Source organism: Rhinopithecus roxellana, chromosome 9, assembly GCF_007565055.1.
Source record: "Rhinopithecus roxellana isolate Shanxi Qingling chromosome 9, ASM756505v1, whole genome shotgun sequence".
In the NCBI taxonomy this organism is placed as follows: Eukaryota; Metazoa; Chordata; class Mammalia; order Primates; family Cercopithecidae; genus Rhinopithecus; species Rhinopithecus roxellana.
In genome coordinates, this window is record NC_044557.1 from 103,331,776 (window position 1) to 103,437,030 (window position 105,255).

General features: G+C 40.7%; 2 protein-coding genes and 1 non-coding gene across 9 annotated transcripts; 2 read left to right on the top strand and 1 right to left on the bottom strand.

The window, feature by feature from the left end:
• Positions 1–1,240: 1,240 nt before the first annotated feature.
• LOC115899608 lies at positions 1,241–7,525 on the top strand. Its single transcript, XM_030937500.1, has 4 exons — positions 1,241–1,385; positions 6,208–6,537; positions 6,649–6,883; positions 7,151–7,525. Exons 1-4 carry the CDS (start codon positions 1,241–1,243, stop codon positions 7,344–7,346), a joined length of 906 nt encoding a protein of 301 aa, XP_030793360.1. The 3' UTR covers positions 7,347–7,525.
• A 2,353-nt stretch (positions 7,526–9,878) lies between these two features.
• TRNAM-CAU lies at positions 9,879–9,951 on the top strand. Its single transcript has one exon. It is a non-coding gene; the product is annotated as a tRNA-Met (tRNA).
• A 5,075-nt stretch (positions 9,952–15,026) lies between these two features.
• TBC1D31 (TBC1 domain family member 31) lies at positions 15,027–93,755 on the bottom strand. 7 transcript variants are annotated; one of them, XM_010363875.2, is made up of 22 exons: positions 93,556–93,755; positions 89,162–89,308; positions 83,544–83,659; positions 79,954–80,132; positions 70,543–70,694; positions 66,841–67,000; positions 64,124–64,324; positions 59,895–60,071; positions 55,969–56,048; positions 55,745–55,891; positions 44,678–44,811; positions 39,564–39,697; positions 39,066–39,245; positions 36,912–37,144; positions 36,185–36,337; positions 35,074–35,209; positions 31,238–31,330; positions 26,894–27,034; positions 25,323–25,517; positions 22,925–23,063; positions 17,400–17,495; positions 15,027–15,374 (listed from the first exon to the last, which is right to left on the bottom strand). In XM_010363875.2, the coding sequence occupies exons 1-22, from the start codon at positions 93,630–93,632 to the stop codon at positions 15,241–15,243; spliced, it is 3,204 nt and encodes a 1,067-aa protein (XP_010362177.1). In that variant the 5' UTR covers positions 93,633–93,755; the 3' UTR covers positions 15,027–15,240. The 7 variants fall into 7 exon arrangements, with proteins under 7 accessions (XP_010362177.1, XP_010362178.1, XP_030793328.1 ...); XM_010363876.2 differs by lacking the exon at positions 93,556–93,755 and adding an exon at positions 93,483–93,532; XM_030937468.1 differs by lacking the exon at positions 64,124–64,324.
• Positions 93,756–105,255: the final 11,500 nt, after the last annotated feature.

The window sequence follows — 105,255 nt, forward strand, 5'->3', positions numbered from 1 at the left end:
GGTAGATTTTCGTGATATGATTTGAAAACCTTGGTGCTCAGACAGCCCAGTCCCTGTGTGCCTGGCTCCTGCAGATAAGAACCATGAGACCCAGTAGCCCTGTGAAGGAGGAGGCCCCATGGCTCTGTGTCCTCATGACTCTGGCTTGGGGTGATGGGGGGGTGATGGGGACATGCACTGTTACCCCATTGCTGTTATACCTGTTGGAAATGTGGGCAGAACCACTGTGTTGTTCCAGGCCTGAACTTGGAAGGAGCAGGCCCACAGTTCCTTGGGGCCCCAGGGCTGCTGGGGCCACACCCACTCCGACTTATCTCATCAGTCAGTAGGAGCAGAGTGGGAGGGCCCTGTGAGGTGAGTCCTGTAACACTTTCCTCTCCTCTGGCTAGGGGCCTCGCTGTCTCCCCACCAAGTATACTGAGAGAGGGCAATGGCCTCAGAGCCCACTCTGAGTCAGTCCATGGAAAGGTTTACTGAGTTACAGAAATCAGAGCCTGCACGCCTTTGGAACTAGAAAACGAGTCTTTGATCAGACTAAAACTGGGGATGCAGAAATAAGTCAACAACAGTCCCTGCCCTCAAGAAAAGTCAAGCCATTACAGTGCAGGCTGGGAAATGTTGCATGCAGTCATCAAACACACAAATGCTCCAGGGCCCACCATGAGCTCTGCACAGTGGGTGCAGCACGGCCCCTGTTGCGTGCCTGCCTGTGATCTGGTGGGAACAACAGTAACTGAGAAATCACGGCACCACACGGCAATGAACCTAAGGTCCGGGGAGTACAGGGATGGGAGGGTGAGCAGCAGGGAGCCAGCTCAAGAGGCCTTTCTGTGGCCACAGGGGAGAGCAGCAGGACAGTCATCAGCCGGGTGGGCGGGGTGGAGGGAATGGGGTGTCTGTGGGGTATGGGGTGGGGGTGGAGTGGGAAGAGATGGGCTGGGAGGTCAGCCAGCAGGGTCACGCGGGCACCCTGGCTTCTATGTCATGGGCAGTGGGAGCTTCCGAGGCTGTTCAGCAGGATGCGTTAGACACGTTAGCATTTATGACAGCTCCCTCTGACCACAGTGTGGGGACAATGGAGGCTCTCTGGGAACATCTGGGTCTGCAGGGGTGAGGCAGACCTTCTTCTTCTGGGTGCTTTGTCAGCACCAAACAGAGCAATGGCTCTCAGTTCAACAACAACAGGCTGACTCACAACTCGTCGGCCACTTGTTGAGTAGGAAATTGAGCTGGGATGACCATGGCCTTCCGCTCCCCTGCACAGATGACAAAAGAACTGCTGGCTGCTTCCCGCAGGGCACATCTGGAGAACACCCTGCTCCCTGCTCCCTACATCCAGGCTCCCTGGGCCTCCCTCGGCTTTCCCAGCTGGCTTGTCACAGCCAGTATGAGGAGATGAGACACTTGGGCTTACCACCAAGTCCTACCACATCACCAAGGCCTGTGGGGAAAAGGCCAGACCTGGGGAACCTTTGCTGCTTCCCAAAGCGCCACGGGAGAACTGAGACCCACCATCGGCCCTTCCTCCCCAGCCTCCTCCTGGCCCTGATAACCCTCCCCTCACTGAGCCCCCGACTCCCTCTTTATCTTTATTATTTTTATTATTTTATTATTATTATTATTATTATTATTATTATTATTGGAGATGGAGTCTTGCTGTGTTACCCAGGCTGGAATGCAGCGTCGCGATCTCAGCTCACTGCATTCTCCGCCTCCCGAGTTCAAGCAATTCTCCTGCCTCAGCCTCCTGAATAGCTGGGACCACAGGCGTACGCTGCCACACCCGGCTAATTTTTTGTATTTTTAGTAGAGAAGGGGTTTCACCGTGTTGCCTAGGCTGGTTTCGAACTCTTGAGCTCAGGCTATCCGCCCACCTTGGCCTTCCAAAGTGCTAGGATGACAGGTGTGAGCCACCGCGTCCTGTTATTATTTTTATTTTAAGTAGAACTGCAAAGGAGAGGGGAGTCGCGGTGTGCATAGACTCTGGAGCCAACTCACCCTGATGTCCCTCCAGCTGGAGCAGCCCCTGCAGAGAACTGTTTCAAGAAGCCAGGCTGTGGCTGTGGCCAGGCCAGATGCAGCCCATAGTCCAGCTGTGACCCCTGCCAAGCAGATGGAGACAGTGACCTGTGGACGGGTGGGATGGAAGTGCAGGAAGAGGCCGGGAGTGAAAAGAAAAGCCCCGGCTCCTGACGCCTGTGAATGCCCTGGCTCAGCTCAGGCCATTCTTGGGGCTTCTGGTCCTTACCCTCAGGGAGATGGAAAATTCTTCTGGGCTCCCTGGTGTGAAACAGCAAACCTGCCGAATCTAGGACAGCACAGATTTTTTGGCTGTCCACAGGCTCCTCAGACATTTGCTATCAAATACATGCATAAGATGTTCACTGTAGTATTTGTTACTAATTGGTAAGAATGAGGTGTTCTAGAATTAGAAGACCTAGAGCTGCTAGGGCTAATGTAACAAAAATACTACAGCCCAGGTGGCTTAAACAACAGAAATTTATTCCCATACAATGCCAGAGGCCAGGATGAAGGTGCTGACAGGATTGGTTTCTTCTGTGCTCTCTCTCCTTGGCTTGTAGATGGCCGTCTTCCTCCTGGGTCTCCTTATGGTCTTCTCTCTGTGTGTATCTGTGTCCAGATCTCCTCTCCTCAGAGACACTACTGCAGTTACTAAGAACAGGGAAGATATCTATGTATCGGCAAGGAAAGAGGTCCAGCTTACTAAGTGGAAAATGTCACAGAGCAATAAGTACCATATGATCTTTTGTAGATACCTAAAATCCAAGTGTTTATTTTTTATGTTTGTGTGTAGGAAGACCACTCACAGGGCTTCCCTCTGGAGGGGGAACAGGATTAGGAGTGACTTGAGAGGACTTGACTTGTGTACGTCTATATGTGTGGCACATTGGATTATTCTTTTTTTTTTTTTTTTAGATGGAGTCTTGCTCTTTTGCCCAGGCTGGAGTACACTGGTGCTATCTCAGCTCACTGCAACCTCCACCTCCTGGGTTCAAGCAATTCTCCCGTCTCAGCCTCTTGAGGGAGCTAGGATTACAGGCACATGCCACCACGTCCAGCTACTAATTCATCCATTTTAAGCATACAATTAAATGACTTTGGTTATACTATATATTTTTTAAATTGTGGTAAATATATGTAACACAAAATTTATCACTTTATCACTTTAACTTTTTTTTTTTTTTTTTAAGACAGACTGTTGCTCTGTCACCCAGGCTGGAGTGCAGTGGTGTGATGACAGCTCACTGCAACCTCCACCTCCCCAGCTTTAGCGATCCTCCCACCTCAGCCTCCCAAGTAGCTGAGACCACATGTGCATGCCACCACAGTCGGTTAATTTTTGTATTTTTTTGCAGAGACGTATTTTTTTGCCATGTTGCTTAGGCTGATCTTGAACTCCTAAGCTCAAGCCATTTGCCCGCCTCAGCCTCCCAAAGTGCTGGGATTATAGGTGTGAGCTACCACACCCAGCCCATTTTAACCATTTTTAAAAATTTTTTACTTCAATACCTTTGGGAGGTACAGGTGGTTTTTGGTTACATGGATAAGTTTTTAAGTGGTGATTTCTGAGATTTTGGTGCATCTATCACCCGAAGGAGTGTACCCAAAGTATAGTCTTTTATCCCTCACCATTTTAACCATTTTTAAAGTTTACAATTCAGTGACACTAAGTACATTCACAGCGTTGTGAAACCATTGCTGTTTTCTAGCTCCAAAACTTTTTCATCATCCCAGACAGAAACTCAGTGCTCATTAAGCAATAACTCCTCATTCCTCATCCCTCAGTTCCTGGTAACCTCTAATCTATTTTCCATCTCTATGTATATATTCTAGATATTTTATATAAGTAGGAGCTTGCCATATTTGTCCTTTTGTGTCTGACTTATTTCACTCAGCTTCAGGTAAGCACGTCTTTTTCTTGCTCATGGATCTGTGTATCAGCTGGGTTCAGCTCCAGGCTGAGGTTGGGTTCAGTCTGCTCTTCAAGTCTTCACATTCTCCTTGGACCAGCCATTCACTAAGGCATATTCTTCTGAAAGAGTCACAACAGCCCAAGGGACCAAGCCATGCCAAAGAGGCACATTTAAGGCTTCTGCTCTGGTTACATACGTCAAAACTCCCTTGGCCCAAGCAAGTCACATGGCCAAGTTCAACATCAGTGGGGCAGGGAAAAACACTCAGCTTACTGTGGCAGAGGGTGCAGAGTCTCAGGCCAAAGGGAAGGAAAAAGAATGAAGGATAATCCAGGCCAGGCACAATGGCTCACGTCTGTAATCCCAGTACTTCAGGAGGCTGAAGTGGGCAGATAGTTTGAGGTCAGGAGTTCGAGATCAGCCTGGCCAACATGGTGAAACCCCACTTCTACTAAAAATACAAAAACTAGCTGAGTGTGGTGGTGCATGCCTGTAATCCCAGGTACTCACGAGGCTGAGGCAGGAGAACTGCTTGAACCCGGGAGGTGGAGGTTGCAGTGAGCCAAGATTGCACCACTGCGCTCTAACCTGGGCGACAGAGTGAGACTCCATCTCAAAAAAAAAAAAAAAAAAGAAAAAAAAGAAAAGAAAAGAGAAAGGAAAACACATGCTTGCTGTTTAAGCCATTACGTTTTAGGTTGTTTGTTAAGCAGCACTAGCACAGTGATAGCTGACTTATACAGCATAGCTATATGCATATATTTTAGAATTAGTACATACTATTCGTGCAATTGAAAATAAGCAAAACCAGAATTTATTGCATTCCTCCGAACAGGTCCCTCTTTCCCGCTTTCCTCCCCGGCAGGGCACTGGAATGTTTCTGGACATTGCTCATCCCAATTTGGAGTGACCTGGCTTTTCTTGACAGCCAGGCCCAAGTCCTGTGTTTGTGGAACGTGCCTCCACGTGGCTCCCTCCTTTGGCTCTCTGTAACCACCTGCAAGGATATGTTTTCATCACCTGGGCCTGGATAGTTGCCTGGGTGTCCCAGGGGGTCTCCCTGCCTGGGTCCATCTGGCACCAGGGAAGAGGAATCACTCTCAACAGGTTTCCATTAAGCTACCCTGCTCAGTCAGCCCAGGGTCCGCCTCCCAGAACACACACACATGCACACACAGAGATACACTTTCCATTCTGTAAAACGGGCTCCCAATAAACTCTATTTTTTGTTTCTTAGAGGCATGCTAGGTGATCAATGAACGCATTCAAACATAAAATATGTACTGTAAGGGGATAGTATTCTGTGGGGGGAATTAGAATGGAAATGAGTTCAAGGAGGCAATTAAATGTAAACTTTCCAAATGTTGGAAGACATATTTGTATATATTTCAAAATAGATTTTGGTTTGTATGGAATCCACAGGATATACAGATGTCATTGGGTACTTTTTGTCTTTTTGTGTGTGTGTGTCGGACTCTCACTCTGTCATTCAGGTTGGAGTGCAGTGGCACAATCTCGGCTCACTGCAACCTCCGCCTCCCGGGTTCAAGCCATTCTCCTGCCTCAGCCTCCCGAGTAGCTGGGATTACAGGCACGTGCCACCATGCCTGACTAATTTTTTTTAGTAGAGACGGGGTTTCACCATATTGGCCAAGCTGGTCTCAAACTTCTGACCTCAGGTGATCTGCCCGCCTCGGCCTCCCAAAGCGTTGGGATTACAGGTGTGAGCCACTGCGCCCGGCCCATTGGGTATATTTTTAAATGTCATATTTACATACACTGGTAATTATGTCTTTTGCAATTGTTTATAATTAAACTGTTTTGATATTAACTTAATATTATGAGAGGAGATGCACAGAAGTTTTTCAACATTATTTTAGGGAATGCACGTGAGGAAAAGGATTTGGAAACTACTGAGAAGGGGGGCGGTGATCGTTTGAACTTGGTCAGGTCGCCTGACCTTGAGTTTGAGTTTCGCTTGCCTAAGTGAAGGGCAATTGAAGCACTGAGCCCTTCAGGTTGCTCTAGGAGTGGAAGTAAATGAGCCACCGCAGGAAAGGCGCTTAGCTGGGAGGAAGGAGCGCGTTCAGCCTGGGGAGGAGAATGGGAGAAGGAGGCAGATGAAGGCAATGGGGATCAGGTTTTCGCTGGGGAGGTGACCTCCGACCTGGCTGACGGAGGGCAAGGAAGAGATCTCCGTCTCTATAGAGGGGCCTGAGGGCAGGACACATCAGGCCAAGAACTGCCGGTGCAAAGGCCTGGGGGCCGGAAGGTCTTGGTCGGGGAGCCCCGGCGCAGGCGCAGGCTGAGGCCCTCGGGTCCCCAGTGGGTCCTCGGCATCAGTCACTCTCTGTGAGTCAGAGCTGGGGGTCACCGCCTGCAGGAGCCTCTGTGCGCGGCCCCACACCCTCACCTGCGACCCCGTGGGGAGGCGACCCTGACCGCCCTCGTTCCGGACTCCAGCAGGGCTCCGGCAGCCAGTGGTCCCCTCCCGAGTCTCTGCTCCTGCCGGGACTCTGCAGGAGCGGGACCCCATCGCCGCGGCTGGGATGCCGTGAGAGTTTCATTCCACTCAAAGGCTCTTGGAAAATTCACTCAAAAGGTCTTGGAAAATTGGGGACATACACCTTTAAAAGCTGGAGACACTTTATGGAGCGGAATATCTACACCGCCCCCGCCCCTAACTCCTGTTCTTCCTCCCCTCCCTGAGCAGGTCTGGGTGATGGCGTGGGGATCCGCCATGGCGTGGGGATCCGGCCTAGTATCCTGCACCGGGTAGTGGCGCGGTGTGTCCCGAGGCTAATTTGGAAAAAGCCGAAACCTGAGGGGCGGCGGCGGCGACCCCTCGGCACAGCGTCCCCTGGCGGCCACCAGGCTCAGCCAGGTCTGAGAGCCGGGGGGTCGCCGGGAGAGCCAGGTCCAAGGCAGAATCAGCCCAGCCCCTCCAGGTAGCCTCCTCCTCCTTCTGCTCCTCCTCCTCCCCTGCCCCTTCCTTTCCCTCTTTCTTCTCCTCCTCCCCTCCTTCCCTTCTTCCACTCCCTCCTCCCTCTCCCTCCCCTCCTTCCCTTCTTCCACTCCCTCCTCCCTCTCCCTCCCCTCCTCTCCTCCTTTTTCTTCTAATTCCTACAGTTCGTCTTTTAAATTAATGTACGTCAACATTTAAATAGATTATAGATTAACATAGTTCAAGTATGTTTTTAAAAATCTGTTCAAAGGTATACAGTGAAAAGTCTTCATCCCAGAAAAGCTGTCAGTCAAATGTTAAAATTGAGGGACGTTGTACAAAATACCCGACTAGTATCCTCAGAACTGTTAAAGTCATCAAAACCCAGGAAGAGTCTGAGAAATTGTCACAGCCGAGAAGAGCCTAAGGAGACAGGACCATCAAATGTAATGTTGTGTCATGGATGAGGTCCTGGAGCAGAAAAATGGACATCTGGTGAAAACTAAGGAAATCCGAGTCAAGACGGACTTTAGTTAATGCATCAACACCGGTTCATTACTTGTAACAAACAACACATACCAACGACCGATGCTAATAATAGGGAACCCTGGGTGAAAGTTTTATGGAGACTCTTATTATCTTTAGAATATTTCCGTGACTGTAAAACTGTTTAGAAAATAAAGTTTATTTTTTTAAAGAGTCTTCATGTCACCCCTGCCTCCAACCATACAGTTTCCACCCCTCAGAGTATTAATTATTGATCTCAGCTTTTTTTTTTTTTTTTTTTTTGAGACTGAGTTTTGCTCTTGTTGCCCAGGCTGGAGTGCAGTGGCGGCATCTCGGCTCACTGCCACCTCCACCTCCCGGAATTAAGCGATTCTCCTGCCTCAGCCTCCCGAGTAGCTGGGATTACAGGTATGCACCACCATGCCCGGCTAATTTTGTATTTTTAGTAGAGATGGGGTTTCTTCCATTTTGGTCAGGCTGGTCTTGAACTCTCGACCCCAGGTGATCCTCCCGCCTAGGCCTCCCAAAATGCTGGGATTACAGACGTGAGCCACTGCGTCCAGCGATCTTAGCTTTTTGTGTGCAAATACTAGCAGATATAAACATCTACCCTTTTCTACAGAAATAGTCTGACACTCTGTTAGTTCTGCAATTGTGTTCTTCGCTCATTTCATATCACAACATAGAGCATCCCTTTTTCTTGTTTACAGCCTGGACAGACCATTATGCCTGTGACCAGTTAGTTCCCTGTTGTACACTTGGGCTGTTTCCTTTTCCTTTTTTCTGTTTTTTCCTGTTCAAATACGACTTCAGGGAATAACTGTGGAAGTGGTGAGTTAATATGTTGGGTAGCTTGCCAGTCGTGGGACTGCTATACCCGAAAGTGGGGCTGCTTGTAATTGTGGTAGGCAGGACCATTGGGATTTAATCCGCAGGTCAGTCAGCACCTCCTCGGGCCTGCAGATCTGGAAGAAACAGCTGGATCTAGGTGACACTGCCAGTCCGCAGTCCGCAGAGGATGCCCCAGCAACCTTACCAGGGAGCAAGCCCCCTGGGTCGGATTCCCGCAGGGAGGTGTGGATGCGCGCTTCCCCAAGGCTGGTAGAAGTCCTGGGCTTCCCCCCATAGACCGTGGGATCCAGGAGCTTCCCGAGGACTGGGTGTCAGTCTCCGGGTCTGGGGTCCCGGCAACCTGCCCCACCTCCAACTCCTCCTTCCTCGCCCCACGGCCACCAGCCGGCAGCTCCCAGTCCTTCTCCCACCGGGAGGTCGAGCAGGCCACACCCCCATCCACTCCGAGATTCCCTTTCCTCTACCCTCAGCAATTGTGGTGTCTGCTGTCAAGATGATATGTCCCCACCTGATTGTACTCATACTGCCCTTTGCCCCCTTAACACCCCACCGTATCTCTCAAATTCTAGGTGATTAAAAAAATTCCTCCCCCAATATTTTCTAAGGAAAAACGTCAGACAAACGGAAAAGTTGATAGAGTTGTGCCGTGAATATCCGCACACCCACCTAGGTCCACACGAACTTCTCCCGACTCCCTGTCCTTCCGTCGGCCTGTCCATCACTCGTCCTTTCCCCGGGAGGCATCCAGACCCGCGGGCGTCCGCACACTCCCCCCAGGGGTTCCCACGCCCGGCCTTGCCCAGAGTTCTGTCTTAATTTCCTTTTTATAAGGTGAAATTTACATACAGCGAAACTTATAAATCCTCAGTGTGCCACAGTCTGGCTGATTTTAGACAGTACGTGGAAGAGTCTTTTTAAAAATTATAATAGTTATGTATTTATCTGAACATGTGTTAGGGAAAAACCCTTACCTGTTTTCCATGTATGATAGGGGCACGAAGTTTCCTTTAGCAATAATGTAGGCAAATGAGCTCATATAAAGGGCTGGAAGGAAGGGGAGAGGAGTGAAAGGGAAAGGAGAGCGTGCCTCCCAGTTAACATATTATTAACTCCCCGCTTCCACGGTTATTCCCTGAAGTCCTGTTTGAATAGCAAAAAGAAAAAAAGGAAGAAAAATCAGAACCAGCTCAAGTGTGCCACAGGGCACTGGCCACAGGAAGGGTGTGTGTGTGTGTGTGTGTGTGTGTGTGTGTGTGTGTGTTTTCCAATCATTATGCATCTTCGCCCGACTCCTTGAGCCTGGGTTTGTTCCTGTGAACGCAGCACCCAGCACAGGGCCGGGAACACAGTAGGTGCCTAATAAGTGTTTCATGCGTTCACGAGTGTGCAAACGGTTTGTACGCACTATACAAAAATAACAGTTCACAATAGGAGGAAAAATTCCCCTTCTCCGTGTCGCCGCTACCCAGCGAGGCACTGACAAGCCAATCACAGTGTTAATCGACAAACGGGACAGCAGCGGAACTAGAATTCCGAGTGCTCTGTACGGGATTTACAGCAGTGATAAGAGTAAAACTGAGCATGCGCAGTACACCAGCCGTATGGACTCATAATTCTCCGTCCGAAACCGTTCACTAGGTGCCTCGTTAGCGCAGTAGGTAGCGCGTCAGTCTCATAATCTGAAGGTCGTGAGTTCGATCCTCACACGGGGCACAATACTTTTGTTTGCTGTCCTTACAACGCCACCGGAAAAAAAACGTTTTGTTTGCTGGTCAAAGTCCCCGGGCTGAAAATAAGGAGAAAAGACATATCTGTGACGAGTATCCGGCGACCTGGTGAATCTGTTAAGAAGAACCCCCGCCAAGACCACCCTCGCGCTGCGGCCCGAGTGCCCAGGAAAGAGCACTTGTGAGGGCCTGGAGCAGCCCCCGACTCCTCGACCTGCCCTCGCCCTTGCCCTTGCCCTTGGGTACTGGCCGTCGCCGGGGGGTCGCGCACAGCTCTGGGTTAGGGTGGGAGTCCGGGTGGTCACAGTCCAGGACGGCGCTGCGAGCGCGGCGGGGTTCAAGGCCGTCTAATGGAGGAGTGACTGGGAACACTATGTGGGGCGGCGAGGGGGCTGCGGGATGGGTAAGCAGCACTGATGAGAGGCCAGCGGTGGGCACCAAACCTATCTGGAAATGGCAGGTCATGATAGGGTCTGGAGAGAGGGGTCTCAGGAAGGTCATGCAGGTGCTGGGATATACCATATGCCGGGAGCTGTGTCAAGACTGCATCTGAAACAGATGCTGCAATTGCGGTCCTCACCTACTACGTTCTTGCTAACCCAGCCATTCTCAAAGATCCGTCTCCCTTCTGCCCAGGTCAAATAGCGAATTAAATTACGATGGAATAGCTGTAACTAGCCCTTCATCTTTCAACTCTTTGCTGGTGGCATGATTCTCTTCAGTTTCCTTGGGGATTTTTTTTTTTTTTTTTTTTTTTTTTTTTTTTTTTTGAGACAGGGTCTGGCTCTGTTGCCCAGGTTGGACTGCAGTGTCATGGTCTTGGCTCACTGCAACCTCTGCCTCCCAGGTTCAGTCAATTGTCCTGCCTCAACCTCCCTAGTAGCTGGGACTACAGGCAGGTGCCACCACACTCGGCTAATTTTTGTATTTTTAGTAGAGACGGAGTTTCGCCACTTTGGCCAGGCTGGTCTTGAACTCCTGACCTCAGGTGATCCGCCCACCTTGGCCTCCCAAAGTGCTGGGATTACAGGTGTGAGCCACCGCGCCCAGCCCCTGGGGATAATTGTGATAACTTTTTACTAGCCAGGTTTACTATCCTGGTAAGGAGGACATTCCAGGGGCTTTCACTTGAATCTTTCCAGGATAATAGCTCTTACTCAATGGATCTTAGTGCCAACGGGGAGATTCTGCCATTTTTCATGTATGTTTATTTCAGTGATATATTCAGGTACTCAGAAAATAACCACAGGTTGGTTTCATGGCCCTATTCACCCTCTGTAATTCAAGCTTTGCTCAAGATTCCTTTGATCAACTGACCACCGTTAGTCCTGACTTTCACTGGTAGGCCACAGTAATTAGTGTCAATTCGGAACCCATGTTCAGTAATCCCTGGGAGGTATGGGTGTTTTCTTTTCCCTAGTACACAACCCTTCAAGTAAATGGCAAGAGGTTTCTTTGGGAAAGGGTCAAAGAATACTCATAAGCACGTATATGTGGCACTGCTTCAGGGTCCTTCCTCAGGGAGACCTGGCCTCCCCTTCAATCAAGAGGCTTTGGATCTGGGAATCATTTTCATACTGGAAACTGGGTGACAGGTATAATGCTCCATAGTGATGACTTGAGTCAGTTTTTTGGCTACCAGGTCTGGAGTTTTTCCTGTTACATATCTCAAGCAACATTTTAGTAGGCTACCTATCTATTCCATTCTTAGGGACAGTGTAGTCAATTATCAGTAGCCAAAAATCCTTTAATACTACTACCGCCCTGCTGCCCTTTACTATAAATGGTTGTCTGGTAATTAAATGCTGCTACCTGGCCTCTACTGCCTCCATTATCCCCACTGAAACCAGGGAGCACATCCATGGTGGTGGGATCTCTCATCATCACGTTTGTTGCATGAGCCACCACAGAGCTTTTCAGATTTGTAGGTGCTCCCTTGCTCAGTGCCTTCATAAAGGAAGTTGCTTTTGGACCCAGAGCATGGCACTGGGAGGTGAGTGAGGAGGCCAGATGTGATCAATCCACCCCTACATTCCTACTTCCCTGAGCCTTTGGATACCTGCATCCACATCACGCCAGGGAAATTCTGGCATCTGTCTCATTAGATAGAGGCCAACATTGAGTCCACATTCCTGTTAACCAACCAAGTAAACTGTGGAGCCACTTTCAATGGCATGAGCATGGCAGTTATCAATCATTTCAGGTCTGCAGCGATGGGCTGGGCTCTTGAGGCATTTCTCCTTACAATGCGCATGATGCTGAGCTGTCAATAGAGGGTGCTGAGGGACACTGCAGGAGAAACAGGGCTTCTCTTCCTTGCTCCAATGTTCTGTTTGGCTTACTCTTGCTTCATGGCCCACCAGCGGTGCGTGTGCATGGGGGACATCTAGTCGTGCTCTGCCCCATGTGCCTAGTGTGCACAATTGCTTTATGATTTCACAGTCCTGGCCCAATGACCATGTCACTGTAGTCTTTCCAGTCTGGACACTGGAATGTTCCAGGCCTCACACCAGCAGTGCCACCCTGATGCACTCTGAGTACCTGCCTGCTGGCCTGTTTGCCTGTGCCTGAGGGTGGTTTCTTGTGGCCCTCTGGATATGGCCAGCCTGCACACCACCCTGACAAGCGGGGTCCTTATGCCCTGCCTCCCTGTGCATTTTTACCAGCCTCCGATTGTCTGTGCCCAGGAGAGTTGTTTCCTGCTGCCTGGGGACTTGGACTACCCCTGGCCTGGCTAAGTCTGAGACCCTCCCCAATATCTAGTGGTCTGCAACCACACCTTCTTTGACCAGGTCTGAACCTAAGCCTGGGGGAGGGAGGAGCCTCCCTTCCGAGTCTGTCCGTACTTGAGTGCTCTCCTCAGTCCTACGTACCCTGCAGAGTTCTCTTTACATCTTCATAGTTGCTCCCCATCATAGTTTAATAAGTCTTTACATTAAACTTACCTCATCCAAACAACTGTGTGGTTTGCTTCCTGACTGGACCCAGACTGATACAATGAGATTAAACATTAAATCCAGACTCTTGGATAAGCACACCCATATTAATAAATTAAGCCTTATGCAGTCCTTGTAGTCAACTGCTATAACGACCCACATGCAATGGCTGTGGAAAGACCTTTAGCAAATGCTGAAATCTTGCTCAACCTGGGAGAATTCATACTAGAGAAAAACTCTATGAATGTAAATAAATTCAAAAAGGCCCCTAACCAACTTAATAACTTATTTAGCACCACTGAATTCATATTGGAAAAAAACTTTCCAAAAGTAGCCAAATGTGGAGAGGGATTTAGCTGAAGCCCAACATTTAGCCAACATTGCAGAATTCACACCAGAGAGAAACTTTATGGATGTAATAAATATGAAAAGGCCTATAGGGACCGCTCTTCTTTAACAAACTCAATGGAGTAATGGAGAGAAACTTTCTGAATGTAGCCAAGAATTTTAGACAAGTTCAGTCCTTATTCAATTCCAGAGAATTCACATTATAAAGAAATTGAAGATTGAAGATATAATGTCAAGAAGCAGGAAGAAATAATCAGAAATGTATTTTACATATTTCATTAAATGTGATAACCTTTGCAATACCAACCAAGCACATATGACTGAGGCGCTTCAACCAAGTATCTGAAATCTGCTAAGGCAGTGATTTTATCAAGATTATCAGAGAAATGTAGGCTCAGAGAAAACTGGAAGCATGTGATAAAAAGAACTTCATTTGGGTGACAGCATTCATAGTGCACTTTCACTGGATGAACAGGAACTTTTTTCAAAAATTAACTACTGCAGTTCTAGATATAAAAAAGAGGGTTTTGTATGTGTGTGTGGTATGTGTAGCTGCAAAACAGACCTGACTGGGTATAAATCTTAGTAAAAGAGGACCTGACATAGAGGTAAAAAACTGCAATAGACAGCTGTTTCTGGGTGGCAGAATCACAGAATTTTAGAATTTCAATGCTTTCCGGTGAGCAAGCAATTCTAGTCTACCAAAGTTTCCATCACACTCTTCGTATTCTATATCCTGGGATTCCTGTTGTCAAAAAACACACACCAGCTTGGTCCATGCAGGCATATGTTTGCAGCCACCTAAAAATGTACGGAAAACTAGGCTGAGGAAGATACTCTTGGGAAACCAACGCTGTGTGTAACGCCAGGATATCATTTTAGAACTTTGCTTATTGGGCAAAAGAAAGCACTTTGCTGAAAATATTTGATTAACCATAAGATTATGCTTCGTGGTACCAGAGAAAATAATTACTACCACATATTGTACACTTACTATGTGTCAAGCACTGGGCCAGGAACTTTTTAGGCCTGATCTTTTTTTTTTTTTTTTTTCTTTTTCAGATGGAGTCTCACTCTGTCGCCCAGACTGGAGTGCGGTGGCGTGATCTTGGCTCACTGCAACCTCTGCCTCCTGGGTTCAAGCGATTCTCCTGCCTCAGCCTTCCGAGTAGCTGGGATTACAGGTGTGTGCCACCACACTTGGCTAATTTTTGTAATTTTAGTAGAGAAAGAGTTTTGCCATGTTGGCCAGGCTGGTCTCGGACTCCTGACCTCAAGTGATCCACCTGCCTCAGCCTCCCAAAGCACTGGGATTACAGTTGTGAGCCACCACGTTCCGCCTGCCTGATCTTACTTAATCCTCATATCAAGTATTTCTACCCTCCTTTCAGGGAGTAAGGTTCGGGAGGTCACAAGCATCCCCATTGTGGAGCTAGGGAGCGGAGGGACGGAGGAAGAGCAGTCGGTGCTGCCAGAAGAAGTAGGCAGAGAGCAGAAGGAGCTGGGCCAGAGATGAGATGCTGCGAGTCCAGTGGGGTCCCTGACAAAGAGGAGGTCCCGCTGGCAGAGGCAGGGTTGGGCAGGAAGGTGCTGATAGAGACCACTCCATGCTGCTGGTGTTCTCCACCTGCTGCTGAGTTCTCTCTCAGTCCAGGCTACAGAGCTGTTGAGGTCATTTCCTGTTCTTTATTTCTCCATTCATCTTTAAGATAAACCTTTATCAACTAAAGTTACTGATGTTTATGCCGGTCCCTGCAACCTGAAAGCTTAACACAGCTTTAACCATTTCTAAAACATTTTTATTGTAAAAAGTACAATAAGCCATTTACAAGCCGAAAAGTATCAGAATTAAATAACACATAATTTTTATAGACACATTTTTCTGTACAAAGGGCTGATCTTTATAGGAATTTTAAATAAATAATCTAAAAATCAGTGTCACTGATTGCAAAATAGGTCTCTTTCTCGACTGTCTCAAGCTGACGTGCCTTCTATGCAGCCAAAAGATGAGGGGTTTGACATCTGTGACGAGCCTGGGCAGTAAGTCTCTGACGAAGATTTCTCACTTTCTGGATAAGATTCTGTTCTGTGGTGTCCCATTCTACTGCTCTTCTATTTAAAGAAACTTGAAAATGAAATTTAAAATGTAGAAAAGCTGAGTTTTCTGATGTTAGCAATGATACAGCATTTATTTTAAAGATAAATGTGCTGTAAAAATAAATAATGAAATGCAATTCTAAAACCTAAATTTTACATATTACCTGGCCCTAGGTGGTTCCATTTACAAGCCAAATAATTATTTGTCAGACTGAATGAATGCTAACAGAGAACTTCTCTGCTTTGAAATACTTGGGATATAAACAATCTTTTTTTTTTTTTTTTTTTTTTTGAGACGGAGGCTCGCTCTGTCGCCCAGGCTGGAGTGCAGTGGCCGGATCTCAGCTCACTGCAAGCTCCGCCTCCCGGGTTTAGGCCATTCTTCTGCCTCAGCCTCCCGAGTAGCTGGGACTACAGGTGCCCGCCACCACGCCCGGCTAGTTTTTTGTATTTTTTAGTAGAGACGGGGTTTCACTGTGTTAGCCAGGATGGTCTCGATCTCCAGACCTCGTGATCTGCCCGTCTCGGCCTCCCAAAGTGCTGGGATTACAGGCTTGAGCCACCGCGCCCGGCTAAACAATCTTAAGTTAGAAACAAAGCTGGTCTAAGAGAGAATTTGAGTTTTTGCAATGGTAAGCTTCCTCACAATGATGCTTAATGGTACTGAGAAAAGGTACTCTAAGTCATAATACTGTGAAATATATACCATGACTATCTTTCCAATAAGTTAAAACAAATAAATAAATCAAATGATTTTTAATATTGGCTAATACCAGGAAGGTTCAGAATCAAGATTAAAATACTACAATATGTCCAAGTATGAGTGTTACTGATTTAGAGGGGCTAGTGAACACTGGATTTTTTTTTTCAAAAAAGCCCTTAAAAATATACTTCTCTGAAATTTAGTTACACATTCAGTCAGTCAGCTTCAATTTCTGAAAAACAGTTTTTCCTCCCAAAGAAATCCAGCTTTTATGCTTTTGTATTTTGCTGCCAAATAACGTAAGGTTACCAAATAATCATTTTAAAATTTAGAATTATCTAGTTAAAAATTTAAGTTTTGATATGTCAGAATAGAGAATAGCTGAGAATCTCTCATACTTCATCTGACTCTTGAATGATTTTTGGTTTAATTCATATTCTGGTACAGAATTTATAGATGCATATAACAATATGAGTTAGCAAAAATATTTTACACAATACTGGAATCTCCTGACTTGGTATGAGGTATATTTCTTATAAAGCTCTTCTTTGTGGGACATTGTATAAAAGTTTGTTCTTCCAAAAGAACTCAGAAGATCTTGTTAAATTCTGCTTCATCTATATGGCAGTTTTATTGAAAAAAATTAGTTGAAGGAAAGTCTAACAGAGTGTCTTGTCTCCTCCTCCCTTTTAAGAATAAATTAATACACTTTACTGGGAAGATTATTAGCTTTTTTATGGATGGCCTAATGCTGTGACTACATTTCTGTAAGATGTTTCTACCCTGTCCCTTCTAAAAAACCCAAAACCTTCCAATGAACCACATCCAGGGATCAAAAGTCAGCAAGAAGCCATTTGCCTTTGGCAGTTCTACTGCTGGTAGGGCCCAGAATTCCATCAGAGTGCCCAGGGCAGACGCATGTTTTCAATGGTTGCTGGAGGGAGCTCAGCCCAGATGAACAGAGTCAAGAAAATTCAACTATGCAATAGCTTTGAAAAACAACACTGAGATTTTCTTCACAAGGATGTCAAATTAGTTATGGATCTCATATTATCAATCTAGTTAGAGACTTCTGTTAGAATCTCCAACTACGTTTTTGGGCAGCAGTGCTGGTGCTCAAGAAATGGAGTGGCTGTAGTGGATTCAGCACATTTTCTTTACTTGGAATTTAGTCTGCACCCAGTTTTCCCACTGGGAAATATGAGAGAATCTTGCTGCCTCCCTTTTAGGATTTTCATTATCAGTGCCCTGGGAAAATGGCATCCACATGCTATAAACATAATTTACACTACAATTTTGCTTAAATATTGTTAAATTTAAAATGGCAGAATAATTTTCTTATCAACTTACTCTGTGTTGAGGGATGCATTTCAGAAGAGTCATTTAAATGTGAGGTTCTAGGCAAACAGCTTGAGTCCTCCTGTTCGTTTTGGAACCTGGGTTCTTCTGTTATAAAAGTGAGGAGATCAAGATGATGTTTGGGAGTGAGTAGAAAGGCTTACTAATTCCAAATGGTCCCTAGTAAGTTAAAATCACCAAGGATGGCTAAAAACTCCTTTCTTTTCTATTTTAAGAAGAATGCTGTCAACATTCAAAAGGCAAGGAAGTGTCATTAGTGAGAATTAAGAGCTGAGCTGATTTTTGTAAAACGTACTTCAAAAACACTTTCAGCTAAAACAAAAAGCCAACAAACTCAAACATATGGATATTAAGATAGAGATTATGAAATGTGATTAGCAAAGCTTCCCTGGAAACAATTATGAGCTGATCACTACTGGTTTTAGCCAGGCAGGGCTTCATCAAAACATTCAGCCAATCAGAGCCAGCCACAGGCAAGTTTTACCTGAAACCTTCTTAGAGTAGCAGGCAGAGCAGTGCCCTAGCAACCATTGGTGCCTCCCCGTACATTTATCAACTACTCTCCTCATCTCAAAACTTACACTCACCCTCAGCTGTGTTTTTACTGTTTCCTAACTCCTACAGCAGCACATCCAATATGACACCAAGGTGATTTTAAAAACATTTGCATCCTGACATTGCTTATAACGGTCCCTTCCTTTCTACTCCCACCACTAGCGTCTAAGCCTCCATGTGGGAGTCTCATTGAATCGGTAAGATGTCTGCCTTTTACCTTTCTAAAAAGCTTTAGATAATGGTTTTAACTCACAGTTTTAGCTCAATGAGTCATTAAGGTAATGTGACTAATCACCAAATGACTAATTTGAACTGGTGGGGGACTGGAATCTAGGAATCATCTTCAAATATCTGAAGGGCTGGACATGGTGGAGGTAGTAAACATAGCCTGCAATCTGCACTGTTCAGAGAACAGAGAAAAGAAAAAGCAGATTGAACTATTTTACTAAAAAATAACACTTCTTTTTTTTTTAGACGGAATCTCGCTGTCACCCCAGGCTGGAGTGCAGTGGCGTGATCTCGGCTCACTGCAACCTCCACCTGCTGGGTTCAAGCCTCAGTCTCCAGAGTAGCTGGGATTACAGGCGTGCGCCACCATGCCCGGCTATTTTTAACAGAGACGAGGTTTCACCATGTTGGCCAGGTTGGTCATGTTGGCCATGTCAGCCAGGTCGAGCTACTGACCTCAGGCAATCCACCTGCCTGCCTCCCAAAGTGCTGGGATTACAGGCGTGAGCCACTGTGCCTGGCCAGAAATAACTTTGAAATAAAATACTTGTAGCAAATGGACTAAGGTCATGAGCTTCCCAGTCTACCAGCATTTTGGCCCAAGCAGCCTGGCCACTGCTACACCTGCTGCACAGATAAGACGGGAATCAGGTGTGGTTCCTCAGATCTTTTTGTTTCTTTATTTTTCAGAGACAGAGTCTCACTATGTTGCCCAGGCTGGTCTTGAACTCCTGGGTTCAAGCCATCCTTCTGCCTCAGCCTCCCAAATTGCTAGGATTACAGGCGCCACCGTGCCCAGCCACAGCTGAGATCTCACAGCTCCCTCTCATCTGTCCTCCAAAATTCAACCTGCCCACTCCTGTTCAGTTCATCTTCCCAAAGGGCTATGTTGTAAATATTATCTCTGGTCAAACAACGAATGATTTCCTTTTGTCTCCAGCAATGTTTCAAACACTGGCTGGGGAGATTCACCCGTGAAACTTTAAAACAAAAATCTAGCTCCCTAGTTTCTACCCTAGAGCTACCGACGGAATTATTACTATTATTAGACCTACTGAACGAAATCACTATTGGTGAGGTCTTGAACATATGTATTTTTTGAACATGTACAGGGTTTTTTTTTTTTTTTTTTTGAGACAGAGTCTCACTCTGTCGCCCAGGCTGTAGTGCAATGGCGAGATCTTGGCTCACTGCAACCTCCGCCTCCTGGGTTCAAGCGATTCTCCTGCCTCAGCCTCTTGAGTAGCTGGGATTACAGGTGTGTACCACTACTCCCGGCTAATTTTTGTATTTTTAGTAGAGACAGGTTTTCACTATACTGGCCAGGCTGGTCTCAAACTCCCGACCTTGTGATCCGCCCATCTCGGCCTGCCAAAGTGGTGGGATTACAGGAGTGAGCCACCACGCCTGGCCCAAAAATGTCATTTTCTTAATGGTAGGTGATTGCCTCCCGGTTTTAGGATTAAATGAATCTGATTAAATCTATATACCCTGATTAAGAAAATGACTGACAGATCATTCAGTCATAAACTTAAGACTTTTGAAAACTGGATGTTTATTAATCAAATTCTCTCCAGTGGTGAAATTTAGCAAGGTTCAAAAATATACATGGTTGACTGGTCTGACAAAAAGATTTAGTTAGCATGGAAGGAAGACATCATGGAGGCAGAGGGGCAAACGTGTAGGAAAACCACTGATGTGGAAAGCTTTTTTTTTTTTTGAGGCGGAGTCTCGCTCTGTCGCCCAGGCTGGAGTGGAGTGGCCGGATCTCAGCTCACTGCAAGCTCCGCCTCCCGGTTCACGCCATTCTCCTGCCTCAGCCTCCCAAGTAGCTGGGACTACAGGCGCCCGCCACCTCGCCTGGCTAGTTTTTTGTATTTTTTAGTAGAGATGGGGTTTCACCGTGTTAGCCAGGATGGTCTCGATCTCCTGACCTCGTGATCCGCCCGTCTCGGCCTCCCAAAGTGCTGGGATTACAGGCTTGAGCCACCGCGCCCGGCCGCTTTTTTTTTTTTTTTACAGTTTCTTACCTTTCTCTATTTCTACATAGATAGCTCTCTAAATATTTTCTATTTTTATTTCTAAAACAAGGGTAAGGCTGGGCATGGGGGCTCATGCCTGTAATCCCAGCACTTTGGGAGAGCCAGGCAGGTGGATCACGAGGTCAAGAGATCGAGACCATCCTGGCCAACATGGTGAAACTCTGTCTCTACTAAAAACACAAAAATTAGCCGGGCGTGGTGGTGGGCGCCTGTTATCCCAGCTACTCGGGAGGCTGAGGCAGGAGAATTGCTTGAACCTGGGAGGCGAAGGTTGCAGTGAGCCGAGATCGTGCCATTGCACTCCAGCCTGGCGACAGAGTGAGACTCCGTCTCAAAAAAACAGACACACACACACAAAATCAAGGGTAAGTGTGAAAGGGTGAGGGAGAAGTGACAGCTCCCATGGTTGTTATCTTTTGTAAGCCGGTTTTAAATATTTAATTTGTGCAGGGTCACATTCTACTCTTCTCCACCTCCCCGAAGTACTCTTGGTGCTATCTGGGACCACTAAATCTCAAATATGAGCAGCAATGAGGGGTTTTAAAAGCAGGCGTGATTTGGCCGGGTGCGGTATAATTCCAGCACTTTGGGAGGCCAAAGTAGCCAGATCACTTGAAGCCAGGAGGTCGAGACAAGCCCGGGTAACATGACAAAACCCCATTTCTACTAAAGATTAGCTGGGTGTGGTAGCATGCGCCTGTAGTCCCAGCTACTCAGGAGGCTGAGGCAGGAGAATCGCCTGAATGCAGGAGGCAGAGGTTGCAGTGAGCCAGGATCGTGCAACTGCACTCCAACCTGGGCAATGGAGTGAAGTTCTGTCTTAAAAAAAAAAAAAAAAAGTAGGCATAATTAAATGACCTAACCTATATTTTCACTTTTCAAATTTGTGAAATGGAAAAGTAATGCACACAGCATATTCATGAAGCCAAAAACTGGAAAGAATCCAAATGTCCCATCAACTGATGAATAGATTAAAAAAAATGTAATATCCACACAATGGAATATTATTCAGCAACAAAAAGGAATGAAGTGCTGATATACGCTACAACATGGTTGAATCTCAAGACATTATGCCAAGTACAAGAAACCAGACACAGAAGACCATATATTACATGCATTTGCATGAAATTTCCTGAATAGGCGAATGGACACGAGGTAGTGAGTGGTTGCCAAGGGCTTGGGGGAGTGAGTGGAAATGGAGAGTGACTGCTAATGGGTACTGGGTTTATTTTGGAGTGCTGAAAAATGCTCTAAATTTTCTTGTGGTGATGGCTGCACGACTCTGTAAGTGTATTTTTTAGTACATGATAATATAATGCCATTGAATAATACACTTTAAGTAGGTGAATTAGGCCGTGTGCGGTGCTGGGCACTCCTGTAATCCCAGCACTTTGGGAGGCTGAGGCAGGTGGATCACCTGAGGTCAAGAGTTTGAGACCAGCATGGCCAACACGGCGAAACCCCATCCCTACTAAAAATACAAAAATTAGCCAGGCACGGTGGTGTGGGACTGTAATCCCAGTTACTCAGGAGGCCGAGGCAGGAGAATCACTTGAATCTGGGAGGTGGAGGTTGCAGTGAGCCGAGATCGCGCCACTGCACTCCAGCCTGGGACACAAGAGCGAAACTCTGTCTCACACACACAAAAAAAAAAGAAAAAAAAAAAAAGAAAAAAGGTGAATTATAGGGCATGTGAATTATGTATCAACAAAGCTATTATTTTAAAAAGCAACGTATTCACATTATAAAAGGCAACAGAGTAAAATAAAAGTGCCTTGTTAACTCTAGATTTTATGGAAAACTTTTTTTTTTTTTTTTTTTTTTTTTTTTTTTTTTTTAAAGAGACAGGGTCTTGTCTGTTGCCCAGGCTAGAGTTCAGTGGCATGATAATAGCTCACTGCAGCCTCAAACTCCTGGGCTCAAAGAGATCCTCCTGCCTCAGCCTCCAGAGTATTTTAGAGTTTTAAATTATAATTTTGATTTTTCAGTTGATGCCACTATAAGCCTTGTACTGAAACCTAATGTTGGATCAGATCCTATGAGAAGTTTCCCTGTGGTACTTGAATATACTGTTGTTCTGAGGACCAGCTTTTGGCAAAGCACATATTTTACCTCAGAGCAACAGAATCAAACAGAACTCCATAGGACAGTCTGCACAAACTTTTTCCTCCATTGGGACTCTGTTTTTGTAATAGTCGCACCTCAGCCCACCCTTTCCCACCAAAAATACAGTAACCAGTGATTACCTTTTACTTGAGCAGTAGATTGACTAGAAGTGTCAAAATACATCCCAATAATTTATTCATTGGCCAGGCACAGTGGCTCACGCCTATAATCCCAGCACTTTGGGAGGCCAAGGCGGGAGGATGGTTTAAAACCAGCAGGTTGAGACCAACTTGGGCAACATAGTGAGATCTCATCTCTACAAATAATTTAACAGATTAGCTGGGTGTGGGGATGCGCGCCTGTGGTCCCAGCTGCTTGAGAGGCTGAGATGGGAGAAATGCTTGAGCTCGGGAGGTTGAGGCTGCACTGAGCCATGACTGCATCACTACACTCCAGCCTGGGTGACAGAACCAGACCCTGTCTCAAAAAAAAAAAAAAAAAAAAAAAAAAAAAATCATAATAATAGACCCTACTAAAAGAATAAATCTGTAACATCATGGAGAGAAAGGCCTCTCAGACACTCACCTTTATGACATGGATTTTCAGCATGTTCTACAGCCGCATTTATCTCTTGCTTTAAAAACCACTTTCTAGATGCATCTGAAAGAGCAGACGCTTTCTTTGCTGATCTCAAACAGAACTCTTTTCCTTCAGCTTCCTTCCACTAAATTCAAATAAATGGAAAAAAAATTACATAAAAAGTATAGTAATACACATCTCACAGTGGAATGAGCCCCTTCTGTCTTCTCTATCCACTTTCCTTTATATTCCCATGGCAAGTAGGATCTGTTTGGTGTTATGGTAATCAGGGTGCCTGTGTTGGCCCAAGGCTATTAGGAGCCTTGAAAGCAGAGGCAGGTTTTATCCAACCCGCAGTACTACAGAGTGCCACAAAGCACACAACTATATCCCAATAGTTGCTGAAATAATAATGCATTTCAGTAAGTTTCAAATCTCAAATCTTATGAGACTAAGCTAGGTTTGTATTCGTGGCAATTGCATTTTATTTAATTTGAATGCTACATCTTAATAATAAAATCTACAAAATTCAGAGAATGAACTCTTTGCCCAGCTCTCGTCCACATGATGACTACAGGGAAGTCAAGTGATCTCTATTCACCCCTATTTTCTTCTCCATAAAATGGGGAAATAATAATCTTAAAATTAGCTCAGAAGGTAACTAAAATAAATTTAAAATTCAACTCCTAAAGTTTGCCAAAATTCTGGAAAAGCTACAGCTTTTACATGGAAACACATTATTTTTATGTTATAGAAATAATGCATTAAATAACAAAAACTTTTAAAAAATCACAAAATAGGAGGGCAAGGAAGGATCACAGATGTCCATCCCTTTCATGTTACTGATGAAGAGGCTGATTCTGAGCAGCTTCCCAAGGCCACGCAATAGTCAAGTCAGCTTTACAACACAGGACACTAGACATAAGGAAGGATTTCTGCAGAACATGAAAGGCCCTTACAATGATTCTCAGTCAACTCTCAAAAATACCATTTTACCCAAAGTCCAGCAGCAGTGAATTTCACACAGTCTAGCCCTAGTGTCAGCAATGTTTATGTTGAGAATGTGAGTTTCCACCCCAGTTTTCCTGAGAACAGCCTCAGGGTTCTGGGTATTACTCCCACCCTCTCCAAGCCCTTCTTTCCTGTCCTAGAATGAAACGGCTATAAGATAAGGCTCCATGCCACTGGGGATGGGGTAGGAGGAAAATGAATCTGGAATAGTGACTTGAAGGAAATGCACTGTAAGAAGCCAGCTTTCAGAATAGACACTGTGATACAGCAACGGAGAGAAGCAATTAAGCCAGGTATCTAGATCTTGATCTTTCCCCAGCTCCTCAGTGTCCTTACAAAAGTCCATGGTACCTGCAAAAATATCTCCAGAGCACAGATCCCAGAGTCTTTGGAAGGATCAACCAAAAGATACACAGGTGTGACATATACTATTAATTACCTCCTCGGACTCCATTCTTTGATTCTTCTTCAGGAATAGAATCTTTTGTTTTTATTTTTAGCTATTTTATTAACTGATAGGAATAGAATCTTAATTTTATTTGGGATGATAATGCTCCCTGTGAAGAATATTATTTTTCTCAGCATCCTTTGCTGACAAATGTGGCTCAAAATATGATGTGGGACTCCTGGAAAGAAGTTAGAAGGGAGTGTGACTCAGGTGGGAGGCAGAACATTCGCGCTTGTGCACTCCCTTCTCCCTGCTGTCTGCAATGTGTATGTGATGGCTGGAACTCCAGGAGTCATCTTGGATGGTAAGGTAACCTTGAAAATGAAAGTCATACACTAAGAAGAGGTGCAGAAAGGCTGAAAGAGGACATTGCCCTGATAACGTTGGAGCCCCAGTACTAACCCTGGACTCCCTACCTCCAGACTATGTATCTATCCTGTTCATAGTCACTGTAGTGTGGGGTTTTGTTACTAGCAGCTACATACCATTTCTACGTATTCAGCATCTTTTACATTGTAAGTATAAAGAATGAGCTAAATTAAAGTACTAGTATTATTCAAGCAGCCAGAATAAAAATCCAGGAAGTTGAGAAATTGAAGCACACTAATGTAAATGAGAAAGACGCTTAATCATTTTTTGGTAGATGTATTAGATGACTTCTCTGACAAACACCTATTAAAATCAGATTATCTTTTCCAGCAAAAACGACTTGGTTTGATGCTTTTGTCATTTGACTCTGTACTACTTCAAAATTTCAGTGCTTAGGCTGGGTAAAGGGGCTGACATCTGTAATCCCAGCACTTTGGGAGACTGATGCAGGGGGATCGCTTAAGGCCCGGAGTTCGAATTTTGAGGCTGCGCAACAAAGTGAGACTCTGTCTCTTTAAAAAAAAAAAAAAAAAACCAATGCTTGATATAATAAAAAGCTGATAACACTATTTTTACCTTCTTGGCTTCCTGCTCCACCATTGCATTTAATATCTCTATTTCTTTCCTTCTGTTTTCCCTAAGGAGTTTGGCTACTTCCTGGTAACATTTGTTTCGTTGTAGATCATCACATTTTTGTTTATGTAAAGACTGAATCTGCCAGTCAGTATTTAGGCAGGCTTGTTCAGCCTTTGCCAAATTTTCTTTAATCACCTAGGAAAAAGTTATACATTTCAGAAACAAGGTCAGACTGCTAACATACAAAATGAAGGTAAAACCATTCAATGTATCCACATGTCTAGGGTGGTTGTTCACAACTCTGGCTGCATATTAGCATCACCTGGGAGTGCTTAAAATCAGCTGATGTCTGGGCCTCACCACAAGCCAATTAAACCAATCACCGGACAGCTGGGTACTGGCACCTTTAAAAAACTCTTCAAGTAGAAATTAGCTGGGTGTGGTGGCGGGCGCCTATAGTCACAGCTACTCGGGAGGCTGAGGCAGGAGAATTGCTTGAACCCAGGAGGCGGAGGTTGCAGTGAGCTGAGAGCGTGCCACTGCACTCCAGCCTGGGTGACAGAATAGGACTCAGTCTCTATACTTAAAAAAAAAAAAAAAAAAAGCTCTTCAAGTGATTCTAATTTACAGCCAAGATTAAGAACTTATCAGCTAGGGGATGGGTGGGATTCAACAATTTCCATGTTTTCAGCACTCTGAAGAAGAGCCCATTTTAACAGACTGGACAAAAGCCTATTAAAAAAAAAAAAAAGGAATATCTTGAGGAAATCACCTAAGAGACTGTTGTAGAACAGAAGGTATCTACTGTACACTATTCCTGGTTTTCGGAACAGGAGCAGACCGGTACACATACCCATTTAACATTTTGTTAAAGAGGTAATAGAGAAAGTTCTTCTTTGAAAGTCTCAAGTTCTGTTTCAATTCACTTAAGTCAGCATTTCTGAAAGGGTACTCCATAAGAAATTCTCTGAAATACATCTGGGAAATTTTCTTAAATATTCACAAATGTACAGTATCCTCAAATTTGGCATGAAAAATACCTCACTTTAAGACAGCATTTCCAATACTTATTTGACCACCCCCATCTTATTGAATAATAGTTAATAGTCCACACAATACACTTGGAAGTGCTGGCTTACATACCAGGCACGGACCTGATGCTTTGAACCTAATCAACTCAGGGACAATTTCAGAAGCAGAACATAGAAGGACAGTATAATTTGTAAAGTTACTATTCCTTTGTATTTTCTTCTAAGTCACTATTCCTTTGTATTTTCTTCTAAGTCACTACTCCTTCGTATTTTCTTGTAAGTCATTATTTCTTTGTATTTTCTTTGAGGAAATTCCTTTGTATTTCCTCAAACTGTAGGAAAAAGACATGCATATGATTGTCAGTGAAGTAAACATCCTATATATAAAAGGAAGCAATGTGAGATTCTAGGAACTGTGACAACTGAAGCAAAGAAACAAACTAATTCAACTTTACAGAGTTTAATTTCGATTTTGTTCTCTTAAGAGGGTGACATGAAAATTTCTCTTCTGCATATACACTAAATGGATTGTATTTTTACCTTCTGAGTTTTCTGACTCTGTGTTTCACCTGCTTCTATCAGCTTATGAAACATGTGTTCTTCAAGATCCACTTTTCGTCTATAGGCATCTGCATCTGCTCGCATTTCTTTTGCAACAGCTGCTTGATTTTCAGTAAGATCCTGTTAAAATCATTTGTAAAAAAAAAATCACTGATTTATATAATGGTAGAATACAAAAACAACTTTTTTCAGAATAGTAATATGCACACAAAAGCTGCAATCATCTAATTTTCAAAGTAAAATGCAAAGACTGGAGATATCAGCAAAAATGGCAGAGTAAGGACCCCTGGAAATCCTCTCATCCATAAAAGCATTGAGAACATGGATTAAAAAAAAAGTCAAAATGAACTTTTTCAGCATTCTGGAAATTAACCAAAGACTTGGAGCTATCTGGGGAGCATTTACTTATAAAAATGGCTGAATCTCAGTAAAAACAGCTAGCTCTCTGACATTTCATCTTGCATTTTTCCTGTTCCCACCCCACTCCCAAGCTATGCATTAGTCTTTCTTTTTGTTTGAGACAGAGTCTCACTCTGTTGCCCAGGCTGGAGTGTAGTGGCATGATCTCAGTTCACTGCAACCTCCCCCTCCTGGGTTTTCAAGTGATTCTCCTGCCTCAGCCTCCTGAGTAGCTGGGATTACAGGTGCCCACCACCAGGCCTGGTTAACTTTTTTTGTATTTTTAGTAGAGATGGGGTTTCACCATGTTGGCCAGGATGGTCTTGAACTCCTGACCTCAAGTGATCAGCCTGCCTTGGCCTCCCAAAATGCTGGGATTACAGGTATAAGCCACGGTGTCCGGCCTATGCATTAGTCTTGAAAACCAGCAGCCTGGAAGCCAAGCAAAATGGGGTTGGACAGAGCTCCTTCAAACGACCATCGCTGGAGAACTGTCATTGTTTGAGTTGTCTGGTGGTTCCCTGAAAGACCACTCCTAAGGCTGTCTTTTTAAAATCTCACTCAGAGCTCACCTAGTGGAGAATAGTCTTATCCCTGGGGAAGTTGTTGAAAACAATTAGAGCAAACTGTTGAATATCTTGGCTGCTTGGGGCAGTGGATCTTGGGAGAGCAACCAATAGGCTAAGCAAAAAGCTTAACAGGAAAAACTGGAGAATCAGATGTCCACAGGAGGCTTAAAAAATCTCGGATAGATTCCTGGAAGGTCATGTGCATGTGTAAGGCTGTGCATATGCTAAGGGCTGTGTTCTCAGACCTGAGAAAGACCTAAGATCTCACACTTCTGGTTAACTCTGAGGTTTTGCATAACCAGGAAGTGGAATCTAAGAAGTAGAAACTGCCTAGCTGAGTGATAAAGGCGTGCCCTAACATGCACACAGAGCTCCTCAACAACTACTAGAAGCTTACTGGTTGAAAGAATCTATTAAAATCTCTGTCCAATCATTTGCTGACCCCCAAACTATCTGAGTAGAGACATCAGTGGCTATATACAACAAAAGATAGGGACTTTCAAAATTAGTTCAGAAAAGTCACTAAGCAAAGAAACAAGAAGAAACCCTGGGTGGGGAGACAATCTTATTTCCAAAATTGCCACATTATATGCCAGACGGTCCCATAGTTGACGTAATGATTTTCTTATTTTATGATGGGTCTATCAGGGCGTTACATGAATTTTCAACTTACAATATTTCTAACTTATGATGAGCTTATGAGGACATAACCCCATCATAAGTTGGGGAGCATTGTATTCAAAATGTCTAGTTTTCAACAAACAATCACATGATTGTTTGAAAAAAAACAAGAAATATAGGACAGGCATAGTGGCTTATGTGTATAATCCCAGCACTTTGGGAGGCCAAGGTGGGAGGACTGCTTGAGCCCAGGAGTTTGAAACCAGCATGGGCAACATAGCAAAACCCTGTCTCTACAAAAACTACAAAAATTAGCAGGGCGTGATGGTATGCACCTGTAGTCCCAGCTACTTGGGAGGCTGAGGCAGGAGGATTGCTGAAGCCTGGGAGGCAGAAGTTGCAGTGAGTTGAGATCATGCCACTGCACTCCAGCCTGGGCAACAGAGCGAGACTCCATCTCAAAACATAACTTCTGTTGTAGGAATGCTGCAGATTAAAGTTATGCACTCTTATGGATAACTTAAATCTTCTCATGAAGAAACAACAGCCAAACGCTAATTAAGGGACATTCTACAAATTAGCTGGCTTACATGTTTCAAAAAATATCAATGTCATAAAATACAAAGAGTCAGGAACATCTCTCATTTCAAAGGAGACTAAAATGATGACAACAAAACAATGGATGAGAGCTCAGATTTTATTTTGCTCTAAAGGACATTTTGGATACAATGGATCAAATCTGAATAAGGTTTATATATCAGATCACCTTATGTTAATTTCTGATTTTGAGAACTGTACTGTGGTTATATAAGAGGACTCCTTGGTCTTAGAAAATATACACTGAAGTATTTAGGGGTAAAGGAGCATCGGGACTGTACCGGTTCAGAAAAACAAGTGTATGTTTGTGTGTACGTATGTGTATAGGTAGAGAAAAAGAGGAAGAGAAAGCAAATTTAGTAGAATGTTAGTGTTTAAAAATCTGAGAGACAAATATCTGGAAATTCTTAGTATTTTTCTTGCAAATTCTCTGTTAGTTCTAAAATTATACCCTTCAATTGCCACTATCCTCCACCCCTAAAGAAAAGATAGTAAAAAGTAAAGTTTAGCTTAGTCCACATGAATTACATCTAATTCCAAATCATGGGAGACTCAGCCAAACTGTAAATCCCTTGCTCAGTTCTAGAAGAAATTCAGCGTGGAGACTTTAAAAGTGTTATAGGTGTAAATGGATGCTATATGGTTTAAATCTCACCTAATATGGCTATCAAACATATATGTTACATATTATGAATTCACAGTTATCACTAATTTCAAACTAAAAGTATGACTTTTTTTTTGAGACAGGGTCTCACTCTGTCACCCAGGTTGGAGTGCACAATCTTGGCTCACTGCACCCTCCGTCCCCCAGGCTCAAGTGATCCTCCCACCTCGGCTTCCTGAATAGCTGGCACCACCGGTGCACACCACCACATTTGGCTATTTCTTTGTATTTCTAGTAGAGATGGGGTCTTGCTGTGTTGCCCAGGCTAAAAAATCTGACTTTTTATGTGGGCTGAAAGAAGTGAAAACTTACAGTTTCAACACTAAATGAGTAACAAAACATTTTTCCTAAATAATAAAAATTTATATTAACAAAGCTCCTTTTTTCCAGTGTCTTGAAAACTGAACAGTAAGTACTAAGCAGATATTTGCTGATTTAACTCCAGAAGATTCCAATTTAAAGTAATTTACAGGCCAGGTGCAGTGGCTCATGCCTGTAATCCTAGCACTTCGGGAGGCCGAGGTGTGCAGATTGCTTGAGCCCAGGAGTTTGGGACCAGCCTGGGCAACAAGGTGAAACCCTATCTCTACAAAAAACACAAAAATTAGATAGGCATGGTGGCACATGTCTGTAGTCCCAGCTACTGGGGAAGCTGACGTGGGAGAATCACTGGAGCAGGGGAGGTGAAGGTTGTAGTGAGCTGAGATGATGCCACTGCACTGTGGCCTAGGTGACTGAGTAAGACTGTCTCAAAAATAAATAAATAAAAATACAAATAAAGAAAGAAAGTACTTTATAGCTCCTGACTGATTTATTTTTCAGGATCCTCGTGAGGTATTGAGATAATTTTGTAGTCACTATTACATAATTACAGGAAAATTTAGTAAGTTGGTAAAAAATCCTGAGGCAAAATCTGGGGCCTACATCTGGTGCTTCAGACACTAGACTAAGCTGCTAACAGAAACATGAATTAAATAATTACAACAAACTGTACATTCAGACATTTTGGCTACCTTACAATCCTGCATGGCACTATATTCTGCTTAAAAAGTGAATAAAACGAACGCTAGAAAACCATGAATAAATACAGTCTAAAATGGGTTTATACAAACCCTGCTTTTCTTTTTCTTTTTCTTTCTTTTTTTTTTTGGAGATAGGGTCTCGCTCTGTTTGCCCAGGCTGGAGTACAGTGGTGTGATTATGGTTCACCGTGGCCTCGAACTCCAGGGCTCAAGTGATCTTCCTGCCTTTGCCTCCTGAGTAGTTGGGACTACAGGTAAGCATACCCAGCTAAATTTTTTTAATTTTTGGTAGAGATGGGGTCTCACTATATTGCCCATGTCTGGTCTGGAATTCCTTAGCTCAAGTGATCCTCCTCCCACCTCAGCCTCCCAAAATGCTGGTATTACAGGTTTGAGCCACTGAGCTTGGCCAAAACCTGCTTTTCTTATGTTGGAAATAACTGAATTATACCTTCTCATAAAGTCTCTTTTGTGATTCGAGTTCCAGCTGTCTCATTTCTAGGTCTCTGGCTGTGGCAGCAATTTCTCGATCTCTCATATATACCTATGGCCAAACAACAAACTGTGAATACCAAAAAGAATTTACAAAATAATTTTTAATATACTTAGTAATCCTGTAATCTGAACGACCTACTAACAGTATTTAAAATAACAGCAATCGGGTTTTTGAAACCAGAGTAGCTGACAAAGATTAATACTCACTGCAGAATCTAGGAATAATCTCTCAGTTAAAGTGAAGTTTAATTTAAAAATAAAAAGCACAATACCATATGCCCATCTACTCAGACTGGAAGAACAGATAGCAGTTCTTACAGTATTACAGTAACCAATATCATGAGTTAGAAAAACTTAAGCAATTTAAATCTGGGGTAGATAAAAATATAACATTTATTTAATGCTCTTTTTGACTAAACTTCTCTACTTTTGTAAGTTTGGTTTGACAATTACCAATTCTAGGTTTACATTTCTTGCAGATGGTTCGACCTGTGTGTGTTCTGCTCCAAGTGAATTAATTTAGAGTTCGCCTATTTCCAAAATTTGATTAGTTGGAAGCTTTTTATTCCTATATACTAGAGGGTTTGCGTATGGGATATGGCACTCTCTAGAGACTCTTAGAAATGATCTTAGATATAAGGTGAAATGTTAGATATTGTCATTATGGTAAAAGACATGCTATCAAATACCTAAAATAAGAGAAACAGTAAATGAGAACATAGTTGGATGTGCAAACGTATATATCCAAAGGCTAAAAGAGAAACATGGACCAGGACCAGCTCAATTTAAAGAGGTTATTAGGAAAGGAGCTAGCTCAAAGGTGGGGGGAAGCTTGATTGTATGAACTAAGAACAGTAATAATGACAGAAAGTGGAGGAGAGGTATGGCATAGCAAATCACACTTTTTAGGAATTTCAATTACTGAGCTCTTTTGCTTATGAATTTTCAGAGATACAAACAGCTATGTACCACAGCAAAAACCGATCGGCTTTGTTTGCTGCTAACAGATGTTCACAGTCACATGTACTTGTCATTTCAGATTCAAGCAGCCTTTCCTGCTAGAGCCTGAACCATGAGACGAACTTTTGTGGTTTGGCAGGGTCAGAGCACAACATCAGAACAGGCAGCTGGGAGGACAGGAGGCTGGAAAGGTAGGCAGAGGCCAGATCATGTTGCTGAAAGGAGTTTATAGAATCCTTGGACCAAAAAGTGCCGCCTCCTGTTTCAAAGGGGTTTGGAATAAAGACATCAGAGTTCTGAGCTTACTTTGTGGGAAGAACATATACTTTTCTACAGTAATGAAATATCAATCTCATTCACTAGACGAGAAAATTAAAAGAAATCTTGGATTTTGAAAACCAATTTAAAATTAACAAGCTTTAAACAAAACAAGTATGATGCTATAAAGAGATAATAGATTTCTAATACATATGAATTAAAAATACTTTGAAAGACTTAGGCCAGGCGCCTGTAATCCTAACACTTTGGGAGGCTGAGGTGGGCAGATCACTTGAAGTGTGGAGTTCGAGATCAGCCTGACCAACATGGTGAAACTCCGTATCTACTAAAAATACAAAAATTAGCTGGGTGTTGTGGCAGGCACCTGTAATCCCATCTTCTCAGGAGGCTGAGGCATGAGAATTGCTTGAACCTGGGAGGTGGAGGTTGCAGTGAGCTGGGATTGCACCACTGTACACCAGCCCAGGTGACAGAATGAGACCCCGTCTCAAAAAAAAAAAAAAAAAAAAAAAAAAGGCTTAAAAAATACTGAGTATTTTATCAAAACTAGGCTTGAAACTCTAAATTAGTGCATAAATTCAGTGCAATCCTAATAAAAATTCCAATGGGATTGGGAGAGGTGAGAATTCCAAAAGTGGAAACAATTCTTAAAGTCTATTTGGAATGATAAACATTTGAGAATACTGACAAAAACTCTGAAAAGGAAGACTAATGAGTGAGAATTAGGACTAGTTAGTAAAACACTTCAAAGCTACTGTCATTCAAACAGTGTGGTACTGGCCTAGGAATAGAAAAAAGCAAGGAAGGAGATCAAGTATGTAAGAGAATTTAATATGTAAAAACCATCGGTTGGCAAATGACTTGGCTAATAGTCAGCAAACGGTGTTGGGACAATTGACTTGCCTTTTGGAAATAAGTAAGCTAAGCTGACAGAAAGTTAAGTCTAACTTCACAGAAAGATGGACAAATGATACAAATATGTAATGTGTAATTCTACAAATGGTAGATAAGTAACAGAAAAGATACTTAACCTCACTAACAATAAAAAAAGGCAAATTAAAATAGACTATTTGTCATCTATCTGCTTGGCAAATATTAAGACTGATGCAGTACAACTGACTATACTAGGGGATGGGTACTCTTACGGTCTTAAAATAGCTTAAGCCATTTCATTTTTAGAGAACAATTTGGCATAATTTAGAAGTTACTCAACAAAAGTATGTGTGCAAGTAAAAAGACTTTTATGATGTAGCATGGTTGTTATTTGCAAAACACTGCAAATAACCTAAATGTCCAATAACAAAGGATTAAATAAGCTATTCATTCAATGGAATATTATACAACCACAAAAAAGAAATAGATACACATAACAAATATGAAAAGATATTCAACATATGTAATTTTAAAAAGCAGGTCACAAAAACAATGTATAATGAGAATAATCCCATTTTTGTACAAATATAGGAAACCATGACTATAATTACTCCTCTATCTATAGAACATACCTGAAAGGCTATATAATTAACCTTTTTTTTTTTTCTGAGACTGAGTCTCGCTCTGTCACTCAGGCTGGAGTGCAGTGGCGTGATCTCAGATCTCGGCACACTGCAGCATATGCCTCCGGGGCCAAGCAATTCTCTGGCCTCAACCTCTCGAGTAGCTGGGATTACAAGCACCTGCCACCAAGCCCAGCTAATTTTTGTATTTTTAGTAGAGATGGGGTTTTACCATGTTGGCCAGGCTGGTCCCGGACTCCTGACCTCTGGTGAACCGCCCGCCTCGGCCTCCCAAAGTGCTAGGATTATGGGCATGGGCCACCGCACCTGGCCAATTAACCATTTTTTAAAAGTGTTTCTCTGGGGATGATATGAGGACTGATGGAGAAGGTCCATTTTTAATTCTATATATTTTGTACTGGAAATTATTTTTACACTGGCCACAGATAATTTTTACATGAAAAAAGAATATGTCCCCTAATTAAAAATTAACTGCCAGGCATGGTGGCTCACGCCTGTAACCCCAGGACTTTGGGAGGCCAACATGGGCAGATCACCTGAGGTCACGAGTTCAAGATCAGCCTAGCCAAAATGGTGAAATCCCATCTCATGAAAAATACAAAAATTAGCTGGGTGTGGTGGTGCGCACCTGTAATCCCAGCTACTTGGGAGGCTGAGGCAGGAGAATCGCTTGAACCCGGGAGGTGGAGGTTGCACTGAGCTGAGATCACACCACTGCACTCCAGCCTGAGCAACAGAGTGAGACTCCATCTCAAAAAAAAAAAAATTAACTTAATGGCTAACTGATACTGATATTTCTATTTTTAGAGAAACAGTCACTAAGGACACTTGACTAATTTTCCTGGCATTTCTTAAATATTTAGCCATTCATGAAATACAAAAGAGAATGAGAAACGCCAAGGGGAAAATAAAATTAAAGGGGCCATTTAGCATTCATGGTGGACTCTAAGAATATTATTTAATTTGAAGGTGTTCATTACATTTAAGTGAGAGTAAATGGAGATGATGTATGAGAACTAAGGTAAGAATAATAAACCTTTCTCCCAATTTCATCATCCAGTCTTCTTAGTTCCATTTCCTGTTGATCTTGCTGAAGCTTCAGAAAACGCCTTCTTGCAGCATCTTGTAAATGCATTTCCTTTACTTTCAGCTCTCTTTTCACAGCAGCTAGCCTTAAATACAAAATACATCAAGTGGAACAAATAAAGCAATTCCTAATATGACTTAGCTTTTTCATAACAAGTCTACCATGCCCATCATTTCAATACAATTGATATCCGTTATCTGAAAGAATGCCAGAACTGCTCCACCGTTACCAAAGATGATGTATACTTATGCTTTGAGAATTTTAGCAGAAAGCTCACCGGCTCAGTTCAGTAGTTCCTTTTAACCCACACTCTAAATCTGTTACATAAAGTTCCATCTAAGAATATGAATCAATAAACACAGAAGTGAGTTTCCCAACAATTGGGCTTAGTCTCAATGTTTATCCCATAACTTTACTTAATTTATACATTTTACCTTATTAACATACTTTTATGTATTTATTTTTAAGTTTTTTCTTTTTCTTTTTTAAGAGACAGGGTCTCACTATGTTGCCCAGGCTGGCCTTGACCTCCTGGGCTCAAGTGGTCCTACCTAGTAGCTGGGACTATAGGTATGTGGCACCACACCCAGCTAACACACTTTTGAATATGCATTTAATACTAATTCCCCTGTCCTCCAAAGTGTTAAATGAGTAATGACATAATCATTTTATGTTACAATTGTCAGGTCACACAGGTATGTTTAAAACACAATTAAAAAAATTATACTCCACTACAGGTGATGTACCCAGCACTCTATGACAAAGCATTTCTGCCCACTATAGAATAATGTTTCTAAATAATGTCCTTCCAGGAACATTAATCCGTGCAAATCTAGATTATATTCAGTATAGCTTTAGAATTACATTTTACTACATAGCAATTTTTTGAAAAGTGGTATATAAAGATTCTTTTTATTAACTTAATAGTTGCTTAGTAGAAATGCTACAGCTGGGTAATCCTATATATAATGTTGTTCCTAAAATGAAAAAATGAAAGAGCATAAAAATTATTCAACCATTTTATATGTCCAGATTTGTTTTTTAAAGGGATAACACATACCTCTGTCTTTGTTGTATGATTTTCTCCTCCTCTTGTAAGAGCATTTCTCTTCTTGTTTCTTCAGCTTTACGAAGCAGCTCCTGTTTCTGGTACCAAGCTTCATCTTCAACTCTTTGCTGGTCAACTTCAGCTTGCATATCTTCAACTGTCTGCCTTAAGTAGGTAATATTAGTATGAAAACACAAAGAAGAAAGCTAAGTAATTTAAATCCAAGAATCATCAAAACACAAAATGTATACCGATTAATGTATAGTCCATTTTGTTTCCATATGCAAGAATTAACTATCTTTAATATTTCCAGCCTTCAAACCCTGATTTTACACAAATACTCATAATGTGAATGTATTTTTCTTTTTTTTATTGAGATGAAGTCTCACTCTGTTGCCCAGGCTGGAGTGCAACGGCGTGATCTCCGCTTACTGTAACCTCTTCCTCCTGGTTTCAAGTGATTCTCCTGCCTCAGCCTCCTGAGTAGCTGGGACTTCAGGTGCGCGCCACTACACCCGGCAATTTTTTGTATTTTTAGTAGAGACGGGGTTTCACCATGTTGGCCAGGCTGGGCTTGAACTCCTGACCTTGTGATCCGCCTGCCTTGGCCTCCCAAAGTGCTGGGACTATAGGTGTGAGCCACTGCGCCCGGCCAAATGTATTTTTTCATTAAAACTTTCTTATTATGTTTAAAACACATTTTGTTGTATCAGAAAAAGAAAAACTATTCCATAATTACCTCTCTCTTAAGTAATCCAATTCATCATTCCTTATTCTTTCTCGTTCTTGTGTCTGATAGTCCACAATAAACTTTGGATATTGATTAAATACTGGATACTGCCCTTTTGTCAGTGCAACAAAAACATTAAGCATGCTGTCTGGATGAATGTCAGTAGGCGTGGTCTCCATGAGATGATAAACTTGTCTAATCACAACATTTATATCCAGGTTATTCCGATGGTGAAAAAAAAACTGTAAGAAAACTTGGTGTTTAAATCGAGATTTACCAGACAAATCAATTATGAGGTAGGTAGAATTAAAACAAGAATTTTTTTAAAAAGTGAATCTATATTTAAGAATATACATTTTTTTTGTAAATTCATTAAAGCTTTTCTTTACTCAAGTTTTACAATGAAGACAATTTATTTAAAAAATGTAACAGAGTTTCACAATCATAAGAAATTCTGACATAAAATTAAAAAATGAAGGCTTTTAATACAAAAGAAAAAGAATGCTTCAACAATGGAACATACTCTGCTTGGATTTTTTTTTCTTCAAAATCCAAAATAAATTATAAACTAGCCTTTGAAAATAAATTAGCTTGATTCTTTTTTTTTTTTTTTTTTTGAGACGGAGTCTAGCTCTGTCGCCCAGGCTGGAGTGCAGTGGCGCGATCTCGGCTCACTGCAAGCTCCGCCTCCCGGGTTTACGCCATTCTCCTGCCTCAGCCTCCCGAGTAGCTGGGACTACAGGCGCCCGCCATCTCGCCCGGCTAGTTTTTTGTATTTTTTTTTTTAGTAGAGACGGGGTTTCACCGTGTAGACCAGGATGGTCTCGATCTCCTGACCTCGTGATCCACCCGTCTCGGCCTCCCGAAGTGCTGGGATTACAGGCTTGAGCCACCGCGCCCGGCCATTAGCTTGATTCTTTAAAAATATCTGAAATGTTTCCACATTATCTTGTTTTGCCGGAAGATCCAAATTAACGCATCATGGGATCATGAAGTAAAAATAAAGTTTAATCGGACAGTAACCACTAAATAGGTAACACACACACACACACAATAACCCAACTAATTCATCTTGTCTACCAAAAGAGCATCTACTTTTTATAATGATCTTAATGCTTGCTTTCAGACACTTTCCTGCCAATTCTCAAAATTCTCAGTTACCTTTTGCATGTGTATAATAAGCATTCAGACTATTTAAGACCAGATAGGTCATGATAAGATTATGCACAGAATTAACAACACTCTACCTGTTAAACATCCTTTATAAAAGCAAAAGGCAGCCGGGTGCAGTGGATCACGCCTCTAATCCCAGCACTTTGGGAGGCCGAGGCGGGTGGATCACCTGAGGTCAGGAGTTCGAGACCAGCCTGGGTAACCTGGTGAAACCCCGTCTCTATTAAAAATACAAAAAACTTAGCTGGGTGTGGTGGTGGGCACCTGTAATCCCAGCTACTCGGGAGGTTGAGGCAGGAGAATCACTTGAACCTGGGAGGTGGAGGTTGTGGTGAGCCGGGATTGCACCATTGCACTCCAGCCTGGTCGACCTGGTCGACAGAGGGAGATTCTGTCTCAAAAAAAAAAAAAAAGCAAAAAGCACAAATCCCAATATTACCATGATTCTTTTCTTAAGCTATAAGACTACTAGCCTGCTATAATTGCCTGCTTTATTGTCTATAAACTGTACACGGGTAGGGATGTGGTCTAACTTGTTATCCTTTATATTCCTACCACCTAGCACCAGTGTCTGACATATAACAGGGACTCAGTAAATAAATGGATCTTTCAACTGAAATAACTGATATGGCCTGGCGCAGTAGTTCACTCCTGTAATCCCAGCACTTTGGGAGGCAGAGGTGGGTGGATCACGAGGTCAGGAGTTTGAGACCAGCCTGACCAACATGGTGAAACCCCATCTCTACTAAAAATACAAAAATTAGCTGGGTGTGGTGGTGCGCACCTATAATCCAGCTACTTGGAGGCTGAGGCAGGAGAATCGCTTGAACTCGGCAGGCACAGGTTTCAGTGAGCTGAGATCGCGCCATTGCACTCCAGCCTGGGCAACAGAGCAAGACTCCGTTCTCAAAAAAAAAAAAAAAAAAAAAAGAGAGAGAGAGAGAAATAACTGATATTTGAGAACCTTCTGTTAAGAACAAGGATCATTACCTCAAAATCATCTTTAAGATTACAGTTGAGCAGAGGCACTCTAGAACATATGTTGTAGGCTACAACAGTCATCAGAAGGAAGGAAGGATGGTTGGAAAAGATATTATCAAACAGTTTCAGCCACTCCTCTCTTGTCAGCACTTCCGAGAACACAGTTTCAAGAAGAGGCCATGCATATAGCTAAAACAGATAAGGAAAAATTTATCATTTTTCTAGGGAAAAGTAAAAACAGAGTCATTGGTAATATTACCTTACATTTGATTTAAGCTATGAAAATCATATTAAATACATAATTATGAAAATAACTACCTTAATTTGGACCCTTCTTTACAGACTTTCAGGAAGGCAGTTTAATGAAGAAAAAGAATGGAATATTGTTAAAAACACAACATATAGTATGCTTTTTATTATACTCCTTCAAGAAAATACTGTTTATATCAGAACCAACATTAGCTTACAAAATAAGGCATGTTATTCTGAAAACCTTATGCTTCTTACCTGGGAAGTTATATCATGATCTATGAAGTGTTGCAGCAGTTCCTTGTCATGAAATGCCAAAACATTTTCTATCATACTAAGAATATTGATAGGAGGATTAGGAAAATATTCAAACCAGTGTTGACACCAATTGACTATGAAGGAAAAAAAAGAAATGTATCTTTAAGTATCTTTCTATGTTATCAAAAATCCTTGCAATTCTTAAATGTATCCAATCTTTATGTTCCCAATATGGCCATGAATAATAAAAAATATAACTCTTTATATTATATGACATCGATTTTAAAATTCTATCATGCTAACATAGTATGTTTATAGAAATTTTGCAAATTTCCTTACAGTAGTCAATGAAGAAGTGTTAATTAAAACAAACAAACACAACTTCCCAAAATACTCCTGATGGCATCCTGGCTTCTGACTCCTGCTTTGTTCATCACCTAATTAACAAAATGATCTTTTTAAAAAGGGCCCCTATTAACCCTTCATTAAATGTAATCAACGTTAGCATGCCAGGCTCCTCAAATTTACTAAAATTCATATGTAACCAAAATTACAACCATATGTAACCAAAATTGTATATACTGTATCCCTTAATCCCTCAAACGTTATAATGACAATAAAAATGTCCTCATTTTGAGGAAATGACTGATTGTTCTATAACCATGGTAATAAGGAATAACCAGTAAATAGTCACCAGGACTGGTTTCATATCTAATTGATCATTGACAATTTGTTTCAGTAAACTTGACTTGAAAACCAACCAATCTGGCTGGGTGTGGTGGCTCACGCCTGTAATCCCAGCACTTTGGGAAGCCGAGGCAGGCAGATCATGAGGTCAGGAGAAAGACACCATCCTGGCTAACACAGCGAAACCCCGTCTCCACTAAAAAGTACAAAAAATTATCCAGGCATGGTGGTAGGTGCCCGTAGTCCCAGCTACTTGGGAGGCTGAGACAGGAGAATGGCGTGAACCCAGGAGGCGGAGCTTGCAGTGAGCCGAGATCACGCCACTGCACTCCAGCCTGGGTAACAGTGCAAGACTCCGTCTCAAAAAAAAATAAAATAAAATAAAAGGAAAACCAACAAATCAGTAACAGTGGCATTCTTTGAAAGTCAGCTAATCCGAAGTAGAATAAATTCAACTAACCCTAAGGCTGACTTTGACTCACTTGCGCTCTGTAATCACTAGAACCACCCACATATTGTTCTTAAAACTGTATATAAGACCATCAGTTTGTTTTGTTCCATAAGACTATGTTTAATCTCTCCTTTACTTAATTTTTAAATTTTTTTAATTTTAAATATTGAGTTGTAGATTCATCCTTTGATAATAAGATCTCCTATCTCAAAATAGCAAAAGAAGGCTTTATCAACAGAATACTAGATTACAGTGGTTTATAAGAACTTTCCAATTCTGGAGTTCCATTATTTCACTTATTATTGATCATTTAAATTTGGGTTAATAATGAAGTCATAAATAAAACCTTGCAAAGACTGAGCTTTAAAAAATATTTCAAATTCTCTGCAGCTCTCTTAATTTTTTTTTTTTTTTTTGAGACGGAGTCTCACTCTGTGGCCCAGGCTGAAGTGCAGTGGCGTGATCTCGGCTCACTGCAACCTCTGACTCCTGGGTTCAAGCGATTCTCCTGTCTCAGCCTCACAAGCAGCTGGGATTATAGGCACCTACCACCATGCCCAGCTAATTTTTTTTTTTTTTTTTTTGTATTTTTAGTAGAGACAGGGTTTCACTATGTTGGCCAGTTTGGTCTCGAACCCCTGACCTCAGGTGATCTGCCTGCCTTGGCCTTCCCAAGTGCTCGGATTACAGGTGTGAGCCACTGCGTCCAGCCTAGCTCTTAATTTTAAGAGGAAAATATGGTTCAGCAACTGAGTACCTATTATGTCTCAGACACTGGCAGTTCTGAGAATTTAAACCACCACACATGCACCCAAAGCCCTGATCCTTACAGTCTTCATTAAGAGAGCACTGTTTTTCATTAGCAAAAGGATATCCTACTACATACAGTAACCATCTGCCTGCTCTTAAGTATTTTTATTCTGCTTTGATGCACCACAAATGCATGGGTAGAGGACCTAGAGAGAGAAATGACAGATAGCAAAATACAGAGAAATGATAATCGTGTGGAGATTCTTTGCTAAACCAAAAGACTTTATGTCTTGTCATAAAAGAGACTCCAGTGTCTAAAAAATACTTTTACAAATACATTCCAAATTATACATAGATTTGACTTTTCCTTCAAAATATCTTCTAAGTCCCAACTAGGCTAAAAACCTAAAAGCCAAAACAATGGCATATCCCAGCAGTGCTAGTATTTAGCTGAAGTTCAGTACATTTTTTTATTTTTTTTTGAGACAGAGTCTTGCTCTGTCGCCCAGGCTGGAGTGAAGTGGCCCGATCTCTGCTCACTGCAAGCTCCGCCCCTCTGGGTTCATGCCATTCTCCTGCCTCAGCCTCCCGAGTAGCTGGGACTACAGGTGCCCGCCACCACGCCCAGCTAATCTTTTTGTATTTTTAGTAGAGACAGCGTTTCACAGTGGCCACCAGGATGGTCTCAATCTCCTGGCCTCGTGATCCGCCCGCCTCGGCCTCCCAAAGTGCTGGGATTACAGGTGTGAGCCACCACACCCGGTCAGTAAATTTTTTTAAATTGTGCTTAAACTTAGAAGCACAGGATGTCAACAAAACAGTTGCAACTTTTTTGTTGTTGCTGTTGTTGCAATTATAGAGTGGTATTCAGTTAACAAAACATTTATTTTGTATAAGCTACATTAGAGAAAATTGAAGATGAAAAACTACTATCCCCATACAAAATAATTTGTGCTGTGGATTAACAAAAACTCGCTTTTAAATTTCTATGCCAATTTATAATCCCTATAGTGTACCAAGCAAAGTTAATCTTATTGAAAATATCACCAGGACAAGGCTATCTAAAGACATTCAATAGGGTGTTAGCCATATAAAAAAAAGACACTGTACAGTTTAAACAAATGTTACACAGCCTGACATTTCCATTTTTTTCTTTAGAAGAAGTGAGTGTGTACAGGAGTGTTAAATGCTTTATAGACAAGAAGAGAAACCTGTGCTAGAACCAATTTATTCATTATCTTCTTCATCTTTCTCATCTTCCTTTTTCTTGCTTTTTTCAGCCTTGACGGTTCCCATTTTTGCTGCATTAGGCTTTCCTTTAGCTTGGTATGCAGCAATATCCTTTTTGCATTTTTCCTTCGGCTTTGCAGCCCTCTTGTCAAAAGGCTGCTTGTCATCTGTGGTGGTGTAGCTCCACGTCTCTCCTGGTTTCTTTGCAGCATCACCAATGGATAGGCTGGATGTTCTCCTTTGATTTCAAGGCAATATTAAGAACAGAACAAGAAAAAGGCCAAAGGAGGCCTCTTGTGAGATGCATTGGGATCCTTTAACTTCTTTGTTTCCCCTTTAGGAGGGATGTAGGTTTTGATTTCTTTCATGATGAAACTTGTCTGCCTTTGCCATGTCTTCAACTTTTCTCTTCTCTTTAGCAGACATGGTCTTCCATTTCTCTGAAGCCCTTCTGAGAAAACTCTGAGGTGACTGGAGTATCTGGGTGCTTCTTGTGCTTTTCCTGGCAAATCTGCACGAAGATCGCAGGTGATGACATTCTGCCTCTCAGCTTCTTGGAATTGCCTTGCTAATGTTTCGTTCTTTTTCCTCAGTGAGGCAGAGTCACCCAGTATCCATCAGACTCGCACCTGTGCCAGTGGAGAGCACAGGGCAGGTCGTACCACACTCTTAAACCACTGGATCTCGTGTGAACTGAGCGAGAACTCGCTTACAACCAAGAGAATGGTGCTAAGCCATTTATGAATGATTCACCCTCATGATCCAATACCTCCCACTAGGCCCCACCTCCAACATCAGGGATCACATTTCAACATGACATTTGGAGAGGACACACATCCAAACCATATGACAACCCTTTTGGGGAATCAATTATTCACATTTTATGACCTGTTAACACCAATTCTGGGAATCTACCCAAAGGAAACTATTATGTTTGTATGCAAAGATAGTTATAACAGTGTTACTTTTAATAGATAAAATGCCGGGTGCGGGGGGTGGCTCACGTCTGTAATCCCAGCACTTTGGGAGGCCGAGGTGGGCAGATCACTTGGGGTCAGCAGTTCGACACCAGCTTGGCCAATGTGGTGAAACTCTGTCTCTACTAAAAAAATACAAAAATTAGCTGGGCGTGTGTGGCAGGTGCCTGTAATCCCAGCTACTCAGGAGGCTGAGGCAGGAGAATTACATGAACCCAGGAGGTGGAGGTTGCAGTGAGCCGAGATAGCACTGCTGCACTCCAGCCTAGGTGACAGAGTGAGACTCCCGTCTTAGAAAAAAAGAGGTTAAAATTAGAAACAATCTAAATATCCAAGAAGATTAAACTAGTACATGCACATTATGTAATAATGGCCAATAAAACTGTTTATGAAATTTATAAAAATAAGGGAAATATATGTAACATGAAGTAAAAGTAGTACAACAACAAGAAACTGCTTTGAAAGTATGGAAAAATTAGAAAAATAAAATTCTTGCAGTTGTAGAATACATAAATGATATATCTATAAGATGAAATACTATATTATGCAGATTATGCAGACAATAAATTATTATTATTATTATTATTTTTTGAGATGGGATCTCACTCTGTCTTGCCCAGGCTGGAGTGCAGTAGAGCAATCTCAGCTCACTGCAGCCTCTGCCTCCCGGGTCCAAGTGATTCTCCTGCCTCAGCCTCCTGAGTAGCAATGCTTTATAATTATAACAGTTCTATGAAGAGTAACTGTCTTTCAGTAAGTGAAGGATCTGCTTCATTCTTACTATCTAAATCCAGTCTGTAATATCTTTTAAAACTTAACTATCCAAATTTTCTTCTAAATAAAAAGGTTTACATATAAATGCTTCAATTGTCTATTTTATGTTTGATACCTTAGTGTTTCACACTTTCGTGGCTTAAAAGTAGAGACATCTAGAATTGTTAAATGTTGCAAAGGTGCAAAGACATCAGGAAAATGTATAAGAATCCATTCTTGATCTCATACTTAAAGTATTTACTTACTTATGAGAGTAGCAATCACTTCAAAACAGATGAGTTGGTTGTTCTGGAATAATTTTACGAATGGAAATGCCAAGAGTGGAAGATACGGTGTGTCACTAAAAATGACAGACCAGTGAGCTAATGCAGATAAGGTTCTGTGAATAAAATAACTTAGTATTAAAATTTATTTGAATAAATAACATATTCACATGATAAAAATTTGATACAAAGTATATTTGGTGAAAATTCTTCCTTGTACCCCTATCATCTAGTTCACCTCTCCAAAAGTAATCACTGTTACAAACATAAATCCTTTCTTAAAAAACCATAAATGGTAGTATACTATAAAAATTGTTCTGTACTTTGCATTTTTCGATTAATGATTAATGGTATCTTGGAAATAGTTTATATCAGTATATGCAGAACTTCCTTACAACATTTTACAGATGGATACGATAGCTTTGTACCCATACACCTTCATTTCTTCTTTTTCTTTTGTGTTCCTGACACAGGGCCTCGCTCTGTCACCCAGGCTGGAATGCAGTGGCATAATCATGGCTCACTGCAGCCTCAAACTCCTAGGCCCAAGTGGTCCTCCTGCCTCCATCTCCTGAGTAGGTGGGCCTACAGATGTATGTATGCCACTATGTCTGGCTAATCTTTTTTGTGGATAGAGACAGGGTCTCACTATATTACCCACGCTGGTCTCAAACTCCTGGGCTCAAGCGATCTTCCCGCCTCAGCTTCCCAAAGTGCTTGGATTAGAGGCGTGAGCCACTGTGCCCAGCCACCTTCATTTCTTTAACATGATCTCTATTGTAGGGCATTTGCTTTCAGTCTTTTATAAGCAATGCTGTGCTTAATGCCACTGTATGTACCATACAGTGTGTGTCATTCTTCGCATGAGAATACAGACTTGGAAATTCCTAAAGTGGAACTGCTGAGTCAAGAATACGTGCCTTTGTAATTTCGAAAGTCAGTGCCAAATCAGCCCCCACAAAAAGTGTCTACTTACATTCCTATGACTCGCCTAAAGGGATGCCTGTTTTTCATACTCTTGCCAGCATATTATCAACCATTTTTTAAAAAAAACCTTTAATCTAGGTGAGAAATGGTACTTCAGTGTAGTTGCAATTGGCATTACTCTTTCTATGAGAAAGATTAAGCATCTTTTCATGTTTAAGAACCACTTCTAGGCTGGGCACAGTGACTCATGCATGTAATCCCAACATTTTGGGGGGTTGAGGCAGGAGGAATGCTTAAGCCCAGGAGTTTGAGACCAACCTGGACAACAGAGTGAGACCTCATCTCTACAAAAAATTTTTAAAAATTAGCCAGGTTTGGTGGCACACGCCTACTACTCAGGAGACTGAGGCAAGGGGATTGCCTGAGTCCAGGATTTTGTGGCTGTGTGAACTATAGTCACATCACTGCACTCCAACCTGGGTGACAGAGCAAGATCCTGTCTCTAAAAAAAACACACAAAAAAACAAAAATAAATAAAAAGAACCATTTTACCACTGTGAACTGTACGTGAAGTTGTTTATCCATTTTTTTTACTGGCTGATCCTTTACATGTTTATTTATATAGGTGCTTTACACATTAAAGAAACCAGCCTTTCATTTGTCATGTTTTGCATATGTTTTTTTCAGTTTTACACGAGTCTTTGTTTTGGGAATTATTTTTATATGTAGAGATTTTTATTCTTATCAACCTCTTCTAGATACGTCATACTTAGAAAGGCCTTTATTACTCTGGGATTATAATTCTCTCACATGTACTTCTAATACCTTTACTGTTAATTTCCTTTTTTTAATTTTTTGTTTTGAAATCATTTTAGATTTACAAAAAAAATCCTGCAAAAATAGTAGAGTTCTTGTATACCTTTGACCTAAATTCCCCTAATGTTAACATCTTGCACATAGTACCATTATCAGTACTAAGAAATTGACACTGGCACGATGCTATTCACTAAATTATGGACTTTACTCAGATTTTACCATTTTTTACACTGTTATTTCTTTCATTTCACCAACCCCAGATTCAACATTACATTTGTTTTGTCTCTGTAGTTTCTTCCAATGTGAGAGTTCCTTAGTCTTTCCTTATTTTTCATGACAATGCCATTTTTGAGGAATATCAGTTATTTTCTAGATTGTTCCTCAATTTGGGTTTGTCTGATATTTATATGAGGTTACATATTTTTGGCAAGAATTTCACAAAAGTGATGCGCATCATATTGACGTCTTATTACTGGTAATTTTATTTATTTAATTTTTGAGACAGGTTCTCACTCTGTTGCCCAGGCTGGAGTGCAGTGGTGCTATCATGGCTCACTGAAGCCTTGAATCTCCAAGTTCAAGGAATCCTTCCATTTCAGTCACAAATAGCTAGGACTACAGGTGTGTGCCACCATGCTCAATTAATTTGTTAAAATTTTTTGTAGAGATGGGTTTCTGCCATGTTTCCCAGGCTGGTCTCGAACTCCTGGGCAAGTGATAGGCCCACCTCGGCCTCTCAAAGTGCTGGGATTACATGCATGAGCCACTACACCTGGTGTACTAGTGATTTTAAATGTGCTTACTTGCTTAAGCTGGTGTCTGCTGAGTTTATCTATTATAAAATTACTATTTTTCCATTTGCCATTAATAACCATCTTGGAGGAGATATTTTAAGACTATGCAAATATCCTGTTAATCCTAGAATATGTTTTTTTTTTTTTTTTTTTTTTGAGACAGACTCTCACTCTTTAACCCAGGTCGAGTGCAGTGGCGTGATCTTGACTCACTGCAGCCTCCACCTCCCAGGTTCAAGCGATTCTCCTGCCTCAGCCTCCCGAGTAGCTGGGATTACAGGTGCGCGCCACCATGCCCAGCTAAGTTTTGCATTTTTAATAAAGACAGGGTTTCATCATGTTGGCCAGGCTGGTCTCTAACTTCTGACCTCAGGTGATCCACCCATCTTGACCTCCCAAAGTGCTGGGATTGCCGGTGTGAGCCACCGTGCCTGGGCACTCCTAGAATTTTTGTCCAGTAATTTTAGCATCAATTGGTGGATCTTGCCTCCAACAATGATCACTGCGGTGTCCCAATGGTGATTTTCTATTTCTCTAATTCCTTCTATATTTGTTAGAACTGTCCCTTCTCCCTCATTTATATCTTTATTTATTCAATTATTTATGTCAGGATGAACTCATGGATATTTATTTTATTCTACAAGTTATAATTGATTGTTATTTATTCTGTTCCTCAAATTGTTCCAGCTTTGGTCACTGGAAACTTTTAGGTTGAGTCATGTGCCCTTTTGACATGCCCATCCTTTCTGAGCACTTCCTTACTTTATGGCACTAAAAGATGCTTCAGGTTCATCTTGTATTTTCCCCACACTAGTAGGTGTACTTACTGTTACCAGGGTGTCATTGCTAGGCCTTCTTGGTGGACAGAGCTTGGAAATATATGCATGTATACTAACTCCTGCATACATACATATCTATATTTCTTTCTGTGTCTATTCATCTGCATATATGTTAAGAACTAACACTATCGGCCGGGTGCGGTGGCTCAAGCCTGTAATCCCAGCACTTTGGGAGGCCGAGACGGGTGGATCACGAGGTCAGGAGATCGAGACCATCCTGGCTAACACGGTGAAACCCCGTCTCTACTAAAAAAAAATACAAAAACTAGCCGGGCGAGGTGGCGGGCGCCTGTAGTCCCAGCTCCTCGGGAGGCTGAGGCAGGAGAATGGCGTAAACCCGGGAGGCGGAGCTTGCAGTGAGCTTAGATCCGGCCACTGCACTCCAGTCCGGGCGACAGAGCGAGACTCTGCCTCAAAAAAAAACAAACAAACAAAAAAAAAAACAAACAAAAAAGAACTAACACTATCAATTTCAATCAACTACTGCAAGATTCATTCTAGTCCTTGTGCTTATTTATCTTCTTTCTCTGAGAGTAAGAAACCTGGCTCTCATCTCTGTTTAGCTATTTGTATACAAAAAGTGGCTTCTACACATAAAGTAGTTTCAGACTTGCTAACTCCACATTTATTTCTAATACTTTTATGGTTCTGTTTTTTAAAAAAGTAACTGAATCTTTAGTTCAAACAGAATTTATATGGTGTAAGATATGAGGTATGCTTTCAACTTTTTCTAGATAGCTAGCTAGTTATTCCATGTCATTTACTAAATAACCCACCTTTTCTTCATTACTTTGAAATGACACTTTTAAAAATAAGTCAATTTTTGAATGTAGCTGGGTCTATTGTTAGACTCTGCATATCTATTTATATGTCAGCAACAATTTCAATGCTTTATAATAGCTTTTAATATTTAAGGCTAATTCCCTCTCATTACTGTTTAAATATAAATTATTTTTCTGAGAAGTATACTTTATAGTTAATGTGGCAAGCAGAATAATGCAAATTGCCCCCCTCCCCAAAAGATGTCCATGCTCTAATCCCTGTAATCCATGAAGATATTATTTTGCATGGGATTTTGCAGATATGATTAAGTTAAGCACCTTGGGGTGAGGGCATTTATCCTGGACTACCTGGGTAGGTCCAATCTAATCACATAGGTCCTTAATATCAAAGAACCCCTTCCTGGCTGTGGTCAGAGGGAGATATGACTACAGAGGAATGGTCAGAGAGGTGCTTTGAAGACAGAGAAGGTGGGCCTGAGTCATGAAATATGGGAAACTTGCAGAAGCTGGATAAGGCAAGGCAAAGGATTCTCCTCAGAGCCTCTAGAAAGGAATGTGGACCTGCTGACACTCTGATTTTAGCCCAGTGAGATCCAACCCATGGTGAATTTCTGCCTACCAAACTCTAAGGATAAATTTGTGTTGTTTTTAAGCCACTACATATGTGGTAATTTGTTATAGCGGCAATAACTAATATAGTTAATGGAATTAATAAGCTATTTCAGACATCTTTTATTATTCGAGACAATACTCAGAACAACCCCAGGAGGGAGGGATTAGCATCATTACTGAGCCTAGGAAATGGAATTCCAGAGAATGTAAGTAAATCCTCATTATTGGAAGGGCTAGAAAATCAACCTAAATACAAGAACATGTTTTCCTAAGGATAGTACTTTCATAATTACAGAAGTTACATATTCGACAGTGAGTTCCCATCTTTTGACTGACTCTCAGACTGGCAACAAATAAAGACTGATAAAATCCAGTGTCGGTGAAAACAGTAACACTGGCATTTCTCAGGGTTGGCAGAATTTTCTGAGAGAGAGAGAATAAATGAATGATTTGACCTAGTAGTTTAAATTCTAGAAGTCTATACAAAAATATTCACACAGGATATTGATGAGGGTGTTTATTATAATATTGTCTGAAAAGCAAATAAACATAAAATAACCTAAATGTCAACGAACAAGATGAAGACTTAAATCCTGAAACGTCCATCCATGTGCATTTTTTAGAAGGATGTAAACCTACATATACTGAGAGAAGGAGGGCCATGATAGACTTGAAAGTAAAAAAGAAGATAAGCAGCAAAATAGTATGTATAGTATGATTCCATTTTTGTTAAATGTATGTGAATACTTTTGCATTATATACACACAAAAATATCTTACCAAAGTAAACCAAACAATTAGCTCTAGCAAGTCAAATTGGGGCTGGAAGAGGTGCTGATTTTTTCTTTATAACCTTCTGTACTGTTTGAATTATTTTACGAAGAAGGTATATTCTTTTTGCCATTTAAAATGAATACTTTAAAGTTACTTTTAAAAATACTGTATCACAGGCCGGGCGCAATGACTCACACCTGTAATCCCAGCACTTTGGGAGGCCGAGGTGAGCAGATCACCTGCGGTCAGGAATTCGAGACCAGCCTGGTAAACTTGGTGAAACCCTGTCTCTATTGAAAACACAAAAAATTAGCCAGGTGTGGTGGGGGATGCCTGTAGTCCTAGCTACTCTGGAGGCTGAAGCAGGAGAATCACTTGAACCTGGGAGGCAGAGGTTACAGTGAGCCAAGATGGCACCGCTGCACTTCAGCCTGGGCAGCAGAGTGCAAACTCCGTCTCAAAAACAACAACAACAAAAACAAACAAACAGAAAACAACAACAAAAAACTACCACAAAAAATTCCAAACATATATAAAACTAGAAAGCACAATCAAGCCCCATAAGCCTGGCTCCAACAATAAATCCATGTTTTATTATACTTCTTTCATTGACTACATCCCCTCAATTTTTGGCTAGATTATTATTATTATTATTATTTTTTTTTGAGACAGTCTCGTTCAGTCGCCCAGGCTGGAGTGCAGTGGTGCGATCTCGGCTCACTTCAAGCTCCGCCTTCTGGGTTCACGCCATTCTCCTGCCTCAGCTTCCCAAGTAGCTGGGACTACAGGCGTCCGCCACCACGCCTGGCTCATTTTTTGCATTTTTAGTAGAGACGGGGTTTCACCGTGTTAGCCAGGATGGTCTCGATCTCCTGACCTCGTGATCCGCCCGTCTCAGCCTCCCAAAGTGCTGGGATTACAGGCGTGAGCCACCGCGCCTGGCCTGGGGAGATTATTGAAAAGAAGATCCCAGACATCATGCCACTTTCCTCTTTAATACAGAAGTCTACAATTACAACTCTTTAAAAAAGTGGGGGAGGGATGATTTTCTTATATAGTCACAACACCACTGTAATGTAAATAAAATTAACAATTGTTTTGTAGTATTGTTTCATAATCACGCAAGACTCAAATTTCCCCAGTTGTCTGAGGAAGACTCACTCATTGATCCATTTTTGTAGCAGAAAAAAAAGGGTCACTCATTGAACTTGGTTATCTCCCTTAAATCTCTGTCTCTTTTAATGTGGAATAATCCCTCCCTTTTGCTAAGTCACAATTTTGAATTTTAGTAGAAACGGAAATGTAAAATTTAAATTTAAAAATTTAGAAAAACAAATTTAAGAAACAACAAAAAAATTGCTGTGAAGCCTTAACTAAATTAGGATTATAATTTGAAGTACACATACATAGAATTAGAGTTACAATGGTAACTTGAATTGTAAATGTATATAAAGCATAACATCTTATTACATTTTATGAGGAACCTCAAATGATATGAGCAACCTCTTGTCACTTTAGGAAGATCTTTTGGAAAATACATCTCAAGAAGGTCCCCATGTATACACTGTATTAGGTAGAAATCAAAATTATTTCTCTGATAATTTGAATTTTTAATGAAATTTATAGCTTACACTATGATATTAAAAGTGTTACCTCACTCTTTCCCAAAAAGCAGAGCAGTATAACAATTAAATTCATTCGTTATTAATGTGAATGTGAACAGAACTTAATGAAAGAGTGAAAAACTCCTAAAATATTCTGTTTTTGAGTTGTACTACTGGGGATAAGGAAGAAGCATCAACAAGTACCGAAGAAAAGCATTCATAATTTAGAAAGTCTAAAATCCTAGAATCCGCAAAAATGATAAGAAATTTTAGATACCTTAAACAGTTACTTGAGTAACTTTCACTTATTGATAAAATCAGTACTTCATTTCCTACAGTGAGGGGGTCAACAGGAGAAAATGTTTTCTACCTTGTCCTCTGAACCCAGGAAATTTATTATTTCAGAAGAATGCACAAAATCATCATTTTTGAAGTAATGTACTCTCCTCTTTTATTTCTTCAGCATCTGATGAGAGACTTCACTTTCTAACCAAAATATTTACTGTTCTCAACCTAGAATATGAACCTAAAAAGCAAAGGCAAGGCACTGATGGTCTACACTGGTATTTTGACAAACGTCTGAACGCTGATGTTATCTTATACACTGACAGGAAGTATAGTAAGTGTGAAGACCAAATAGAAAAATTAAGCAAATTTCCATCTCTAAGTCATCTCTTAACAAAGTTATCTGATGTTTTCTCCCATTAAAAAGGGCAGCATATTATGTATTTACCCTTTGTCTTAGCATCTAAAATTTTGAATCTATTCCAAAGATACACTTAATAGAAAAAGACTTATGGGCCAAACTAATTAATGCAGCATGCTTGTGACAGCAGAAGATTGAAAACAATCTACATGACCATTAATAAGGGACAGGCCAAATAAATAATGGTGCATTTGCACCATGGTGCACAATGCAGCTATAAAAAAAAAGATGAATATTTCTCTACATTGCTTTAAGATGATATCTAGAATATGTTGTCAAATTTAAAAATCAGAGTACAGAAAAGTGTAATAGTATACAACCATTTACCTAAGACGGTAAATACAAACATATTTGTAAATAAAAATAAGATGTTCACTAAAAGGATGACTTATTGGGAGGAGAAGTAACAGGACAAAGGAAACAGAAGTCAGCCTGTTCTGAATGTACCTTATTTTGTAGATTTGATTTAGAAACATGTAAATGTTTTATAAAAGTATAAAACAAATTAAATTAAATACAAAAATTTTTCCAAAAACTGAAAACAAATGAAACAAATTAACCTGTGTAGTGAGTTAGTGGCATTATCATATGAAGAGGAGTTATTTCAAGTCATTTTAAAACAATAATTTGGGCTGGGTGTGGTGGCTGACACCTGCAATACCAATCCATTAATACGAATACATTGGTGGTAGAGGCAGAAGGATCACTTGAGCCCAGGAGTTCCAGGTGAGCCTGGGCCACATAGTAAGACTTCATTTCTACTTAAAAAAAGATAAACTTGCCAGGCATGGTGGTGCACACCTGTAGCAGCTACTTGGGAGGCTAAGGTGGGAGGATCTTTTGAGCCCAGGAGTTCGGGGTTACAGTTAGCTATAATTATGCCATTGCACTTCAGCCTGGGTGACAGAACGAGGCCCTGTCTCAAAACACAAAAACAAAAATGAAAACAATAATTTGATTATATACGCCTAGTGGGATATAACCTAAGGACAAAAAGAACTATAAAAGATATTTTGGACTGCTTTCAATAATCATAATATTCACATTGTTATTATTTACAGTTACATAGTTTTTATTATATAGCATACATTACGGAGTTTAAAAACCATTGTGTGACTGTGTGTGTGTGCATGTGTGTTAAAGAAAATAAGGAATTATGTCAATGCTGTTAGAAATCAAGATTTTTAGCATAAGAAAAAAGATACAAATATAAAATCAAAGAAGTTATGCAAATTTGTAATCTTAAATCTGAATTGAAAATATTAGTATGAACTCCTGGTTCTATGCACTGAAAAGGCCTCTATGTTCCATCTGAGTTCATCATCAATACACTGATCATTCTGGGGAGCTCCAAGGTAATCAGTCCACTATTCTGAAAACTGTTAAAAAAAAAAAGATTACCAAGCATTTAACGTGCCTTTCCTACATGGGTTGTATCTTCCAGTAACCAAATAGTTGATCCTAAGAACTTTTTCTTTGGAGAAATTTCCCGGTTTATAAAATGAGAAGGAGTAGAATTATATTATCACTGTTTAGATAATCTCTGGTGAAATAATGGATCTAGGCAATAATCATCAATGGACAAAACCATCACCAAAAGAGAGACAGCCAGGCATGAATTATAATCCGCCTAACAGAAGTACATAAAACCACCTAGGAAGTTTTCTTGCAAGCCAAAGAAACAAATACCAAAGGGGGGAAATAAAAACCTTCACTCAGATCAAGCCCCTCGCTCTAACTGTCAGTTTATAGTAAATTCAGGAGAAAGAGAAACATGTTAAACAACACTATGAAATAAAATCAGCAAAATCCAGAACTTAGAGGGCCATATGGGTTAAATGACCTAGTTTTTTCCAACAAATAAATTGTAAGAAAAAAAAAAAGAGGTAACAGAGTCTATAGATTAATCTCAGTGGCATATCAACCAAATGTAATGTGTCCATGTTGTTTGAACCCTGATTTGAACAAGTTTACATAAGAAAAATTTTTAAGACAATCAGAGGAATGCTGATTGAATATCTGAACATAATGAAGAATTATTAATTCTTCTTTTGTGTGTGAGTATGGTAGTGTACTTATGTTAAACAAAAAGAGTCTTTATCCTTTAGGGATACATATGTATATATTCAGCAGGGGGAGTGTGTGTATGTTGGGATATGGGGTGTAGAGTGAGTGGGAATATTCACCCAACATGATTGGCTATGAGTTGGCAATTGCTGAAGCTGGATGATGGGCATGGGGATATTTGTTACATTATTTTTTATTCATGCTTCAAATTTTTCATAATAAAAATTATTTTTGAAAAACGTCTTCAACTCTGGAACCTGGGCTTAATCTTAGCTCTCTCACTGCTGTGATTTGATCATATTTCCTAGTCTCTCTATGCCTGAGTTTCTTTACCTACAAAATAAGTTAAATGTGCCTAACACATGAAAAGCATGTTAAAGGATGAGCTACTGTTATTATTAACATTTACTGGATGCTTCCTAGGAATGGACTCTAGCATGTGCATTCTCAGAGAGATTCTTATCTCATTTTCCCGATAGTCTTATGATGTTGGTGTTATTACTCCCACTTTTAGATAAAAAAATTAAGGCTAAGAAGTAAAATAACACATCCTACATCACAATAATTAAGTGGTAGAATAAGAATTCAAAACTAGGTCTTTTGCCTTCAAATTCAAAGCTCTTTCCACTATACCTCTTTGTTCTTTTTTTTTTTTTGAGACAGAGTCTTGCCCTGTTGCCCAGGCTAGAGTGCAGTGGCGCAATCTCAGCTCAGTGCAACCTCTGCCTCCCGGGTTCAAGCGATTCTCCCTGCCTCAGCCTCCCAAGTAGCTGGGATTATAGGTGCCCACCACCACACCCAGCTAATTTTTGTGTTTTTAGTAGACATAGATTTCACGTGATGGCCAGGCTGGTCTCCAACTCCTGAGCTCAGCTGATCTGCCTGCCTTGGCCTCCCAAAGTGCTGGGATGTTCTTTTAGATTAATCTGAAAGAGTCCTATTTTCTAGAACATAACGCAAACTAATATTCACATGTAATATATGTGTATGTACATTTTTAAAACTAAACCAACATATCACATAAGGATAATCAAACCGACAAAACAATATCTTATAAACAGAAGATTTTAAAACATTGCAGTTATTAGTTACAGGTCTCATACACGTTGCTGCAATATACAGAACATACCTCTGTAATACTCTGAGTAGTTTCCTACTTTTGATGGGGTATTTCTTCTGAAGGTTGAGGAATGTCACATGAGTCCCCTTATCTATGAGGCTACTAAATGCCGTATGATTTTCAGGCAGTTGCAGCAGAGAGCGCCAAATGAACATTCTGAAATAAAAATATATTTTAACCCCCCAAATTGTTTTTGAGTAAAATTGATGTAACATACAGAATTTACATGGTACCTGTATTTTGTTGGATATTCACCGTAGCCTTTTAATAAGATTTGTAAACACTTTTTGTTTAATCCATCTGGTAATTCGTTCTATAAAGAAAAAGATAGTATTAATAAATGACGTGATCATTAAAACTGAAAAGGTGACAAATGGTAATCTAGTCCACAGTACTTTCCAACTTTAGAAAACAACACATAGTAAGACATATTTGTGTATTAGAGGTCTTTTCCCCACTCCCCTCTCTCCCTCTCTTGAGCATGCATACACATAGCCAATAAAGTTCATGATATAGTACCTTCCCTAAACGAGCTTGACAAACTTTTTCTGTAAAGGGCCATGATGTGGTTTGGTTCTGTGTCCCCACCCAAATCCCAAATCTCATCTTGAATTATAATCCCCACAATCCCCACTGTTGAAGGAGGGACCTGGAGGGAGGTGACTGCATCGTGGGGGTAGTTCCCCCATGCTGTTCTCATGATAGTGAGTTCTCACGAGATCTGATGGTTCCGTAAGTGTTTGACAGTCCCTCCTCCACATATTCCTCTCTCTCCTCCTGCTGCCTTGGGAAGAGGGTGTTCACTTCCCCTTCAGCTTCTGCCATGGTTGTCAGTTTCCAGAGGCCTCCACAGCCATGTGGAACTGTGAGTCAATTAATCCTCCTTTCTTTAGAAATTGCCCAGTCTCAGGTAGTATTCTTTATAGCAGTGTGAAAAAGGACTAATAAAGGCCAGTTAGTAAATATTTTAGGTTTTGTGGGCCAAGAAGAAAAATCAAGATCATATATTTATATATAACCACTTAAAAATGCACAAAGCATTCTTAGCTTGAATAGCTGAATTAGGCCCATGGGCTGTCATCTGCTGACCCTTGCATCAAGAGCAATCCATTCTGACAGCTCCTCCCCCATCTCTCCTCAAAATTCTAGGCAATTCCTAACATTGAAGCATCAAGGAAAGGTCTGGCAGAAAAACATGCGGGAGTACATCATTTTATCCCAACAGACATCAGCTCCTGCTGATAATCCCTTATATCTAAGACTTTTAAGCCAATTTTTATCTTAATAAAAAATATTGTATAGAATTTAGGATTATAAAGCTGTTTTCATATATTATCTCAACTGGATCTAACAACTCTATCAAACAGATGAAATGTCTTCCTTTACTTGAGAAAATGAGAAGTTTGGTAAATTGCTTATGGTCACAAATCTGCTAAATCTTGGCTCAAGACTCGAAGCCAGACTTTCTGATTGAGTTTAGTGCTCTTTTTACCACAAGAAACAGGTAGTCCGATGTAAGAGAAGGGTGAAGGGAAAACCCAAGATGATGGTGAATGAAGATACTTGAGAGCCATGTTAAAGGTCTAGAGGGCAACCAGAGCAAATGAGAGCAGTATGATCCAGGAAGACTGCCTTCGTCAGCAAGATACCTGCTGCCACTGAAGCCTCTTTTTAAACAAAGGAAATGTGCCCTGGAGAGTTTGGCCTCAATTTGATCTGTTCTTGACCATGAGCTGATAAAGTTCCTTCTTTCCTTTCCATGTGCTAATGCAAAGATGAGTTGAGGACTTGCACTTCACCCCATCGAAGTGTTCTACTTTGACCTACTTCTTAGAGCTGGCAATGGTTTCCTCAGAAGCAGCTCCATTCCTCAACATATTTCTGCAGGATATCCAGATTTGATCCACACTACAATGCTGCCAGATACCCTGACATGATGAGCCTTTTAATTCCCAAAGTTACTCATGACCATTCCTACCAGTTTTCCCAGAAAAGGTCCTGCAAACTCTGAAGCCAGAATATCTCAGAGATACCATTCAGCTTATCTTTGCAATAAACATTCATTAAATAGGAGCAATATTGCCCAAATCTTTCCACAACTAGGCTTGGCTTGTGTCTGCTATTCAGTTTTTTTCTTTAAAGAAATAATCTTTTGTTTAAAGTTACATGAAGAGGTTATAAAACTATAAAGAAAATCAAGGGCATAATTAACACAAAAGTGAGGACAATGGTTATATATATGGGGTAGGGAGAAAAATGTGATGGGGGATAAGCACACAGGGGGCTCCAAAGCTACTGGTAATGCTCTATTTCTTCATGTGGAAACGGGTATGTGCAGAAAAAAGTGAACACAAGCCGGTCTGAGCCTGCTACCCTTAGAAGACTTACTTGCAAGGTCGGCCTTTGGCTGGTGCCTAGAAGTTGAATTTCAAGATAGTTCTCATTACCCCCAGAACCAAAAAAGAGTAGCTCATTGTGTTTAAACTGTTGGTACAATGTGGTTTATGCTGAATGCCCTTCCTTCTAGGAGTCTGAAATTTGAAACCTGTTAAAACAGGGTACCTACAGAACCAGCCTCTAGTAAAAGTCCTGGGCACCAGGTCTCTAATAGATTTCCCTGATAGACAATACTTCACACATATTGCCACACTTCATTGACGGAGGAATCAAGGATGTCCTGTGATTCCAGTGGGAGAAGATTTCTGGAAGCTTGTGCCCGGTTTCTTCTGGACTTCACCCCATGTGTCTTTTCCCTTTGCTGATTTTGCTTTGCATCCTTTCACTTTCATATATTATAGCTATGAATATGACTACATGCTGAGTCCTAATAAACCACCAAACCTAAGGATGGTCTTGCAGCCACCTGACACAGGATACATACGTAATCTTTTTTTACTTTTCATTAAGTTGTAATCTGTTTTAGACACTCTTCTGTGTTGCAAGTTTTACAATTAAAAAATGCTTAAAGAAAAAAGAAGTTACAGCAGTCCCTACTTATTTGAGGAGGAAATGTTCCAAGATCCCTAGCGGATGCCTGAAACCTCAGATAACACTGAACCCTAAATATATTATGTTTTCCCCTATATATACATACCTGTAATAAAGTTTAATTTATAAATTAGGCACAACAATAGATTAACAATCATAACTAATAATAAAATAGCACAATTCTGACAATATGTCAGTATCAGTACTTTTGTGCTCTACAGAAGTTTTTTAAGTAAAATAAGGGTTACTGGAACACAAGCACTGTGATACTGTGACAGCAGATCTGATAACCAAGAAGCTACTGAGTGACTATGCTAGACAAAATGATGATTCATGTGCCAGGTGGAACAGAGCAAGATGGCAGGAGATTTTGTCATGCTACTCAGAACGATGTGCAATTTAAAACTTATGAATTGTTTATTTCTGAAATCTTCCTTTTAATCTATTTGGATCACAGTTGACTACATGTAAACAAAACCATGGAAAGTAAAACTATGGATAAGGAAGGACACTGTATTAAAATCAATGTGAAAAAATATCAGGTATTATTAGTGAGAATATGGAGCAACTAGAACTCTCAAATACTGCTGGTAGGAATGTAAATCAACTACTTTTCAATCAACCACTTAGGAAAACTGACAGTATTTACTAAATTAATCTACAGTGTATCAGTTGAGTAGTTATTCTGGGGTGGGCGGGGGTAAGGGAGAGAAAGCATAGAATGGAGCAAGAAGCTGATGGTAATGTTCCAGTTTTTGATCCGGGTGCTGGTAACATGGTGTGTGCATTTTGTGAAAGTTCACTGAGCTGTATACTTAATGTGTACTTTGTATATGTGTGTGTATATATTTGTCATTAAAAAGTTTTAAAATCCCTTGAAAATAATGTAACATCTCTATTAATAGCTATATTTTCTTTATTTCTCAAAGTAATATGGCTGGGTGTGGCAGCTCATGCCTGTAATCACAGCACTTTGAGAGGCCAAGGTGGGAGGATCACTTGAGGCCAGGATTGAGACCAGCCTGTGCATAATTTCAGTTACAACTTTATTCTCTTCATTTATTCTCTTTCTTTAATTCCCAAGAGGGAAGAGTGGTGATGGCTTAGAAATCACAAGACTCGTCTACAGCAGAGTCGTGACAAACAAAGTTTAATTACCAAATATTCTTACCTTTTTACTTTCAAAATCACCAGTCAGGTCTTGTTTTAATATTCTAGTCTGTATTTTGCTTCCCCTGGATTTTGCTGGCTGCTGTACTCTTCCTGATGTTACTTTCATCTTAAGATCACTGGAACTCAGTTTATTCTTGGGCAAATCTTCAATAACTTTCACTAAAGGCAGAGGTGGCTAAATGGAAAGATAAATATATGTATTCTAGTGGATATCCTTGGAAGATAGGCCTGTTAATATATGATTTTCAAAGTTTGCTTTAATAACATGCCTTACTATGTAGAATTATTCTTCAGGCAAAAAAACTAAGTAAAATGTCTAGGAACATTTGCTTTGACTAATAAAGCAAATTTCTGCTGAATCTTTTTGAAGAACATAATAAAGATATATGATTAACAATAGCAATAAATATAATTATTCCTTGAAAGCTGGCCTTAAATCATTTAATACCAAATCATGTTTACACATACATGGTGAAGTTAGTATGGTGATTATTACCTACAGCAAAAAAGGTACAGTTAGAGGTATGGCCCTCTAGAATTCTGATAGAAGTACCCTAATATTCGTTGGGGTCAAGTGAAATTTCTAAGAGGAAACTGCCAAATGATTTTCTTCTAGAAGCATGGAACCTCTGCCTCTCTATCCCTTGGTTAAATGTTTTAATCTGCTTGGCAATCACTATTAGTTCCTTATTGTATCAACAGCTTAAGCAGTTCAGACAATGTGACTTTGAACCTATACCTTCATTTTTATGGGGCCCATCAGACAGGGAAAAAAACCCGAACAACTTCAATTTACTTAAAGTAACATTACTCACTAGAACATTTTCTCCATAAATAATATTCTCTTTGAAATCAGAAGATCTTCCTTCTTCAAAGGAAGTGAGCAAATCAGGTAATTCAGGCTTTCTAAGTTCTAAATACAATTCAAATACAATGACCATTTACAGTTTATGATTCAATTCTTCAATTCATCTATAGGATGGGATTAATAGTGGTCTGACTTATGATATACCCATCTTTAATATCCTTAAACTATTTTTTGACTTCAATCCATTCTTCTACATTTTTATTAAAATTTCCATTGTAATGTCACAATTTCCCCTGTTTGAGCCTTATCTTCTACCATGAAGTATAACCTCCCAAAATGAACCTGAGATATGACCTGACTTGACATGCCTTTGTAGTGTTAAATCTTCAACACATAATAATTCATTTACTCTATTACCACAATACCAGAAATTTTCCAATGACAAGAAAATAAAACTGGCAAAAATGGGACAAATGTGAGTTATGATTTACAGAGAATATAGAGCTGAACATTAATGTAGCCTGGAACAGCCATAAGACACTGATGGTACTGGGAATGTGTCCAAAAAAGAAAAAAGATCATTCTACTTCTAAGCTAGCTTTTCTATTCATGTGATCTCAATTTGCTCAACAGATAACAAGCAGAAAGGAACTCAATGACTCACTCTTACTATAGTTTTTCTCAGATCTCTGCCTGCCTCTATTAAGAAGGTTTGGCAAGTCCAGATGCAGTGGCTCACGCCTGTAATCCCAGCACTTTGGGAGCCCAAGGCGGGTGGATCACCGAGGTTAGGAGTTCAAGACCAGTCTGGACAACATGGTGAAACCCCATCTCTACTAAAAATACAAAAATTAGCCAGGTGTGGTGGCACGTGCCTATAATCCCAGCTACTAGGGAAGCTGAGGCAGGAGAATTGTTTGAACCTGGGGGGCGGAGGCTGCGGTGAGCCGAGATCATACCACTGCACTCCAGCCTGGGTGACAGAGTAAGACTGCATCTCGAAAAAAAAAAAAAGAAGAAAGTTTAGCTAGTACTGTAAAACTGACTATTCAGAGGCTGAAAACTCTCAGTAAGAGCAGATATTAATACATTTTTAAAAATTTATTAATATATAGCACATATAATGTAAAAATATATTTATATAGTATATATAATGATATAAACGGCAAAAGAACAGCAGAGTATAATCCCATATGTTTAGAGACAAGTATGCATACACACACGTGCGTGCACACACACACAAACATATACGTATAGTTAATTCTCACTATTTGCAGTGGTTCTATAAAGTCAGCATGAACACTCAATTAGTGAATACTGAAATACTGCTCCTAGGGGAAACACAGAATCAGGTTCCTGAGAGCCTCATTAATCAATCAATACATACATGTGTGTTTCTGTTTAAAGACATCTTATTTAATACATATTGCTGATTCCTTATCATTGAACTCACAGTTAATAGCACTATAACTCATTTCTGAATGAGTTTAATCTAACACACATATTTTCTCTATAAGGGAAGCCACAGCCTGTGTTTAGAAACAATAAATAGCACTTCAGCGCTACGCTTAGGGACCACTTTCAACAGTAAAATCTTAACAAAAAGCTTCAAAATGCCAAAAAAAATAAATGGTATTAAGCAGACCACAAAAAGGATACTTGTTTACACTATGAGAGCTGAAATAAGAAGAGAGTGTTGCCTCGTTTGACTTCAGCTGGGAACAAGGGTATCTAGTGACTCAAAATTTCACTGCTCTGTGCATGTCCCTGAATGACCATGAAAGCACTGCAAGTATTAATTTTGAAGTTACAAATCAATTTTAGTGAGTAGGTGAATTCTCATGTATAGAATGCACAAATAATGAGGAGTGACTGTATATCTTTACACACATAGAAAAGAAATTGGGAACGTGTAAATCAGAATCATCTGAGAATGGTGAGACGTTCAGTGATTTGTATTTGTCTATTTGCTATTCTGTATATTCTTATTTTTTTCTGCAACAAGACACTGCTTGCATAATTTTTTAAAAGATAAAGAAAACAAAAAGGAGGAGGCACAAACTTTTTTCTAGGATAAAAAAAGGTGGCAAATGCTACTCCAAATGCACCCAATCTCATGTGATCTTGGAAGAATTGGAACACCCAGAACTGCTAGTTATTCACTGTGTGATTAAGTTTGAGCATGAACTTCTTCCTGTGTAAAATGAAAGGGTTAGACCAGGTGATCATCAAAGTCTCTGTTAGAGCTACCAAGGTGCAATTCCAGACTGGAAGACACATGGACAACATGACTGATTAGCTGGGGGAATTTTAGATAACCAGAGAAGAGAAGAGAGGCGTGCATTGTAGTGAAACGGATGCTGTGGATAATAGATTCAGAAATAAGGATGGTGTCTATGGGGATAATGGGGGAAGTTATAAGTTTGAGGAAATAAGTTAGACAGGTAGGCAAGATTAGAGAGAACACTGACAGCCAGGCAGAAGAGTCTGGACTTAATTCAACAGGTGAAGGAAGGAAGCCACTAAAGTAGCATTAGTTAAGAAATGATGATGAATTATTTTAGAAGATGGTAGGATGGGCAGGGCAGGCACTGAGGGCTCTGAGTTTAAGATATTTCTTTAAATTACTGTTAGTCTAGAGTAGTTAATGAAGACCAATACAAGGATAGCAATTACAGAGGTGGAGAACAGACAACACATTTATAGATATTTCAAATTTAAGAAGTTAGGCCGGGTGCGGAGGCTCACGCCTGTAATCCCAGTACTTTGGGAGGCCAATGTGGGCAGATCATGAGGTCAGGAGTTCGAGATCAGCCTGACCAACATGGTGAAACCCCATACCTACTAAAAATACAAATATTAGCTGGGCATGGTGGCGCATGCCTATAATTCCAGCTACACAGGAGGCTGAGGCAGGAGAATCGCTTAAACCCAGGAGGCGGAGGTTGCAGTGAGCTGAGATCGCACCATTGCACTCCAGCCTGGGCAACAAGAACAAAACTCCGTCTCAAAAAAAAAAAAAACAAGTTATATGACTTAGTATTGACTGGATTTAGAAAATAAAGGCATAGGAAGTCATTGAGCTTCAAGGTCTCTAGCTTATGAGATGGGAAGAAAACATGAGACAGAACTGAAGAAACTAGGATTGAAGAACTCTTTTGGGAAGGAGATAATGAGTAACACCTAAATGAGAGACATCAAACGGAGATGTCCCTCAGGAAGGCAACAATTTAAGAATAGAGCACATGTGAGAAATCAAGGTCAGAGATGTGGCTTTAGGAGTAAGAGCAACAACATATATCCAGAAAAATGGATAAGTTCCAGGTAAGTGAGAAACAGTAGCATAAAGATTTTACTCTTGATGATATAATAGGTAAGTGTTTATAAAAAGCTGATATTGATTACTTGATCACACATACCTTATTTATTTCTTGTGTTAAAGCCTGAACTGAATATATGTTTAGACTTCCATTTTCCATAATAGATGCAATGTACCGTCCATGTGGGCTAATTACTGATGAGCTAATTCCTTCATCAAGGCTCCCAATCTCAAAGAGAAGTTTACAAGTCTGTATATTGATAAATCTCATAATACCATCTTGACTTAGTACTCCAAGAACCTAAGAGTAGAGAGAAAAAATATAAACTCCTAAAAACATGTGACAGTGAATGTCTGAAAGTCATACTATATACATGTCTTTACATGTATGCAATGTTTGTGTATGTACGTGTGTGTGTATATATATGTGTGTGTGTATATAAATACATATATTTTGAGAGGGACACCTAGAGGAAATTCTATTCTCAGTGAGATATGTTTTATTTTATTATTATTATTGTTTTGAGACAGAGTTTCACTCTTGTTGCTCAGGCTGGAGTGCAGTGGCACGATCTCCACTCACTGCAACCTCCGCCTCTCGGGTTCCAGCAATTCTCCAGCCTCAGCCTCCCGAGTAGCTGGGATTACAGGCATGTACCACCATGCCTGGTTGATTTTTGTATTTTTAGTAGGTATGGGGTTTCACCATGTTGGCCAGGCTGCTCTCAAACTCCTGATGTCAGGTGATCTGCCTGCCTTGGCCTCCCAAAGTACTGGGATTATAGGCATGAGCCACTGCGCCAGGCCTGATATTATATATTTTAAAATCACAACTTATGGCTCATGTTGATTATGCCCTGGATCTAATCAGAATCAGCAAGGAACCTATCATCATGGACTATGGAAAGGTGCCCTAAGAATCTTCCCTTCCCACAGGCAGATCATGCAGAGGACAGAGAGGATTAGACAATGATATAATTTGAATGTGTCTCTCCAACAGCAAGTATTGGAAACTTGCTCAATGCAACAGTGTTGGCAGATAGGGCCTAATGAGAGGTGACTAGGGCATGAGGGCTCTGCCCTCATGAAGAGATTAATGCTGTTATTATGGGAGTGGGTTTGGTATAAAAGGATGAGTTCGCCTCCCTCTTGTCCCCTCCCATTCCTCCCTCCCTTTCTCACCCATATGAGACCTTCTACTATATTATGACAGAGAACAAAGGCCTTCAAAAGATGCCAACCTCTAGATCTTGAACTTCCCAGCCTCCAGAACTGTGAGAAATAAACTTATGTTATTTATAAATTACCCAGTCTGTGGTATTCCAATACAGTAGCACAAAACAGACTAAGAGAGACAGTTCCTAACTTTTGCCTCCACACTGGCTATCAGGAACAAGGAGGGTGGAGGGTTTGCCTTCCTGTACCCTTTCCATAGCTAATCGAAGCTAACATCAGCCCTGCTGCCCCCACACAAACCTGTCACTGCCACTGAGGCTCCCCACTGTCTACCTGTTTTCAGCAAATATTTTAAGTAACATCTGGAGAATGGAGAGTTTGTGAGTTGCAAGGGTAGTGGAGGGGTAGGAGGGAAGCTAGTCTTTTAAGGGGGGAGAAAAGTTTAAATTTTAACTCAAAATTTCAAAAATTAAAAACATGTAATAAAGGCCGGGTGCGGTGGCTCACGCCTGTAATCCCAGAACTTTGGGAGTCTGAGGAGGGAGGATCACGAGGTCAGGAGATTGAGACCATCCTGGCTAACATGGTGAAACCCCGTCTCTACTAAAAAATACAAAAACTTAGCCAGGCATGGTGGCGGGTGCCTGTAGTCACAGCTACTCAGGAGGTTGAGGCAGGAGAATGGCGTGAACCCGGGAGGCGGAGGTTGCAGTGAGCTGAGATTGCACCACTGCACTCCAGCCTGGGAGACAGAGCTAGATCCCATCTCAAAACGACAACAAAAAAACCCAAAGAATAAAAGGTGCAAGGTTGTATAAAATAATGGGAAAAACATAACACTATACATAACAATAGTGGATATGGGGGGAGGTGAACAACTAGACAAATGGTAGAAAGGCATGACAGACTTCCTACTGTGTGCTGTTTTATGTTTTCAACCATATGAATATATTACCTAATCAAAAACGTAAGTAAAATGGACATGATATATACATACACGCATGTGTATACATACATATGGAAAACATATATCTAATCTGTTAAAATACAAGATCCATGACAGTCTATTTGAAATAAGAAAGTTAAGGTTTGACAGAACTCAACTCTTAAAAAGGAATAAGTGAAGGAGGATGGGGGAAGAAGCACTTTGTAAACTAAAGAAAGATACCTATAAAAACATGTTTCACAGGAGTGAGCAACCAGTTAGGGTAAATAAAATAACAACACAATGAAAAAATTTTAGTTCTAGTCCAATCTTTAATCCTTACAATTAACAGGAATGTTGACAAGTCAATGTTTCTAGTTGTTAGTGTTATAATCTGTAAAATGGTGAGAATATCTTTCCTGCCTATGCCAAATAATTAAGGATCAAATGAAAACTAGCATGCTAAAGCACACTGCAAACCATAGAGTACAATATAAATTTACAGTATGCTGATTTTATAAGAGCAAATTGTCAATAGTATAAAGAATACAAGATTTTGAAATTTTTTTCAATTCTAGACTCTTCACAAAAGTCACATATTTGTAATTTCAAATTCTTGTAACAAGGTGTAAGTTAAATAAATAAGAGCTAATATAGTTCAGAGATGGATGCGTTCTTTCGCAAAAAGTACAGTGCCCTACGTTTATGTTACTAACCTGATTAGAACCAGCATCAAAACTATCAGGAAGAAATTCTAGATGACGAATGGCTCGAACTTTAGTGGGCATCTGGATAATTCTAAAGAGCTGCCTAGTTTCCAAGCACCACAAATGAAGATGATTTGATTTGCCTCCAGCAGCCAGGATTCGGCCATCTCTATATAACAAAAAAGCGAGAAAGTAAGGCGGGTTCAATTGTTTATAGCAGTGCTGTCTAACAGAACTTTCTGTGATGACAGAAAGGTGCTGTACCTATGCTATCCAATATGGTCACACTAGTCACATGTGATTCCCGAGCACTTGAAATGTGGCCAAAGTTAATGAGGACCTTATTTTTAAATTGCATTTAATTTGTATTCATTTAAATACTTGTATGGACAGCTCAGGTTTATAGTATATATATTTTTACCTACTGTGCTAAGGCACCAGTTTACCAAACATTTGTTTAATGACCTGATTGTGGGTTTTTTACATAACACTTATATTTTATAGCATAATCTCAAGGTCACTTATCACTATCCAACTTTCTGTGTTTCACATACAGCTATACAGAATTGGTGGTACTGGCTATATGAAGAAACGTAACAGCCCAAACTTTTTTCCTGCTCAAAGAAAGCTACCTTAATAAGGTACAAGAAGAGTAAGTTGTTTTGACTTGCAAGGCCATTGCTCATTCATTCAACAAGAACTTGTAAAGGACTTATTAATTTGTAAAAAGTGTGATAATACTATGGTTATGTTTCAAGTGTCTGCTATAAGCCAGGTATGGTCCCAGAAGCCAGGGACACAGTCAGTTAAGGCTGCACAAGTCAAGTAATCCTGCTCTTACAGGATTTTCGATCTAGAGGAAGGCAAACAAACAAATAAATGAACTTGTTTTCAGCGGGTAATAAGTTCTATAAAGAATTACAAAATAAGGTGATGAAAGCTGGGAAAGGAGGAAGATCTGCTACCTGAATGACACAAATAGGCCAGTCATGGGATGATTTGGAGGAAGAATTCTATCCCGATCAGTATTCCAGACTGGCTGGTACAAAAGTGCTGAAAAAGCAGTAAAGTTAGTATATAGGGAAAAGTAAGTAAGAGGTCATATTCAAGTGCATTGCCATATGAAAGTACACTGCTATACTCAGGTGTGGCTAGAGGAGACTAAGGAAGGAAATGAGACGAAGCGAGGGAGGCCTAGGCCAGATGACAGAAGGCCTCGGGGGAAATGAGGGGTGGGGAGTTGGATTTTATTCTAAATGATGAAGGAGGTTAAATAGGAAAGTGACATGATCTGACTTACTGATTTATAAAAACCACTTTATCTGCTGCACAGAGAATGACTATAGGAAATGAGATTGAAAACAGGGAGAACAAATAAGAAGGCCATTATAGTGCTCTAAAAGAGGCTAGGGCGGCTTGGATTAGGGTACCACCCACAGCAATGAATAAAAACAAATTGACCAATTTGAGATACAGTTTGGTTGAGTTGATGGGATTTACTGATGACTTAGAAGAACAGGGTGAGAAAAGAGAGGAATTAACATATATTTTGTAACTCTTTCCCCTGAGTAGAAACAAGGATCGGCCCAGTCAAAATGAGAACCCCTAGCATCCAGATTAGGGTCTTGAAATACCATTTCCCAAAAAAGAACCCAGACTCTTTAGAGAAAAGGCTAATTCCAGGGTTAGGGCAGGAATTGTACCAGATAAGCTTGGAACATCTTGTCACATCAGAAAGCATGAAAGCTATCATAGGCAACTGGAGTTGTAGTAAAAGGATGCCAAAGCCAGCGAAAAGAGGTTCCTATTAGTCAAAGATGAGAGAACTGGAACATCTAAGAATGACGGCTGCAATGTATTAAAACATGCTAACTACTCTAAGCCTATGAATTTACAAAGATTAAAGACAAAAAAACTTCATTAGCTACTTTTGAAAGATGCCAATAAACCAGTTCATTACTTTTAAAACTAGTTTAAGAAAAAAGAGGAGAAAATTAAGCATTCATCCTGCCTTTCCTTTACAACTGTACATCAAAATAACCAAAGGGTAGATGAGCAGAAGTTTCTTTCTATAGAAGGTTATTAACTAATAAGTGAAGAATAAATGAGAGAATTAGAACAGCAGCATTTTGCTAACTTCTAAGGCCATACTGGATCTAGGGAATGATCACCAGTGGCTACTGATATCACAAAAGAAAACTGTTCTATGTTGTTACTGATGAAAGTACACAAACCACCTTCTTGTGTAATGTCTTCTTGTGCTTAAATCAGATCAAGCCTCCAGTTTTTAGAAAATACAGGTACAACCAGTATACAGGAAAAATACAGATAACAGAGGATCATATTAAACAGTACCACATGAAGACAAAGAGCAAAATCCAGAATATAGAAAACTCAAGAGGAGAAATAACCAGTTATTTAATGAATTAACTATAAGGGAAAAAGAAAGGATGAATACATCAACAAAACACAATGTGTGAACCTTGTTTTGCTTCTTATTCAAACAAATCAATCATAAAAACCAATTATTAGACAAATCAAGGACTTTGAATATGACTAGACATATGACAATATTAAGACATTCTTATTCATTTTTAAAAAGTGTGATAATAGGCTGGGCGCAGTGGCTCACGCCTGTAATCCCAGCACTTTGGGAGGCCAAGGCAGGTGGATCACCTGAGGTCAGAAGTTCGAGACCAGCCTGGCCAACATGGTGAAATCCCGTCTCTACTAAAAATGTAAAAATTAACTGGGCGTGGTGGCAGGCACCTGTGATTCCAGCTACTTGGGAGCCTGAGGCAGGAGAATTGCTTGAAGCTGGGAGGTGGAGGCTGCAGTGAGCTGAGATTGTGCCATTGCACTCCAGCCTGGGGGACAACAATGAGACTTCATCTCAAAAAATAAATAAATAAAGTGTGATAATACTATGGTTATATTTCCAAAAGGGCCCTTATCTTTCAGAGATAAACTGAAATATTTATGGATAAAATGATATGCTTAGGTTTTACTTCAAACAATGCATTGGGGAAGTAGGTGAAATGACTGATAAAAATAGAAATGGCCAGGCACGAAATGGCCAGGTGCGGTGGCTCATGCCTGTAATCCCAGCACTTTGGGAGGCCAAGGTGGGTGGATCACGAGGTCAGGAGTTCAAGACCAGTCTGACCAACAAGGCAAAACCCCATGTCTACTAAAAACACAAAAATTAGCCGGTGTGGTGGCTCATGCCTATAATCCCAGCTACTCAGGAGGCTGAGGCAGGAGAATCACTTGAACTCAGGAGGCGGAGGTTGCAGTGAGCTGAGATCGCACCACCATACTCCAGCCTGGGCGACAGAGCGAGACTCCACTTCAAAAAAAAAAAAAAAAAAGAAATGGCCATTCATTAATGATTATTGTAGCTTATGGAAATATTTAGTGGTTCTGATGGAAGAAATGCTGGTATAAATAAAACAACACACACACACACACAAAACAAAAAACCAAAAAAAAGAAGAAGAAGAAATTCTTAGGGGTTCATGTATTTTTCTATTTTTGTGTATATCTGATGTTTCGCAAAATAAAAAAAAGTCAGCAGATCATATCTAAATTTGAAGGTAACTTTTTCTAATATGACAAAAAGATACTGAATAAAAACTAAATGAAAATTTGTAATTTTTTACCAGAAATTAAATTTCTTAAATATTCCTAGTGTCTTAAAAAACACATTACCTGGTCACAGCAAACACTTTGTATAATATACTAGAGCTTTCAGGTGGAGCTGGCAATTGATATTTGCAAAAAAGTGTGTCACATTCCCAGGCAAAAATGGAATTATCTTTAAAACAGCTGAGGATGGTATTACTTAATGGTAGAAAGAAAACCTAAGGAGGAATAGAGAAAGTTAGTTTTCACACAAGGTTCACATAGTACTCTTTAAATTTAAAATTATAGAAGTAGCCTATTTTTCTTTATTAAAATATTCTTTTTTTAAGTTGGAGAAAAATACATTTCTAATATATCACAAGGAGTAATACTGATTATTTCATAAATTATTATTAACCAAAAAAAAAAAAAACAAACCCCTTCAAACGAAAACTAGGTATACTATAATGACTAGGCAAGTCACAACATTCTAAATGGCAGTTTAAAAAATTTCACCTAATATTATTAAAGAGTTAAATGAAAACAAGATATAATTTTGAGTATCAATTTTACTTCAATAAAGCACATTGGTCAGGTGTGGTGGCTCACACCTGTAATCCCAGCACTTTGGGAGGCCAAAGCAGGTGGATCACTTGAGGACATGAGTTTGAGACCAGCCTGGCCAACATGGTGAAACCCTATTTCTACCAAAAAAATACAAAAATTAGGTCGGGCGTGGTGACTCACACCTTTAATCCCAGCACTTTGGGAGGCGAGGCGGGGGATCACCTGAAGTCAGGAGTTCGAGACTAGCGTGACCAACAAGGGCTCTACTAAAAATACAAAAACTAGTCAGGCATGGTGGCAGGCATCTGTAGTCCCCACTACTTGGGAGGCTGAGACAGAATTGTTTGAACCCGGAAGGTGGAGGTTACAGTGAGCCAAGAACCTGCCACTGCACGTTAGCCTGGGCGAGGGAGTGAGCCTCCATCTCAAAAAAAAAAAAACAAAAACAAACAAACAAAAAAAACAATTAGCCAGGCACGTGCCTGTAGTCCCAGCTACTCAGGAGGCTGAGGCAAAAGAATCCCTTGAACCTGGGAGGCGGAGGTTGCAATAAGTCAAGATTGCACCACTGCATTCCAGCCTGGATGACGGAACAAGACTCTGTCTTCAAAAAGAAAGCACATATATGCATACACAAAATGTGGTGTGTTTATACATACATATTACTCCCACAAAATGAGCTGTATGTATATATTATTCCAGCGGCAGTGTATGACAGTGCCTTTTCCCTATACTTCCACCAACATTTGATATTTTTTAAACATCTATCAGTAGTTAGTATTTAATATAGTATTTATATTAGTATACAGTGTTTATATTAGTATATAGCTGTATATATACTATATATATATATACACACACACACATATATATTTTAAAAAGCCACTGTCATACACTGCTACCGGGAGTAAAAATTAGTTAAATATACTATACTATATGTGTCAACAGCCTTAAAATATGTATCTTCCCAAATTAGTCAGTTTGCTTTTAAAAGTTAGTCCTGGCTGGGCACTGTGGCTCACACCTGCAATCCTAGCACTTTGGGAGGCTGAGGTGGACGGATCACCTGAGGTCAAGAGTTTGAGACCAGCCTGGCCAACATAGTGAAACCCTGTCTCTACTAAAAATACAAAAATTAGCCGGGTGTGGTGACAGGCACCTGTAATCCCAGCTACTCGAGAGGCTGAGGCATGAGAATCACTTGAACCAGAGGGTGGAGGTTGCAATGAGCTGAGATTGTGCCACTGCACTCCAGCCTGGTGACAAGAGTGAAACTCCATCTCAAGAAAAAAAGTTACTCCTTTGGGAATATTGGGTAAAGTGTTCAAGATAAGTAAGTGTTAAGCATTTTTTTTTTATAAGAGTAAAAAGGTGCAAATGCATATATAATCCTATCTTACTAGAGATTCAGTTTATTTAATGGACAACTGAGAGTGAAAATGATAGCGAAGTTGAAAATGTCATCACTTTGTTCTCCTAGTTTCCATTTTTCTATCACAAGCGTAAACAATGCTTCCTTTTGTTAATACAAAATTATTAACGGAAATTAACCAGTATTTTCTCATAAAAGTTTCAGTGGCCTCAAATATGATTTTGTGTGTCATCGACACAACACACACACGTATATAATGCACTAGAGAACATACTGGTTAGCAAAAATAATCTACTTAGGATTAATGCCAATAAGACAATAAAAAATACTAACTCAACTACATCAGATACTGACAGATCAGGCAAGGGCCTCATCAAGCTCCTCACTTCTTCCATGGCTCACTTTGCTAAAGACAATCTGTGGTAGATCTTTCGCTATCAGATTCACTGTTAGGAAGATTTATAATATGAAGGCCTTACAGATTTCTATGATCTACAATGAATGCATTAAAACACTCTTTCAAAACTGATGTCAAAAAGTAACTTGAGAAAATTATTATTATAATTAGCAGTCACTTTTCTGGAAAAGTAATAAAGTTTATTCCTACTGGGAAAAGCAGAAGCTTAAAAGTTAATGAGCATCAACTGCTATTTTAGCGGAATAACTGTGATAGATTATTGCCTACATGATTATTCATTACTAGATTTGTGATTTTAATTGCCATATTTTAATGATTATAAAATTGTTCCTAATGAAGCATGTCATTATTATTTAGATAGTGTCATCTCTTGAGAAACATAAAAACCTTAGGAAAGACTTGAAAACATTAACAAAGTATACTTTTTGGGGGGTTAGGTTCAAGGACGGAGCTGCAGTTTCTCCTTGTAGAACACAAAAATCCTAAGCTTTCCAATTCAGTTTGAGGAGGTAGATGAACTCTTTTCAAGGTTTATTTTATCTATCTATCTATCTATCTATCTATCTATCTATCTATCTATCTATCTATCTAGAGACAGAGTCTTCCCTCTGTCACCAGGCTGGAGCGCAGTGGCGCGATCTTGGCTCACTGCAACCTCCAATTCTTACGCCTCAGTCTCCCAAGCAGCTGGGACTAGGGCCGTGCCAACATGCCCAGCTAATTTTTTGTATATTTTAGTGGAGATGGGGTTTCACTATGTTGGCCAGGCTGGTCTAGAACTCCTGGCCTCAAGTGATCTGCCTGCCTTGGCCTCCCAAAGTGCTGGGATTACAGATGCGAGCCACTGTGCCTGGCCCCTTTTCAAGGTTTAAAGAGTTTAGCAAGTTAAGGTCAAATGTATTATTTGGCAGTAATTTATTGAGTGTCCTGGGTACACAGGCTGAATTAAGTTCAGCAAAACATTCTTTATTAGATGTTTTCTGATATCCATCACAAAGCCTTTCTGATACCACAGTAATCACAAATCCCGGGGATTCCAAAATCTAACTAATGAGCCGAATATCTTACCTCCAAGCATCAACAAAAGAATAAAAATGTACTAATCTGAAAAGGTATAACTGGTTTACCTGAGAAGCAGTAAGGCTTTAGATAAAGACAGGTTTGAATTCAAACTGCAGCTCTCTTCTAAACTAAGTGATACTGAACAAATTACTTAATATTTCTGGACAAAGTACTTAATATTTCTCAACTTCGGTTTCCCTTCTTGCAAAATGGGGATAATGGTATCTACCCTTTCAGATTAAAGCTTGAAAATAACTATTTAAAATGTAGGTTCATGGAACATACTGAACAACAGGTATCTATTACTATTACTAATAATTACTACTATTACTGCTTACAAAAATCAGCAGAAAGAGGTTACAGTGGTAGGTTCTTTACAAACACTCTGAAATCAAAGTTCTGTAGTTCCTTTTCTGAAACCCTTGGGGCTTCAGAATGCAGATTTCCAATTTTAGATAGGTAGTATGATGTATATTCTGTAACATTATGTAGAACTTTAGGCGACCTGGGGCAATGCCCCATACTCAAATATATTAATATTTCAGCCTCATGTCAATTCGGTTCAGATTTTGCTGCCAAATGAATTGAGGTCAGATCGCATTTTGCTGCTGAGTTATTTAACCACTTTTGGGTTTCTGAATTGTTAATGTAATGTAGCTAAAAAAATAAATAAATAACAGTTACCCCCCCAGTTTTGTATTTTTGAGACAGGAGCTCGCTCTGTCATCCAGGCTGCAGCACAGTGGTGTGATCTTGGCTCACTGCAACCTCTGCCTCCTGGGTTCAAGCCATTCTTGTGCCTCAGCCTCTTGCGTAACTGGGACTACAGGCACACACCAGCACACCAGCTAGTTTTTGTATTTTTTGTAGAGACAAGGTTTTGCCTTGTTGCCCAGGCTGGTCTCAAACCCCTGGGCTCAAGCAATCAGCCTGCCTCTTAAAGTGTTGGGATTACAGGCGTGAGCCCATGTGCCTGGCACCCTACAGCTTAGGCAAATTATCTAATTGCACTGAGATAATCCTATCACAGGCTTGATGGTTACAACAGCAATAGATGCAATTTTACTAAGCACTTACTATACAACCAGCACTGTCCTAACTTTGCATAGATTATCACACTCAGTGCTGAAACCAAACCTGAGGGAGGGACTACCACTGAGTATTCCTTATGCAAAATGCTTGGAACCAGAAATGTTTTGGATTTTTTTTGACTTTGGAATATTTGCATTATACTTACCAATTGAGTATCCCTACTCCAAAAATCTGAAATCTTAAATGCTCCAATGAACATTTCCTTTGAGCCTGATATTTGAGTATCATGTTGGCACTCAAAAAGTTTCAAATTTTGGAGCATTTGGGATTTCAGATTTTTGAATTGGGAATCCTCAACCTGTATTGTTTACTATTTTTTCCTACACATAAGGTAAATAGCTTGTCAAAAATGTCTAACATGAATCTACTCAAACCTTTAGACTTAATATCTAGTTTACAGAAAATGCAGGTGAAAGACATACAAGTTAAACAATAATGATGAAACAGAAAAAACAGCTCCAGAATGTGGGGCATTTTCTAAGATAACTGGTCTGATCTCTCCAGAAAATTAATGTCATGAGAAAAAAAGTAGAAGACTGTGTTAGATTAAAAGAGCCCTCGAAATTGGAATCTGTAACAGAAGACCCAAAGCAAGTTACTGAAGGGTCGCATGTGTCATCAAAACAAATACATAAATAAAAGTTCTATTTAAAAGATAGAATCAGAATCTGTAATAAAAATATGAGTTTAGTAAGAATTTGATAAGAATTAACGTTTTTAGGGGCACATGTTCTCAGGCTCTCCTGAGGGCTGTGTCATGGGAAAAAAAACTTTTTAAAAAACAAACATTTTACTTTAATATTCAGGTTACAGTTATTTCCTGTTTTCAACAGAAGTGGTCATCACCTGGCCCATCTCTAGTCTTTGTACAGCCCAGGAGCTAAGAATGGTCACTTTTTTTTTGAGATGGTTCTCACTGTGTCACTGTGTTGCCCAGCTGGGTCTTGAATTCCTGGGCTCTGGGGATTCTCCCACCTTAGCTGGGTACCTGGCTTTAAACGGTTACATTCTGAATGGTTATATAATTTTGCTCTTGAACTGCAAAGTCAAAAATATTTACTGGCCCTTTAAGAAAAATTTGCTGATAACTTGGACTACGGTGTTATTTTATTTTATTTTATTGAGACAGAGTCTCACTATTGCCCAGGCTGGAGTGCAGTGGTATAATCTCGGCTCACTGCAACCTGTTTCCCAGGTTCAAGTGATTCTCCTGCCTCAGCCTCCCCAGTAGCTGGGATTACAGGCATGTGGCACCACGCCCAGCTAATTTTTGTATTTTTAGTAGAGATGAGGTTTCACCATGTTGGCCAGGCTGTTCTCGAACTCCTGACCTCAGGTGATCCGCCTGCCTCGGACTCCCAAAGTGCTGGGATTACAGGCGTGAGCCACCGTACCCTGTCCTGTTTTATTATTTTAGAGCAATTTACTGTATGCACACATCACACTATACATACATTTTCACATTTAATTTTATTCTAATAGTACTAACATTAATATACTTAGGCACACATGACAGTATACATACATTTTCCACAGTCCTAATTTTTAAACTAAAATATCTTAATGTCCAAGCAAGGTTTGCATTGGCAACTATTCAGCGTATACTCATTTTAATTTCATAGTAAAAAGAACAGATGGTTTCTGTGTCATGTGTCATTGTTTCATAACTCTGTTTCCACGTGGGTTCAACTCCCAATGTTCTCTTCTTTGGAACTTAAAATTCAAAATGTAAGTACTAAAGCAATTAAAGAAGAAAAGACCTACTAAGACATTTGGCCTAAATCCCTAATGAATAAGTTGGCACAACTTTTATCTCTTTTTAATTATTAAAAGCACATTAAAGGACTCTGGGATTTCCATGGAGACTACAAAGTAAATTTTTGGTTGACATGCATTGCTAGCTGTTCATGTTAATAACCTAGAAATTAAAAGCAGTACTGCATGTATAATATAACCTGAAGCAAAATAATTAATCACACAAAAGACTCAGATACTCCTGAAAATAATATTTAGCTAACGAAATAGAAAGAAAAAAACCTGAAAAGCAAAAGATGGTGGGCATTAAGGAGACAGGGCCTTCCTTGGACTAAAACCTAGCAATGCCACATTTGAAGTGGGTTTGAGGAATAGGGCCTGCGCGCTCATTTGAATAAAATCAGCCAAACAGAAAGTTTTGAAGAGGAAAGACCTATAATTCCATCTTCCTCTGACTTCTCCACTTCTAACATTTTGAACACCAAAGCCTGGCATAGGACAGGTGCCCAGGCTGGGCATGGTGGCTCACACCTGTAATCCCAGCACTTTGGGAGACCAGTTGAGTTGATCACTTGAGGCCAGGAGTTTGAGACCAGCCTGGCCAACATGGCAAAACTCCATCTCTACGAAGAATACAAAACTTAGCTGGCTGCCATGGCGCACGACTGTAATCCCGGGTACTCGGGAGGCTGAGGCACAAGAATCGTTTGAATCTGGGAGGCAGAGGCTGTAGTGATCTGAGATTGTGCCACTGCATTCCAGCCTGGGTGCCAGAGCCAGACTCAGTTTCAAAGAAAAAAAAAAAGAATAGGGAGGAAGAAGGAAGGGGAGAGAGGGAGGGAGAATCGGTGATGTGGACAATGTAGTGTGACACAAAGTGCCAGCTCCCTTAGGGTGGAAGTCACAGACAGACCCCTAGAGCTGAAGAGATATGACAGGCTTGGATATGAGGGCCTGGAGGAGGAAGAGTCACCGGGGCACTGAAAAAGGGTGGGACAGCCAAAGGCTCCTTGACTCCATCCCAGGATTTGGGAGGCCTGACTCTGCAGAAAGGCTCCAATCTGGCTTCACACCCTGCCGGCTCTTGTACTTGCAGCTGCCAGTGCTTCCAGTCTCCAGATCCCAGTGTCTTTGTGTTTGGGGAACAATAAACACTGCCTACTTCATTGAGGCCCTGTCAGGACTGAGTTGAGATAAGGTATGGAAAGTTCTTAATACAATGCCTGAAACATAGTAAACGATTCAGTAGCTATTATCACAATTGAAGAAAGGGTGAGATCTGACTAGGTGGAGAGAATGGGAGGGTTACTGGGTGTGGTAAGGAGGGAGGAGGGGGCAGCAGTGTGGAAACCCTATGAAAGAGACCAGTTTGGATGTCATATAGGAAATCACAGGAGAGGACCACCAGGGGACATAAGGACAAAATAACAATAGGAGCTACTATATAAGGGCCTGGCACTCTGCCAAGCCCTTGACATGAATTATTTATTTTATCTCATTTTCTCACTAGCCCTGGTAAGGTGGTTACCACAGACCCATTTTCCTGCTCAGGAAACGGAAGCCCAGAGAGGTTGGTTATGTGGCTTGTCTGTAAAAAGAAATGATAGAACCAAACTGGGGCACTTGTGGGGCTCAGAACAAGAGTACATCTGGAGGCCCATATACCATATGTTTCTACATAGTTGGAAAAAAACAAAAGAAATGGATTTTTAAAAGGTGGTATATTTATACAATGGAATTCTAAACAGCAATAAGAAAGAACAACTTATTAATAATATGGATGGATCTCAAAAACATGCTGAGTGAAAAAAGCCTTACATAAACTATTATTGTATAGTTCTATTTATACAAAATTTTAGAATAGGCAACACTAATCCACGGTAGGAAAAAGAAGAGTGGTGGTCAACCAGGGAGGGAGACGGTGGAATTTTCTGGGATGATGGTAATGCTACATCTACACAGGTTACACAGGTGTGTGTATTCGTCAAATTTAACAAATGAATACTTAAGACTTAACATAGTTCATTATATATAAATTTTACATCAACAAATATTGACCCCCAGTCAATTAAGTAAAGGCTTAAGTATTTACAGGGAAGTACGCTGATGTCTGAAGTTTACTTTAAAACACACACATAGCTGGGCACAGTGGCTCATGCCTGTAATCCCAGCACTTTGGGAGGCCGAGGCAAGAGGACTGCTTGAGCCCAAGAGTTTGAGACCAGCCTGGACAACATAGAAAGGCCTGTCTCTATAAAAAATTTAAAAATTAGCTGGGCATGGTGGCACACGCCTGTGGTCCCAGCTACATGGGAGGCTGAGGCAGGAGGATCGCTTGAACCCAAGCTGTAGTGAGTTATCATTACACCACTACACTGCAGCCTGGGTGACAGAGAAATACCTGTCTCAGAACAAAACACACACACACACACACACACACACACACACACACACACTTATTAGGAGAATTAATGAACAGAGGGACAGAAAGATGGACAGAGTAGCTGGGTGTGCGGTGGCTCACACCTGTAATCCCAGCACTTTTGGAGGCTGAGGTGGGCGGATCACTTGAGATCAGGAGTTTGAGACCAGCCTGGCCAACATGGTGAAACCCGGTCTCCACTAAAAATACAAAAATTAGCTGGGCATGGTGGTGCATACCTGTAGTCCCAGCTACTTGGGAGGCTGAGGCAGGAGAATCACTTGAACCTGGGAGGCAGAGGTTACAGTAAGCTGAGGTCATGTCACTGCACTCCAGCCTAGGTGACAGAGCAAGACTCTGTCTCAAAACAAAGAAAAAGAAAGAAAGATGGATAGACCCATAAAAGAGTACAATGTAAAGTATAGTAGAGGATAGTACAGTAACGTGTTAATGGTAGAATCTAGATGCTGAATGTACATGTGTTCAAAAATTCTCACAAATCTACTGCATGTTTCAAATTTTTCATAATAAAATGTCAGAGGGTTAAAAATGAAAACAAAACCAATCAACTAAGTGACTTTCGCCTTAGGAGAGTTGAAGTTACACAGCTATAATTTTAGAAAAGAGCTCGCTAAGTCATAAATTGTAGCTATAGGCAACATCTTTGTGTTGGCCACTTTGCTTTGCTTGTTGCTGAGTTACAGAGCTACAAGGACAAAGTAAATCATTACTCATATACATCTACACACCATGTTGACCAAGAAATTAGCCCGAGAAGCACAACAGGCCAAGATGTCCCCTGTCACTGACCTTCTGTATACCCACAGACTGGCGAATATTCAGCTTTCTTTTTCTTTGAAAGGTATCCAAGTCCCATAATTGTGCTGTATCAGAAGAAGTGGTGATGGCGTATTTCCCTGATGCATGCACAGAGATTGAAAATACTGATGACTCATGTCCTCTCATCCAGCTAACTAGCTCCTTGGTGACTGTGGTAAAAAGTAAAATTGTTACCCAGGTAAAACACTGTACGTTTAGAAATAACACTACATACAAACACCATAGATGAACTGATCCAATAGGTGGTTAGGTATTATATGAGGCACCTCCATCAATATCCACAAAAATGGAAGCCTGTGGCTAGTTGACAAAGTATGATGGGACATGTTAGCAACATCTCATTCATGTAGGAGACAAGGCTGACAAAGGCTTTGATGCAGAATAACCTCAAAATTTATGCTAGTGAGTTTGGGCTTTCTCTTGTGGGTAATTTTATGTAAAAGAGTACCATATTTAGTCTGTGTTTTAGAAAGAGCACTTTGAGGATATCTGGTGGAGGGGAAGAGACTGAACAAGAAAGACTAATTTATATGTTGCTGTAATAATCCAGGCAGGAGATATGGAGGGCCTCAACTAAGAAAGTGGCAATGGAGAAAAGAACAAATCCAAGAGCTAGTAAGGAGAAAAACAAAAAGATATTAGTGATCAAGTTGATGTCCTGAGATATAAGAGAAGTGAAGGCTCCAGTGGTTCCATCTTAGTTATTTAAGCAGATGGTGATATTGTTAGTGGATGTAAGAAATACATGAGGAGGGGCCAGGCGGTGGCTCACGCCTGTAATCCCAGCACTTTGGGAGGCTGAGGCAGGTGAATCACTTCAGCCTAGGAGTTTGAGACCAGCCTGGGCAACATGACAAAATCGTATCTCTAAAAAAATAAAAAATTAAAAAATAATAATAAATACATGAGGAAGAACAGGTTTATCAGTGTGAGATAATGATAATACATTTGGTTTTTAAACCTGAGTCTGAGGTACTTGTGTGTATTTGTGTAAGCAGAGAAAACAGTTTGGTAGGGAAAGTACCAAAAACTATTCATGATAATTATCACTGGGTAGTAAAAGCGTAGGTGATTTTTCTTTTCCTTTCCACTTTTTTGTATGTTTGCAAGTTTTCTACAGTAGGCATGTTTTATTTTTATGATAAGAATTTTCCCCCCAGGAAGATGGAACTTGAGAATAGTCAGAAAGCAAGATATAAATCTGGGAAACATTATGATACAAAGTAGGTCAAAACTGAAGACAGAGAAACAGACAAATCCCTTAGGGAAACAGCAGTGGTTTCCAAACACCATTCGGAGGTCTGGCATTAGTTAATGATAAATTTTCCATTGGTCTTCAGGGAAAGAGAAAAATACAGATAATGCAGTGAGTTTTTCATAAAGTCAAATTTAAAGTACTACTCTTTCATTTGTATTATGTCACTCCCTGTTTATGTAGAAAGAAACTCCCTTGTTTTATGAAATTATATTTTTTTCCAATGTCAATTCGCAATATTAAAAGTTGACAAGCTATGTGAGTTCTTCCACTTTTTTAATTGGGTCAAAAATCCAAAGTCTAGGAACCACTGAAAGAATTCAGGAGACATGACTGAGAAGCAGTGAGAAAGACAGGAGGAGAACCAAGGTAATAGAATGAAAACTAAAACAAAACAAAATAAAAAACTGTCAAAGCAATCCCAATTGTTAAATGCTATAGAGAAGTCGGATGGAAACTGTACAGATGACTTAAACGATCAGGGGTTAGGGTTACTAAGGACCTTGGAGACAGAAGTCTCAGTAGCATGGGGTAGGGGAAGCAAGGGTCAGAATTCATCAATGGATACTGCAAAGCAGCAGAATTTGGCAGAGAGGGGAAAGAAAGAAGGAAGGAGACAGTGTCTAAGGAAGGGGCTTCATGGTGGGGGTTCAGTGAAGTAGAAGAAACTATAAGAACACGGAACAAGGAAGAAAAAGAGGAGAAGAGTAGAATCTAAGGAAAGGTGAGTTATAAAGACTTGATTTTTCTGATATTTTGTCACAGCAATGTTTGTAACGCCAAAAATTGAAAACAGTTTGAAAGTTCAGCAATAGGTAATAGGTTAAAAAATTATGGTAAACATCTATACAGTGGAATGTTAGGTATTGATTTTAGATATGCGATATGAATTTTAATGAGGTAAAATTATCCCATGACACAATACAGACAGCATAATTATGTATTTGTTAGAAGATAAAAAAAGTATATACATAGAAAACAGACTGGAAAGAGAGCGCCCCATTATGAAAACACTACGTCTCTGGGCAGTACTGCAGAATCACTGTGTTTTTTCTTCTTTGTATATAGGATGAGAGTGTACTACAGTGAGTAAGAGCAGTGACTCTGCAGCCAGACCACCTAGGCTGGAATTCTGGCTCCATTGCTTATGAACTGTGGGACTCTGATTAAGTTACCCATGTGCCTCAGTTTCCTCATCTGCAAAACAGGGATAATAACAGTATTCATCTCTGTGGGTTATGATGATGATTAAAATTAATTAATGTGTATAAAGTCACAGAAAGTCCCTGGCAGGGAGTAAACACTATGTGTTAGCTATCACTATCTTTAATATTATTATTTATACATCTGCTGAACATTATAACACATTGACTATTTTAATAAGAAAAAAATACAGTTGAAATATCTCTTTTTTAAGAGTAATAGGTTTAGTCTACAGAACTCTATGTTCTCAATTTAAAAACATAATATGGTATAAAACACACAGGCTATATTAAAAAAAGGTATTGTACCTGTGTAGTAAGGAATTTGACCTTTGCAGAGCGGTCTGGCTTCTGTTTAGGCTCCTGGAAGGTAACCTCTAAACCCGTGACTTAGGGGTGTCTTTGTTATTCCTGGAGGGCCCCTCACACTATACCAGATAGTTTATGCTAAGAAGACTCAGAGTGGGAGATGGCCACACAAGAAAGGTCAACCACGTGATTAGAAGTTTGGGGCTTTTGGGGCGAGTGACATCAGACTAACTTCTTAGGAGGAGAGGAGGGCTGGAAATGGAGTCCAGCCATGTGGGGAATGATCCAATCAATCATGCCTATGTCATGATGCCTCAGTAAAAACTCTCGACTCTAAAGCTTGGGTTGACTCCCTGTGTCAACAGTGCTTGGCGCAGATGGCCAGCCACACACCAATGCTGGGAGGGTTGTCTGGGAGGGCAATGCATCCCTGAGGACAATAGAGACTTCCCTTTTGGAAGCCTCCCAGATTCCACTCCATGCTTCTCTTCCTTTGGCTAGTTATACTTGGTATCCTTTTACTGTATTAAAACTATCGTCATTAAGTGTAGTGCTTTCCTGAGTCCTGTGAGTTGTTCTAGTGAATTATGAAACCTGACAGCAGTCAGGAAACCCTGACTTTGTAGTCAACCGATCTAAAGTGATGCTGTTCCTACGACTCCCAGCTTGCACCTAGTGTCTGAAGCGAGGGCAGTCATGGGGACTGCGCCCTCAAGCTGTACAGAGTGATCAACTTCTTGCACTTCTTCACTCTATATTTTACTCTGCTTCAAGAGAAAAACAGAAGTTCTTACCTGTATCAAAACATTTAATAGAATAATCAGCTAATGCCACAAGGAATTCAGATTTCCTACGAAGATTAAAGGCCAGAGCTGTGCAAGCTTGCGCTGTTCGCTGAACAAGATTGAACCTATTAAGAAATCATTGCATTAGTATCACAAATACTTCCAATAATTATAAATTCCACGTGGAAGGAGTCCGTAGAGACGAAGAAAATGAAACCCAGAAAAATGAGCTACCATTTTAGGCCAAAAATAGATTATGAAGGGTGCTATGTGCCATATTAAGGAGTTTGGATGTTATTAGAATAGGAAATCACTGTTAAGTGTTTAGCACAACAGAATCACAATCAGGTATGTGTTTTAGGAAGATGATCCTGGCAGCAATGGCAAATGGGAAGAGGGACAAGGAATAAAGGAGATCACTAAGAAAGTTACTACAGAAAATCTCAGCCAGAGATATGGGAGCACAAATAGGAGAGGTTTCAGAAGCCAAGCAGAGGCTCGGTACGGATTAAACATGGAGCGAAGAAGGGGGAATCAGGACCTGCGCTTATGTAAAATGAAGATAAGGCTAGATACAAGGCTGTCGTGATGACTAAATGAAATAATACATGTTGAGTGCTCAGTAGAGTACTGGGCACCTAGCTAGAGTCTAATTTACAGAAAATTAAGCTTTTGAACTTAGGCAAAAGAGGAATAAGTTTGGGGGTAGGAAATGATAAATCAGCTTTTAAACATGTGGTTTAAGGCCCTGTGAAACTCATCTAGAGCCATGCTGTCTGAAAGAAATACAACGTGGGCTACATATGTAATTTAAATTTTTCTAGGGGCCATATTAGAAAAGTAAGAAGAAATAGGTTAAATTAATCTTAATAATATATGATATGCTTTGGCTCTGTCCCCACTCAAATCTCATCTTGAATTGTGGCTCCCATAATTCCCACATGTTGTGGCAGGGACCCAGTGGGAGATACTTGAATCATGGGGGCAGTTTCCCTAACACTATTCTCATGGTAGTGAATAAGTCTCACGAGATCAGATGGTTTTATATAGGGAAACCCCTTTCCCTTGGTCTTCATTTCTCTCTTGCCACCACTACGTAAGAAGTGCCTTTGCCTTCTGCCATGATTGTGAGGCCTCCTCAGCTACATGGAACTGTGAGTCCATTAAACCTCTTTTTCTTTATAAATTACCCAGTCTCAGGTATGTCTTTATTAGCATGAGAACAGACTAATATACTTTAAGAACTCAATATGTATCTAAAACATTAGTATTTCAATATTTAATCAATTCAAAATTATTGAGATATTTTATACTTTTTATCATATTAAGTCATCAAAATCCAGTGTGTATTTTAATTTTACACATGCTTCATATCTCAATTTGGACCAATCACTTTTCAAGGGCTCAAGAGTTACATACAAGTTAGTGGCCCCTGGAGAGCCCAATCTAGAAGAGTTCTAGCAGGTAGTAGTAGCAGAAGTAGGTCTAAGTCAACAGTGTTTACATGGCAGATGAAGCCTGAGGCTTGGTGGTGATGTGATTATGGAAAAGAGTGCCTGAAATATGGAAGGAAGCAAGCCAAAGACAGATGTCTGGAGAGCACAACATGAAAGGGGCAGGCGCTGGAAGAAGAGTCAGTAAAACAAGGGGGAAAAATGATCAGAGAGGTAGAAAATTCAGCAACTGCTGTACCATGAAGCCAAAGAAAAGAATTTCAGGCAGGATGGGAAGACAAGAGTGCTTAGTGTTTTAGTAAAACGAGAACTGAAAAGTGACCAATGGATTGAACAATTAGGAAGATTTTGAGGGAGCCCAGTATACTGGGCTTTATGATCAAGCCTGATTTTAAGTCCGAGCTCAAGTCTGATTTTAAGTCCGAGCTCTGCCGCTAACTGCTCAGCTCAGCCACAAATGTTTTTAGTGAAGGGTGGCAGAATATGCCATATCAGAACATGCCACTTTGGCATAAGGATTACTTTGAGCTGAAGGTAACTGAGAAAAAGCAGATATAAGAAAAGCTCTCAGCCAGGCGTGATGGCTCACGCCTGCAATCCCAACACTTTGGGAGGCCAAGGCAGGCGGATCATGAGGTCAGGAGATTGAGACCATCCAGGCCAATGTGGTGAAACCCTGTCTCTACTAAAATATAAAAAATTAGCCTGGCGTGGTGGCGCACACCTGTCATCCCAGCTACCTGGGAGGCTGAGGCAGGAGATTTGCTTAAACTCAGGAGGTGGAGGCTGCAGTGCGCTTGATTGTGCCACTGCATCCTGGCCTGGGTGACAGAGCGAGACTCCACCTCAAAAAAAAAAAAAAAAAAAAAGAAGAAAAGCTCTCTGCCCCTGTCTAAAAGTTTACATGAATTTGCATACATTTACAAAGGTGTCCCTCTTCCCTTCTCTACCAGGAAGGGTAACAGTTGATGACAGGAGTTGACTTTAGATCTTCATCATCCTGGAAATAGCACCAGAGAAATATATATGACTACCATTAGTTTCCCATATATTTGCCTTCCCACAATTTGCTGCCCTGAGAGGCTCAAGGTCCTCTTCTTTGGCTTGTCACTTCTCTAAAAATATACTGTTCTTTGACAAAGATGCTATATAAGTCAGAGTATACGTCACTTTTTGAGTTAGTAATACCTGGACAGTCCTGTGTTACATGCATGATACAAGTTGATAATGTCTTACACTAATACCTGGATACTCTGGGTTTTCTCATGTGTTACATGCATGATACAAAGTAATAGCTTGTTCATTCTGCTCTTGTTAATCTATCTTTTGTTACAAGGGGCCCAGTTGAGAATTTAGAAGGGTAGAGGAAAAATAATTTTTTCTCCCCAACAACCAATAGTGAAAAGGGGACAATGGACAAAATAGTAACACTCATGGTGCAATGTCTCAGGGGAGGCTATAGAAGATAGGGATTAGCACTAGAAAAAATTAAGATCACCTGTTTTTATGAATAAGGTAATGAGCGCTGAACTTTATGAATAAGGTAATGAGCGCTGAACTTTATGAATAAGGTAATGGGGGCTGAACTTACAATATACTTGAGGCTGCAATTCGGAAGGAGAAAGGAAAGCTTGAAGGTGTCTGTTTTCCCATGAATCAGGAGGCCTGGCAGTCAGAATAAGAGTGGAGTACAACGAAAGGAGACAAGGAAATTGGTAAAGGTTTGCGACACTTGGTGGAGAATAGGCAAAGTAAGTAACGGTAGATAAGCAAATGAAGTGCAAAGAATCCTCAATATTGAAGTTCATTATTCTGTCATGAAATCAATCAACAATTACTTTTATTTTTTTCAGGAGTATTAGCAAATAGACAGTGGTACTGATTTAAGATTGGGAATTGGTGAGGTAACAAGAATAAAGGGTAGAAAAGTTGGGCCCATTACTTTTTTAGTAAAGGGCAGAAACAATGATTTATAGATTTTTACCTAATGAATCACAGATAAGTAAATTATATGTCACGTCTTTTCTTGAACTATTTGAGAATAAGTTACCAAGATCAAGTTTCCTATAAATAAGAAAACTCTCCTACATAATCACAATATACATCAGCACCAAGAAATTACATTTATACATTACCACCATTTAAGCCTAAAACTCCAGTCAAATTTTGCCAATTTTCCTAATAATGTTCTTTATAGCAAAAGGATCAGCCCAGATTCATGCCTTTGTCATGTCCCTTTCATCTCCCTCAGATTAGGACTTCTTTAGTCTTTACCCAACTTGCATGATATTGACCCCTGTGAAGATTACAGGACAGTTTTGTTATTAGATGTCCTTAATTTTGCTTTGTGTGATGATCCCACTGATTAGATTCAGGTTATATATCTTGGCAGGAATATCACAGAAATGATGCTGTGTTCTTCTCACTGCATCCTATCAGGTGGCACACAAATTTTGATTCATTCCACTACTGGTTGTATTAACTTTAGTCATTTGATTAAGGCAGCGTTTGCTAGGCTTCTTCATTGTATAATTACTCTTTTTTCCCTCTATAATTAATAAGTATTTTGTGGGGAGGTACTTTGTGACTATTCAATATCCATTCCTTATTAAACTGTTTGTTGATTCCAGCATGAACTCATAGATTTCAATTTTATTCAATGGACGACCCATCTCCAACATGACCAGAGGGAGCTCCTTCAAGCTGGCAACTGTGTCTTTTTGACACATCCCGAACATTCTTTGAACAATTCCTTCTTTCTGGGTACAAAATGTTATAGGCTCTTCCTGTACTTTCCCTGTCTGCATTCTGAAATTGGCCATTTCTGCAAATATCCTTGATTCCTTTTTGTAGAAAGTGGTACTTTGAAAATAAGAACTCAACACAGGGTATGTTCATTGCTACCGGCATGCTGTTGCTCCCAGGCCCACTGAGTGTACAAAGCTAAGGAATATGTGTATATATATTTGTACATACCTCTATTTAGTTCTATATCTATCTCTATATATTCAAAACCAGGGATTCAAACTGATATGTCTAATTCCAATACAATGCCAAGGGGTTTATTCTAGTTTTCTGCCTTCCATAATTTTTAAGTCTCTTTTCTAAGAGTGAGAAACCTGGCCCTCATTATCCCTAATATATTTATTTGATAAAAGCCCTCTGTATTAAACTAGCTTCCCATCACTGCCCCATTCACCATGCAGACACCCTATGCCTCTCTTTCTGGGCTGCTGCAGCTCTCCTTCCCACCTAGCCCCACTGCATGAATATCTACCTCCATCAATCTCACCTCATTGCTTTCAGACTAAATTGTTTCACAAGGGAAGAGAAGAGGAAGAAGAGTGAAAATCAACTTTTTTTTTTTTTTTTTGAGACAGAGTCTCGCTCTGTCGCCCAGGCTAAAGTGCAGCGGCAGTGGCGCGATCTCGGCTGACTGCAACCTCTACCTCCTGGGTTCAAGTGATTCTCCTGTCTCAGCCTCCCGAGTAGCTGGGAAAACAGGCATACACCACCACACCCAGCTAATTTTTGTATTTTAGTAGAGACAGGGTTTCACCAAGTTGGCCAAGCTGGTCTCGAACTCCTAACCTCAAGTGATCTGCCCGCCTCGGCCTCCCAAAGTGCTGGGATTACAGGCCTGAGCCACCACACCCAGCTGAAAATCAATTCTTTAAAATTCTTAGATCTGGCACGCCATAACAACAATGTGCAAAGAAAATTGCGCTCTTTCTACATTGCCTGATGATGTATCAGAAATTGATAACTCAGCAATAATGGGCTGGGCACAGTAGCTGGAACCCGGGAGGTGGAGTTTGCAGTGAGCCGAGATCGTCCCACTGCATTCCAGTCTGGGCGGCAGAACAAGGCTCCGTCTGAAGAAAAAAAAAAAAAAAATAGCAATAATAAATTTTTAAATTTAAGGAAAAAAAAAAAAACTACTAGAGAGAGACTATTAAAACCAGCAGTTTAATTCTCTAAAATGTGAACCGTATTATCATTCTGTCCTTTCCCACTTTCTTCCTTCAGCACCTATGACAGTATTTTGCAAGGTACCTGAAATATAATAGAACTTAATAAATCTTTCTGAATGAATAATGAATAGCAAGTATGAAAACAGTCAGTGAATTAATAACTTGTTAAATAACGTAGATATCAACAGTATCTGCTTACCTGTTTCCATACAAGTCAAAAACATAAATATTTCCTTGGTGGTCCCCAGCAATTAAGCAGTCGCCTGTGCCATCAAAAGCCACATTCAAAAATCGCAAAACTTTTGGATGGTAATCAGAAGTGTTGTGAATGATGTTCACTATAATTCTGTCAAAGAAAAAAAACCCAAACATTGAAATTCTATATCATGTATTGCTTGATATTATGAAAAACATGGCAAGTAAAGCATTTTGTCTGTTCATTCTTCCCTCTCCTACTGCTACCGCTATACCGCCTCTCCTCTAGAATCAATCTTACCAGGATTTCAGAAAAACAGTTCAGAAGCTACTCACTGTCAAAGCAGCTACTGTTCATTTACTCATCAAATACTTGAAAACTCATTGTGTCAGACGCAGAACAAGCCAGGTGCTAAGAATAATTGATATGCTCCCTGCTTCCATGGCACTTACAGTTTAGTAGTAAGGACAGACATTAAAAAAATAAACACACATATAAACAGATTTATAAACGGTGATTAAGTGATATACAACAACAGGGTATGAGATTTTGTTTTTGTGTATGGAATGTTTCACAGTGAATTCAGTGTGCATGAGTTTTACTTTCATTTCTAATGTATCTACCATGAATACCCTGGCAGGCGAGTTCTGTAAGGACAGGACCACTGCTTGCTCATTACTGTACCCCAGCACCTGGTCTACAATACACAAAAGACACTCAAAATATGCCTACTGAATGAACAAATGCTTTAAGAAATCATTCTTTAAAACCCACATTAATCATACTTCTATATAAAAAAGTAAGGGAGTTTATATTCTAGAGACACATATGTAATGATTAAACTGTTAAATGAAAATGAAAATATTCTAACCTGAAGTTTTAAACACTGACACACACACACACACACACACAATGAGAAGAAAAAATAAATGAGAAAAATCAAAACCAAACACGTCTCTAGAAAAATCACAAAAAATTAGCCAGATATGGTGCATGTGCCTGTGATCCCAGCTACTCAAGAGGCTGAGGTGGCATTATCACCAGAGCCTGGAGAGGTCAAGGCTGCAGTGAGCCGTGATCATGCCACTGCACTCCCACCTGGGTGACATGTAAGATCCTGTCTCCAAAGGAAAAGAAAAATCTACATATAGGGAAAAAAAGATGAACACAGTCAAATATTAACAGCAGCTGTCTGCAGGTAATAGCAATATGGTTAATTTTTTTCCCCTTTCTACTCTTCTATATTTTAGACATGTTCTTTAATGATTACATACTATTTTCATAACAGGAAAGACAAGAATACACAGCTATATTTGTTTAAATTTACCCTTTTTTGAGAGAAGGATCATATACCCTGTTGTTGAAAGAAAACTTCATAAAATTAACTTACAGCACAAAATAACTCCTTAAAATAATATGTGTGTATATTCTGGTCACAAAGGCCAGAATAATCCCATTCTTTATTGTAACAATAGTTTTTAATCATGAAAATTTTATCTTAATTGATTTTTCATAAATTTCTGGATTTTGTTTTTGTTTTTGTTTTTTTTTTGAGATGGAGTCTCACTCTGTCACAGAGGCTGGTGTGCAGTGGTGCAATCTCAGCTCACTGCAACCTCCACCTCCTGGGTTCAAGTGATTCTCCTGCCTCAGCCTCCTGAGTAGCTGGGATTACAGGTGCCTGCTACCATGCCCAGCTAATTTTTTGTATTTTTCGTAGAGACGGGGTTTCACCATGTTGGCCAGGCTGGTCTCGAACTCCTGACTTTGTGATCCACCCACTTTGGCTTCCCAAAGTGCCAGAATAACAGGCATAAGCCACCGCACCTTGCCTAGTTTTTGGATTTTATATTAGAAACATCTATCTTCATTAAAACTTGATTAAAGCATGCTATATTGAATTAAGTGGAATAAACATTTTCTTCATGTTTATCTAAACATAAGGCTTTTTAGATTCGTTAAAGGAAACAGTAAAATTCTTAACAATGCTTATTTTTATCTAGTCCCCAAGGAATTAAAAACACAACAATAAATGTACAGAAATGACAAACAATATCAAAATGTTTCATGGCAACTAAACTCAGAGCAAACAACTTTTTCCTCCAGTCTTATTTTCTATAACACTTATTACATGTTCTGGCTACAAAATTACCTAATCATTATTCAAAATATGAAAAATATAGAAATACACTAAGAAACAAATAATTATAATCCTACCAAGTAGATGTAATCACAATAGTGACATTCAGCCCCTCCGATTTTTCATATAAATCCCACGTAAAAAATTTATTTTAGAGTAACTTACTTTCAGATTCCCACAGACTGCCTGACAGAGTTCCTCAGTTATCAAACATAAGAAGAATACCAAATATTTACTGAGCACCAAATGTGTAAGACAACCTGTCTGCTAAATCCGATTATCCCCACTGACAGGCCTTAGTGATTAACTTGCCCAAGGTCACAGAGTTGGTAAACGGACATTTACTTCAACGAAATACATCTGACTCCAAGTCAGTGCTCTCTGCCTGTCTAAACAGCATGAACAATGAGTTTTAACGAACACAAAAATAAGCTATGGTTTAGTGGAAAAAGCAAACAAGACATTTGGATAATCAACCCATTTATTTCACTTTTTGAATCTTGCACATATATCTAGATATTCTGTACCAGCAAGAAAGAGGTGAGTTGGCTATAACTTTTAGAATGTTTAGAGAATACCAGAGGTGGGAGTGGTATTTACACAAACTCAAAATTTGAAAATGAAAAACCTAAGGAATCCCCACTTTAGACAAAATTTTTTATTCAATGTAGTTGAGATAGCGGCATTGATAAAGTGGCCTGACAGTAACCAGGAACCAAACAAGCTGCTGGTAAAACGTTGCACTTTGGATATACATAGTAGGCACTTAAAACTGATTTGTCGGCCGGGCGCCGTGGTTCACGCCTGTAATCCCAGCACTTCGGGAGACCGAGGTGAGTGGATCACGATGTCAGGAGATCGAGACCATCCTGGCTAACACGTCTCTACTACAAATACAAAAAATTAGCCGGGAGCGGTGCCCCTGTAATCCCAGCTACTCGGGAGGCTGAGGCAGGAGAATCACTTGAACCCGGGAGGCGGAGGTTGCAGTGAGCGGAGATTGCGCCACTGCACCCCAGCCTGGGCGACAGAGCAAGACTGTCTCAAGACAAAAAAAAAAAAAGTCTGATTTGTCAAGAAGCAACCAAAGGATCAACAGAAAAATCACTAGAGGCCAGGCGCGGTGGCTAACGACTGTAATCCCTACACTTCGGGAGACCGAGAGAGGCGGATCACCTGAGGCCAGGAGTTGGAGAACAGCCTGGCCAACATGGTGAAATCCCGTCTCTACTAAAAATACAACAATTAGCCGGGCGTAGTGGCGCCCGCCGGTAATCCCCGCTACTTGGGAGGCTGAGGCAAGAGAATCGCTTTAACTTGGGAGGTGGAGGTTGCAGTGAGCCCAGATCGCGCCACTGCACTCCAGCCTGGGCGACAGAGCAAGGCTCCATCTCAAAGAAAAGAAAAATCACTACTAGAACAAGAAACACACTGAAACAGGAACTCCAGCGATTTCCGTGAAATCCTAGGGAATTAGAAGCAATAAGACCACTCTGCGTGCAGAAATCGAAATCCAAATGGCACTGCTTTGTAGCAAAGGCTTCCACGGAAATCACACAAGACAGGCTGAGCCTCAAACAGGACAGGTAACTGGGAACAGAATGAAAAGTAGCGCTGGCCGTACTAGAAGCCCCCCAGCAATGCATAATGAACGCCCCAGCCCCTACACACACGCCAATATGTAAACTCCAGAGAACTCCAGAGAACCGGAAGTGTGTTTTGTTCCTTCGCCGTCCCCAGCACTTAGAGGCGTCCTTGGCACACAGTAGGCGCTCAACAAATAGTTGATGAATGCTTGTGCGTCTAAACACATCCAAGGATTTAAGGATGGATAAACTGCAGACTTTGGAAGAGGCAGAATTGTCCTGCTCTTCCACCCAGCATCTCCCCAAGGAGTTCTGCTCCAGCTGCAACTGTTAAATACTCACTGAGCACCTACTACGTGCCAGGGACACTAGCGGGATACCGTGATCATTAAAGCAGGAAGAGTCCCGGCACACACCAAAAGCCGCAAGTTCCCAGGTCTGAGAACCACCTGCCTCCTCCTGTCCCGGACCAGACCCCCGCTCCCAGAACTCAGAAGGGGATCTCTGCGGACCCTGGCGTCGGGAGCCACCTGTTCCACCGCAGGTCATCCAATCCAAGGATGTGGGGCAAGGTCAGAGCCAGAACTCGGACAGCTACCTGACGCCCGGCGTACCCTCCTCGTCGGTCTCCATCCCCTCCACAGCCCGCGCCCTCCCGCCACGGCCTTTACCCGTCCCGCGTGGCCGGGGACGGCTTGCGGTGCCATATCTTGCCGCTCTCCTTGTTGCCTAGGTCAGTGCTCTGCATGGCGAAGGTCGCCCACGACCGCCGGCGGCCCGCTGGGTAACCGTTCCGGTGCCTTCCCGGCAGGCCCAGCGCTCCCGGCCCGGGAAATTTGAGCGCCGGCCACGGCGGCCTGGATACTGCACCCGCCGGCCTTACCAACCCCCTTTCTAATAACAACCAATCGGAAGGCGGATCCCTCCCACCAAACTCCGCCCAAGCGGCCCCTCCCTCTCTGGACAATGGAATCGACCAAAGACCTTCTCTTAGACTCCGCCTCTTTCTGAGCTCAGTCTTCCCGCCCCCGGACCTAAAGCCTTCTGGGAATCGTAGTTTTCTGCAGGTGGATCATAGACGTGAGGAATTGGCTTGGGAATTCTGCCCTTTGGGACCCTCGTGGGGTTTTAGGCTCCCATCACAGGCAATAAAAGTGATTTTCTCCTGTGGTCTCTGCATTCCGTTATAAATTGCTTTTAGGGATTAAGGAATTGTATAGAAATAACTAAGAGAAGCAAGGAGACAAATGCACAGAAGCAAGGAGACAAATACATTGAGAACTGATGGGTTCCTTTCATAGAACGTTCGGGCTCAAAAGAAACTTACAGATGAATTAGTCCATTCTTCTTGACCTTTTCACCATGCTCATGGTTTTGTTTTGTTTCTTCAGTTCCATAATCTGACAGCACCTTCCGGCATTATGATGTCCAGTCCACCAATCACGGTCCGGAAAAGCAATAATATCAACAACTGGCTGCCTTGACTTTAGTGTTCCTTTGATAAAAATTCACCTAGTGCCTCCGGAGTGTTTACTAGGTATGGGGCACTTTTCTACTTGCTTTCCGAATGTATCAACTCAATTAATCCTTGTAGCTAATGTACAAGTTAGGTAGTACTAATTATCTCCATTTTTAGTGCTCTATGAAGTTGTGCATTAATTTCCTGGGGCTGCCCTCACAAATTACCACAAACTTGGTGACATAAAAAACAGAAACGTATTCTTCGGAAGTTCTTGAGGCCATACATCGGAAATCAAAGTATCTGCAGCCTCCTTTCAGGCTCTAAGCAAGATTCCCTGGCTTGTCTATTCCAGTTTCTGGGGGTTGCTGGCTTTCTTGACTTGTAATTGCATGGTTCCATTCTCTGCTTCCATCTTCACACGTCTTTCTCTTCCAGGATGTATCTTTTTCTCTTCTGTCTGTTTAGAATCTCCCTCTGCTTTTCTCTTATAAGGAAACTTGCCATTGGGTCCATGTGAATAATACAGGATGATCTCTTCATCTCAAAATCCTTACCTTGATTACATCTGCAAAGACCCTTTTTCCAAATAAGGTAACAGTCACAGATTTTGGGATTAGTATGTGGACATATATTTTGGGGGGCCACCAATCAACCTATTACAGGTAAGTACTAATATTATCCACTTTTGCAGACAAGGAAACCTTAAGTCTTTCCATTCCTAGTCTCTGTGTTATTCCATAACAGAAAAATGACGTTAAAAAAATTGTATGCTCGTGGTATTGGAAAAGTGCAAACTCTTGATCAGAAAAGCAAATTTTCAAAAAAAATACTAATGCAGATTTTTAAGCTTTATATTGTTATCAACGGGTATATATGGATATATACACACACATGTATACATTTACAACACTAATTGGTAGTTTCTTATTTTCTAGTTCCTTTCTGAATCATTAGTCCCTCAGTAACAGGTACATACTGTTTATATGTATATATACACACATATATGTATATATGTTATATAATACATATATAAAGGTATATATATGTATAAAGGTATATAGTATACCTATATACCTATAATATATATAAGGTATACTATATACCTTTATATATAAAGGTATACTATATACCTATTTACATATACATATACCTTTAGTATACAGTATATTTTTGTATAGTATAAAGGTATACTATTTATATGGACTTTTATATGTATTTATAAAGGTACATAGTTTGGACCTTTATATGTTTTCTTTTTTTCTTTTTATTTGAGGTGGAGTCTTGCTCTGTTGCCCAGGGTGGAGTGCAATGGCGCAATCTCAGCTCACTGCAACCTCCGCCTCCTGGGTTCAAGCGATTCTCCTGCTTCAGTCTCCCAAGTAGCAGGGATTACAGGCTTGTGCCACCATGCCTAGTTAATTTTTTTTTTTTTTTTTCCTTAATAGAGATGGGGTTTCACCATGTTGGCCAGGCTGGTCTTGAAATCCTGACCTCAAGTGATCCACCCACCTCGGCCTCCCAAAGTGCTGGGATTACAAGTGTGAGCCACTACACCTAGCCTATATGTATTTATGTGTGTGTGTGTATATATATGTGTATGTGTGTGTGTACACATATATATATGTGTACACAGGCATATATATATGCCTGACACCCGGCGTCCCCTCCTCGCTGGTCTCCATCCCCTCCACAGCCTGTGCCCTCCCGCCACGGCCTCTACCTGTCCCACGTGGCCGGGGACAGCTTGCGGTGCCATATCTTGCCGCTCTCCTTGTTGCCTAGGTCAGTGCTCTGCATGGCGAAGTTCGCTTACTACCGCCACGACTTCATATATATATATATATACACACACACACACATAAATATGTACCTTTATATGTATTTACGTACATATAAATAGTATGTACTATATAAATAGTATATACATATATAAACAGAATGTACATATATACATATATGTATATATATTACATAGACACATATGTACCTGTTATTGAATGACTAACAATTCAGAAAGGAACTAGAGCAGAAGGGACTACCAATTAGTGTTCCAAGTGTACATATAAACAGTTTTACTGAGAAATAATTGACATTCAATAAACTTTACATATTTAAAGTGTACAGTTTTATAAGTTTTTCGATAGCTAAACCCCCCATGAAACCTTCACCATAATCAACATAATGAAAACATCCATCATCCCTAAAAGTTTCCTCATTTCTCTTTGTAATTTTTCTACTCCCACCCCACTGTGCCTGTAAGCAACCACCGATCTGTTTTCCTTTCTTTAGTCAACATTTTCCAGAAATTTATATAAATGGATTCATAGACTATGTGTATGTATTGTACCTTGGTGTCTTTCCTTTTTTTGTTGGTCTGGGTTCTTTCATTCATCATAAATTTGAGATTTTTATATTCAATTGTGTTTTTGTATGTACAGTAGTTCATTCTTTTTTATGGCATCAATTGATATGGTTTGGGTTTTTGTCCCCACCCAAATCTCATCATGAATTGTAATCCCCACGTGTCAAGGGTGGGACCAGGCAGGAGGTGATTGGATGGATCAGAGGGGCAGTTTCCTCCATGCTGTTCTCATGATAGTGAGTGAGTTCTCATAAGATCTGATGGTTTTACAAGGGGCTCTATCCCCTTTACTTGACACTCTCTTGCCTGCTGCCATGTAAGATGTGCCTCTTCCCCTTCCACCATGATTATAAGTTTCCTGAGGCCTCTCCAGCCCTGTGGAACTGTGAGTCAAATAAACCTCTTTTCTTTATAAATCACCAACTCTCAGGTATGTCTTTAAAGCAGTGTGAAAATGGACTAATACATCAATATACCACAATTTTTTTTTTTGAGACAGGATCTCATTCTGTTGCTCAGACAGGAGTGCAGTGGCATGACCATGACTCACTGCAGCCTTGACCTTCCAGGCTCAAGGGATCCTCCCACCTCAGCCTCCTGAGTAGCTGGGACTACAGGTGTCATGCCTGGCTAATCTTTTGTATTTTTTGTAAAGACAGGGTCTCACTGTGTTGCCCAGGCTGGTCTTAAACTCCCGAGCTCAAGTGATCCACCAACCTCAGCCTCCCAAAGTGCTGGGATTACAGGTGTGTGCCACCATGCCTGGCCCAATATACAACAATTTGTTTATCCATCCACCTGATCTACCTGGTGATGAACACTGGAGTTGTTTCCAGTTTTTGGCTATTCTGAATAACAGTTCTGTGAACATTCTTATACTAGTCTTAGTATGAGCATGTGCTTTCATTTGTCTTGGGTAAACCCTAGAAGTGGAATAGTTGGGTCATATAGTAGGAGTAGGTTTAACTTTTAAGAAACCGTCAAGCGTTTACGCAGTAGTTGTGCCATTTTACATTCCCACCAAAGTATGAGAGAGTTCCAGATGTCCACCAATAGTATGAGAGAGTTCCAGGTGCTCCACATCTATGATGAATCTGTAATTTTAGCCATTCCATGTTGTAGTGGTATCTCATGATTTCCATTTCTGAAATGACAAATGACTTTCGACATCTTTTCACGGGGTTATCTGCCTTCTGCATACATCCTTGGTGAAGTATTTGTTCATATCTTTTGCCTTGTTTTTAATTGTTTTGTTTTTATTAAACTTATTAAAGAAAACTTATTATTCAATTTTTGTAATTCTTTATATATTTTTGGATACAAACTTTTTATTCTGTATATGTTTCACAAATATTTTCTCTCAGTCTATGGCCTTTTTTTCCATTCTCTTAACAGTATCCGTCAAAAAGCAGAAGTTATTAATGTCTGTGAAGATCAATCCATCTTTTATTTTATAGATTGTACTTTTGGTGTCATATCTAAGAAATATTTTCCCAAACCAAGGTCATAAAGATTTCTTCCTTTGTTTTTTTCTTTGTATTTCAAATATATTCTTAAAAGAATGGAAAGTCGTGTGTGTCTAAGGGTATTTTAGATTTTGCTTTGCAAAGCCCTTTCTCCTTGTGCTCTCACACATCACACTTTCACAGTTGAAGGATGTCTTTCTTTTTGCTATGATAATATACAATTTGGACAGAAAAAGAGTACTTCTAATTTCTTTGCTAGAGGGAGCTTGGTAGACATATAGATTGCCCAACATCTGAATACCCTTTTGGTTTGGGAAAAGTGTCAAGATATTTGGAAGTAAAGAAGTGAAGCTATTCTCTTTCCCAGTTCTTTGGTAACTATATTGATAACTCTCAAAAAACCTAGGCCAGTCAACAGGTTAGCAAGCAAATTAAAGTAGTACAGTAAAAAAATAATTATCCCAACACTTTGTGAGGTCAAGGCAGGCAGATCACTTGAGTCAGGAGTTTGACACCAGCCTGGTCAACATGGTGAAACCCCGTCTCTACTAAAAATACAAAAATTAGCCAGGTGTGGTGGCGGGCACCTGTGGTCCCAGCTACTTGGGAGGCTGAGGCAGGAGACTCGCTTGAACCTTGGAGGTGGAGGTTGCAGTGAGCCGAGATTGCACCACTGCACTCCAGCCTGGGTGACACAGTGAGACTCCATCTCAGAAAAAAAGTTAACAAAAATAATTGAAAATACAATTAAAATATTGTCTATAAGAATATAATACAATTCAAATAAATATAGTTTTATTCACATAAATACAATTCAAATAATCTCTCTAAGAGCATCAAAGAGAAAGCAGTTAATAACCTTTAGCAAACTTCTTAAAATATTCCCTTCCCACCTTATTCAGTGAGGCTAGACTAAGTTATGCCACAGTAATGAACAATTTCAAAATCTTCGTTAGATTAATCGCTTAAAACAGCTTTTTTTTTTTTTTTTTTTTTTTGGCTGGGTTTTCAGCTTATCTCATTCTCTCAGGGATCCAGACAGAGGGAGCAGCTAGTATTTCAAAAGTTTTTGGTTGATGTATTAGTAGGAAAAGAGTTCTAGAGGTTCTCACACCAGCAATTAAATGTTCCAGCCCAGAAACGTCATTATTACTTTTGCTCCCAACTCATGACCAGAACTGATATAGGAGTTAAGAATAAATTATTTAGGCAGATAATGAAGGTAGGGAAGTTCTTGGTAAGGTTTTCCTTTTAATGAAAAGCAGCCCCCAAATCATTTTCTTTTCTAACAAGGAGCAGCCTGTAAAATTGAGCTGCAGACATAGACAAGCAAGCCAGAAGCTTGCATGGGTAAATACCAGCAGTTGTGCCAATAGGAAAAGGCTACCTGGGACTAGGCATGTTCAAAATGGCATCTCCATCTTCCCTTCTCTTTGCCAAACCACATGTATAGCAAGGAGCAGACAACATGGTGCTGGCCAAGGAGAAAGCTCATTTGCATAATAAGATTAGGGTGGTGTGGCCAGCATTCCCCAGGCATTACGTAAACGTCACACCTGGTCCAACCAATCTGTGGGCCCTATGTAAACCAGACACCACCTCCTCAAGCCTTTCTATAAAATCTGGTGCACCCTGCCACAGGCTGGAAGTCCCATTCGGGCTCCCCACTCTATTGCAAGAGAGAGAGCTGTTCTCCTTTCTCCTTCTTGTGCCTAGTAAACCTCTGCTCCTAATGCCCGCTTCTTGTGTCTGCATACTTGATTTCCTTCGCGTAAGACGATGAACTTACTGTGGCATAACTTAGTCTAACTTCACTGAATAAGGTGGGAAGGGGATATTTTAAGAAGTTTGCTAAAGGTTATTAACTGCTTTCTCTTTGATACTCTTAGATAGATTATTTGAATTGTATTTATGTGAATAAAAATGCCTCAGAACTATGGCTATACCCTTAACACAGAGCTAGGGAGTGCAATACTGCTAAATCAGTTATATATAGTTGCAATAAAGCTGTGAAAAAAACAACCACCAAACCTCTTTAGCATTTAACCATAAGCATTTATTGCTCATGCATCTGGAGTCAGCAGGTGGCTCCACTGATCTGGGCTGGGCTCACACACATATCTAGGGGCCAGCTGGTTTTCAGCTTTGTAGGCTGACCTCATCTGGGGCAACTGCAGTAACTCTATTCCAAGCGTCTCTCATCCTCCCACAAGCTAACCAAGCATGCTCTCAAGGCAGTGGCAGTGGTGCAGGTGAGCAAGCAGACATGCAATTCTTCTAGTCTTGGAGCTGGCACACCATCACTTTCACCTCTTCCTAATGGCCAAAGCCAGTATGTGGCTGAGCCCAAGGGCTGAGTATTATATTGCATTCATGGCAGGAGAGCACTGAAAAGTTTCATGGATCCAGGGAGGAGTGCAGAATGGGGACCAGTTATGCAATCTACAACACCTACTGTGTGTTTGGAACGGGGCAGAACCTAAAATATTTGGTGAAAAGCATTAAAAACTCCCACACCATCCCTATTTCTCAGTATCTAAAATCTCTACAACCCTCAGGGCTTCCTCCTTTTCTCTTCTAAAACTTTCCTCAGCGCCCATAAACACCAGGGTTTCTAACTCTAAACTCTTTGTTAGAAGCTCAGCTTTATCTTTCTGCTTATTTAGCTCTTTTTCTCATTAACAGGAGTTAAAAAGAGCCTAGAAGCTGACCCAGAAACTAGAATCCTGCCTTGTGAGAATGTTGAGGCCCAGGCACAGTGGCTCAAGCCTGTAATCCAAGCACTTTTGGAGGCCGAGGTGGGCAGATCACTTGAGCCCAGGGGTTCGAGACCAGCCTGGGCAGCAAAGACCCTGTCTCTATTTAAAAGAAAAAATTTAAAAAAGAAAAGGAAAAATATTGGGAAGATTACACACTTATGGAACTCTCTTCCCTCCATGTAAGATACTTATTAATTGTGTGATTCTTTGATTAATGTTGCCTGCCCCACAGGACTGTTAACTTCACGAAGACAGAGCTCCCCAGAGCCTAGCAGAGTGTGGCATGGAAAAAATTGACAAAAGACCAGTGCTGTGGCTCACGCCTGTAATCCCAGTACTCTGGGAGACAGAAGTGGGAAAATCCTTTGGGGTTAGGATTTCAAAACCAACTGGTCAACATAGCAAGACCCTATCTCTACGAGATAGAAAGAAAAAGAAAAGTGGACAAAATATATGTGTTGAGTGGGGGACTTGACTTGTTTTGTGCTTGCTAGCATCTGGCACAGTGTTAGGCACATAGTAAGCCCTTAAGACATGTTTATTGAACAATTGAGCTATTATTTAAACCTAAACTACTTCAGGCTATATATATATATAATTTATCAAACTATAGTGGGAAAGAAGAAAAAAAAAAAAAAAACAAGGCTGAGTTTCTAATCCAGCTCAGTCACTACATTGTTGCATGATCTTGGGTAAGTCACAACTTCTCTGAGTCTCATCTTCCTCACCTGCAAATGGCAGGAATGCAAAAATGCTTCCTTAACAGCCTTGCATTTCCCACATCCCATGTTGCTAAATATACAACATGGAAGCTCATTTATGCATCCCTTGACATTTTTCTTCTGCGTAATTGTAAAGAAAATGTTATTTCATATTTTTAGGTATGCATTCAGAAGGCCACAAGCAGACATGATTCATGTTTACACACAAGTTTTCTTCCTGACATACATAAAAACATGCTGCATTTTATGAAAATACCCCTTGAAGTTATCAATGTCAAATCTGGACTTTCCGAAAGAGGTTTCTTTTTTGTGGGAAATACGATTCCCTCCTCACTTATTTCCCTGTTTCTTCTGGGATTTCTCATGACACACATGTGATACATCACTTCCTTTTGACTTTTGTCACAAAGAAACCCTAGCACCTATTTTCCACACCTCTATTCTTTTTTGTTACCCAAGTAGAGTCAACTTTTGGTGCCCCAAATTGGAGACAGCAGCTCAACCCAATGATTCTCAAAAAAACTGGCTTAGTAACTACTCTTGAAAAACTTAAGGCTTATAAATGACATATTCAATGTATCTGCATAATCCTTTCTATCAAAATTGGAAAAGGGCCTGGATTAGCTCTTCTCCTCTCTGTAGGTAGGCCATATCTTGCTCTTGTCACTCACTGATTTAATCATCAGTGGATCATTCATTCAATATTTGGAATGCCAACTAGGCTCAGGCCCTGTACAAGTATCTGGAGTTGCAGAGGCAAAATAAGATGAGTTTCATGTTCTTGGAAAGCTCACAGCTTAGGGTGGAATGGGAAGTTCTAGGGAGAAATACATGTGTGACTGTAATACCATGTGATCAGCATTATACTGATGTGCCTCAACTTATGATTAAGTTGTGTCCTGGTAAATTCAAAGTAGTTTAAAAATACCGTAAGTTGGCCAGGCACGGTGGCTCATGCCTGTAATCCTAGCACTTTAGGAGGCGGAGGTGAGTGGATCATTTGAAGTCAGGAGTTCAACCAGCCTGGCCAATATGGTGAAACCTCACTTCTACTAAAAATGCAAAAATTAGCCGGCGTGGTGGTGAGTGCCTGTAATCCCAGCTACTCGGGAGGCTGAGGCAGGAGAATCGCTTGAACCTGGGAGGTGGAGGCTGCAGTGAGAAGAGATCACGCCACTGCACTCTGGCCTGGGCGACAGAGTGAGACTCTGTCTCAAAAAAAAAAAACAAACAAACAAACAAACAAACAAAAAAAACATAAGTAAACTTTTTTTTTTTTTTTTTTTTTTTGAGATGGGGTCTTGCTCTGTTACCCAGGCCAGAGTGCAGTGGCACAATCATGGCTCACTGCAACCTCAATCACCTGGGCTCAAGCGATTCTCCCACCTCAGCCTCCCAAGTAGTTGGGACCACAGGTATATGCCACCATGCCTGGCTAATGTTTTTATTATTTGTATAGACGAGGTCTCACTATGTTGCTCAGGCTGGTCTTGAACCCCTGTGCTCAAGTGATTCTCCTGCCTTGGCCACCCAATGTGCTAGGATTATAGGTGTGAGCCATCGCACCCCGCCAAAAAATGAATTTAATACCTCTGACCTACTGAATGTCAATCATAGCTCAGCCTAGCCTACCTTAAACATGCTCAGAATACTTACATTAGCCTGTATTTGAGCTAAATCATCCAATACAAAGCCTATTTTATAACAAATAATATTTACAATAAATTTATAATAATATTCCGTAAATAGCTCATGAAATTTATTGAGTAATGTACTGAAAGTGAAAAACAGAATGCTTATATGGGTTGAAGTATGGTTCCTACTGAATGCCTATTGTTTTTGAATATTCATAAAGTCAAAAAAGCATAAATTGACGTGTCATAAGTTGGGACCATCTATAACTGAGGTATTGGTAAACTTCAGAGAAGGGAGTGATTAATTATCTGGGAAAGAGAGAGAGATTTTAAAAGAAGAGTGACAGGCCGGGCGCAGAGGATCATACCTGTAGTCCCAGCACTTTGGGAGGCTGAGGCGGGTGGATCACGAGGTCAGGAGTTCAAGACCAGCCTCGCCAACATGGTGAAACCCTGTCTCTACCAAAAACTACAAAAATTAGCCCGGCGCATTGGCAGGTGCCGGGCATCCCAGCTACTCGGGAGGCTGAGGCCGGATAATCATTTGAACCCGGTTGGCAGAGGTTGTGGTGAGCCAAGATCATGCCACTGTACTCCAGCCTGGGTGACACAGCCAGATTCCATCTCGAAAACAAACAAAAAAAACAGAGTGACACTTGAGCTAGGCCTGGAAGGATGAGGTGGAAAAGGCTTTCTACACAGAAGGAAGAGTTTTGGTGGTTTCTTGTTATTGCCTGTATTAGTCAGGGTTCTCTACAGGGACAGAACTAATAGGATAGATGTATATATAAAGAGGAGTTTATTGGCCAGGCACGGTGGCTCACGCCTGTAATCCCAGCACTTTGGGAGGCCCAGGCGGGCGGATCACGAGTTCAGGAGATCGAGACCATCCTGGCTAACACGGTGAAACCCTGCCTCTACTAAAAATGCCAAAAATTAGCCGGGCGTGGTGGCGGGTGCCTGTAGTCCCAGCTATTCGGGAGGCTGAGGCAGGAGAATGGCGTGAACCCGGGAGGCAGAACTTGCAATGAACTGAGATCACACCACTGCACTCCAGCCTGGGTGACTGAGCGAGACTCCGTCTCAAAAAATAAAAGAGGAGTTTATTAAGGAGTATTAACTCACATGATCACAAGGTCCCACAATAGGCCATCTGCAAGCTGAAGAACTTGGAGTCCAGTGTTTGAGGGCAGGAAGCATCCAGCAAGGGAGAAAGATGTAGGCTGGGAGGCTCAGCCAGTCTTATCTTTTCACATTCTTCTGCCTGCTTTTTATTCTGGCCTTGCTGGCAGCTGATTAGATTGTGCCCACTCAGATTAAGGGTAAGTCTGCCTTTCCCAGCCCACTGACTCAAATGTTAATCTCCTTTGGTAAGTCCCTCACAGACACCCCCAGAATCAATACTTTGCATCCTTCAATCCAATCAAGTTGACACTCAGTATTAACCATCACACTGCCCATCCCACCTAATGCAGTAATTTTGTCCCCATTTGACTAATGAGGAAACTGAGGCTTGGAGTGGTTATGTAACTTGCCCATGGTCATACAGCCATTAAGCCAAGGTTGAAATGTAGACCTAGCTGGCTCCATTGTCTCACTCTGCGTTTCCTATGCTTCTCTGCCTTTGTAGATGGCTCTGCTGGTCTGCTAGACTGATGTAGTTCTGTAATTCTTCCAAAAGACCCATTGCTTAGACCACAAAAGAATTTATTGCTAACCTGGGTTAAAAATCTCTGGGAACCTTTATAACAAAATTCTGTTCTAATCTACTGAGCGTCAATCATAGCTTAGTCTAGCCTACCTTGCTTAAAAAAAAAAAAAAAAAGGAAAAGGAAAGAAAGAAAATAAAGTTTCAACCAAGCAAGGATTAAATTTAAAAAAAAATTTTTTTGAAAAGAAAAGAAAGGAAAGGCAAAAGAGTTTCTTTGCGTATGAAAGAAGTGTTGGTACATAAAGAGGCTGTCAA

What these genes read in the sequence shown, in the direction of transcription:
- LOC115899608 (XM_030937500.1), top strand. Translation starts at nt 1,241, where the DNA reads ATGGCCTTCCGCTCCCCTGCACAGATGACAAAAGAACTGCTGGCTGCT. An exon ending in CAGCTGGCTTGTCACAGCCA is followed by an intron (nt 1,386 to 6,207) that starts GTATGAGGAGAT and finishes GGGGGCCGGAAG; the next exon opens with GTCTTGGTCGGGGAGCCCCG. An exon ending in AATCAGCCCAGCCCCTCCAG is followed by an intron (nt 6,884 to 7,150) that starts GTAGCCTCCTCC and finishes ATCTGTTCAAAG; the next exon opens with GTATACAGTGAAAAGTCTTC.
- TBC1D31 (XM_010363875.2), bottom strand. Translation starts at nt 93,632, where the DNA reads ATGCAGAGCACTGACCTAGGCAACAAGGAGAGCGGCAAGATATGGCAC. An exon ending in GAATATCCAACAAAATACAG is followed by an intron (nt 55,892 to 55,968) that starts GTACCATGTAAA and finishes TTTTTATTTCAG; the next exon opens with AATGTTCATTTGGCGCTCTC. An exon ending in CTACTCAGAGTATTACAGAG is followed by an intron (nt 44,812 to 55,744) that starts GTATGTTCTGTA and finishes TTTTATTCACAG; the next exon opens with AACCTTATCTGCATTAGCTC.